The sequence below is a fragment of the Hippopotamus amphibius genome, chromosome 14 (genome assembly GCF_030028045.1).
Source record: "Hippopotamus amphibius kiboko isolate mHipAmp2 chromosome 14, mHipAmp2.hap2, whole genome shotgun sequence".
Classification (NCBI taxonomy): Eukaryota; Metazoa; Chordata; class Mammalia; order Artiodactyla; family Hippopotamidae; genus Hippopotamus; species Hippopotamus amphibius.
The window spans coordinates 10,229,915-10,374,093 of NC_080199.1; the positions used below are offsets into that span (position 1 = coordinate 10,229,915).

The window sequence follows — 144,179 nt, forward strand, 5'->3', positions numbered from 1 at the left end:
TGATTTCGCACCTCTGGCCTTCAAAGGTAGGCGAGAATATGTTTCTACTGTTTTAAGCCCTCAGTTTGTGATACTTTGTTACCATGGCCCTAGGAAACAGATACAAGGAAAGAGTGTAAAGAAAGGAGTTTCCTAAAGGCACATACTTCCATAGTTCCTGATACATTGGGAGCACTCAGTTAATGTGTTTGAAATAACAGACAAGAAGGAGAGTTACTATGATTGTACACAAGGTGCTGAGAAGACAAAAATAAAAGAAGAAATAAAGTGAGAACCAATTTCATGTATCTTTTATTTTTTCCCCATTGGCTCGCTCAGTGCCTTGCAGAAAATAGGTGTTTAACAAATGCGTTGATTAACCGATGAATTCATTTCCACTGTCAACTAATGCTATTTATGGACTCTGGGTGCACAGTTCTGCAATAAGGTAATTTGGTTTTTGGAATTAGAACAGCGACTGAGCTGAAAAAAAAAATGACTGGGCATCTCATCACTGATAATTTTATCTCCTTGTGGTGTACAAAGGGATGAGGGGGAGGAGAACCAGGAGTCAGGAAAAGAGGCAGAAGAAGAGGAGGAAAGAGAGGGGAGAGGATGGAAAATGAGAAGGAAGAGAAGAAGTTGTTTTAGCCTTGAATGCAGAAGTGGTGAGCGTAGCTGACTCTTGGTTCATTGGTAGAGAACGTTTCACTCGCTAGAATCTTCCTTCAAGAGAGAGCTGCCTTGATTTGGAAGAATGCCTGGGTAAGTTCCTGCCCACTGAGTACCTGACTCAGCAGACATAAAGTTTTCAGGGCAGGGAAAGATATTTTAAAAGAGACCAGAGGAGGAATTTGGCCAGTTTGCCTCTTAAAAGGAAGAGAAGTGGTGGTGGTGGCGAGGAGGAAGACTAGAGATGGGGCGAGGATGGGTGAGGACCGTGAGGGATGAGGTGAGGGATAAACCCAGGGATGGGACAGCTGCTTTGGTATGTATCGCTCTCTAACAATCCCCCCACGTCTGGACTCACCTGCCTGTTTCTTTTACCCCACATGATGTGATCTGGGTCTGAAGGCATCTAGGAGTCAACTGACATCCTAGCCAAATTCATAAGTCCATTAGATACTTTTTGTATTTTCACAGCATCACAGGCAGCTGGGACTGCAGACATCTAGGTCCTCAACTAGACCGTAGTGTCCAAGATGGTGCACTCACATGGCTGGTAGTGGATGCTGGCAGTTGACTGGGGGTTCAAATGGGCACATGTCATCTGGAGCTTCTCACATCATAGTGGCTGGGTTTCAAGAGGGGACATCCCAAGGACAAACAATCTAAGAGAGAGAAAGCAGAAGCTGCCAGTCCTCAAAGAAACGGACACTGCTTAATTTCCACTGCAGTCTCTTGGTTAAACCATCACCAGCCCAGCCCAGACTCAAGGGGAGGAGAAATAAACCCCATCTTCTAACAGGGAGAATGGCAGAGAATTTGTTGCCGTTTTTAATTTTAACCACAGGCAGCTGAGAAAGCTTTTAAAACCAGGAATGTCTTCTGTGCCCATTAAGCTTGTTTGTTTTGCTTCAATATAAATTTATCATCAGTCTTCTTCAGGAACGTACATAGTTTATAAAAAACTTTGTGTGAGCGGATTTTTTTTTTAATGTAAACGTATATTGACTTTTACCTCTATATTAATTTGGGATAAAATAGATACAGCCAGAGTTAATGCGGAAAAACAGAGGCAGAAAGGACCATAAGAATATATGTCCCTGATAATTCAATGGAAGTTAATATGTCCTCTAGCACTTATAAATAAATAAACATAGATATAACACTATTATCTTAAGTCACATAAATAGTCATTATGAACAATAAAAATAGAAATACTTGAAACAGGGGATCTTAGGAGTACAAGAACTAGATCTTGGGATGAGACAGAAGACATATAAATTTTAAATTCTTAAATATTTAATTTGTAATATTTTTGAAACAAAATTAAACATTTCCTGCCTATCAGACTGGCAAAGATTAAACATATTGACAAAACCTGTCTGAGCAAGATATGGAGAAATAGACTTTTAAGGACTGTTGCAGGAAACATAAATGGATATAACACTTCTAGAAATGTTTTTGCAAAACGTTTGCATATTTTTACTAGCAATCCCACTTCAAGGAATTTACCATAATATAATAATTTTGAAAATGTAAAAAATGTAGGCACAAAGATATTTAGCATTGTTTATAAGGATGAAAATCAGAAGCAACCGACATGGCCTTCCCTAGGGAACTAAGTAAATTACAGTACAGACAACCTGATAATCTCCAGCCACCATTAGTGATTTCTAGATCTAGATCTACAGAAATGGGAAGATGTCTACGACAAATTATTGAGTAATGACATCAGTTGCATAATGTGTATAGTATACATTTTTGTTAAACTGTATACATATACTTACAAGGGTCTATATGCACCAATGTGGTCACCATTGTGAGGTAGAATTTCTAGTGTTTCCTCTCTTTATTTTTCTGCTTTATATTAAATATTTTAAACATAAAGTAGCATTTTTAAATATAAAGCTAATTTTGAGAAGAGCTAACAAAACAGCAACAATAAGAGCATTTGCAAAACTCTGGATTATACCTAGACCTTTTGTATATCAACTACTCGGGAAAAATGACAGCATCTCTGCCTTTTATAAAACAAACCATAAAGAAAAACACAAAGTGCACTTGGGCAAATGCCAAAAGAAAACTAACTGAATGTGTGTCATCGCTTGTTCTGAATGAGATCATTCTACCCAATCCTCTTGAATGCTTTTCCAGAAATAAGAATAATACAATTGTAGGCAGGAAGCCAGAGTTTTCATAACAAGAAAGGAAAAAAGAAGGATTCACTTACCTAGGGGTAACTTGTAGCAAGAAGAAAATTAGGCAAAAATGTCACTGAATGCCTTGTAACTGGTTGAGCTATTTTATCAACCTGGAGAAAACCAAGGTCATTATCCTTTTTATTTTTCTAGTTTCTTGCTTGAGCCATTACCTGCCCTATTCATCAGAAATGTCATTATCTCCTTCTGGAAATCTGCATCCCTGCCATCTCAGAACCAAGAATTCAAAGTTTAATTGCTTAGCCCCCAAGGACCAGGCAGAGGAAAACCTGAGTTTTGCAGATTAAGCCCAGCACCACCTCTCTGGGGCGACCATGCCTGACAGATGCCCAGTTGGCAGTTATGGGTTCTTGATCTTGGACAGAGTTGTACCCATACCTGGACTTTAGGTGATATCACATTTAGTTCAACCACATGCTCAGCCATTTCTCCAGCCTGACTCTTGGCCAGATTAGTTAGATTTAGGAAGCCCACAAATATTTAAGGCACCAACTCAGATACCTTCCCTCCCAAATAGATCAATGGAGATAGATGATAGATAGATAGATAGATAGATAGATAGATAGATAGATAGATAGATAGATAGATAGATAGATAGGCTGATGAATGGATAGATAAATGAGCTCCCATTTGAGTCCTAGATGGCCTTTGCCGTCAACTGACTTCAGCTGGGTTGGGACAATATCGATTCGTGAGAAAAAGCCGCAAGAGCATGGAATCTCAATAGTTGAAAGTATAGGAAATGAGTCTCAATCCCTTTCCTCTCAAATCTACCGACCTTCTAATTCAGTAATGATCTCTGCCAACCAGAGATGTTGTTTGTTTTTGGAACAAAGTCTAAAAAAGCTCCTGTTAAATCACACTGGAATCTTCCCCCAGGGTGATTGATCCCTGGTCATCGAACATTCTTATCACTAAAAAGGGCCTTTCACATGACTCCCTTCCCCCCCCCCCCAAACACACACAAAATCTGCTCTAAAGAGACTTGCTACAGAGGCTAACCTAGATGAGTGCTAGTCACTTCTCTAATATAAAATCCTTAATTCTGCCTAACTGGACATTCTATTTAAAAGCTTTCATTTAAGCAAACAAAAAAAGGAGGGCAGGGAAGCTGCCTGTATAACTTAAAATTTGCTACACTCCAAAATAACTCATGAAAATGATTTCTCCCAAATAGCAAGGTCACTGAGTGACCTGAGACCTGCGCTGGACTTGAAGCCTTTGCATCATTACATTCAAGCATTTTTACTTCATCTCTACCTTACTCCTGTATTAGACACTTACTTAAGTATCTTTGTTTTGTATTTTATCATTAAATATAGAGATAGTTGCAGCTAGGTGACTAACATTGAAATATATAAGGCTTCAGTGGAGAGACTAGGAAAGTAAGTGACTGCCACAGTTGAGAAGTCTTTAAAACTTGGAAATAAGATCTAAAAGTAGGTGGCGTGTCCTTTTACTGTCCTAATGGGTGTACTGGGTTGAATAGTGCCCCCTCTCTGCCTCCCAAAGTCATACCCTTTCCAAAAACTCAGAATGAACTTGTTTGGAAATAGGGTCTTTGCAGGTGAAATTAAGGACCATAAAACTTGAGCTAAAGAGCAAGAATTTGTCAACCCAAAGAAAGGGGAGCAGATTGGGAAGATTCTAATATTTTGGAGGAAAAAAGCAAAATATGAAGAAACAGTAATCAAATGGGAGGCAGTCTTGTGTAATGATTCAAAACACGGGATCTGGAGTCATGCTGTCTAGTGCAGATCCCAGCTCTGCTCCTTGATTTCCACACGACCTTGAGCAAACTACTTAATGTCTCTAAGAGCTAACTTCCCCATCCGTAAAATCAGTAATAGTAACACACTCCACGCAGATATTAGGTTCATATCAAATGACCCATGAAAGCATGTATCATGGGCCTGACACATAGTAAGCTGTCAGTGAAGATTAACTGTTATTATTAATTATTACGTTATCATAATATTCCTTTTAAATAGAGATTTAAGGTGAGACACCTGGGATTAGGAGAAGAGAAAAAAATGTTGGAGGAGGGCAAAGAAGAAAAGGTTGAGGAGATAAAGATGCAGGTTTTGAGGAGTTTTTATAATTCTTGGTTGATCTACACCCCAGGCCATGTAGGGGCAAGAGAGTGAACTGATAAATCTTGACCCGTTCCTGGCCAGGCTGCCTGGCCTCAAATCCCAGCTCTGCCACATCCAGCTGTTACTTACCTTCTCTGTGCCTCAATGCCCACATCTATAAAAAAGCGGGGGGGGGGGGGAGGAGAGTAATAGTAGGTCTACTTTACACAGTGTTGTATGGGCCAGAGGAATTAGTGTACACAATGTGCTTAGGACAGTACTAGCACAGAGCAAGCTGTGTGTGTTACTTTTTTATTCCCTCTTCTGATACCACACTGCTTCCTCCAATTATGTCAAGACAAAGTTTAGATTCAAACAGAACCACATAGGCTACACAAGCCCGGTTGCTTAATTTATGATTGCACACCTAGTGCTGAAAACGCACATTAAAAATGAAAATTTATGGAAATATCATGTGACGTACGATGCTTTTTAAAAAAATATGATACTGTAAGCAAATGAAACCATTTGGCACTCTTCCCAAAGCATTTTTTATGAATTTAAAATACCAAAACATATCTACACTAGGCAAATATTGATTGACCTACAAAAGTTCTCACCAACTCTTACAGAAATCAGGGAATTCTAAAAATAGAAATGATCGTGGGTCTCTTGAAAAGAGGAACACTTAGGAGAAATAAAGAGAGGAGGAAGTAAATTTAAGGAGAGAGCAGAAAGATGGCTAACTTGTTAACTTGAGTGAATAGGTCAAAATATAAGCTGTTTGCAAAAAATCAGACAATACGTGAATCAAAAGATTATGTTATTTAGCATCATTAAATATTTTTTTAGCTCAAGGGGAAGAAAGTATCTATTTCAACCTGTCTCTGGATTAAATTTTTTCTTAAATTTCCAGAGACCATGATCTATATCATATGTTATTTATTTTTTCTCCTTTATCTTCACCCTCTCCCTCTCTTCTGGTTCTTCTCAGCATACAAATTTAAATCTTTTACTTGTTAAAAATAAAATTCTGGGACTTCATAGGTGGTGCAGTGGTTAAGAATCCGACTGCCAATGCAGGGGACATGGGTTCGATCCCTGCTCCAGGAAGATCTCACGTGCCACTGAGCGATTAAGCCCATGTGCCACAACTACTGAAGCCCAAATGCCTAGAGTCTGTGCTCTGCAACAAGAGAAGCCACCGCAATGAGAAGCCTGTGCACCACAACGAAGAGTAGCCCCCGCTTGCTGCAACTAGAGAAAGCCGGTGTGCAGCAACAAAGACCCAATGCAGCCAGTAAATAAATAAATAAATAAATAAATAAATAAATAAATTTAAAAAGATAAAATAAATAAAATAAAATAAAGTAAAATAAAATACTGGGGACCTCCCTGGTGGTCCAGTGGTTAAGATGCCATGCTTCCACTGCAGGGGGCAAAGTTCCATCTCTGGTCGGGGAACTAGGATCCCATATGCTGCTTGGCGCAGCCAAAAAAAAAATCTCTCTTGATATTGTATACCCTTCCAAGGGCCATCTGGTAAAACACACAGCTTTCCATCCAACATCCATTCTCCCCAATAGAACCCCAAATTGCCAGCCATCCAACTGCCCCCATCCCCCGTGATTTAGGAAAAGAAGACTGCATTACAGCTAAGCGCTGACTGGTCCACATTGGTCCTCTTCCTTTTACCAGTGAATGGCTTAGGGGTGGGGATGTGGTCAGGATCTCTGCTGGGCAGTTTCCAGGAAAAATTTCCTCCCTCCTAAAAATGAGTCATCCTAGGAGAAGGTTCCCTCCTGCTTCGAGATGTTGTCACTCCAAATAAGATGCTGCCACTGAGAGAGCCATTTAATACCATGAAGGGAACTAAACGGTCATTGCAAAAGGATGCAGAGCAAAGACATGGAAAGAAACCGGGTCCCTGATGAATGAGCAGGTCTGGAAAAAACCACCTGTGTCCTTCTTGTTATGGACACAGTAAACTCCTTTATTGTTTACATGAATTTAGTTGGGATTTTCAGTTGCTTGTTGAAGATATCTTATTTGATACACACCTTTTCTTCCCCTTTTAGGTAAACTTCTCAGGAATAATAACGGAGTATACTCACTGTCTCCACTTCCTCTCCAGTCCTGTATTCCTCACTCCATGCCATCTGCTTTTTTCCTGATCCTAAAGGCCCGTTGCACAGTCAGCAATGTCCCCTTGGCCAAATTTGAAGGAAACTCCCTAGCTCCCACCTCATTGATCAGTTGGCACTTTTATTAACCTCCTTCTTGAAATTCTCTGCTCTTGGATTCCATGGCCAGACTTGTTCATAATTTAGGCCCAGGAGTCAGTCAATGAATCCTATTCTCTACTGTGGAGTCTTTCCTCACCTGACCCTCAACTGTTGGCCTCCTGGGTACTAAAGGATTAACCTTGCACATGGGGAGAAAGATTTGGCCCTTACCCTGTTCCTGGGAGGTAACCTCTAAGCCTTTGAAATATCCTTTCTGATAAAATGTCTTTGTTTACCAAGGACCTTGGCATGCCAGGTAGTCTCTGCTAACAATATGATGGGGGGCAGGGGGTGGGAGGACCTTGGGCCACATGGTATCTGCTTGACATCTGGAAGGGTTAGAAATGTTGCAGAAATCGGTCCATCGAGAAACCAAGCACCACACTCGGAGGGTTGGAGAACTCAGGTTTATTAAGCCGGTGGCTGCAGATGAGCTAAAGCTCCAAAGTTCTGGGCCCTGAGCTCAGGGCGAGCTTTACTTTTATAGGGGTCAGTGCACATGTTTACAGTTAACATTGGTAGATTGGTTACTTGGTTTACAGAGCAGGGAAGTTTCCAAATAGAAACTTACAGGAGCAGGTGCAGAACATTCCATATTTAGCAAAACATCTTATAGTTACATTTGATTGCTAGGTCATCCTGTTTTTGTTTTTCTTTTTAGCACAGCAGGCATATTTTACAAAAGCAGAATGAGCATAGAGTTATTTTTAGCTGAGTGCAAGTTTCTAATTTTCCCCTTCAGAAATTTGTATTAGCCATGCAGGGGACAGCCATGTCTACTGACTAACCTCCAATAAAAACCTTGAACACCAAGGCTTGAGTGAACTTTTCCAGTTGACAATCCTTCAGGTGTATTGTCACACATCATTGCTGGGAGAACCAAGTGTCATTCACATAACTCTGCAGGGAGAGGACAACTGGGAGTGTGCACCTGTGTCTCCTGGACCCTGTCACAGGCACCTGGTTCCATTGCTGGCTTCCATCTGTATCCTTTGTCATAATAAGCTGTAACTGTGGGACTTCCCTGGTGGTCCAGTGGTTAAGTCTCTGCACTCCCAATGCAGGGGCCCCGGGCTCAATCCCTGGACAGGGAACTAGATCCTGCATGCTGAAACTAAAAAGATCCCATGCGCTGCAATGAAGATCTCACACACAGCAATGAAGATCCCGCACGCTGCAACTAAACCCAGCACAGCCAAATAAATAAGTAAATTTAAAAATAAAATAAAATAAACCCCCAGAATGGGAGAAAATATTTGCCAAGAAAGCAACTGACAAAGGATTAATCTCTAAAATATACAAGCAGCTCATGCAGCTAATCAAAAAAGCAAATAACCCAATCCAAAAATGGGAGGAAGACCTGAATAGACACTTTCTCCAAAGAAGACACACAGATGGGTAACAAACACATGAAAAGATGCTCAACGTCACTAACCATTAGAGAAATGCTAGTCAAAGCCACAATGAGGCATTACCTCACACTGGTCAGAATGGCCATCATCAAAAAATCTAGAAACAATAAAAGAGGGTGTGGAGAAAAGGGAGCCCTCCTGCACTGTTGGTGGGAATGTAAATTGGTACAGCCACTATGGAAAACAGCATGGAGGTTCTTTAAAAAACTAAAAACAGAACTACCATATGACCCAGGAATCCCACTACTGGGCGTATGCCCGGAGAAAACCAGTGACAAAGAGTTCGTGGATTGTGTTGGGCCCAGGAACCGTGTTCTAAGTGACACTGCTCTACTGTTCCCATGTTCTCTTCCCTTCTCCAACCCTACCCGCTGGGCCCTGGGCACACTCATGACTCCTTAAGCTTACTTCTATCAGACCCTCATTAAACTTGATGGTAACTATTGGTTTATTTAGCTATTTCCTCTATAATTGTTACCTCCTAGGGTCACGAACCATTTGGCTCTGAAACCTCAGGCTCCAAGAGAGTAACTAGCAGAGAGCTGGCATTCAGCACATTTTTGTTGAATGACTAAAGTAGTAAGTAAATAAATAATTAGCCCACCATTTAAGAAAATTTCATTGCGTACAGCCAAGAGTATTATTCTCTTAGAACCTGCAAGATAAAAAAAAATTTACTTAAGGTTAAGAGTTTAAAATGAAGGTGATTCATTAAAGAATACACCTGTCTTAAATATTGAAGAAACACAATTTGACACAATTTGAGTTGAAAGAAATTGCAGAGTTTATTTGTAGGAAAAGATAGGTGTGTTTATTACATTTTAGTGAAGAACATGGAAAAGTTAGTGTAAAAAAATATGGTGTGGTTCCAAGTGATGAGAAGGAAGAGAGTAAGTGGGTTAAACATCCAAATAATGTGGAAGTTCCAAGCTGTGGACATACCAGGATTATAGAGTTGATACATCATTACCTACAGGATATGATACAATGTGGTACAAGGCTTATTATAGGAGTCTGCCTGCCTGCACAGACTTCCACTTCTCAGGTGGCTCCACTTTCCTACTTGCCTTGAAATTCCCCACTGGCCATCCTCTGCTTTCGCTGTGGCAGTCACTGTTAAGTGCATGTACGTTACCCAGGGGTGGTGGTAACAGGCTGAGTTGGATAAGAATGAAATGCCTTTGTCCCTTCTCAGTGGCAAATCTCAAAAGGGGTTGGAGGGAGATGGGCCATTTGAGCCTTTTGGGGGATAACTACTTTCAGCTGGTTTGGTTACGGATTGTGGGGGGTGGGGTTGAAATGTTTTGCCTTCTGGGAAGTCTTGGGGCTCTGAAGTGTATACACATGGGGTGCCTTGTGATTTGTGTCAGAGCCTTTTGGAGTTGTGCGGGGCACAGCTCACAGGTGTACACAGCATCACTTGATTTGGGGGACTCTTGATGACATCCCCTTGACCTGGGAAGAATGTAAGAGTAAGGGGACGCTAAGGTTTCCTTCCTGCTTGCCACCCCAGTTAGAAGTTCCATCAAGGAGCGGCGTGTGCACTGGATAGAAGCTGCGACCCTCATGATACATCAGCCAGAGACTAAAGTGTGACAGCAGGGCAAGGGACCCACAACACCTCTCCTCAGAAAATTATGTGGTTTCCCCCCAGAAGGTTCAAATGACTCATCTCCCTCCAACAGCTTTTGACATCTCCTGCTGAGAAGGGAGAAAGATGTTTACCATCTTCTGCATTCCCATTCTTTCCAGCTCCAAATATCAATCTTATTAAGGATTTCAGGGGTTCTCTAAATCTCTAGCATCTCTCAGTCTTAGCTCCACTAAGAAATGCACTGGCTGTTTGACCCTGGACCTCTGTGCTTCTTTTTACTACAGATGAGGATAATGTTATTCACTTGGTAGAGATTTTGTGAGAATTTTTTTAAATGACACGTGCAAAGCGTCTAGCAGAGTGCCCGGCACGCACTAAGTGCTTTCTGTGAGTGATGGTGACCCTGGCCAAGGGGCTGAGCCCAAGGGGTGGGGGTCAGTATATGGTCCAGAGGCAGGGAAATGTCTGCATCTAATACTTCTTATTAAACAGTAAGATTGTGAAAGGCAGAATCACCACCATATTTATCTTTATATTCTCCACAGAGCCTGCCCCTCTGCTCAGCACATGGTATGATATCATTTTGATCACAGCTAGCTCAGCAGTTTATAGAGCAGAACATCGCTGGATTAAGTCAGGAGATTCCAGTTCTAACTCCAGCATTGCCCGTAACATGCAGAATGACTTTCAGAAATGTGCTTCTCTCTGAGAGACATTGTTGACTGCCTGCTATGCGGTGGGCACAATAGTAAAGACATGGTCCTTGCCTCCATGGAAGTCTAATGATGGAGATATAATGATACCTTGATATAATGATCACATGGTTTGTTAGTTACAATTGTGATAAGAACTATGAGAGTATATTCAGAGGAACCTAAGAGTGTTTGGAGAAATAATTCAGGGAAGGCTTTTCTGAGAAATTGACATTTGAGCATAATCCCCAAGTATGAATTAGAGTTAGCTAAGTGGGGACGTCCCTGGTGGTACAGCAGTTAAGACTCTCTGCTTCCACTGCAGGGGGCATGGGTTCCATCCCTGGGCAGGGAACTAAGATCCCACATGCCTCGTGGTGTGGCCAAAAATTAAAAAAAAAAAAGAGTTAGCTGAGTGTCATGAAGGCGAGCAGGAGGAAGTGCTCCTGGCATATGCGAACAGCCCAAGATGGAAAGGAGCAGAGCACACTGCAGGACTATACAAGGCCGATGTGGCTGAGCTTTAGGAAGTAAAGGTGACAGAGGCATGAGATGATTCAGGGGCAGCAGGTAAGGGGCCAGGTCAGGCAGTAGCATTTGGGCCTTCAATCTAAGAGCAATGGGAGCAGTCACTGTGCCAAGCATGGCCACAGTGAGAGTGAATCGTCCTAGGGGTAGAAAGTCAGGAGTGCATTGTCTACAGAGAATTGAAAGACAATAGTAAAACTAAGTAGAACCTTTCATTGTCACCATGTGCTGGCAATTCTAGGTCAATCAGTAGTGTGTTAGTAAATGCTTAACAGCTGGTTCTCTGGGGAAAATAAAAATGTATGTCTATACACACACACGTGTGTATTATAAATGTTACTAATGTTTGTTATAAATTACATACAGGATTTTAGCACACAGTTTACAAATAATGATAAGATATGCAAATACTCTTTCCTGCAAATTCCACATAGTTGATGGATTTTCATGCAATGCTTTTGTTGATTTTTGTTAAAGGCTTGTATCTGTAACAAACCTGTGCTTGTAATCACAACCATGATTTCACAAATGGAACTGCATCTCAATCTGCCCTTTTCCCGATACATTTATCGTCATTAAATCTGATACGTGAGGGGCTTCCCTAGCAGTGCAGTGGTTAAGACTCCCAGCTCCCACTGCTAGGGGCGCGGGTTGGATCCCTGATCAGAGAACTAAGGTCCCACATGCCGCGCAATGCAGCCAGAAAAAAAAAATCTGATATGTGATCAGCTCAAGTATGTCTCACCCTTGTGAGACAAATTAAACCCATTAAACTAAAATCTTTTCACGTCAGCACTAAGTGTAACACATTTTAAGTTTAATCTGCATTATTTCCTCCATCACTTTCTTAAGTCTAGCAAGAAAGACAATCAGTGAAACACCAAATCAAGCCCTCATTTCCGTGTTTGTTCATTTCCACTGTGTAAATACTCCCACAGTGGCTGACTGTAATCTACCCGTGTGAGATCACTAAACTAGGAAGACACACACAATAGCACAGCATTGAATGCAGCAGTGGAAATGGGAAGAAGTGTTCAGGTTTGATAGGCATATAGCAAGTAGAATCTTGGTGACTTGTTACATGCCAAGGGTGAAGGCAGAATTGGGGAACTACTGGACCCATCACCATGACAGGGAGACCTGGAGAGGAGCACGCAATGCATGAGAGCATGCATCCAATTTTGGTTGTGTTCCATTCGAGGTGGAGAACCCAAATAGGAAACTAGATACACCGGTTTGGAGCTCAGAGAAGTCAGGATCTGCACTGCAAATTTGGAAGATATCCATTGAAATGTTGGCAGTGTGTTAAACTATGTAGGGAGAAGTTGTGGCTTGAGAGGAAAGGGCCCAGATCTTTAAAATATGTCATTTGGAGGTTATCAAGAAGCAGATAAAGCGAGCCAAGAAGACAGGGGAAAAACAGGATGCAGAGTAGCACCCTCACAAAAAGTGTTCTAAGGATGAAGAATGAACTTTGCTAAGAGATCGGGTAAAATGAAGCAGGAGAGTGTCTTCTGTATTTAGTGATTGCAGGTTAAGTTACTGGAGACTATAGCTAAGGCAGTTTCAGTGGAATGTGGAAACCAAGAACTGAGTACGAGTTGGGAGGCTAGGAAGGTGTGGGAGGCTGGGAAAGTGTGGGCAGGCAACCTTTCAGCAACTTCAGCTGTGGAGAGCAGGAGTGAGGCAGGGGCGGGGGCAGCTGGAAGGGTACGTGCTAGGAAGGAAGGCTTGGGGCTGATGAAATGCTGATAATACGTACCCAGTCAAGAGGGAGATACTGAGCTTAGATCGGACTCAGACACCGGGGGGGGGGGGGGGGGGGGGGGAGGCGGGATGGGGGGAGGGTTCGGAGTCCGTGCTTTTAGGAGTAGCTTTGTGGGTTTGGCGGTGGAAAGTGGGAAGAGTTTCTCTTTTTCTTGAAGCAGGAGACAGAGTAATCTACTAAGAATGTGGGTTATGAAATGCGCGGACTGGCAATGCGCTTGGAAGTGGGAGTTTAGGACAAAATGACTTGGATGGCCGATCTGGCCAGGTGAAAGGCCACAGCAGGGTCCGTGGGTCACCAGGAGAATGAAGACCAGGGCCGTGGAATAGGATCTGCTAAAAGACAAAAGCTGGGGTAGCAAGGGCCTTGGATGGAAGAACGCTGTGTCAGTTCTTTCCTGAGAGGCAGAAAGTGGAGACACGCTTGAAACAACTCCTCCCAGACAGGAAGACGTCCAGAGTTCTGGTCGTTCCGATCCAGCTCCCTTTCCTGCAGGGAGGCTGCAGCACCTTCGCCGAGCGCCACCGACAGCGCGAGGAGCGCGAGACGGGCCAGAAACAGCTCCTGCGCCGCTGACACCAGGACGGAGGGAGACGCGCCCTCAGCCCGCCTCCCGGGGCCAGGCTGGGGCCGCCCCTCCCCGCCCCGGCCACGCCCGCGCTCCGCGCCCAAAACTCCGCTTCCTCCACTCCCGCGAGGGCCGTCCGTCCCTGCGGCTCCTTGGCTGCGACGAGCGCCCTCCGGCCTGACGTCACCGGCGCGCCCGCCAATGAGCCGAAGAGGACCCGCAGCGGCGTGAAAGCGACGGCCGACGCAGCCAATGGCCGCGCGGAGGGGGCGGGCCGAGGCGGGAGGTGCGAGCGAGAGCCCGAGCGCGTGGGGAGCTGCGGGCGGTGCGGGCGGCGCGCGGCGCAGGCAGGGGGGCGCGGCGGGGGGCGGGGGCGCGGGCGGCCCCACCCCCTGCCCTGCTGCGGGCGGGAGCCGAGAGTCGCCGGACTTTCCGCGCCCGGGAGGGAGATGCGGCCGCCGCTCGGGCTCCTTGCAGGTAACGCGTGGGGCGGCCCCTGCAGGGCTGAGCGCGCCGCGGGGCGAGCGGAGTTGGGTGCGGAGCGGGCGCGGGGTCTCCGCGGCCGCCGCGCCCCGAGCCCCGAGCCCCGCGGTCCGGCCTGGGCCCGGCGGCGGCGCTGCTGGAAGAGTTGGCTCCGGGACCCGGGCCGCGGCCGGGGCCGGGGTCACGGGGGATGCGGGCCCGGTCGCTGTGCGCCCGGGTGTAAGCATCACGCGGGACAAAGGGCGCGGCGTGGAGGGTGCGCGCTCCGCCTGCCCGCGCCCCCTGCCCGCTCCGGCAGCACGGCGCTCCGTCGATCCCGGGCGGACGGGCGCCTCTGGCGCGTCGCCGGAGCGGCCACCTGGCCGCGGGGCCCCTTGCCACCCCGCGCCTGGTGGCCACCTGACCGCAACGCGGGCGACGGCTGGCCGCAGCCGGGCCGCTTGGCCGCCTGCCCGCCTGCCCTGGGTTAAAGGAGGCTCCCCGCCCCGCGCCGCGAGTGCCAGCCACTGCGCGCTGGCCGCCGGGCAGAGCGGCGTGCCCGGGGTCCGGGCGCCCGGGACCACCGAGCTGCCACTTCTCTGCGCGGGCTTGGAGTTTGGGGAAGCCGAGCAGCTGGCGCAACCGCCGCCCCACCTCCTGCGAACTCCGCGGGGCTTCTGGTCTTGTTGATGTTGTGACTGTAGGCTGTGTGTATTTTCTTCTTTTTTTAACCACACACAAAAGAAGGGAGGAGTTAGAGGAAAGATCTAGCCAGAGCACTGTGAATCATCCCACACTGCTCTTTCTCTCGGAGAGCAGATGGATGGGGGGACTTTCTTGAGAAACAATTAACAGTAAGGACTGACGGGATCCCCTCCCTGTGCCCTCTCCCGCAGTCCCGACCGTGCCTGGCGCGCCCCAGATGGAGGTGGGGTAAAGTGACACTGGCTGACTTAGATGGGAAAATGGCTACAAGCTAGCAAGCTGGAAACTTTCTGGGACAGTGGAACTGTGAATGTCGAAGCTCCGCAGTCATTCTTGCCATTGGCAGGCATAGCCCTCGTGTGTTACTGAATTAAGAAAAGGGAAGGCAGTCACAAGAAGAAGATACTTCGAGCAGCATTGCGTTCAGTGCTGCGTGGTGGAGGGCGGTTGAGATGACTGTCTCCTGTGCCTTTGGGGCCCCAAGAGAGGAGCAGCCAGCTCAGGTCTCCAGATGCTGGGTGGGAAACGATTGTGTTCTTTATTCTCATTTCCAGGCACTGTCTCGTCTCAGCCTGGCAGAGGTCACCTGGTGTGTGGATCGATTGTTACTGATGAGGTAGAGAGGCCAGCCTGAGGCCAGAAGGCCCTTCAGTGCAGGTGGAAGAATATTCTTTAGTAGGTGGTTGCTGCTGATTTTTCCAGGGATCATTTAGGTTTGATCTGCCATCCTCTTTACTGCAGTCCAGGCTGCTATGTCAGCTGCCACCAGGTCCCCAGGGTTCACAGCTCAGTGAATGATGCTTGTTTGCTTTTGAGAGGTGGCGTGGGATCCCTGATCGAGGTCTTTTTGACCTTTTCCTTGATGATTGATTAATTTGTTTCAACCCCCTGAAAAAAGAGGCTTGATATAAGGAGTCTGAGAAGTTGAGAATAAAGAGATTTCTGCTTCGCTCCAAATCTGACTACTCATAGGCGCCAGTTAATTCTCAACACAGTGGGAGATCGGCACAGTGGGGTAGGAATCTGAACACCAGCATCGTCACTGGTAAAACTGGCTGGAGCACTGCCTGGGCTGAGCCTGAGGCCACTGTGTTGCTCCCTTACTCTCAGCCCATAAGGCGAACTTAATATCCAGCCATGGCCCAGGAGCCAGGGCTCCCAGGCAGGACATCCCCTGGAGGAGAGGAATGGGGTAATCAGGAGAGAAACAGAATGTGTGCCTTCCTATTTCATGGCCTGGATACAAAAAAGGTGGACAGGACCCATCTCCTTCCGTGTACCACCTCATTTTGGCAGGGCTTCTTTTACCTGAGCACCATGCCTGGCTGGGAACATTGCAGAAAAAAGGCCATCTACTGTTGCAGGAAGAGGAGTTGGGACAGGATCAGTGTATACAGCCGTGTGGTTTGTGCAGGACATACAGACACCTGGCCAGGGAAGCAGTGCTCTGGGTCTGCCCCAAAGAAGGGTGCCTTTTTCTCAGTAGTATCACGTCACCTGATGGGCTACTGCTGGCCTTGGTTGGTTAGCCCATCTTCAGGAATAGACAGTTGATGGCAACATCAGTGATCCCAAGACAGGAGGTCTTGGCTGGTCACCTGGTACTAATCTCTCCAAAATGATTACAGCCATGGGAACTAATTGCTTCCATATATGCTCCCATTTAATCCTGAGCACAGCCTCCTGAGTCAGTAGTGGTACCCTAGTGTGCTGATGAGGAATGGATCCTTAGACCTGGTAGCTCAAGGTCATGCAGGTAGCCAGTCCACATCTGTCTGCTCCCACACCTGTGCTCTTAACCACTGGGCTAGACCAAGGTTCCTAACACGCTATGCATTTGCTAAAACACAGCATTTTCTGAACTATCCTGCTATACCCATTAACAGTCATGCCTGAAATGGACAGGGCATTTGTGAGTGTCCTGAGGGGCAGCAGAGAAGTGGGGATCTTGGAGACCAGGGGAGGGACGCAGCAATACAAGGGAAGAGACGGCAGGACAGGGAACAGGACAGACTGTAGGCTCCCTGATGTCCCTGCCAGAGGAGAAGGGAAGCTCATTCTGAGACTGGCTTACCCATGCTGTGGGCTCCCCAGGAGCCCAGGCCTGGCCCATCGGGCACCCCAGCTGCTCAGGTCTGTAGTGTGCCTTCTGTCTGTCTTGGCTGTTGCCTGAGTACCAAAGTGATTGGTGTGTGTTACCAACAATCTGAGATGAAAAGGGAGGCTCAGCAAGTAATTTAGGAGCAAAAATTAGTTCCTGATCCAGTGTGCTTCCTGGAGGACCGTTTATGAAACACTATTCAAATATTTGGGCCTGAAGCAGATAATATCAAGTCCAGTTATGGGGCCATTCATCAGCTCACAGCTCTATTTTGCATTTAAAATTGATGTAGCGTGTTTGCTTTCCTTTACATTCACTTTCTAAATCAAGGAACTCTTTTATTCCCTCCATATTAAGTCAGGGTAGCTTCCTAACTATTTAGTCTTTTTCACTTATTTATTTTATTTTTAGTAGCAGGAGTAATTTCTTTAACTAAAATGTACACACGGTGGTTGGGGCCTGCGTGGTGACCTCTGTCGTGTTTGCAAATGTAATTTGGATTTGACCGATGGTTTATCCTTTCACTGAGAAAAAAGAAAAAGCAGCAGATAGTGGCTAGAGTATGCCCCCCGCACTTGCTGAGAGCATGAGTTATATCACGTGGAGAAGCTTGAGGGCCCAGCCCTGAGGGAGTTGCAGAGCCCTTCATTTCTGGGTTGTAAACTTGAACCTCTTCCCAGCACCTGGAAAGGGACAGTGTTGCCATGGAAGAGTGTGTTCCGTTGACTGTTGTTGGATCTGTCTCCATTCATTCAGACAGAAGCTTCAGAAAGATGCCTGTAACTTCAGATGGCCTCTTATTGATTCCATAATCTGGGGCATTCCCCTGAAGACCTGGAAACTAATATAGTTGACCCTTCAACAAAGCGAGTTTGAACTGCGTGGGTGCACTTACATGCGGATTGTTTTCTGTAGTAAAGACTATGTACTATACAATCTGTAGTTAGTTGAGTCCCTGGATGAACAGGAATCCCAGATATGAACTTATAATAAGTTATATGTAGATTTTCAACTGCGAGGAGGGTCAGTGCCCCTAACGCCCAAGTTGTTCAAGGGTCAGCTGTACATCTGAAGTGCCTCTCCAATCAAGGGGCCTGGGGTTTTCTTCCATCTCATTATGAAGGAGTGGGGGCCTGCTTCCTTACTAAGGAACACAAGAGCCTGGGTACAGTAAACCAAATACTCTAAGGGATTCTCAAAAGAATAGTTCTGTGCCTGTGCTTTGAAGAAAATACTTGTAATAACAGCTAACCTTCCCTTGGCGTTCATTAAATCCAGACAGTGTTTCTAAGCACTTTAGATGGGTGTCCTGCTTAACCTTCATGACAGCCGTGTAAGGTGGGCCCAGTTATCCCCATTTTAAAGGTGAGAAAGCTGAGGCCCAGAGAGGTGAAGTAACTTGGCCAAAGTTACACAGGAACCTCTAAGCACTTTGACCCAGACATGATCCTGGTAAAACCAAAGGAAGTACCTGTTGAGGGTGTGGTGGGCATGGAGACAGATACAATGTGATTGGAGGGGGTGGTTTGATATTTGGGCAAATTCCAAGTCAGGAAGCTTCTAGGCAACTCTTACTGCTGGAAAGTTCTTTTGCTTTGCAGAGTGCACAGGAAGTGGACTCCAAGGGTGGGACCACACACAAGGCCACACAACTAAGAAATGGCAAGGCTGAGAGACAAAATGTCTGGCTTTAACATTTTGCCAGTTTGAAAGAAAAGTTAAAATAAGTGTCTGTTTTTAACTTGACTCCTTTGCCAGTATTGGAGGTCATGTCCTCACCTGGACTAGCTCCCCCTGTTCTCCAGCTCATCCTTCTGGAATGAGACCTGTCCCTAGCAGGACGGTCTACAGTGTGCCCTCCTTCCTCTGTCTTTCCCCTGTGTGGGAACCACGGTCGTGTGCCCTGCAACGTCACCTGTATTGAACCCTTCTCTCTCCCAGATTTTCATTTAAACTAGCGGGAGTGTCTGTGTTCTGAGGACTGTAAGCTCTTTCAGAATCAGGACCATGCTTCTCTCTCTCTCTCTCTCTTTCGCACACATGCACGCACGCAGGCAGGCACAATGTGCTGAGACCCAACAATGAATATTTATTGATTTTTCTTGATTGGATGAAGCAAGATGGTAACTTTTTTTTAACTTTGTAAACTGGTTCAAGGACTATAAAAATGATTTGCCTTATGGGGGATAAATATAGGATTGCCTTAAATCAGTGTTTCTCAAGGATAATCCAACATCAGAAACCCAAGGACTTCTGACTTGGTAGGTGGGCCCAGGAGAATCTACGTGTGTCCTGGGTGATTTTTCTGCCCACTCAAGCTTTGAAACAACTTAAAGCTGTTAATGATCATATCCTATAAACTGGCAGCATAAATGAATAAATGACTGTCTGGCTCTCTTTCACTCGAGGTAAACACGTCTACGGTATAAACATCCCTAACAAGGCGCTGATGAATGTTTATGTCGTGTCACTTTTCTCGCAGGTTTCTAGCCAGCATAATGCTGGAGCGAGCGGCCGGGGCCCGCAGTTTTCAGGATGGCCGAGTGGGATGCGGATTTGGATCACATCATTCCGTCTTCTGTTCTCCCTCCTTTCTGGGCTAAGTTACTTGTGGGGTTTGCTTCCCTCGTGTGTTTCGCACGTAGCTACGATGGAGACTTTGTCTTTGACGACTCCGAAGCGATTGTTAACAATAAGGTTCGTATCTCAGTGTCTCTTTGGTAAACGGACATTAACCACTTGCCTGCGTCTCAGTGATGCTCTGCGTCTGCGTTGAATTATTCTCTGCTGAACTTCAGTTGAGCCTTTGCCTGGGCCCCCACCGTGCTCTAAATTTCCCATCTCTTTTAGAGACCATCTCCTTGATTTAGGGCCCCTTTTATCGCTGGCAGCAGGGTCTCCAGGCCGTGCCTAACCTCAGGCTTTAGCCTGGCTGCGTGCCCTACATGAGGTCCCAGTCCACGCACGTATCAGAGAGACTATTATTCTAAGATGACAAGGCCAGGGTATTGCAGGGCATTGCAGACTATTTCAGGTTTTGTGACAAATTTCCAGAACTCCGGGCCAGAACGGTCCCCACCCCCAAACACACACACATCATGCATCCCCCCCCCCCCCCCCCCGCTGAAGGTGCAGCCTCAGCAGCAGGCAGCAAGCTGGCTCCTTCTTTGTCCTTCACGGAGCGCATCAGGACAGCCTGCTGACAGCTGCAGAGGACCAGGAGTTTGCTGCCCTCAGAAGCTGCAGTTCCTGCTCGTTTCATGTTTAAAGACTCAGATTTGCTGAGTTTGCAAAATCCCAGCCAGTTTTGTTCACCAGTGGGTGCCGGGAAAATGATATTCCCTTTCACACACTGACTAGAGGTAGGGGAGAAGAAGTAGGTTTGTGGGAAGGGAAGAAAAAGGTTTCTGCGAGCTCAAAGAAAATCAGAACAAGAATCTTGGAGGCAGGGAGAGCCCAGAGGAGAAAGAACGTGGAAACAGCACAGGTTAGAGCCTTTGTGACAATCTTCCTACTCAGCAGATATTCCATGTGTGCCTTAAAGGGCAAAGAGAACTTGAAGGAATTGACTAATCTTTCTCTAGTAGAGGAAATTGTAACATCTCTTTGTAACACTGTCCTTAAATGCTCCCCCTAAAGTTTGAAGTCATGGGTTCTCCCAAATGCGGAAAAAGTCATTTTCATATTGAAAGTGTTGAGAAGAATTCTTTATGTAACAAACGTGTATTCTGTGGGGTGGGGAGGAGGGGGTGAGAGGTAAGGAGGTGACTGTTTTGCAGATACTTTATTTGTAACGTACTGTAAATGATTTTCTTGGTTTTGATGGCACAGACTCCAGCCTTGGTGATGTTTATTTTGAATTCAAGTTCTTCACTTGTGATTTCCCTCAAGTTCTCCCAGCAGTTTACTGCAGATGTTTCTGTTTCAGTTCTTTCTGAATAACAGTGCTTAAGAGAAAAAAAGTAAGTGTATAGCTCTAAGCAACAATGTCACACGGATGGCTTAATAGCTACAGAATTGCTTTTCTAACAAGGATATGAGGCTATGCCTTTATTTTTATTTATTTATTTTTAGCTCTTTATTGGAATATATTTGCTTTACACTCTTGTACCACCTTTTGAGGTACACCAAAGTGAATCAGCTGTATTTATACATATATCCCCATATCCCCCCTGCTCCCGGGACTCCCTCCCCCCATCCCTGTCCTGGCCCTCTAAGGCATCACCCATCATCAAGTTGATCTCCTTTTGTTATACAGCAACTTCCCACTGGCTATCTATTTTACAGTTGGTAGTGTAAATATGTCTATGCTACTCTCTCACCTGGTCCCAGCTTCCCCTTCGCCCCCCACCCCAGCCCCGTGTCCTCAAGTCCATTCTCTACTTCTGTATCTCCACTCTTGCCTGTCACTGAGTTCATCAGTACCATTTCTTCAGATTCCATATATATGTGTTAGCATACAGTATTTGTTTTTCTCTTTCTGGCTTACTTCGCTCTGTATGACAGACTCTAGGTCTATCCACCTCATGACATATAGTTCAATTTCATTCCTTTTTATGGCTGAGTAATATTCCATTGTATATATGTGCCACATCTTCTTTATCCATTCATCTGTTGATAGGCTTTTAGGTTGTTTCCATGTCTTGGCTATTGTAAATAGTGCTACAATGAACATTATCCTACATGTTGCTTTTTGTATTATGGTGTTCTCTGGGTATATGCCCAGTAGTGGGATTACTGGATCATATGGTAGTTCCATTTTTAGTTTTTTAAGGAACCTCCAAACTGTTTTCCATAGTGGCTGTACCAGCTTACATTCCTACAAACAGTGCAGGAGAGTTCCCTTTTTTCCACACCCTCTCCAGCATTTATTGTTTCTAGATTTTTTGATGATGGCCATTCTGACCAGTGTGAGGTGATACCTCATTGTAGCTTTGACTTGCATTTCTCTAATGATTAGTGATGTTGAGCATCCTAGCCAAAGCAATCTTGAGAAGGAAAGACGAAGTTGGTGGAATTAGGCTTCCTGACTTCAAACTATACTACAAGGCCACAGTGATCAAGACAGTATGGTACTGGCACAAAAATAGAAAGGTAGATCAATGGAACAGAATAGAGAACCCAGAGGTAAACCCAACACATATGGGCACCTTATCTTTGACAAAGGAGGCAAGAAAATACAGTGGAAAAAAGACAGCCTCTTCAGTAAGTGGTGCTGGGAAAATTGGACAGCAACATGTAAAAGAATGAAATTAGAACACTTCCTAACACCATACACAAAAATAAACTCAAAATGGATTAAAGACCTAAATGTAAGGCCAGACACTATAAAACTCCTGGAGGAAAACATAGGCAGAACACTCTATGACATACATCAAAGCAAGATCTTTTTGGACCCACCTCCTAGAATCAGGGAAATAAAATCAAGAATAAACAAATGGGACCTAATGAAACTTAAAAGCTTTTGCACAGCAAAAGAAACCATAAACAAGACAAGAAGACCACCCTCAGAATGGGAGACAATACTTGCCAACAAAGCAACGGACAAAGGATTAATCTCCAAAATATATTTTTTAATTCCATTTGTTGAGACTTTCTTGACTCTTTGAGTCATAAAGTAGAGGATATGTAAAGTGTTAACTCAGGACCCATGTCAAAGGACTTTGATGAGAGAGGCAGGGGAGACAGGAGCTGTGTTTTTCGGGAGATGCCCAGGTACGAGGTTGTAATTCTCTTTCCTTCTGTGAGGAAAGGCAGACGAAGCCGTTTCGTGGCCCTGCTGCACATTGTCCTGGCAGTGTTTCCTAGAGCATCACACTGTGCCGCTTTGTTAACTTGCTAGCCCTCTTTTTTGCCTTTCCTGTTGAATGAAAGGCCCTCCTCTGTTCATTGGCACCCTGCCTACAGTAATGTGAAACAGGCTGTTACTGGATCGTATTGGTGTTAAAGACTGTTTTCCAGATGCTTCCTTGTAGTGTTGAGTTGCCTTTTTTCATTGAGATGATGATTTTCTTTGAGACAGTGGAGTTAGCAAGAATTTCAGACACAACACATCTTTTCCATAAATCATTAGGAGGAAAAATTGACCTTTCTTCCTGCGGCGCGCCCTGCTGTGTGTAGGCTGCACGTAATCAAATATTTAGAGCTTTGTTGGTGTTCATTTTCTGCTCAAATGGAGGGAAAGAGCCTCTGCTCAATCCCTCCACACCCGAGCAGGTGCTTCTGGGACAGTGCAAAAGTACATGGGCTTCCAGTGTGGTAAACGAAGTTAGCGGGTGGATCACACGACCTTCACGAAGGCTCGAATCGACTCTTGGGGGTGCAGGGGGCTACGCTCAAGGCCCCTGAAGCTGATACCCAACAGAAGTGAAATTCACCCTCACGGGTGTCAGGTGACCAGCTCTTCTCTGTCACCCGTCTCCAAGCTTTTCCCTTTGGGTCATTAAGCACCTAAGTAGGAAATACTCACTGAATTCCACTCTGCGTCCTGGGCACTGGCTGCTCTCTTGGCCTGGCCATGATTTGACCCATGTCTTCCGTTTGGGGTGTTCTCCATCTTCAGAGTGTTGTGAGCTGCAGAGACTGTCCGGTGTGGCTGCAGACCCAAGCAGAGGCGCTCGCCTCAGATGCACCTGCCTGCTGGAGTCAGGAGCTAGTCGTACAGAGAGGAGGGGTCTGCGGGCGGCGGAGCAGCCTCAGCAAGGTGTCTGGCGATGGGATCTGTGGGTGCCCTTCTGGCTACACAGCCCCAAACTAGGTTTTCCAGCCCACCCAGGAGTCATCGGACCTTGTGATGACTCTTGTTTGAGGTATCCCTTTTTCACCTAAGTTAATCGGAGTTGTTTTGGTTACTGCCGTGTAAAATCTTGACTGCTGCATCATGCAGTGTTTATCACATCATAATTTCTAGATCCTGAAATATTCCTGTTTAATTATGCTGTAAAGAGAAAATTAATATTCAGTTTTGATACTCCACATGCCTTGTCTGCCTTTCCTCTTGTTAAACACAGTTTAAGTAATCTAGTTTCACATTTAAATGCTAAGATACATCTTTAAAATCTGTAGTACGGTACCAAATTAAATTACCTTATAAGATAGGTATCATTTCAAAATACTTAGTAATTTTTATCTTTAAAAATTACATGGAAGTTGTTTTTTCTTTAATTTTACTATCTGCTTAGCTCATGATCAAACGTGGGAAACTAAAATATATATGCTTACTCTTATGTTTTAACTGGGATATTTTTGGTAAATTACATTGCGTATTGGCTATGAGAGCGAATAAGAGTGGTCTCAGCCATGAGACCCATTCACTTATTCCGCATGGATCAAGTGCCTTCTGTGTACTCCCACCACACGCAGAGAGGCCAGGCCTGGAGGAGCCCCAGCCCAGGGGGCAGACAGATAGCAGTCACGTGATTATAAACCACCCTGGTGGCAAGTGCTGTGAGAACAGGTATGAGATGCCCCAAGACCCTCGGGAGGGGAATTGCATCAGCTGAGGAAACTCGTAGCCCAGTGGCTGAGATGTGAAGAGCGGGAGGAGCTGAGCTGTGGGGAGCGAGGGGTGACCGTGTGGGCAAAGACCTGTGCGTGCACAGCCTTGGGGTGGGTGGCAGCAGGAGCCACGTGGGGAGCGGACGAAGACCAGGAGCAGAGCACGGTTTTCCAGAGGAGCCTGCAGAATTCAGCAGGGGCCAGAGCACCCCAGCTGTGGTGTCCACGTCAGGACATTGGCTTCGTCCTGGAAGGGAAGGGAGGTGTTGGTTGCAGTGGATGGGGTGACCCGGTTTGCATTTTGGAGACATCACTGGAGAACACGCCGTGGGCACAGTGCACCCGCGAGGAGGCCTGGCAGGGTCCCACATGAGGATGACGGTGGCTTGACCCAGGACTGGTGGGAGAGACGGAGAAGTGAGGGCTTCCATCCAGGTGAGGGAGTCCCGACTCCTCTGTCTGGTGTGTTCCCGCAGGACCTACGAGCAGAAGCGTCCCTGGGGGACCTGTGGCATCATGACTTCTGGGGCAGCCGGCTGAGCAGCAACACCAGCCACAAGTCCTACCGACCGCTCACCGTGCTGACTTTCAGGTGAGATGCGTCAGGACGGCTGTACGGGAGGGGCACCCAAGGCTTGTGCATGATATCGTACCAGGTGGTATGTGACGAGGTTCCTGGTCAGTGGTCTGGAAGGAAGGACGTATAAGCCACTCACTACGTGGGCCTCCAAGAAGTACATGCTAATTCCAGCCATTAGGAGTTAGGTTGCAGGAGGATGGAGAGGATGTACCTGGGAAGCATCATTTCAGTGTGATGCGGCTGTGGCGGTGCAGATGCTAACAGTGGAGCCACCCAGAGAAGATTATTAGCCTGGCCCCGGGCAAGGACGACTGGGTGAAGTGGTCCAAACTTCACACAGTTCTTGGAGGTTGGACCCTTGGCGAGTTAATACTGAGGAAACAATATGTCAAGGCAACAGGTAGCATCTAATGAAATTGTGGGGTTTTTTTCACTATAAAAGAAACGAAGGTATAAACCCACCTCCTGTGACCACATCAATATGCAAAAACAAAATGAAGCTTAAAACAGTCTCCCCACCCTCCATTAATCAGGGAGCATTTGCGTTAAATAGATTTGTTTGTCTCACAAAAGTTCTCATGCGTAGCTGTTTCTTGGGTACCTTAGATGCCTGTGTGTAGATCTCTCAAAGAAGCATGGAAGTGATGACCTGGAACCACTGGTGATTGAAATAAGAACCCCTGACAGTGAGGAAGTAGCTCCACTGTTCGGAAGACTGGGGGACACACTGTCATGGAGTATTTTGGGGGGGTGGGGACGGGAGTAGGGGTGGGGGAGTTAGCAAGTCACATGACTATCTTAACTCCAGGCCCCTGTGGGGCAGCCTGAGTCATGTGTGGTCTGTTGCATCTTCCTGGAAGACAGTCTTGCCTTTATCACACCTGAAAAATTGTCCAGCTTTCCTTTCGTGTTTCCTCTCCAGGTGTTTTCTGTCCCACGCCTCTGAGATGCCCTTCTCTTCCGTTTTCCCCTCTGCAGTTAATTATGTTCTTACCTTTTCTTCAACTTTCTTAGCTTGACAGGCATTACTTTCCTTGATGCTATTTTTATCAAAGTGGCACACTTTCTCTTCTCCCTTTACTATTTTCACGCACCAGCCTTTTCTTCCAGGCGGTTCGTGTTTCGCTTCGCGTGCTTCCGTCCCTCTGGTGTGAACACCCTTCCTTCCCCGCAGGATGAACTACTATTTGTCGGGAGGCTTCCACCCCGTGAGCTTCCACGTGGTCAACATCCTCCTGCACGGCGTCATCTCCATCCTCTTGGTGGACGTCTTCTCCGTGCTGTTCGGGGGCCTGCAGTACACGAGCAAGGGCCGGAGGCTCAACCTGGCGCCCAGGTCGTCTCTGCTGGCTGCCCTGCTGTTTGCCGTGCACCCGGTGCACACCGAGTGTGTAAGTATCATCCGCCTGCTGCCTCTGCGCTCGTGTGAGGAGGACAGGCCATCCGTGTATCAGCTCGTTCCCTGAAACAGGCTTCCCTCAGATACCCATATGGCTATAGAAAGCACAGGCTTTCAGACATCTGGAACAATGACTTGTGGGCCCTCTTAGGACAAACACAGGGTCCCCTGGGCAAAGACTTTATGATGACCATGTGGTATGATCTCTGGTGATACTCTCTGTTTCTTTATATGATCACATGGTGAAGGTATGAATGTTGACTCTTGCCCAGCTTTGGGGTCTAAAAACCAGAGGCTGAGATTACTTTTCTTCCAGGAAGGGTCTGATGCAGTTTTCTGACATTAGCTGAGAGCTTTATAATTTCCAGAATACTTTCTCATACTTAACAAGATTGTCACAAAAACTCTGCGGGATCAGCTGGGGCAGCATGACAGTTTCCACTTTACAGAAGAGGAAGCAGCCTTGGGAGGGCAAGTTAAGGACTTACCCAGGTCCGTCACATAGCTGGTGGATGTAGGGATAGAACTTAAGGTCTGGTTGTCTGAGCCCGTGCCGAGGAGAGGCCAGAGTGCTTTGAGTTGACCTGAAAAGCAGATTCCCGCGTCCTGCTGGGATTTGCTCATGAATTCTCCCCACCTGGCTTCTCAGCCCACGTGATCGGGCAGCTCCTGCTTTAGTCCTCTGAGCTGCTGCCAAACAGATTTGGTGCAGACCCTGTTGGGATTTAACCAAACGCTTGTGGGGTTTTCAGGAACCACCCTACCCCACTACCATGCAACCCTTTGAAAATGTAAGTCGGCATGTTTGATTTTAGGTATTCATTCTGTGAGTGTGAAGTACCTAGTATAAAATACCACATGGACTTTATTACTTCTCCACAATAGATTTTTGCGTTTCGTATGCATTTAAATACCTGCATTTTGACCAGTTGCATTGAGCATCTTGAAGTCAGTTTCAAAATATTGAGTGGAATTCCTGCCTTTAGCATCTGATTTTGTTAATTTTATTAAACTGTCTGTCCTTTGGTATTAAGAGGATTGCAGGATTGTTCTCACAACCTTCTTCTAATATCTTATTACTTGAAAACTTTTTTTAAAAAAATCACATAATTTTTTACTTCAGCAAATTCGGAGGACTTTAAGGGATTGGGAACTGTTGTAAAATATGCACCTGTAGAGAGAGAGAGAGGTAGATAGTTACATACATACATACATTTGTGATCAAATTAGAATGTTTCCATGTGAGTTCTCGTTATGGTCTAAATAATAATGTTGTGCACATTGATCAGAAATAAGGGAATTTCTGGCAAAAATACCAATTTACTGTTTTGGTCCTTGTCTAATTTTGTGTAATCTTGAAAGCAAAGTGAAATACTTGAATTGTTAACCAAAGAAATGTTTCTAAAATTCTGATTTTAAATATTGAGAAGTTAGTTTATAGAAAATTTTGAAGTGCCAACAAGTATAACTGGATGTGTGCAAAACACTCTCTCTCACAGACACACACACATACACACACGCCCCAGGTGAATGCAGTGTGGGAAAATGTTAACCCAAGGGAGGTCCAGCTATAGGAGAGAAGGGAATATTTGAAAAATGTCTTCATCTCTCCCGCCCCTCCATTCCATGAAAGCCATTCAAACTCAAATGGCAAGAAAAAGTTGTGGGTCATGAAAAATTAGCATTCTTAAAACAGATCATTTGTGTGTTCACCTTTCCCTATTTTGGCAAATGGTCGGTATTCTGTCTCATTCTCGGCCACTCAGGTAACAAGTGGTTTAGGCTGGCCTTTTTGGCCCCTATCCCTGGTGTTTATCCTAACCACTTTCCTCCCCTTCACTCAGTTCAAGAAACCTTGTTCTCTGACCCTTCACATCGCCCAGCCCCTCCCTGCTTCCCCGACTCCCTTGCTCTAAGGACCTTTTTGGGTACACTTCTCTGGGTTGACTTCGCTTACGTTATCCTCTAAAAGGCTTACTTTATCCCTGTTCGGGCCCTGGAGAGAGCCGCCGCTCCTATCCGTCTCTGGTCCTGATGGGAGGCCCGCAGCACCAGCTGCTCCCTCCATCACCGCTGCAGAGCCCGTACCTGCTTCACCCTGAGCTGCTGTGTCCTCTGCCCTGCACCCCCCACCCCCTGTGTTTGCAGAAGCCGCTTTGGGGTTCATGCAGGAACGCACAGTGACCCAGCACCCGCTGTGGGCCAGACCCTGTGTGTGGGGTCTCCCTGCCTCCCTGGGTCCCTGAGGGAGCAGGTTACAGGCCGGAGGATTCCGGAAGTCTTGTTACATATTCGCTGCCTTTGTGGACTAACTGGACCATTTAACCCTCCGGCATACTGGCGTACTTGGCCCAGTTCTGTTGAACCTCTGTTTTCTCCTTAGCTTCCTTCCCGGGAGGTGGTTTCACGCGCATGGCAGTCACAGGATGGGCTCAGCTGTCAGTCTTCTTAGCGATCGCGTGACACTGTGGGCTGCCACGTGCCCCTCCATCGACAGCGCACCATCGGAAGGGGTGATTGCCTCGGCAGGTCATGTCTAACCAGCGTAGCAGGAAACCGCTCCTGAAAGCCATGCCTTTTAGCTATTGCTTGTACACACACCTGGGAATCAGATGTAAATGTAGTAATTTTCATATTCATTGTTTACTCTCTTATCTCCATTTGTAGGATAGTCTTTTTTCTCTGTCTGACTTATCATATATCTCACTTTAAGAAAAGATGAGGGCTTCCCTGGTGGCGCAGTGGTTGAGAATCCGCCTGCCAATGCAGGGGACACAGGTTTGATCCCTGGTCGGAAGAGCCCACGTGCCGTGGAGCAGCTAAGCCCGTGCACCACAACTGCTGAGCCCACGTACCGCAACTACTGAAGCCTGCACACCTAGAGCCCGTGCTCCGCAGCAAGAGAAGCCTGCCGCACCACAACGAAGAGTAGCTCCCACCCTCCACAACTAGAGAAAGCCCGTGCACAGAAGACCCAATGCAGTCAAAAATAAAATAAATAATCTTAAAAGAAAAGATGAACTTCCCAGCCATTAAAGCAATACATAGAGAATCACAGTGAAAACTTTGATACGTGTCACATCCAGGTGCTAGTTAGTCAAGAATGCCACGTAAACTAGACCAGCCCTCACCAGTGGAATTCTGTGTCCCTTGTTGCCATGAAACATCTGAAGATCAATTATTGGAGTGATCAGCTTGAAAGAAGCACACATTTTATATTGCTTCTTTGTCGCTAAGGTGGAGAAGGGAAGGGCAGTCGGCAGATATAGAAAGTGGCGGGGTGGGGAAGAAATGGTAGAAATTGCATTTTGTTTTCATCTTACCTGTCAACCACTCCTGAAGCAGTCTGCTTTCCAGGTTAACCCCCTGCACTGATTTGGTCTGAAGGGAGGAAAAGATAGCAGACGCAGCTTTCAGTGATTATCCTTGTGTCTTATTCTATCTGCCTGATGACTTGTAACACTGATTTCCCACCTTTCTTTCATGTTTCCAGTCAAATATCATGCCCTTTGAGCTGATAACATTTTCCAATTGAAAATCCACCTTGGGGACCTGGTCAAAGCAGAGGTCTCTGGAGCTGTGGGCGCAATGTGCTGAGTGACGGGCTTTCACTGCACATGGGCGTCGCTGGCTGCGTGTGGCCCACGGAAGAGCCACCAGTAGGTTCAAGCCAATCCAGCCTTCCCTTTGAAGCAGCTGACCCAAGTCCTAGACCAAAAGTGAAAAGAAAATCAGTTGTCAGATCAGACCCCAGGGACGCTGCACCGTTACAGGGATTATTTTAATAGATGGCCAAGTCTGATAAGGTTTTTGTTTTCTATTTCTAAGGAATTTTTTGTATTTCCAAAGTTTTGTTTAAATGTTTTTTAACATAAATCTTTTTTTTTTCCTCCCCCTTCTTTTAAGGTTGCTGGTGTCGTCGGCCGTGCAGACCTCCTGGGTGCCCTGTTTTTTCTGTTATCTTTCCTTGGCTACTGTAAAGCATTTAGAGAAAGTAAGCATGACATTTTCCCTTCTTAATTTTGCTGATTCTTCGTGCTTCTGTCCTGTCAAGCGGTGTTTTAACAGATGGGAAAGTATCGGTTTATATAAGTTTATCACTTTGAAGGAATGTGGGTCAAAGATGTCAGCTCTTTTTAGTGATGTCTGTTACTCTGTTGCTTTTTTAATAATACAAAGGTCATGCTTCAACGTTCACAGTATTCAGAGAGCATCTTGTTGGGTAGTGAAGCCAAGAGCGCAGTCATGATTGATTTCTGTGATTTTTATTTTCAGCAAAACTGAAGGGGGAGAAACTCATTTTATTTTTTTTATTAAAACCTGTTGGAGAAAAAAATAGAAAAATGGTAAAATGTATAGCCGTGAATATGTACCTGGACTATGAGGTTCTTACTTTTTTCGTCGTTGTGTTATTAATCCTTACAAAGAAAGTCATTGTTGTTGGAACCAATAGAGTTGACATGACCAGTTGTGTGTGTGTGTGTGTGTGTGTGGAGGGTGGGGAGATTGCCTGTGCATTTGTAGCAGTGCAGCAGTGCACTTACTGAGATCCGGTCCATCCCTGAATAACTCTGCGTTATATCGGTTCTGATCACCTCCAAGTCACATCATACCTTCCAGATTGTTTTGTAGTAAAAAATTGGATATGATGCCTATATAGATAGTATTTATACACGCTTATATAGATAGCATGTATACACGCTTATATAGATAGCATTTATACACGCCGGCCCCAGCAACGGTGCTATACATTCAACTTCTGTTATAAATTCAGTTCCCGACTGTAGAACTCTCTCTTTATATATCACAATCAATTTATATTTGGGGGGAAGAGGGGAAGAAAAGGGAAAGTGAGAGGGATGATCCCTGTGGAATGCTCGAGCAGGGCCGTTTCAGCAGACCAGACACTGATGTACGTGGGTTTCCTTGAGTCTTATCCACAGTATTTCTTAGAGTTTAGGTTCCGTCCCCTGCCAGGGTCTTAATGTTATTGTTCATGTGTTAATGCTTGTACTAGATTCCTCCCGTAAATTGATGTCTTATTCGTAAGGAAGGGCAGACCGCTCATTCAGGATTTTGTGTCTGCTGGGGCTGGTGAAGCGGGGTCACTCGGGGTTGGTAAACAGGGGCCCGTGTGCCAAATCCAGCCCCCAAGCTGACAGTGATTTTTCTTCCAGTTTTAAATGGTTGAGGGGGGACCCCCACAAGAACAGTATTTGGTGACTTATTAAAAGTTACATGAAATTCAGATTTCGGTGTCTGTATATAAAGTTTTATTGGAACGTAGGCACATCCATTTGTTTTTGCAGAGTTAGGAGTTTCCATAGAGGCCGCCTGGACTGCAGAGCCTAAAATACTGCCTTGTCCTTTACAAAGTTTGCCAACCCCTGGGACAGATGGTTGACACCATCCTAGTGGTTCCAAAAGGCTTTTTTTTTTTTTAGCAAAGATTAATAGGGAGTTTCCAGCAGGAAGTTTTTTTGTGTGTTTGTTTGTTTACTTATGAAGGTAGATGAGTTTATAATATAGTTGTGTAATATAACTTAATATAATAGTTGCCATTTATTGACTATCTACTGGCACGTGTATATACGTATATGTTTTTCTCATTTAATTATGTTATAATCTTTAACATTTAAGTATGTTACAAGATAAGTGGAATTACTTTCCCTGTTTTCCAAATGTAAGACTCAGAGTTTAAGTAACTTACCCAGGATCACACGGCTGTTTATGTCAGAACTGGGTTCACACTTTGAGTCTAACTCACTTCAAAGCCAGTGCCAACTACATTCTTCTGCTTCCCTGTACTCATGGGACCAGTGAGGCAAGCTTGTCAAAACAATCATTAAAAGTAAACAGGAGGTCCATTCAGTTCTGCTAACGAATTGTTAAAATGTTAGGTGTGATCATGACATGGAGGTATGTGTTAAAAACAATCCCTTTCTTTTAGAGACACATGCTGCAATATTTATGGATGAAATGGTATAAAGTCTAGGATTTGTCTCAAGAGTAATCTGAGAGGAGGCAGGAAGCATGTTGGCATTTAGTTAAAGCCAGACTGGCCAGGGGTCAGTGATCGTTGAAGCTCAGTGATAGAGAAATGAGTTCCTATATCGGCATCTCTACTTTCATATCTGTTTTTGGTTTTTTAGACAAGGTGTTTTTTGTTTGTTTATTGTTTTTTAATGCCCAGGTGAGTCACCAGATAAAGAATCAACAAATTTTAGTGACTTGCCTTTTTTCATCTTTAAAACATTGTGTTTAAGACAACCAGCTGACATATTTTGAAATATTTTTTCCCTTCCAACGTGGCGTAAAACAAGTGAATATTTAATGATTTAATAATTTCATTATGAAATTGGGAGGGAATTTAAAAAACCAAAATATAATAATATCGTTAACAATTAATCATGAAAAACCTAAACTATTAAAAGAAGCAACTGGAATAAATTTGCAAAATATTTGATACTAAAGAGCACAGGCAGTACATAAGTAATAAGGCAGACAATAAAATGCACACCTGTGGACTCATCTCCCAGTTTTAAACAATCACGTTTTCTAAAACGTGAACAAAGTGAAGACTCCTGCCTCCTCCCCATCTCCCACCGCCTCATCCCCAGCCCTTGGTCCACAGGGACTGTCCCTAAGGCCTGAGGTTCTGCCTCCCCAAGGTCCCTGTGGGTTTGGGAGAACTATTTAGAAGGTGAACAGCATCTCCTTCCTTTCGTCTCTCTCCCTGCATTTCCCAGGTGCTGTCCGTTCCCACGTTATTTTATGTGCTGGTTGGGCTACTTACCTTACTGTTTGCTCTCAAAGGTTCTGAGTTTTTAAACCAAGTTTACCTCTCAAGATATTCTGTCCTGAGGTGAACATGGACCACAGACAGATTCTTCACTAATGATTTGTTAATGTCTTTTATAAATTAATGGGAATTCCCCAGCAGATACAAAGCAAAGAATTAGTTAGATTATTTAAGTCCCAGTAGACCATTTTTCTTTATTTTTATTGTGGTAAAATAATGCATTGTGTAAAATCAACCACTTTAATGATTTTAAATGTACCAGTTCAGTGGCATGAAGTCCATTCATATGGTTGTGTAACCATCACACCATCCGTCTTCAGATGTTTTTCATCATCCCAAACTGAAACTCTGTGCCCATTAAACGATTACCCCCCATTCTCCCTACCCCCAGCTCCTGGCAACCACCATTCTATTTTCTGTTAACAAATTTGACTGTTCTAGGAACTTCATATAAGTGGAACCATACGGTATTTGTCCTTCTGTGTCTGGCTTATTTCACTGAGCATAACGTCCCCAAGGTTCATCCATGTTGGAGCAGGTGTCAGAATTTCCTTCCTTTTGAAGGCAAATAACATTCCATTATACGGATAGACCACATTTTGTTTATCCAGTCATCTGCTGATGGACATTTGGGTTGTTTCCACTTCGGGGCTCTCATAAACAGTGCTGCTGTGAACACTGGTGCACCCAATAGACCTTTTAGAAAGAGCAGTAGATAACTTTTCACCCTTTATGTTTTTTTCTACCAAAAAGACTTAGGCAGGACTGCAGACTCTTCTAGGACAGGCTATACTCTTTTGATGTTCTAGGTATTTATAGTTATATACCTAGAACATCTGTATAGAAACTATCCATAGTTTCCAAGGGTGGATTGGGAAGGGCCCGTCCTCCATCCTGTCCTGTACATCTGAACACAGGGCTCAGGTTGTATATCTCAAAGTACCTGTTCTCTCAAACCTGCGTCTCCACAAAGACACAGTGCAGGGGTGACTCCAGTGGCCCCACACCACCGTGTTCACTCAGGGCTTGGTCATACCCACACACTCCCCATCCCCATTTATTAATATTATTTTATCATACCACCACTTTTTCCTGTGGCTCATCGTTTTTCTGATGTGGCAGAGAGTTTGGGGACAGCGGAATAGAACAGCTTAAAGAACAGAAAATACTGGGGATAACTTTCCTTCTTGAGACTGAAAGTTAACTTAGCCAAAAGGCATGTCCAGCTCTTCTGGGGTTGGATTGCCCCACCTGTGATGATTGTAAAACTCTCGAGAGACACCCAGGCCCCAGGGATCTGGGGGTGGGGGTGGGGCATTGCACCAGCCCCTGCCATTTTCCTAGGTGATGGGAGTGGGAGAGAGGAAGGGGGGTTCATGTACTTCTCACCGTCCTGTTCATTATAAACAGTGGTATTATTTGCATTGTTGTGGGGGGTTTTTTGCATTTTATTTTATGTATTTGCATTTTATTGTTTGCATTGTTGTGTTCTTAAGTTGGCAATTAAATCTGAATTTGCATTTAGGTAGGATGACAACTTATCCATGGTTGTATTTTTTTTTTGAAGAAAATTAAAAATTGTCTTTTGGCTTTTCTCATAGACATCTCTTAAGTTTGGTGAAGTATCATTTTATTAATTTTAGCATATCCTTTCTTAAAGTAACTATCCCTATTCTGAATGGATTTCAAAGACATCAAAAGTGCTTTTTGAAGAAAGTGCTAAATGGTGATAGATTCAACATTCGGACACATCATTTAGGAGATGTAATAAAACTTCTCACAGCTTGTAAATATTGCTCTTGTGAAATCATGGAAAAATTATCAGGAGACTAAAAATTCTTCTAGCAAGTGAACTGATACATTTATTAGCCTCCTTTATTGGAGCGTTCTCACAGGATGGTGAAAACCTACAGACATTTCATATTCTTTCTCTGGTCCCTTTTACTAACCTTTTCTGTGTTCCAGTTCACAGATGTACATATTCTGATCTATGTATCATTTGTAAATTATAAAATTATTTCCAAGAGCCATCCACACAAAAGATAGATTTTTTGTTTTTAAGATGTATTTATTATTTATTTATTTATTTATTTATTTATTTATTTATTTATTTATGGCTGCGTTGGGTCTTCGTTGCTGTGCACGGGCTTTCTCTAGTTGTAGCAAGCGGGGGCTACTCTTCGTTGCAGTGCATGGGCTTCTCATGGCAGTGGCTTCTCTTGTTGCAGAGCATGGGCTCTAGGTGCGTGGGCTTCAGTAGTTGCGGAGCATGGGCTCTAGGTGCGTTGTGGCGCATAGGCTTAGTTGCTCTGTGGCGTGTGGGATCCTCCCGGACCAGGGCTCAAACCCGTGTCCCCTACATAGGCAGGCGGATTCTTAACCACTGTACCTACAGGGAAGTCCCCAGAAGATAGATTTTTAAAATCAGGCCTTTGGAAACTAATACCAAAGGTAAAAGTGCTTAATATATGATGTTTTGTCAATTAATACTTTGAATCATGAGAAATTGTTGAAGTATATTTTAGTACTAATGGAACTACAGTATATTAACTCTTAGTAGCAATGTAACCTTTCTTTTTTGGCCTAGTAGCATTCTTTTAACATTTATAGTATGTTTACTTTAAAATTGGAAAGAGATTTTGTAAAGAGATTGTAATAGGCCTTTAATGTTGAGTACGTAAATGTTTTCCGGAAAGCTCACCTGGAAATGTTTTGGTTTTGTTTGTTTGTTTCTTTCTTTCTTATTTTATTTATTTATTTATTTTTGAGGTACATCAAGTTCAATCATCTGTATTTATACACACATCCCCATATTCCCTCCCTCGCTGGACTCCGCCCCCCTTCCCCGTCCCAGTCCTCTAAGGGAAATGTTTAATGTTTGCACACCGATGGCAGTCGTAGGTGTGGCATCTGTGGAAAGCCTTTAAGGATATGAATAGATTTGCATTTGGTTGAGTTACTTAGAACAGTAAGAGGACAAAAAGATTGATTAGGAAGCCTTTGAAGAAGCCTTTCCGGTCACCTCTTGTTTACAGGCTGCCCCACCTTCCCGGGATCTGTTTCCCTGTGCACTTGAATCAAAAGGAGAGATTAAAATGGAATCTACAGACCCGTCCTCCAGGCTGGTACCACCCTTTGCAGCCACCCGCAGCTTATTTAGTCTTTGGAAAATGCAAAGCTGCAGAAGGTTACCTCTGCACACAGCCAGGCCTCTGTGTCGGGACCCGGAAAGTTATTATTGGCCGTGGACTTTTGTGTCCCCTCTGTGCTCTGACTGTGTGCACCAGCCCACGCAGGCTTTGAGTTACGGATCATAATCGTTTTTCTTGGGAGTTTAAAATCGTTGGTGGAGCACAGCCCTCCCTCAGCTGCACTCTCCGCATCTGAGTTGCTTTTCACTGCTATTTCTAGTGCTCACTCCCTGTTTCACATCACACACTATCAAGGGAACAGTTGACTTCTGCCTCCCAAGTTCATTGCTGGTCTGGAGGAGCACAGGGACCTGGATTCTTGAGAGAGAGAGACTTACACTTAGTTACTAGCTGGCTTGGGGAAGGCCCTGTGGCCCATGTCTTGAGAACTTCTCCGACCCCTCCCAACAAGGTCCTGTGCCCTGTAACCTCAGGACAACAGGGCAGGACACTGGGACCCGATGCTCAGCCCTGCCCGCCTTGCTCTGCTTGGCACCGAACAGCCCCTCCATCTGCCAGCCTCCTCCCTCCCCTCTTTCTCTCCCCCCCGCTACCCAACTCCCAAATCCCCAATCCCCCTTTGTCTCAATACCCCAGAACCAGCACTGAAGTCCCATGGCACCTTTCCCGGTCTCTGTCAACAGTCACTATGTTTTCAGCAACTCTTCTGTGTCTCAGATTTTCGGTCCTCCTTTTTCAACAGGCTAAGAACAGAGACTGCTTCTTTTATAGAGGACAACTCTCTGGAATAATTCTTAAGCATCATATGTTAATGTTCAACTTCATAAATGTGGTGGCTGAGAATCTTTTTTTAAGGTGATCAAGGGCTTCAAAACTAATAATACCTTCACAGAGAAGAAGCAGCAAGAACCCTACCCATTCATGATAAGACACTGTTTCTGATTCTGTTCTAAAATCGCATACAGGCTTGTCACTTTTGGTCATTCATTCTTTCACCAATGATTTATCAAACATTAAGGGCATCCTTGAACCGGACCCTGTGTCAGCCTTGGGGATACACAAACTAGAAAGACAGCACTTGCCCTTGAAGGCTTAGAGGTCAGTGTATTTTGATTGAAAGGAAGCTTCCATTATTCAGAGTGCTCAAGGAGAGGAAGGCATTGGTTCTCCATTCTCCCTGTTCACTTTTCCTCCCTGTGCCCAGAGAAGGCACTCGATAAGTATCCCCTTCTTTCCTGATGTATTTATGCAGAATTAATGACTGTGGCCTTGGGACTGCTGATTTCTTGTTTGCCCTGGAATGTGCATTTTATTATTTTTTTTAACTGAGATATAATTGACACATAACATTACATTAGTTTTAGGTGTACAATATAATGATTTGGTATATGTACATATTGTGAAATGATCACCACCGTCTAGTTAACATCCATCACCACACAGTTACAAAATTTTTTGTTTTCTAATGAAAACTTTTAAGATCTACTCTCTTAGCATCTTTCCTATGCACAGTAGAGTATTGTTAACTTTAGCCACCATGCTGTACATTACATCTCCAGAACTTATTACTTCTCTTATAACTGGAAGCTTGTACCTTTTGACCACTTGACCCATTTCACTCCTCCCCCTAGTATCTTCTCTGTATCTGTGAGTTCAGTTTTGTGTTTTTTTGTGTTTTTTAAGATTCCACATGTAAGTGAGGTCACACAGTATTTGTCTTTTTTTTATTAAACTTATTTCATGTAGAATAATGCCCTCAAGGTCTATCCATGTTGTCACAAATGGCAAGATGTCCTTCTTCTTATGGCTGAGTAATATTCCATTGTGTGAGTGTGTGTGTGTACATATTTTCTTTATTCATCTGTCGATAGACACATTGTTTTGGTGTCTTGGCTGTTGTAAATAATGCTACAATGAACATGGGAGTGCAGATATCGTTTCAAGGTAGTGATTTCGTTTCCTTCAGGTAAATACCCAGAAGTGGAATTGCTGGATCGTATAGTGGTTCTGTATTAAAATGCTGATTTCTTTTATCTACTCTATTAAATTTCCTCCAGTGCAGCAGAGCAGAGCCCTTGATACTAATGGACATTCAGGGGTATATATTTTCATTTGGGCTTTGAGATACCTTGAGAAATAGTCCCACGTCTTTCTTTTCCCCGTCTCATCAAGGTGGAGGGTAAAAAAAGCCACGGGACGTCGTGGCAGCAGTGAGTCCTTGCCCCCACTACTCACGTGGCCCACATGTTTGTAAGTGTGCGGCTGAGAATCAAAGCTCTTTTGTGGTAGAAGTTCAGTCCCGTACTTATTGGATACAAATAATAGTAAATGCTGTTTATTGTTTAAACTTATGTTTAAAGTGACTTGGTCTTTGTTCTTTTTGGATCTGGACATAAATTCAAGAAAGGTCTAGCAATTGTCTACTCATAAACTTGAAGTTTAAGAAGGGGTTTTTATAGAGAAACAGATTTAATATTTTTTATAAGGGAACAAAAAATTGAGTGCTCTGAAATTAATGATTTAACTAGTTAGAAAGCTCTTTCAGAGGATACATTTCTTTTTGATAACCTCATTAGCTTTCTTTATAGATGCAATGTCTGTATTATAAAGCTCTGGACAATTTTTAACTGCCTGAGTTTATTAACAAGCAATTCTGTGCTAACCTCTGGAATCCTGGCATTTTTAGAGAGTGAAAAAAAAATTTCATGTAACATTTCTGTCTGCCTTGTGTGTGTGTGTGTGTGTGTGTGTGTGTGTGTGTGTGTGTGTGTGTGTGTGCTTGCATAGAATACCTCCAAGCAAGATCTTTTAGAAGTCTTTTTTTAAAAAAAGAAAATATCCTTACAAAGAAAGGATAATTCTTAAAAAAAAAGAAAAAGAAAGACACTGTCAGATGAAGTTGATGATGTGCTTGTTATTTCTGAACACCCAATACAAAAATGAAACATCCTACCAATATTTCTCTCTCTTAAAGCCTAGTATTTTGGAGAGGAAACAGGTCATCTCTCTGTACGCTAAACTTGATAGAATAGCCAAGACAATTTCTCTTAGAAACTAATACCTTACATATTGTTTCATAGAAATTAGGATGAAGAAGAGAAATTTCATTAGTCTCATTTACAGTGAGGAGAAGAGAATCTTTTCAAGAGGGGAAGGAATTTTCTACATACCTGGAATAACCATTTTAAATTCTAAACTATGACGAAAGACGAGATCTCAAATCTCTGTTCTAAGTTCTTAAACTTTATTTGCTGTATCATTCTCCTTACCATAGTTCAGGCAGCTAAAACAGGATAACTCTTGACTCTTGGGATCTTATTTCCTCCTGTTTTCCACTCTGATTCAGGACGTGTTTTTCTTTGACTTAGAATCGCACGGCTTAACAGAAATTCGGGCAATTGTGTAACTCACAGAGTCTAGGACACTTGTTTTTTAGATTTGGGGTCGTTGCCATCTGCATTGTGACGTTGGTATTCACGTGTGTTCTCTTTTCTTTCACCTTCCTGTGGTTCGTACATTGCTCGATTCTCCCCCAAGCAGTCCCGTATTTCAGGACGGCAGTGTCTGGCTTCCCTCATTCTCCGGGTGGAAGCACCGCTTGTTTGGCTCCCACTTTTGGAACGAGGATCTGATGCTCATTGTGTCGCTCTGGCAGAGGGAGTTGGGGCCACCTGTCAGGGTGGAGTGATTCCCACGCACACACCACGATGTGCCAACTTCAAGGCGGCAGAGATGCCAGGCATCGAGTGGTGAAGAGGGTAGCTCCTATAATGTGATGCTTTTTCTGAAAGAAGAGCTTCTCGCTGGAAAGTGGTGCCAGATCCGAGGCGCAGTGCTTCATTAAACTGATCACATCTGTTGGCACTTGTGGGTGTTGGCACTGGCAGGTGTCTTTCTGTTAGTGCATTTGGGTTTTTTATCTTCCCCGCCCCGTGCTTCTTCCCCCACGGTCCGTTAGCCTTTGCCTCCGTTTACCTAAGCGATTAGATTATCTAACATAAGAGAGACATATACTGAAACAAGGAAAACATTTTCTAAGCCAGTCTTTATTAAGTTCTGGATTATAAAGTGTTGATGTTTGTGAATGCTGCACAATTACCCTAGAGCAAGTTGTCTTCTTAAGTGATGAGAGATGTCGCATGGTATGAGAATAGCTTTTTCGAGTTTTTAAAAAATTTTCCTCTCCTGGGTCATTGGTGCTTAAAATTTAGCAGACTGGATGGTGATGAGGTGGAGACCTCTGTCTGAGCCTGAGATGCTTACACGGAGCTGTGCACCACTTAGAATTCCCTATTTGGGGAAGACTTTTTTGAATAAAAATGGTCATAAATGCAACTGCACTGGAGGCGATATCTGCCTCTCTGGATTTATTTTTACTGTTTTTAACATTTAATTCTAACATTAAAACTAAAATAATCAGTTTCTCCAATGCCTTTTTAACATTACTTATATAATTTTTAAAAAACAATTTATTTTAAAAAAGAGTCTCTTCCATGTTGGAGAGTCTTCCATTGTGAGGAGGTTCAAAGACTAAACTAAAAGTGGGAAGACTTCTGGCTTTGTTCACATTAACAAATTACTAGCTTTTGGGTATTAAATTACATCTCATAATTGCCTTCAAAATATAGTAATATAATAAGGCTTCTAATAGATGTGGAAATAAATGAAACTATTGATGCAACAAATATTTATTGAGTGCCAACTGTATGCAAAGTAGGCTATTGTTACCTCTTTCAGGTATTAAAATGCTCAAAGTTGGGGAATTCCCTGGTGGTGCAGTGGTTAGGACTCTGCGCTTCAGCTGCGGAGGGCACTGGTTCGATCCCTGGTTGGGGAACTAAGATCCTACATAAGACTCAGTGTGGCCAAAGAAAAAAGCTCAAAGTTGGGAATAAAAGAATAGCTTGCATTAGTTACTAAGTAAAAACATATGAAAACACAAGTCCAGATTTATCTAGATTATGCTGTATATATGGGTAATTATTAGCATTAGTCAACCTTGGCAAATTAATACTCAAAGAAAATCTTACTTTGGGGAATTACATGAGTAAAACAGTGCTAGAGGTCTTATTGCCATAAGTCTGCTAGGCTGGGCTGTCCCCAGACTCAGGACCACTTTCTCCGTTGGTTACTTTTTATAAGGTCTTGATTGCCCCTGTACTAGAAAAGCACTTTATCAATGCTGCGTAGGTTGGCCTTGATTCATTATACACCTGCATATGACACATTTGTAAAGCGGACCCCTGTGCTTTATATGAAATAGTTTAAAAATACAGTTAACCCTTGAGCAGCACAGGTCTGAACTGTGCAGGTGCACTTAGAGGCGGATTTTTTTCAGTACGCACTTCAGTACTACAGGACTGGAAGCTGGTTAAATCCACGGATGTAGAACCGCGAATAGGGAGGAACATGGGGGGCTGACCATGAAGTTGGGTGTCGGGCCCTAACTCTCCAGTTCAAGAGTCGACTGTGTTAGTTACGCTCAGCTTTCCAGTTAGGATTGTGGGAAAACTGAAGTGTTGTGTGCCTGCTTAGTTTTATGGCTCCTGATAACATATCAAGGGCTAATCTGCTGGGGATTGGGGGAGAAAGAATTAGATTTAAATAGGCAACTCATTCCATATTTTCCAAGTTTTTCAAAGGTAGACTTGGAATACAGACATAGCCGTGCAGATCATTTCATATGTGAGCTAGGTCTCAGCACGTGGTGTAGACAGTGCTGTGCAGTGGGAACTACAACGTGAGCCAGTCAGGTCATCACAAAATTTCTAGGGGCCACATTATAAAAAAGAAACAGGTTAGGTGAATTTTAACAATACATTTTTAGCCCAATATATCAAAAAAATTATAATTTCAACATGTAATCAGTATACAAATGATGAAACGTTTGACATTTTTTCTTTCACGTGATGTCTTCAAAATCAGGTGCGTGTTTGACCCTTCCAGCACATCTCAGTAGCTATGAGGTGAATTTCAGGTGCTTGCTAACCGCCGTGCCTCCTCTCGGACAGTGGCGGTCTAGAATTTGGTTTTCTGAATGTGAAGCCATCACTGGGTTTACAGCTGACCCCTGAAATTGCCACAGTTGAGAAGGGACACTCCCAGTTAATAATCACCAAAACTGAGGAAACTTCTTCAGCAAAGAATCAGTGTCTTCATCTTTCCCATGTTTCCATCCTGGACATGTTTGAACAAAAATCAGAAATATAAGAGAAAATTAAAGAGTGAGACTCTCCCAGAAGAACGGTGATGAAGGTTTGCGGGGTGGAGGGGATCTGAGTCCCTGACAGAAATTTGGGGTTTGAGAAGTGTGGTGAAATTATGGGGTGAGATTAGCGAGAAGGCTATGAACCCGAAGGTTGTGTTTTTTATGTTCTTTTTCTGTATTTGATGGAATCTCTGATTTAGCCATCTAAGAAGAAATCCATTTTAAATTCCAGACAAGTAGAACGTGAACCCATCACTTTCACAGGCCTGTAGTAATTTAACGTTGCATTAATGGAGTGCTTTCAAGAGCAGTCCTTTGGGTGTTTTAATGGAGGAACTGGGATTTTTTTTCCCTATCCAAAACCACTGGTCCATGGGGGAGAGATTAATCCATGTTATAGTCAAGTAAAACACAAGCTAATTCAGTTTTCCTAGGAAAAGTGTAAAATAACCAAGGGACTTGCTTTTAATGTTAAAAACAGGGAACATTACATTGGGAAATCATATTACGTTTCGTTAAGAGATGTGAAGACAAATTGTGGGAGTAGAAACTTAAAAAAATCAATCCAGGTAAAGAGGCGAGGAGGGGAGAGGTCCATTTGTTTTTTGTTTTGTTTTTGGCTGGGCCGTGCGGCTTGCAGAACCTTAATTCCCCGACCAGGGATAGAACCTGTGCCTCCCGCATGGAAGCTCAGAGTTCTCACCACTGGACCACCAGGAGAGTCCCTCTGCTTGGTTTCTCGTGAACTACTGAACCTAATGCTTAGTAGACGTGAAAACAAATGGCCTACAACACCACCTCCCATGCTGGGCCTGGAGGTGTGGGGCTGGTAGGCACACCAGAGCCAGGGTGAGGGGTGTCTTTTATCCAGTGGAAGAGACTCCATGGTAATTAATGGGTTCTTTTATAATTAAAGGTGTCTATTTGCATGTAAACCGCTGACATGGGAAAATCCTGGAAGTGGTTGGACGCAGGCTCGGGACGATGTGTTACAGGAGGAATGGCTAAACACATGTACACCGAGATGGAGGGGACAAGCCTTATGGTGTCATCCTACATCCATCACTGTCGTATGTCACCAGGCATGGGCTTCCCCATGCTCTGCGTGGTGCCTTGTGAGTGTGACCCTTGTGCTGACCTGCTAAAACTGGTGAGGCCTTTCTCGAAATCATATCCTAAAAGGAATGAACTGACACGTTAGCTTTAGGGTTATTTTGGTCGTGTGTTTTTTTGTTTTTAAAGCCTTGGCGTCTATGAACACTTGTCCGCTAATGATTGCTAGCAAATATCCAAAGAAAATAATAAATTCCTTGGACTTCCCTGGCGGTCCAGTGGTTAAGACTCCACGCTTGCAATGCAGGGAGCGTGGATTTGATCCCTGGTCGGGGAACTTAGATCCCATATGCCGAGGGGTGGGGCCAAAAAAGATAAAAAATAAAAATATATAAAAAATAAATTCCAATAAATATATAAACACTGCAATGCAATCATGTCTAATGTAACAGGGCTTTGTTGTGGCTCATAATTGTCTTCTCTTGGTATTACATATATAATGTAATTAATTTCTACATGTGAAATTATCCTTAGTTTGCTTGATGGAACTAAATATTCCAATATACAGTGGTTTTCAGTAAAGAGAACTTGGCTTCCAGGCACTGTGTCACATGGGCTATTGGAGAGACACTGCTCTAGGGCAGTGGGAGGCAGGGGGGAGGCAGATGTGGGTTCACTCTAAGAAAGCGTATTAAACAACCCAAAGTTAAAACCAAAATGGGCTGTCATGGAATGTGACACCCATCACTGAAGTTTCTGAAGGCAAGGGCACGTGGCCCCCTGCTGGAAGCGTCTTAGAAGGGATTCCGGCCTTTCCATCACTGCAAGGGAGGTCGTAGGCGCAACCTCCAAGAGTGCTTTGGCTATACCTACATTGTGGTTCTGTGATTTGTCACTTCCTTGCCCCTTCCAGTAGATAATCAGGTGCTGCGGATTCTGGAGCTTGGAGAAGTGGCTCCAGCGAGCCAGGCCTGGTACCCAGGATGCAGCTATAAGCAAACTTCCCATCTAGGGTGATGCTCCTCGACCTTTAGCATCAGAATCACCTGGAGGGATGTTCAGAGGCTTACGACTGGGCTCCACCCTCAAGTTTCTGAGTCTGAGGTTCTGGGTGGGGCCTGAGAGTCTGCCTTTCTTACAAGATCCAAGGGCTGGTCCATGGACCAGACGCTGCGAGTGCTACTGATTACATGCAATGGTCTCAACTGGACGTGATGCCCTGCCACCCCCCAGGACATCTGGCACAGTATGACGTTTTTGGCCATCACCACTGATGGCCGGGAGTGCTGTTGGCATCTCATGGGTAGAAACAAGGGAGGCTCTGAACATCCTACAATGCAAAGAATTGACCCATCCAAATGTCAGCAGTGCCGAGGGTAAGAAACCCCATCTGGGGAAAATATAGAAAATCAAGCATTTGTAAGAAAGTGTGAGAAGGACGTAGTGAAAGATTGTGCTGAGGGGAGTTTAGGTGCTACTGCAGAGTCTAACTTAATCTAGTTAGGGGCACCGAGGTGTGTGAGACAGACTGCTCTTGGGCAGTCAGGCGTGCACACAGTAGGACCATTTGCTGTTGTTCTAACTGTGAATAAAACAAGTGAATCAGGAAGGAAGGCTGTGCAGGAGTAGGGGGTGGGTTGCACAGCCTAAGTGACCTTTGACAGCTGAATAAGACGGCAGGATTCTGCCGGGGACATTCTAGCCTAAGAGAAGGGAATGCACAAAGCCCAGTGAGAGCAGGTTGGCCTGTGTGCCCGGAATATAGACCCAGGGAACCTGGAGAGGCTGTGTCGCCCTTCAGCAAGGCCTTAAATGCCGTTCTCAGCATTGGGACCCCTTTATGGTATCGGCAGCAGGAAGGCTCGGAAAGGCTTAAACAAGAGTGTCCGTTGTATTTTATGGGAAGTGGAAACAAAATCACTGAGGCTTTAGTGTTTATTGATCAGTTGGCCTGGTGAAAAGCCTTCTTCAGGTGCCTCAACTATACAGCCAAATAAAACTTTTCTATATTCTATCAATTCTGCCTGTTTGTATGTTAAACCTGGAAATTTCATATCCGGAGATTCCCATGAAAAGCTGAAAGTGTCAGGAAATGTTGGCCTGTGTGTCCTTTTGCTTGACTTCCCAATCCGCCCACCCACTGTGGCCTGTTTGTGACTGAGGACATTCTCTCCGCCAGCCAACTGGGCCCTGTGCAGCGTGGGGATCAGTCCTGCTCAGTTTGTTGAGAGTCCACAGGGCTCGGCTGGGTGCAGACCCTCGATATTTTGAGAGGAGTCTCCACCCACACGTAGAAAGTTCGAGGCTAGTGGCACTTCCCACCCCAGACCCCATGGCTGTTCCAGGCAGGGAGCCCAGGACTTTCATCCTGGGGCTTTGCTGATGATTCTTACGTGTTCATTCAGGACCTGCATCTCTCTCTCTCACACACACGCACACACGTATACACACACACCTTAATTGTTGGTTTCTTGCTCAAGCAGCTTAATGAGGACCAAGGTATATCTTTTCACTGCATAACGAGCTTGTCACATTTTGGTGTCAAGGTGACGGATCAGCCAACCCTTTGGCTACTGCATCAGGGCCCCATTGGAGACCCTTCCCCTTGAACCTGGGGTGGTTTTGCTGATTCGTGTGCAACAAACATTGAATGCTTTCTGTGGTCCCAGCACTATACCAAGTGATTTTTTTTTTTAACATTTAGTTTTTAGTATGGCTTTTAATACATGCACATAGTTAAGAAAAGTTAGACGGTATGAAAGGTTATCCAGGGACTTCTCTGGTGGTCCAGGGGTAAAGAATCGGCCTTGCAATGTAGGGGATGCCGCTTCCCTCCCTGGTCAGGGAACTAAGATCCCACATGCCACGGGGCAGTGAAGCCTTCGTGCCGCAACTAGAGAGGAAATCCCGCACACCACGGCTAGAGAGAAGCCCATGTGCCACAGCAAAGAGCCCGCATGCCACAGTGAAGATCCTGCGTGCCGCAACTAAGACCCTACACAGCCAAAAATATAGGCAGATAGAAAGAAAGGTTATCCAGTGAAAAGGAAGGCTTCCTCCCTCTCCAACCCAAATTTTTTTTCTTAAAACTGTTTAGAAACTACTGTGGTTGGTTTCCTGTGTGTTCTCCAGAGATGTGTTTTGCATTTACAAGCATGTTTATCTCACTTTTAACACACATGGCCAGGTATTTCTATAGATGTTTTCTCTCAAGTAGGGGATATATAGGTAATGTTGCCCCCATTTTATTGATGACGTCACTGAGACGGTTAGTAAAAGTAACTTGCTCAAGGTCACATGGTAAATAGCAGAGCTGGAATTTCGACCAGGAGTTCCGGTTTTAAGCAGAGGTGACCCAAGATTGATGGGCAGCCCCTCTAAGCAGGTTCACTTTGCCCCGCCTCAAACTCAGGGGTCTTTTTAATTTTTATTTTATTTTTGATTAATATTTTTAATTGAAGTATAGTTGATTTACAATGTTGTGTTAATTTCTGCTGTACAGCAAAGTGATTCAGTTATACATATATATATACACTTTTTTTTTTAATATTCTTTTCCATTCTGGTTTATCACAGGATATTGAATATAGTTACCTATGCTGTATTAGTAGGAACTTGTTGTTTTTCCGTCCTATATGTAAAAGCTTGCATCTGCTAATCCAACCTCCCACTCCATCCCTCTCCCTTGGCAACCACCAGTCTGTTCTCTATATCCATGATTGTTTCTGTTTCATAGATTGGTTTTGTGTCATATTTTAGATTCCATATATAGGTCATGTCGTATGGTGTTTGTCTTTCTCTGTCTGACTGACTTCACTAGTATGATCATCTCTGGGTCCATCCATGTTGCTGCAGATGGCATTATTTCGTTCTTTTTTTTATGGCTGAGTAATATGCCATTGTATATATATGTACCACATCTTCTTTTTCCATTCATCTGTCGATGGACAATTAGGTTGTTTCCATGTCTTGGCTATTGTGAATAGTACTGCTATGAACATAGGGGTACAAAACTTAGGTCTTTCTTAAATGTTTGTTCACCGTCTACCTTGATGAGGAGGTGAGGGCATCGCAAAGAAACAGAGAGGAGCATCACATGTGCCCTTTCCTCTCCTGAGCAGTTCAGCTCTGGCCCCCGAATTGCATCCACCACCCACCCACCGGTGGATAGCAGACCCTCCCTCCTCAGAAGGCCACTTAGGGACCATCGGTTATTACTGGGACTCAGCCGCACCCAGGCTGCTTCCTACAGCGGCCACATTTCTAGTGATGCTTTGGCCTCCCATTGATGCTTGAGTGTCCGTGCAGGTGGGCTCAGTGGTCCTGCATCCTGCATCCTTCAGAGCTGTTCCACTCTGGGGGCAGAGCGGGCGTTCCTAAGCCACCAGGGGCTCACCTCAGCCCAGACTCCACCCAGAGACACTCTCAGAGCGGCGCTGGACTCCGACGCTGGGCGTTGTTGAGATTCTCAGAGCAGATCAGGCGTTCCCCCCACCCCCTGTTGTGACAGCAGCAGCGACCACTGAGTCCTGTGCCACCAGATGCAGTGCACACACACCAAGTGGGTATTCTCGGCACAACCTGTCAGATGGCCTGCTGGGTGATCGGCAGGGTGGGAAGAAGGACCTAGCCCCCTGGGAACGCTGCCTTGAAGATGTCTCTGTGGCCAGGGCTGCATTACAGTGCCTTCCAAAGGCTCTGGGCACCTGCTGGGGTACCCATGATTAGGGGATCATGTGCCACGTAGAGGGTGCTGTCTAACCAAAAATGCAGGTCTCACACACTCGCCCACAAAGGAATGCTGTCTGAAGACCAAACTCTGTTTTTAAATTGTGGCTATTGAAGGTGCATGCTTGGAATTTTAGTTCCAGGTGTTAACAAGATGGAGCTATGTTGCCTGACTTTTGTGTTTGTCATTTCTCCTAACTGGCAGCTAACAAGGAGGGGACACATTCCACGTTCTGGGTGTTGCTGAGTATCCTTCTGGGAGCGGTGGCCATGCTGTGCAAAGAGCAAGGGATCACTGTGCTGGTAAGACCCCAGGCGCCGTCGATGACCTCCTCTGCTGCACCCCATTGCCGGCCTACGGTTCTAGACCTTTCTGGACCACTTACCTGTGCTGTCATGCTCCTGGGAATCGACTGTTTTGATTGACTCTCATTAGAACCTATGGACGCGGAGAGGGGACCGTTCTTGAAAAGCGATGATTAGCCCCCTTGCAGGGGTCCTGGGGAAAAGAGAGAAAAACAGTGCTGTGGCTTTTCTGGGATGCCCTCATCTTTCGGCAGTGCTAAATACAGCAGTGTTCTGACCCCACCACTGCTGCTGGTCCTGATTAAACATGCATTGATGTGTGTCATGTTATACCCAGTTTTGCCCGGAAATGTCAGAGAGGAGAGGGCTCTGGAGAGAACAGGTGTGCACCTCCTGTGTCTGATCTAAGTTGAAGCCCCAAAAAGAGAGAGGCATTGAAATGCACTTTCCTTTTTCTGCATTCTAGCCAATTTCCTGCCTTACGTTATTAGAGGGAAACAGACCTTAGGGATGTGAATGGATGTAGAGAATTGGGAAACAGAGAGGTGAGGTGTGTGTGTCTGTATAGGAACCCATGGGAAAAGAAATTTCAGTCTGAGCTCTTTGGGGTTTGACACCAGCCGAGGCAAATGTCAGTGGTTTTATTGGGCTTGGTCTAGAAGATTACTCTTAGCTAGCTAGGAAATGGTATAGGAACAATTACGGTGCAAAGATAGTTGAAGTTCACGAGTTATTTTTTAAACGTTTGCTCTAAACCAGTGTTTTTCACCCTTGGCATCATTGGCATTTGGGGCCGAATCATTCTTTCTCGGGGGCGTGTCCTGTGCATCGTAGGATGTTTATCAGCGTCCCTGGTCTCTACCTGCTAGATGCCAGAAGCACACCCCCTCCCTCAGTTGTGACAATCTAAAATGTCTCCAGACATTGCCAAGCCCCCTGATGGGGGGGTGGGGGGGTGAACAGAATCATCCTGTGAGACCCACTCCCCTAAACCCTTGTTGTTTCAAAGTGTGGTTTTGGGGGCCAGTAGCAACCGCACCATCTGGGAGCTTATTAGAAATTCATGATCTCGGACCCCACCCCAGGCCTGCCGAATCGGAATCTCCATTGAACAAGGCCCCCAGGTGACTCCTACGTCCATGAATGTTCAAGAAGCACTAAAAAATTAGGTTTAATTTACATGAATAAAGATATGGTGAAATCGAGCAGTTTTCAGAAAATCTGACTAGAATATGGACATGATGAATTTAAATGGGAAGAAGGAGGGAGAGCCAAACAGTTTGGCTCAGTCCTCTTGATGGCATGACCCCATCAGCCCCGGGTGACTGTCCTGTAGTTCACAGGCAGAAAGACAAATGGTGTAAGAAGACAGTGCAGCTCAACAGGGAGCTTCTGCCTTCTAGAAAATGGTTCACACCCAGGCAGAAATGGTCCTCTGTGACCCACTAAAATCATGCATCGCATGGGTGGATAAGATTAGGATTCTGTGAAATGATTAACCCAGCACTGGCCCGTGTATTGGGTAATTAAATGGCTCCCAGCATTTATGGGAGAGGGTTAAGTAGGGATGTCACCCTTGCTCTGAAAACCACAAATTACCACTGGCTTCTGATGATTTAGGATCTTCTTTGCCACAAAGCCTCATATTAAAAAGACCCACGTCATCGAGGGGCAGCTGGAACCATCTACGCGGTGTATATTCTGACCACTTTACCTGGTTCCGGCAGGGAGTTTGGCTACATGACGTTGCCTGCAGCAGCCACATTTGTAGAAAGTCCACTGCAGGGTAGAGAGTAGAGTCCAAGGCCAGATGAACCTTCAGCCTGTAATCATAGGTGTCAGCCCTTCAAGAGCAGCTGTCACCTGCTAGAAAGGACCTATCGTGTTGCTACTGGAAGCTGTTAGCATGGGTGGAGCTGCAGTATCACACTGCCAGGGGCCAGTGGCATCACATAATTGAAGTTATTTGTCATCCCCCTAAAAGTCGTGGGCAGCAGTGGCTGTCTGCCACACAGACCAGCCTGGGCCAGGCTGGCCAAGGCTCTGCCATCTTCAGGGTGTGGCTTCCAGTGTCATTCTGGACATCTCCATCATCCCAAGCGTGGAGCGTGCCCTGTTCTATAACCAGACCTCCAAAATAGCGCGTCATCACTTCTGCTCACTTCCTGTAGGCTGGAGCTCAGTCATGTGGCCGCAGTTCCCTGCAGGGCTGGCTGTGTGCCCGGCAGGAAGGGAGGGCTAGTGGACAACCAGCCATGTGAACCTGGGAGGTCTCCGAAGCCCCACCAGAGACTATAAGTTCTGCTCCCGCTCTTCCACGGCATTTGCCCAAACCAGGCAGCACCTGAGGTTCCTGAAGTGTGATTACTTACATGGCTGAGTTTTCAAGGTTGGTGGCTGCCTTTGTCTTCTTAGGCACAACTACTGCATAGGTGTTGGCTCTGTTACAACTAAGGGACGCTTTTATAGTAAAGGAAAAAAAACGGAAGAGGGGCCTCTGCAGAACTTCACCTGGGAACCCCAGGGTCTAGCTCTCCTGCATCTGATAGTACTCTCCTATGCAGACTATGAAACTGTCACTAACAGGGATTTACTAGATAATGAATTTAATATAATACATTACCATGAGCTAATTTCATAGGAACAATAGGATTTTTTGGTTTTGGTTTTACAGCTGAAGAGGTCATCTGCGATGATCTAATCCAGGACATTCCTTGTCTAGATTCAGCAATAAAATTGTGAAGCATAATTGCTACCTAATCAGAGTTAGGCTGTCCCATCGCTGATTCCTTGCTTTGCTTTCTTAGGGTTTGAATGCTGTCTTTGACATCTTGGTGATAGGCAGATTAAATGTTCTGGAAGTGGTCCGGAAGGTACTACAGAAGGGCAAATCATTAGAGGTGAGTATCTGCTTTTGTCTCCAGCCCAGACATGGAAAATGTCAAGTACCAGCTGATTTAAAATGTCATTTTCAAAGTATTTCTCGCGACTTTGAATTCTAAAATAGCCAGCCCTTTAAAGCACGGTGTCAGTGCGGTTCAGCCAGAATTGCTGCACATTTGTACCTGGCGCGGCCACACTTTTATTTGAAAACGCTGTGACCTCAGGGGCCTTGTGGTGTCCTTTCAGAACCCTGGCGTGCTCAGGACTGGGGGCCTCCTCTTCAGGATGACTCTCCTGGGCTTGGGGGGAGCAGGGGTGCTCTACGTGCGCTGGAAGATCATGGGCACTGGCCCCCCTGCCTTCACTGAGGTCGACAACCCCGCCTCCTTCGCTGACAGCATGCTGGTCAGGGTGAGTCCCGAGTCTGTCCTCCACTGGGTCCTCTTCTTTGCCCACCAGATTCCCAGATCTTCCCTCCCTCCACCTCCTCCTCACCTCCCTCCCCAGCACACCCACAAAAGCCCCCATAAGTGGAACAGCTCCACGTGTGTTTCCTCTCACCGAGAATGTTCTAGGATGAAAGCAGGTTTTTATTAGGGCATCAAGAGGGTATAAACTCTTCATATTTCCTTTCTAAACAAAATTAAAGAGGAGTGGTTTCTTGCCAGCCTCCTTAAATTGTTGCCTAACTCCATCACTTTTGTTATAAAGGAAATTGACACGACGCGGTTAAAATAAAATATAGCCAGATTGGTGGTATCTTTTTTGGGGGGGGGGGAGGGGGGGCACGCCACACGGTGTGAGGGATCTTAGTTCCCCAACCAGGGACTGAACCCTCGCCCCTCTGCAGTGGAAGCAAGTTGTCCTCACCACCCCCTGATGGTCTCTTTTAAAGTCTAATGGTGTCCAGACTTTCTTGTAAAGGTTTGCTTTTTCTAAAGGCAAGGGTATCTTAGCCGTGCCTTCGGAGACAGAAAGTGAGGACCGTAGGACCCTATACTTATGTTGTCAGGCACATGGGCGACCCCTGGACCTCAGATTTCCTGGGTCACAGACTTTGGGCATCGGTGAGTAATCAGCATGTAGTGTCACCAGAAATATAACAAATGTAAAGCAGCGTCTGGTGGCTTTAATGTATTTTTATCTATTAAAAATCTCAATGCGTTTAATAAACTGCAAACTACAGCCCCGTGCCCAGTGCAGAATATGGCAACATCTTATTTTATACAACTGCTCTCCTTGGATAGAAAGCTATGAATGCCTCCAAAGTGAAGCTGGGATATATTTTTTTCCAAGTTCAGTATCAAATAAATGTTTGTTTTTCTTTTGACTGACAGGCCATAAACTATAATTACTACTATTCATTGAATGCCTGGCTGCTGCTGTGCCCCTGGTGGCTGTGTTTTGATTGGTCAATGGGCTGCATCCCCCTCATTAAGTCAGTCGGGGACTGGAGGGTAATTGCTCTAGCCGCACTCTGGTTCTGCCTAATTGGCCTGATATGCCAAGCCCTGTGCTCTGAAGACAGCCACAAGAGAAGGTAAGAGGGCGAGCTGAATTTTAACTTGCACACTGGGTTGAGCATTTTGCTAAATCCAGCACGGATCGTTTTAGCGATTTTGTGGAAGTAATGTCTAAGGATCTTTATTTCAAATACATATTTATGGCCAGGATGAGTTCTGTCCACTTGGAATCCATGGCGGGCTTCAACTAGTGGGGACTGAACTTGGGGGAGGGGGTACAGATGACTGCTGTATCTCTCCCTCCCTCTTTCCCCGTGAAGGCGCATTTTGAGATCCTTTTCGCCGTAGGTGGTAAAGAGTAATTTATGGTCAGAACTGAGAGTGTAATTGATGTGTGTTGTGCCCATTATTTCACAATTCTCCTTCAGAAAACCCTAGTGGATGCTACAGTGGTCCCTTCTCTTGTTATTTGGGACAAAATAAACTGCCACCCCAAAGAGACTATTCTTTCTCCTCCAAAAAAAAAGGTCATGGAGAAGATAATTGGGAGAAAAACAAATGTGTTTTGAGAAAGAAAACTATTTAAGGTGACTTCTTTTAAGCATGTGTTGATGGAATTAGATGAGTAATTTCTCAAAATAAATTCAGTTTTAAGTTTACCTGTAGCTTAAATTGGTTCATAATTCTGCAGGGCAACAGACCGTGGTCCCAATTCACTATACACGTGCAGCAGGATTTTTCTAATACTAGAGGCACAGGGTCTGGGAAGGAGCCGCCAAATTTGACCTGGCTTCTTTTTTTTTTGTTTTAATTTCATTGACGTATAGTTGAGTTAACAGTGTTGTGTTTAATTTCTGCCGTGCAGCAGAGTGACTCAGTGATACATGTCTATAGTCTTTTTCACATTCTTTTCCGTTCTGGTTTATCACCGGATATTGAATACAGTTCCCTGTGCTGCACAGCAGGACCTTGTTGTTTGACCTGGCTCTTGAATTCATCCTCTTACATCATATGGGCCATTGGGAATGACTGTCTGCTTCCAGACATGTTCCGTTGCTCTCAGCTTTCTTTTTACTTGACTGACGTTTGTGACGGAGCACCCAAATGTATTAGTTTAGTTCAGATTTCATAAAATTTAAACGAGTTAAGTAGGATTACTTCTGTTAAGTGTGGGAGGGAGGGGACTAAATTGGTCTAATTGGGACCAGTATCCACTGAGCTATTCAACGCCTACATGGTTTGAGGTACATTTGGGAGCAGGTGCGTCCATAAGGCCTCACAAAGGAATCATTCTAACGTTATTCCTATGGATTCTGTGGCTTGTAGGTTTTATCCTTATGCTTGTCGCTAAGTGCCGCAGGAAGACGTTTCTATTTTATCCTAATGCTGCCTGGTTACACCCTCTCTGCTGATGCCATCTCTCCGTTGCTGGCGGGAGAAAAGCAGGGGAGTGGTTTTCACCGTGAAGTTAATGTTGAGTGGGACGTTTTTCTTGAGAGGCCTAAAGGTAGCCGCTCTAATTCCTTGTCATCTTCCAGGATTCTCACGCTGGGCCTGGGACTTCTCATCATCCCGTTTCTTCCCGCAAGTAACCTGTTCTTCCGGGTGGGCTTCGTGGTGGCGGAGAGGGTCCTGTACCTCCCCAGCGCCGGCTACTGCATGCTGCTGACTTTCGGATTTGGAGCCCTCAGTAAACATACTAAGAAAAAGGTATCGGCCCAGAGAGGCAGTGCCATTCCTGACCAAGACGATGGGCGGATGTCACTAATGACGTTTCCCACGTCCCTCTCTTCTTAAGAAACTGATTGCCGCTCTTGTCCTGGGAATCTTACTCATAAACACACTGAGATGCGTGATTCGCAGCGGTGAGTGGCGGAGTGAGGAACAGCTTTTCAGAAGCGCCCTGTCTGTGTGTCCGCTCAATGCCAAGGTATGTTGGCTGCCACGTTTTAAGTTCGACAGCTGAGTGAGGAGAATATTTACCTTCACACAGAATCCGGCATATGACCTTGATCACATACTTGGGGTTTTTCTTTTTCTTTTATTTTTTTTTAATGATTTTGACAAAATTTATTAAAATTGCGCTCAGCCAAAACAATTCAAAAAAAAAAAATCATTAAAACCAGACAACGTCAGTGAAACAGCAGATTACCTAAACAAGTTTTTACTCATATTCCAGTTGGTCCAGTCACGGGTTGAGGTGGTGGAGTGAAGGTAACTGCCACATCCAGGCTGGGGTCGAGGGAGGCCCACAGTCGAACCATGTAGAGCACACTTTTCAAAACACGTGCCCCAACCTCCTCCAGCCTATAACTGGAAGATGGTAATACCTATGAGTGGACAGCAGTTTGGTTCAGGAAGTTGAAAGGATGCTGTATGTTTGCAGTAGCACACATTTCTATCACCCGTGGCTTCTCAGCTTGGGATTCTTTTTGCCAGATTAGGTAAAAATAAATACATAGGCTTCAAAATGGGCAGTGTTTTTGTTGACACTGTCTGGTACGAATTTGTTTCACTTGTATCCTTGATGAGGTCAATCTCTTCACTTACCCAGCTGTGCCTCTTTGGACAAAAGTGTTTTAAACATTCAATGCCCTTATCTGTAACAGGGGGACCATGCCTATCTCCTGGGTTTGTTGTGAGGCCTTAATGAAATGTGGCCTCTGAAGTGCCCTGACATGATGCTTAGAACATAGTAGCTGCTGCAGAAATGTTTGCTTTCATAGCCTCCTTTTAGTTTTGGTTGTCCCATTAAATGAAAAGAAGGGAATGATGCTTGCTCAAAATGGGAGGCCAAGGAGTTCGCTTAGAAGGATTCTCTGTTAGTATAGATCATTATTAGTATTAAATCATGGTGCAGTTCTCTTTTGGTGTTGTCAGAATTGGAGCTTCCTAAGATGCTTAATTGTGATGGGGGTGGGGGGAGTAAAAACTCAGTGGAGTTCTGTCTTATTTCCACATTCTCTGTTTGAGAAAGCAGTGATTTCAGGCAAAATTATATGAAGAAATCTAATGAATAGTTGTTGTCTTACTGTGACCCGGGAGTGAAGGATAGTATAAAAGGTGCTGACTCCTTGTTTGTCTTTTCCTTGGATTTAAAAAAAAACCAAACTTGTTCATGTTTTATGGTTAAGAGGCTTAGATAAAAGAGTAAATTACTTCAAACTTTGATTGTTCATTTGATTTGCTGACCTAGCCATTTATTTTATGCTACTAAAAATAAATTGCCTGTGATTTAATTTCATAAATGTTAATAGATGTGCTTTATTTTTACTTTTCTGTTTGAATAGTAGTAATTACCCCTTCTGTTTATGTAGTTTTTCCCCAGAAAGAACTCAGATTTCTTTGTAGAGGCTCTGTCATGAAACTCCATTATCCTCTCCCGAAGGTTTTTAGAGAGAGGTTATTATTTTCTTTAATTTTCCAAATGAGAGAAACTGAGGCATGGAAGGATGGAGCTGAAGTTATCTAGGTTGGTAACAGGTGGTAGGTAGAGACCTGGTATAATGCTATGCCCAGGTTCCCCTAGTAAATGAGGGGGAATGGGACATATGTGATGTTTGATCCTGTACATCTGCCCCAGTGAGTGATTTTCATGTTATAGGCTAGAAAACAAGGGGGGTGCACGGACGGGCATGCACACGATCCCATGTCTGTGTGCATAGTTTCTCTTTTAAATTTAAGATGTCCATACAAGACCTCGTCTTCAGAATGGACCCAGTAGTGATAAGCCTTTCCAAGACAAGATAGTGGCTTTTGTTTTGTTTTGTTTTTTTACTTTCCACTATAAATTGAACTGTAATAAAGTCATCTTTATTTCCTTTTGGGGGGCGGGGCGGTGGCTAGGTTGATTTCAGGGAAGAGATCTCATTTAGGAAGACACTGGTTTCATTCAGCTCCATTACAGGAGTTACATTTTCTGCATGCATTTCCGCTTTACATTCATTGACTATTAAGTAACCAGTTGGCACCTGGCTTTCTATTAAGCCCAGGTTTACAAATTTGACTCAGTGCTGTGCCTGGTCTGCATTTGAATTACCCACAGTGCCTTTTGCGTGTGGTAGGAACTCGATATTAGGGACTGAATTGAGCCATATAGAAGTTAAATTCCTGCTGTGGATGAGATACCAAGTAGCTGATTATATTTGCAGCCATTCTTAGTTTTCAAAGCTTGAAAGTGTGTGGCACTTTGTACCAACCCTGGCATAAAATTCTAAATTCTTTTCACAATAAAAGGGATCATATACCACAATGAGGTATTTCCTTAAGGATGAGCCAGGATGGGTTATAGGATTTTTATGTGTTTAAAACATTTTAAATTTTAACCTCAAGTGTTAACCGGAAATTTGAAACAAACCGGTTTACATGCTGCTGTTGAATGTACCTCCTTCCCTTAGAGATGCCTTCCCTTTGTATTTACACGTTGGGTTGCAACGGTGGGTTTTATCTGCGGCTTCTGTGCTGGTTCAGTTGCCCCAACATCTGAATCACAAAGGCTGGAGGGAAAGTTCAGGGATAAACAGCTTTTTCAATCCTCTACATTCCGGGGAAACAAAAATGACTCATTCTTTAAACTCTATTTTAGGTAAACTGTTTCGGAGGGGTTTGCTTTGTGTTTTCACAATGGGTTATCTAGGCAGCTGTTTTCTATTCAGATAGTTCCTTCCTTGTCACCCCTAGGGTAAGGCTGGCTTCCGGGTAAACCTGTTTACCGGCCTTAATTATGGACAGCCTGCCTTCTAGGAGGCTGTCGGATTTTTAACTAGTTTCGTTGAATTTACTACAGTCAGATTTTGTGGAGCAGCCCTCCTGCCTCCCCTGAGCCCCTGGTCTGTGGCATCGGGTCTAATAGAACAGCGGCTCTCCTGCAGAGGGCAGTTCACCTCTTTGTCTGAGCTTTTTATTGAGAAAACAGAATTTCCCCATAACAAAGGAAAGCAGCAGGAGCTCGGGGGCGGGAGAGGCAGGAGCTGTGTTGAAGTCTGCGTGGAAGCTGTGTTTGTATTCTGGGGACCACGCGCACGTCCGTCCTCGCTTTCAGGTTGCAGTCTCCAGATTGGGTTCCTTTGTATGTGGGACTGGGGGGTGGGGATGAAGTAACACTTCCAGGCTGGGGCTGAGGCAGACACAAAATCAAACCATTTAGAGCACGGTTTTCAGAACCCACCATCCAGCCATAGCATCAGCTAGTCTTCTCCTACATCTTCAGCTGTAACTTAAAGATGCGAATACCGACAGATGGACAATAATTTGGTTCAGGACGTTTAAATGATACAGGATGTGCTGCGCAATATGAGACATTTCCATCCCCTGTGATTTCCCTGTTTGTGATTCCTTTCGTCCGATGAAGTAAAAACAGATATATAGGCTTTAAAATTGGCAGTTAAAAAACAAATCTCTGTTACGTATGTGCTTAAATAATGTTGCAGTGCTCTATACCCTTCCAGAAATATTCGTATTTGTGAGACGTGTTATTACTGTGGGTTAAGATTGGTAAGGTAGGATGTGGTTATGCTCTTAAAGGGGGTTTTGAATGCTCAGATATAATGCTATTTGATTGTGCTCAAACCATTATTGTAATTCACCACGTATCCGTCTGCTAGGGTTGCCGTAACAAAATACTATGGACTGGGTGGCTGAAGCAACAGAAGTTTATTTTGTCTCACAGCACTAGAGGCCAGGGATCCAAGATCAAGGCCTCAGAAGAGCTGGTTTCTCCTAAGGCCTCTTTCCTTGGCCCGCAGACGGCCGCCTTCTTGCTGTGTCCTCACGTGGCCTTTCCTCTGTGTGCAGGCATCCCTGGTGTCCCTCTGTGTGTCCGAATTTCCTCCTCTTATAAGAACACCAGATTGGATTAGGGCCCCAAAAGAGCCTCATTTCAATGTAATAATCTCTTTAAAAACCGCATCTTTAGGGGTTAGGACTTCAACATACAAATTTTGGGGGTCCCAATGCAGCCCTTCACACCCAAAAGAAACATTACTTTACCTTAAGAAAAATAATAGGCGGGGTGAATGAGTGGGCACAGACATTGCCTCAAGCAGCTGGTACCCTGAGAAGTGGGTGTGGTATAGTGAGAAGAAACACAGGCTTTGGCGCCTGCGTTCAAATCCCGCACCACAACCTTGGGTAAGACGCTTAGGGACACCAGTTCCATCCCTCAACACCTGCCAGCCACCTGTGTGACTGTTGTTGTTAGTCACAGTCCACTCACCCCATGGAATGAATTTCTGCAACATCGTCTCCTCTGAGGTTGCTATTGGCCTTTACATGGTAAGCCTCCGAAAGGAGCGTTTGATGATTGGTAAGTACTTTTGATAGTCGTCCTCACGAGTCCGTGCAGTTCTGCTGCCCTGGGCTTTTGCTTCCTCCGTGTTCCTCAGATCCCCCCACGTCTTCGCCTCCACCCAGCTCCGTCCACCACCCTCGCTCCCGGGGCCACAGCCACAGGCTCGCTCTGGACCCCCCACATCAACTCACATGAGTTTCCCTGGGTGACTTATTTTATGTAAACGTAAACCTGATTCTGACCCTCGGCCACCCTCCTGCCGCTGGCCTCTGTTAGGGTTGAATTGTGCCCCTCCCAGAGAGATGTGTTCAAATCCTAAGCCCTGTTTACTTGGGAAGGGGGTCCTTGCGGATGTCACTCAGATGTAAGTTAGGATGAGGTTATACTGGAGTAGGGCGGGCCCTTACTCCACTGTAGCCGGTGTCCTTATAAGAGAGAGCGGAGACCCAGACACACAGAGGGGAGAAGGCCATGTGAAGACAGAGGCAGAGATTGGAGTGATGTAACCACAGACCAAGGTACACCAAGGCCGGCCAGCCACAGTCGCAAGACGAGAGGAGCATGGAAGGTTCCCTCGGAGCCCCCAGTGGGAACCAGCCTTGCTGCCCCTAATCTCTGCCTCCAGATCTCTGGGAGACGTAAGCCCCCAGCTTGTGGTCCTTTGTTACTGCAGTCCTAAGAAACTCGGGCATTTACACATCGCACTCTGGCCTCCCACTGCTTTTGGGGCAAAGACTAAACCAGACCCACTGCCTCTCGGGGTTCCCTGTGGGGCCTGGTCTACCCTGCCCTCTGCACTCAGCGATGCTGGGCTGCTTGTAGCTGCACAACCAAACATACCAGGCTTCCTGCAGGGCAGGGACCCTGCCCCGTGCTGCACCGCCTGGGACCCTCACTCCACTGCAGCCCCTTTACCTAGTTACCCCCATTCAGGTCTCAGCTGGAAGGCCCTTTATAGTAAGGACAGCCTTCCTGACACTGCACTGTCCTCATACTCATCTTCCTCCAGAGCCCTGGGCCCTTCGAGTGACACATTTACTTATGCGGTCATTTGACTCCCATCCGGGGCTTGGGAGGCAGGGGTCTGAATTGTTTGCCCACCATTGTACCTGTAGCTGCCGACATGGTGGCTGGAGTGCAGTCATTGCCTGAAGGAATGAGGGAGGGAGAATTGGATGAGTATAAAGTGGAATGTTAGTGTTGCTACAGAAAAAAGTGCTGTATTTGTTTAAAGCACAGAGTCATCATTGTTTCCTTACATGCACGTGTGGTTGGACTTTGTATCTCAGCCCTGGAGGGTGCGAGTGTGTGGGAAGGAGGGGGGAAGAGTCCAGGGTTTCACAGCTTCCTAACTTTCCAGTTCCCTCTGTTGTGTTCTTTAGTCAATATCCTGCTGTCACACTTTAGTGATACCATTTGCTTGTCACTTCCCATTTCTTTTCTTACAGGGCAGGGCGTTAAAGCACCAGCAAGCTGGCCCAGCCTCTGTAGGGATTTAGCTTAAGTTCTGGTGGGGACTTGTTTTTTAATACCATTATCTTTTGCTTTCAGTTAGAAGGTACGATAGGCATCCCAACTCGGAACGAAGAAGTCTGGAAGCTGATGGCCAAGTTTCTCTCTCTTTTTGCAGGTTCACTACAATGTTGGCAAAAACCTGGCTGATAACGGCAATCAGACTGCTGCTATCAGATATTACCGAGAAGCTGTGAGGTACTGCAACATCCTGTCCCATGGAAGAAATGCCGTCTTTACAGTATACATGTCTTATTTTAACTTTCCGGTGTTAAAAAACCTGTGCCCATGAAGACCCCAACTTTAAGATAAATTTGCCAATTCCTGAATTTAGTGAAGACTACAGCCTTGATTTCTCTCTCCACTTCCAGATTAAATCCGAAGTACGTTCATGCCATGAATAATCTGGGAAATATCTTAAAAGAAAGGAATGAACTCCAGGAAGCAGAGGAGCTGCTGTCTTTGGCTGTACAGATACAGTAAGCGTTGTTTGATAATTATGCTCCTGGCGTGGAAATGCGCTCCTGCGTTCTGGGGCTAAGCCTTCCTTTGCCTCATCTTCCAGGCCAGACTTTGCTGCCGCGTGGATGAATTTAGGCATCGTGCAGAACAGCCTGAAACGGTTCCAGGCTGCCGAGCAAAGTTACCGGACGGCCATCAAGCACCGGAGAAAATACCCAGATTGTTACTACAACCTTGGGCGTTTGGTAAGCGAACGGTGCCCTGTGGCTGCAGAAGAAAAGCTTGATGTTGTTTCCTTCTTTTTCATAAAATGAGAATAGCACTACCCATTCTAACCCTCTACATCTCATGAAGTCCTTCCGCGTATGTTTTTTCAGTTGAAGGTAGCTATTTGATTTCCTTATGTGTAGTTTTTTTAAGCTCTAATTAGAGAGCAGGCCAATGTGAATTAGCCAAGTTTAAGAGATCGTAAAGGTGACAGATTAAACTAAGGAATAAATGACAATTTTTAAAGTCCCTTTGTGCCCTGTAAAAGGGTATTCCAAGGGGTTACTTCCTGATAAACATTGGTCTCTCTGTTTTTAAAACACGAATTGAATAAAAACTGGAATTTAACAAAACAAACCCATAATGTGATTTCTGAGCTCTCCTCTTTTTCTGCCTCGAGGGACTGTTCCCTGTATTTTTACAGGTAACTATCCCTCTATAAAAGAAAGCTCAGGAGCCCGCAAAAGGGCTTTGAGATTATTCGATGGAAATAGAACATGGTGACTTTCTTTTTTAGTTACTGACAGGATATTTATAAAGCTCTTACTGCTCTTGACTTTTTTTTTAATATAGTTTCTTTATTCAAATAAATATTACAGCAGTAGCTCATACAATAAGTTCAATAATCTTAAAATCTGAAAGCATATATTGATGATGATGAAATAGATTGTCATCATTTCTGAAAGGCCTCCATAAGGACCCACAGCTTAATTATTAAAGCTCTTGCTTTCCTTAATAAAGAAAATAAGCACACACCCAAAAAATGATAGTTCTCTGAGGTGATGGAGGTGGTAACTAACCTAATTGTAGTCATCCTTTTGTAATATACACGTGTATCAAGGCATCGTGTTGTGCACCTTAAACTTACATATGTTAAATGCCAGTTATATCGCTGTTGAAGAACACGTGACTAACTGATGAAGTTCTGCCTCTCCCACTCTGCATAAGTCACTTTAATTGGCAGATACTACTTGTGTTGTAAATTTTAAAGTGAGGTGGCTTGTGTGTTTTTATTATTCAAAAAATAGAAGACACGTTTCAGTTACTGTGTGTAATAGGAAGATGCCATCTCTATGTACTTACTCCAGAGGAGAAAAGGGGAATTATTTCTCCCTGGACGGAGGGTAGGTGGCAGTAACCTGACTGAATCCACACAAAAGCCAAGTTGTTTGAACAAGGAGATATTTCCATTGTCCGGAGCCCCGTGACCTTGCAGGTTCATTTTTGTTTTGAAATTCTGTGCTTTGTGATCTAGTTACATCCTTTGATGTTGAACCAGCTTTCTCTTTGAAACCTGAAGATTCGAGGAGAGCTAAAATTGTTCTAGGTGATAAGCTGCTGTAGCGGGGGGAGCCTTTCCCCTCTACCTTCCTAGGTTCTCTGACGGGGGCCCTGCAAACTAGACTGACCACAGCCAGATTAACAAGGGAAAAACAGTTTATTAACATGTGCAGCGGGCAGACACATGGGGTAACTCAAAAGAGTGGTTGGAACTTGGGCTTATATAGCATCTTAGCAAATAACTGTAAATTTGTAGAGAAATGACAAGACAAAGCCAAGCCTCTTGGTTTTGGTTTGGTTTCAGGCTTCCAAGGTGACTAACTGTGGGAAGGAAAATATTAGGGGGAAACTAATGAAGTGAGGTGTGTTTGCATAGGTTCATCTTCTGCATGGCCACAAAACTTCCCCTGGAAGGGAGGCCGTCCTTTCTAAGAAGTTTCTGCTTTTAGTCATATCAGGGAAGCTTCAGGAAAGCTTCTTTCTGCATCTGTTGAATCTCAGATGCCTTCAGTGCAATCATCTTTATGCCAAAATGGTGTATTTGGGGTGGCATATTCTGGTCCTCTGTGTTGTTTTGGGGAGCAGGGTGGGGGGTGGAGGTGGGGTGGAGGCAGTAACTTCATGGTAATAGTATCAGCAGAGACTAGAAAATCCATTCACACACGGAGCAAGGTGGATCCTTGCAAAGTTAATGAGGTGAGAATGGGATCTGGGATCCAGTGGGATATTATGTAGATACTTGCATTGGTGGTTATTGCAGGGGTTACAGTTTCTATTTACTGTGTCTGCACTAGGGCTTGCGTTTCACGTATTATACTTGGGATCCACATGAATTCTTCTTTAATTCTTTTTTTTTTTTTTTTTCTTCTTCTGTTTTTTCTTTTTTAGAGGCAGCCCTTTTTTTCAGGTTATTGTTTGGGAAGTGAGTGTATCTGCCTGGAGCCCTCAGTTACACTTGAAAGCTCTAATGCATTGCAGTCTTCTTCCTTCCCCTAGTAGCTGCCTGTCACTGCAGTTCCTTGGGGTTTGGAAAATTGAGAATTTATGCTAAATGAGCCAAGTTACATCCAAAGAAAGGAAGATAGAATATAAAATAGAGGATTTTAGCATGTGCTCCAGGCCCTGGAACCCATCCCCACTCTCGTGCAGAAAAGATCATCTGTGGTATTAACTATATGGAGGCCTCGTACTGCTCTCTCTATATTGTTCATTAATTATGCTACTGTGAAGTAATCTTCCTGTGTTCCCTGTTGCCAACTGTTCTTGCTTATTTAAAGATTTTGCTCTCCATGGTTGTTTAATTATCCAGCTTTTGCCTGCTCGACAGCTTAAAAGCATTAAAAGCTTACTCTTTAACAGCTCAACCAGTATATTTATGTATTGGCAAATAATAGGAACTTAATAACTTGAGTTTCTTTTTTAAAAAAATCCTCCTTAGTCACTCTTTAGTGACAGGAGACAGAAATGTGTTTCTGGATACAGGTAAGAAGGGAATATAATGCAGTTCTCTTGTGACATAGGAAATTGGGAAGAGCTGGGTTATTTGGGACACGTTACTGATATGAGAGAATTACGGTAATAGTGACTAGAGACAGCTCATTGTGCAAGGACTAATTGTAGCAGTCAGGATCCTCTCAGGAAAACCGAAACCATGCTAAGTATATATATATATATATATATATATATATTTTTTTTTTTTTTTTTTTAATAGTCTCTCTCTCTCTTTTTTTTAAATATTTATGTATTTCGGTTGCACTAGGTTTAGTTGCAGCATGCAGGATCTTTAGTTGCAGAGTGCGCATTCTTAGTTGCAGCAGGCATCCAGGATCTAGTTCCCTGACCAGGGATCGAACCCAGAACCCAGGCCCCCTGCATTGGGAGCACAGAGTCTTACCCACTGGATCACCAGGGAAATCCCCAAGCTAAGTATTTTAAATAGAGAAGATTCAGTACAGGGAACGGGTTAGACAGTTTTTAGAAGAGCACACGGGGAAAGGTGACATTAACTCAGAGAATAAAAGGAAACCCTGTAGGGTTAGGGGAACACACGGGACGGAGTGGTGCCACCAGAATTTAAGAGCTCAGAGAAGGCGCCGCATCTCAGGAGCTACCATCACCTCAAGACTGAGGTCGTGCCAGAAGGACCACAGTCCAGGCCGGGGACTGTGGAGGAGGGGACATAGCCACTGTAGAAATGCTGCTAAGGACAAGGAAGCAGAGAGTGAGAATGAGGGGAAAGGGCTACTCTTTCCATGCATCTGATCAGCACCTGTGACTCCTATTGGCAGAAACTTAACGAGGAGCCAAGTAGCAAAGCACCCTGGGAAAGGTAGTTTGCAGAGCACAGAAGGAAGAGCATAGGACTAATAGGTAAATAACATGCTTATTACCCTCCGCTTTCTGGATGGGTAGTTCTTGCTAAATCTCCATTTTTCTATTTCCCTTAAAGTGCTTGTTCACTTTGTATAGATGCTGTAAAAGGCGAAGTTCAAGGCAAAATAAGAGTAAATGTTACCTGGTTCAGTCTGGTGTTATTCTTCACTAAATAGTAATAAAGATAGTAATAGTAATAAATAATAAAATATATAAAGAGTATTTTTGTTGTGTAAACGAAGTTATGTCGGTTTTCCTGGGTGCCTTTGAAAGGATGTCACCACAGATCTTGTCCATGTGACTCAAATGCATGTCACTTGCTGGTGAGAATTAGCTGAGAAGTCAATGGAACATCAACTATAAAGAGACAATTAAATTTTGGTATAATTAGGCAACGTAGATTATTTTAAGTTTTTGAACTTTACATATTTCCTCATTTAAGGGCTAAAATACTGTAACTTGAGTTTCTGGGTCTCATGGGAAATTGTAACATCTTTATCAAATGGACATTCACAAATATTTCTGTAATTCATTAAACCTTTCTTCCATAATATTTGCTGTGTGGGGTCATGGGGCAGGTCACAATGTTTCTGTGGTCTGATGAAAAGACAAACTTGACAGTAAATAGGGAAATAGCCTTAAACTCTGATAAACTGTAACCGTGTGCACTTTTTTGCAGAGTTAAAGGAACCGTGTTCATTCAGATGAGCTGTGCATTTGAATTGAGTTAAAGAAGGCAAGAGGGTCACAATCCATCACTTCCTCCCTCTGTATGCTTTTATTAACTATGCAAATTGAGAGCCGGCCATTTCCTATTCTGTTATCGATATTAACATTCCATCTCAAAAGAACATTCTCCTTCGGCGGGGCGGGGCGGGAAACAGCTTCCAAATTGCCAAAGAGGTTTACATTTACTGCCCTCAAGACTTTTCCAGCCAGTTCATAAAGTATGTCTGATATACTCACAGTTTTATAGGAAGCTTAGATATAGGCAGGAAGACCATTCTTCACAAGGTGAATTTGGCACCTACAGCTTTTAATCACCGTAAATATTTTGTTCACCATTTTAAATAATACCTTATCAAAGATAGACTATGTGAAGTCTCTCTTGAAAAATACCAGTGGTTAGGTTTTTCCTTCACTCTCTTCAGTAGTCTGAAGCCGGATTTGACACCTGGAATCCTAAATTATGGGCTGTAGTTAAAAGGTTGTAGACGCAGGAGCTAGACCACCTACCTGGTCCCGTTCCCTGCTCTCCCATTTCTAGGTGTGGCACTTTGGGCCAGTTATTTCCTTTCTCTGTGCCTCAGTTACTTCATCTGTAAAATGGGAATAGGTCTCTCCTTCACTGAGACTGTTTGGAGGATTAAATGAGTTATAATGAAAAATTAGAAGCTCAATGAGTACAAGTTCAGTTTGGTTTGGGGTCTGGTTTGGTTATATCGTGGAGAAAAAAAGCCAAAAAACAAACTGAAATATTGATTGACTCGGGGGGTGGGGGTGTCCGTGCTTTCTGTTCAGTACGCAGACCTGAACCGTCACGTGGATGCGCTGAACGCGTGGAGGAATGCTACGGTGCTGAAGCCAGAGCACAGCCTGGCCTGGAACAACATGATCATCCTCCTGGATAACACAGGTGCGGAGACGCGGCTCGGGCAGTCCACAGTGCAGTGCCGTTGGATGATTAGGAAATAGAGATGCTTGTGCTTTTTTTCCCACTGTGTGTTAGATTTTTTTTTTTAATTAATATGGGGTTCAGTATTTTGCATGACAAATATGTCTATACTTCTAGAATGTGGCGTTTCCTTTGACACATTGCAATATGAATGTTTGGGAAAGTGACATGTGGCTTAGAATTGGTTCTGAGTAATGGGGGCAGGTGTGTGCTGACATCTCCTTTCTTCTGAAGCCTGTCATCTGACAATGGCCATCATCTAGGATGCTGGAGGTACCCAGAGGCAAGAATGGCTTCTGGGCTTATGAAGTGGACGGTGCTAGGTCCATGCTCTAAAGTTCATGGTCGGTACTCAAAGGAGATGCCCTCACACCTACACTCAGAGATTCTTATTTTTAATATAATGCTAATAAATTTGGTGATCTGGTTTCTTAGTCTATGGGAGACTCAATCAATTAGAAGTTTCTCTGTTTCCCTAGCTTTAAAAAATCCAGCCATCCCATAGGAAATGATGTTTTCATTCGGCAGAATTTAAAGCTAGTAAGCCATCTACGCAGGGTGGAGGGAGATGTGCACTTATTCCTAATGAAAGTGTAGAAAGTGAGCTTCAAAACTGTAAATATTCGGTTATTAAACTGTTGCTGTGATATTCTTATTCTGCAGACTTGTCTTCTCTGATTTGGGTATAACTGGTATCTGGGGGAAAATTGAAATTAGATTTTACATGCTTTGACAGAATTTAACCAAAAGCTGTTGGTATATTATATCAGAATTGTGCTGGACTGCAGTGGCTTTGCAACTGATAGGTCCTGTGTGTGTGTGTGATGTGTGTGTGTGCATGTGTGTGTATTACATGTTCCACCTGATTTTCTTAAGTAGTTTATTCATAATTGTTGTATGTAATGCACATAAGCTGTGTTAATTAAAGAGAGAGACTAAAATACTAGTACAATGCGAATGTATTTTTTAAGTTTTCTATTTTTGACTCCCAGGTAATTTAGCCCAAGCCGAAGCTGTTGGACGAGAGGCACTGGAATTAATACCTAATGATCACTCTCTGATGTTCTCCTTGGCAAACGTGCTGGGAAAGTCCCAGAAATACAAGGTGTGTGAACTGCAAGCCGTGGTTTCTTGCAATGAATGCCAGCATCTGACTGGAGCCATCAGCGTAACTTCTGCACAGTTAAATTTGGAATTAGGCCCAAGCAGTGGTAGCCGTGGACCAGTGTGGCCCGGTCAGTTTGCTCTCTGGAGAAGTTGCCCAGGAGATGAATTTGTGGAGTCAAGCTCCACGTGCTTTCTGGTCAGAATTCACCACCATTGCTCAAATGTGGGAAGGGAGGAGAAGCCCACAGAATCCTAGCAGGTGTTCCAGCCCCCTCCCTGGCAGGAGCTGTGATTCTGTCCCTGGTGATGGGGCTGGTCCTCTCCTGCACGAAAAGAATACCGCCCCATGAGACTTCCCTGGTGGTCCAATGGTTAAGACTCCGCGCTTCCAATTCGGGGGACACGGGTTTGATCCCTGGTTGGGGAGCTAAGATCCCGCATGCCTCACAGCGTGTCCCCAGAAAAACAAAGCAAACAAAAAGAATACCGGCCCATGGCGAATATAGGATTGGTTCTTGCTGCTTCCAAGTTTTTCTGCATCTACAGGAAGTTGCAGGTCATCTGCAAAGCCCTGGAAGTTTCTGACCAATGAAAACCACAAGATATTAGATCTGGGCTGTCTCTAATGGGGGTCCCAGGGTGGGCCAGGAGTAGACCGTGAATCAGAAGGCACGTAACTCCCTGGTATTGAAGGGGACTCTGTTCCTTACCGCACTGATCTCAGATTGTGATTTTGTGTATCAGAACCACCGAGGGAGTCTGTGAGAATACAAACCCTCATATTTCTTCCCATGGCTCAGTTGGGTAAGATCGGGCAATATGCATTCTTAACCAGCGTCCTGGCTTCCTACCACAGATGTTACAGAAAACACACTTTTAGAAGCAGTTTCTTAGTCTTTTCATGGGAGAAATATTTCCTTTCCAAATCAGGGGCCGTATCTGATTTTGATCACACTAGGCCTAAAAGTAGTGGTCGATTCGTACTTCTCCTGTTCCGCTCATTAGATAGCATTATCAATGTAATTTTCTGTAACAGTACAGTAGTAAGATATTTCATGCATTTCTACCCTTTTTGAATTGAATAATCAGGGAGTTAAATAGCATCAGAATACATTTTTGAATTTCTAGATTTTGCCCTCAGATAACCTTTTGAAGGGTTTCGTTTTATCTTTTACACACCTACTTGTGTCGAGGGGAGGGAGGTGAGGTGCATGCGCTCCTATCTAATGACTTCCCAGCCGTGTGTCAGCCTGGGACAGGCTGAGGGGTGTCCAGTGACGTCTTCAAGATGCAGCTTATGTGATCACGTATTGATTTTTCTATCATCCCACAGCTTATAAGCTGGAATTCCTACTAAGGTGACAGAACCTGGGGTTGATTTGGCTTCCAGTTCATAGTGGGTTTTTTGTTTTTTTGTCTTTTCCAGATAAAGTAGAAAATATTTCATAAAGCAGAATGGAGAAACGGGTTTCCCGTTTCTCTACACATTTTGTATCCTAACTGTGTAGGCCAGGGCGCTGAGCCTAAGATAAGGAAACAGAGGATGAAATCTGAAATAAGGAACTTAACTTTGGGCTCCGGGCGGGGACACTCGGATGAGGAGGTGACACAGTGGTGACTTGCAGGGGTGGAGCGAGCAGACCCTCCATCTGGGCCACCGTCCCCATCAGGACAAGTGTCTGCAGTCTGTGCACCTCCCTTTCCACCTAGACATTTGCTGTTTTAGATTATCACTAACTTTTAGTCAATCTCCTTAGTGAGCCTGGAGGCTCCTTGATGTCAGAGTCCTAAGTCCCATTTTTGTGTCTCCATTGCTACCCCTGCCCCACTGCTGAGCATCAAGTAAGTGCCCAGTGAGCAGTTGTGAAAGGATGGGACCCACCCCACAGCCACCTCCCAAACATCCAGGCTTCCAGAATCTATTTTGAGACTTTGATGTGAGCGCTCTCATTACATCCAGGTGGGTACAGGGCACCTCTTTATCCGAGCAGCCCTTTTACCCCACAGCCCTCACTTAACCACTCCTCAGTTTATTCATCTGTAAAATGGAGATGGTGCTAAGAAAGAAGTGCACTAGAAGGTAATTTATAACTATTAAACATTGTATAAATACATACATACAGCAATAATTTTAGTCTAGTGATTATTTAGTGAAACTCTAAGGATTATTAAAATCCATTAGAATTTATAATGCCTCTTGCCACTTAATTTCCAATGTGTGGCTAATGGGTTAGAGCAAAAATTCGTAAGTGATGCTTTTCAGTGGTGAACGTTGCCTCTCGTGCTGATTCTCTCTCTACATCGTCTGTTCCACGGGCCCTGTAGTTTAAGAGCAGATTACATTTAGAGAGGAGTTTCCCCAACTCCAGACATTTATGTCACACCCTTACGAATGTTTTTGGCCACATCTAGATACTACCTATTATTTACTTGATATATTTCTTTAAATAGATTTTAAACACAAATTGTATTTGAAGTGGCAACATGCTATCATTACTAGAAATATAAGGTAACTGAAAATAGAATAATTTTACTAAGTCTCAGGTAGGTTACTTGAGATTACTGGCCAAGGCTCTAAGCCTGAGGATGGCCCTCAGTTAGCTTCAAAGGGAGATTGGCAGGTGTTTGGGGGCTGACCCTAGACTACCACCAGACGGAGACGTTGTCTCAACTGATCCGGAAGAAAGGAAGGCGAGTTGAAGAGGGAACTATTCTTGCTATGTGACTCGTGGTTTCAACTTCACTTTGGACCACCCGTGTTCCCTTCACCAGGGTGGTCTGCAGGGCGTCCCTTGTGAAAAGAAAGGCTGTCTAGGAGAATAGGCGTGAGTTTCAGGATACTGCTGTGGTGATGCTACAACCCCGCCGGGCAGCGTGGCTGAAATGACCTCCGACTGCCCAGTCCTTGCCGCCTAGACAGGAAGACCCTCACTTGCTCCTTTTCGAGGCTTTGCTCTGTCCCATATGTTACCCTTAACCTTGGTCAAATACATCTTGTCTAATACACTTTAGAAAACGTTATTTTACTTATCTGTTGATGAATAGCAAACCCCGATTTTAAAGGTGAGTTTATTTATTTGTTCCTTGGCATAAGTCAGCTCGTTACCTGGGTCTTGAAGCACCCTCAAGCCTCCACAGAAGATCAGTTTATAAATAGTTCATTGCTTCCCAGAACAGGGCCATTAAAAACCCTGATTTAATAGATGAGCATTTCGTGGGCTTTGAATACCTGCGGACAATTGTGTTCTAATGAGGCCTCCAGCCCATCCTGGCCTCCTGGGCCCAGGCACAGGCCCAGGGGCCCCTGAAGCATCCTCTCAGGGCAGTCCCCACGTCACCCGAGGTGGAGTACATCTGAGCCACACTCACGGTCCCCACAAACCCACTCTTCCTCCTGACACCCCTTCTTTTGTCAACATGCCATCATTTTTCTGTCTTCCAGGCTTGGAAACTTTGAGTCATTTTTTTTCTTCCCCCATTACCTCGCCCATCCTCATACCCACTCCTTCCTACTGGCCTTGCCTTGCCAAGACCCGCAGCCCCCAAACAGGCTGTAAGCCCTGCACCCCCACGCACCCCTCACTCGCATCTCCCACTGCATCCTCTGACTGCACGTCATCCTGAATGATGTCCACACTTGTGGGCATCTGAGAAATCAGTTACACGAATCAAGAAATGAATCTAGCATCCCCTAGAGAGCTCCTAACTGCCCTTTTATCTCTACATCTACGGCTTCATTTGCATGCAGAAGAGCATTTTAAAGTAGATCGAGGTTCCCCCAGCCTTCCCATCTCTTAGATTTGAGGTTTTAAATGGAAACATTTGAAAATCATCAGAAAGAGCACCACTGCAAATCTACGTGACCCATTTTCTTTGGGGCTTGTTTGCATTGTTCTTATTTTTGTTTCCAGCAGACCTAACATAGCAGGAAAACTTAGACTTCCTTGAAGGAGTTTTCGCTCCTGAAACTCGGAAGGTAGACCCTGACTTTGAACTGAGTTCTGAGAGTGACGTGTGCAGACGTGCTGCATGGCATCCTGACATCTTCATGCAGTCTGTCACAGGCCACATTTCTAACAGACTTTTCTCTGCCAGCTCTGTCTGAAAGGTGGTGGTGTCAGAAATGTTTGCCCAGCCAGCACCGGGCAAAGGAAACTGGCCTCCCTGCACTTTATAAAACACATGATCCTGGATGTGGGAGGCCCCCTAGGAGAAGCTCATGTAGGGCACAGACAGAAGGGAAAACCTGCCCCCAGACCCCAGCCTTGTTGTTGACGCTTAGCCTCTGATCCTGATTAAAGCATGAGTGGTGCCTTAGGAACACGAATGTAGATGGTGTAATAGTCGCCCCCGGCAGCTGTCGCCGAGAACAGTGAGGACTGTTTTTCAACATCATGGTGAAAAGGGACCATGCAGTCGGCCATGGTCCCACACGAGCAGATAAGAAAACACTTGGCTGTGTTTCTTGGTGGCTGGGTTGGAAGTGAATACTGTGGGGGAGATGCAAGTCTCTGCGAGACATGGTTCCCGCACATCAGGGGCATTGGGTCACGGTCACATACAATCCTGCAGTGGCCAAGGTGACAGGTGGCTGTTTCCCCCTCATTCTCTCTGCTCATTTCCTCCAGCTGAATGGACTGCTTCTGGGTTGCCGAGGGAGGTGTGAGTTCTTAGGGGAGGTTAAACAGACCCCACCTCCTACCTTGGGAATCCCAGAAATGAGTTCATCGATGCTGATTGGAAATGACACTTGCGTGGTGTCCTCCGCAGCCCAGCACTTTCCTGCTTTGACCTTCACTCATCCTCCCCTGCACCCTGAGCTGAACTACTTGCTTAAAGTTGCAGAATTGCCACCACTTCAGGGAGGTAGGTGGCAGAGTCCTTTGCGTATCCATCCTCTCTGTGGCCACCATCCCCTGCTACTTCCCTGTCACCTTTGCCCGGGCACACAGTGGATCACCCTTCTGAGCCTCTTCTTGACAGGGTGTGGCCCTACTGGGCCTCCTGAATGTTTCTGGAAGAAGAATTTGGTGGAACAGAACAAGCACGCTCAGAGTTTGAAAACCATAGGCAATAAAACTGCGTAAAACTTTTGCATCGTGTGGAGTCCCTTATTTTTTATGTATTTCATTTTTTAGGAATCCGAAGCTTTATTCCTCAAAGCAATTAAAGCTCATCCAAATACTGCAAGTTACCATGGCAATTTGGGTAAGGAAATTTTTCAATTTGAATCATATCAAAATTCTATGTAATTTTAATGAAATGGGTACATTTCTGAAAAATCACTGTAGAGAAAGTTGTTTTTCAAATCTAGCCTGTATTGGCTTTTATAATCTGGTTCTAAAACATGGCCTTTTAAAAGAAGTTATGACATTAATAAGGTAGCTAAATAATAGTCATATTTTGAAAATCTTAATTGCATAATCAGAACAACAACTAAAAGCCCCCACTCAGTTAATCACCTTCTGGTGATAAAACTCAGATTTTCTTTCTTTGTGCGAAGGGTCCTAGAAAGTTACACTGAGAAGTACTTTGGAAGTTTGTAGTCGGACGTGTGTCCTTTTGCCTCTTCAGTGGTGGACCTTGCTTCTAGCCTGGCCTTCCCTACATTCTTATGTTCTGTGTCTTGGCTAAGAATGCATTTACAGCGATTTATTCCCTAGGATTCCTTTCATCCATTTTTACATCTCAGTAATTCAGATTTCTAGAACATAGCATGTTGGTGTCCGGAAGGCTCAGTCACGTGACTGTTTTTTTTTTCACCAGATCTCTTCCCTATAGACTCCGTAGCTTCTCCTTGCAAAAGTGATGAAGCGTCAGTGGTTGCTGTGCTACCCACAGAGACAGTTAGTTTTACTTAGGAAATCATTGTAACAGAGGCTTACCGTTCTAATAAGTAGATTTATTTTACTATCCTTGGATGGTCAGAGCTTGGTGTTGGAGCCCTTAATTCCACCTGGCAACAAACAAGCTATTATTTTGCCAAGAGGTGTAGGAGAATATTAAAGTAAATGGCTGGTCTTCCACATGGTCAGAGGGCTAAGTGGTGCTGGAGCCCAGCCCTGCCCAGCCTGGCTTCCAGGAAATTTGGTGGCAGCATCAGGAAACTTAGCGAACTCTTCCTTTTACTTCTTTATGTAACAGAGTTGCTGTAGGGAGATGGATCACGCCTAGTGATATGAAGAACCCTGAGAATAACTGGGGGTGGTTAAACAGCCAGTCACCAGGGAGTGTGATTACAATAAATACAGTTTGCAGTATAAACAACATTGTTTTAAACAATGATTTTTGAAAACTGCTTGCAGAGGTTCTGTAGTATCTCTTTGTACAAGTGGTTGGGAATACAGCAAGCTCTTCGGCAAAGCTATTCGGAAGCATTTCCAATGAAATTGATCTCCTGCTATTTCAGCTGTGCTTTATCATCGTTGGGGACATCTAGACTTGGCCAAAAAACACTATGAGATCTCTCTGCGGCTTGACCCGACAGCGTCAGGAACTAAGGAGAATTACAGTCTTCTAAGAAGAAAGCTGGAACAAATGCAAAAGAAAAACGTCTGATCCTTTTCCCTTCATTTTTTGAGTTTGTGTGTGTGTGTGCATGAGGCAGATTGTTTAATATCATGTGCTTACGTTTAACCGTTCAAAAGTCTCACGTTTTTTTATTCCTATGAAAACAAAGACATGCAAAAAGATTACAGCACCAGCAATATATTCTTGAATGCTTGATGTGGTTTTTGCATTGAAATTGTATTTTTTCAGACAACTCAGTCGTAACTTCTAAAATTCCAAAGAGGAAGTCTTTTTTTAATTAAAAAGAAAAAAGAGAAAAATATTATCTTGGAAAAGCAGAATTAAAGCTGCATTTGGGATGTGAGTCGTGTTGTTGTAGAGACTCAACTGTTAAACATCGACTGTGAACAAGAAATGACAAACTGACTCCTGCAATTTATATAAATATCTAATGTGTCTGTATATTAGCATTTTTATTTAATGACAAGAAAGAGTAAATTAAGATTTTTGGTTTTTTAATCTTTTTTTTCCAAACAATATGCTGTGAACTTCATTTGTAAGGAAATATTTATTTGTATTTTTATGTTTTAAACGGGGCGAATAATTGAATGAAGAATGGAAATTTTAACATCTAGTGTATTTACGCTTTTTCCATAGGAAGAAATTCAGTCCTGCAATATTTTTTGGCTTCCTCAACTCGTACTGTTTCATAACATAGGAAATTATGTAGTATTCTACATAACTGTCACTATTAATAGAAGATTCAAGCCCAGCTTTAGACAAGAGCAGGCAGCCTGATGTCTTTATTTTTGTTACAGCCAGTATTAAGAGGGCTACACATCTATGTAAGATGTTTTTTTATGTTTTTAACTGGAAAGCAGTTTTCCATTTAGCTTCATGGAACCATAGTCATTACTATTATATCCAGAAAATACAAGAGGCAAATTTTCTCTCAAAAGGACCCATATTTGGGGAGTTGGTGATATTTTTAAGAATTGGATTACTTATCCTCTTTTTTTGGATCAGGATAATCATGTTCACTTTGCTTTATTCTTCTATATATGCTGTTGACCTAGTGATTTATGCAATCTCTGTAATTTCTTATACAGTAAAATTATTACAGAAACCAGTATAAAAGTGTCATAGTGTTTCCTATGAATCCTCTCTTAAGATGATTTTCAAGTTGTTTGACTCTTTGTCTGCTTTCCCTTAAAACAAAATCAAAGTGACTGATTCATCCTTTTTAGAATGTGGCTTCTATTTGGTTTGAGGGACCATTTAATAGAATCGCACTGTGGAGTCCTCCAGCTTCTGTAAATGGGCTGGATAGGTCCCACATTGAGATGAATTTGATTCTCTACACCCACTTTGTGGAGGGGCGGGGGGCAGACTTGCGGAGAGTTGTAAATCAGTAATTGTAACCTACGATGGTTGAGATACTTCAGAAAAGAAAGTGCTGTTTCAAACATTTCAGAAATGGTCCCAAAACAACAGTAACAAGTTATAGAGCTGTTAGGGGCAGGAGCTGCTTTATTCTTCTGTTCCTATAGCGCTTAGCTTGGCAGATAAGAGATGTACTATATGTGTGTTGAGTTGGTTTGTTTTTTGTTTTTTGAAACAAATTTCTTTCTTTAAAACAGTGCTTGTCTTTTGACAGTAAAGAGAAAAGTATTTCTCATAAAAGCCCCTTCAGGATTTTTTTTTTTTTAGTATTGATAACTGAAACTTGAGTGTCAAATCAAGACGTGTAAATCTGGGACCCCTGCTTCCAGAGCGAATCCCCTTAGCTTCCACTGCTCCATCTCAGAATCTCCATCACCGCTGCCTTCTGTCCAGAGAAAACAGACACTCGTTTGATATTTCAGGGAGTCTTTCTTGACAAGTTTTGGACGTGCGCCATGCTGGTCCTCTTTACTTCCTTCTTTTTTCCATCTTAAGGCAGCCACCCTCTTTATTTCTTGGGTTTCCTTTCTAATAAGACTGAAGTGGAAATCTGTCTCCCACTTCCCCTCTTATTTGGTATTTTTTTTAACTGTAATGTTTTTATTGCTAATCACAGTAGGTAGTTGAGTTGGAGGTTGGGGGGAGAGATGGTATCAGCACAAACATAAGGATTGTTGCCAGTTTGGGAAATCATCTTCCTTCACCTCCCTGATAGTGAACATCACGAAACCCCAGAAGGTGGATGGGGTTATTTTTTGTTTGTTTATCTGCTACGTTTTCCCCCTGTTTAAACGCAGTGTTGCATTTATTTCTTAAAAATTCCACCCTATAGATGTAGCCTACTATGCCTTCACAGGGCTCTTTGGGGTTCTGATTCTATCATATTTCTTAAGCATGGTCTTTACATTTTGTTTCAAATTATTGAGTTTAAATATCATGCAGAATAAAAGACCAAGCCCCACAGCAAAGCATTGGACGTCTGTGTTCATATTCACGCCCATCAGCTTGGACTTTGGGGTGAGAAAACCTAGATTTGGATCTTGGCTCTTGTGCTTTGATGTCATAGGCAGGTCATGTAGCATTGCTTACGCTCTAGTTTCCCATCTGTAAAATGAGCGCAGTAAGACCTCCCTCTCAATCGTGAGGTGCTTGGCTCAGTGCTTGCCTCCATAAATGATAGACTGGACTTTGGGAGGAAGGTGTAGATTTCTCAGCAGACAGGTTTTGACCTTAAGTGCATTCGTTCCCTCACTCAACAAATATTTAGTGTCACTTATGTGGCAGATACCCTCCCAGGCACTGGGAAAACAGTGGTGAGGGGAGTGGATGTGGCCCCTTGCCCTCATGCGGCAGGCAGTGCACTGAGAGACAGTAGTTGTCAAACAGTCATGTAATTACTAACTGAAGAGGGAGACTGGGTCTAGCCTAAAGAGTTGGGAAAGGGTTCCCTGAGAAGGTCACTTCTGAACTGAGATTTGATAAGCAGAGAGGAAGAAGATCACTCTAGGACAGTAGTTCTCAACGGGAGATTTTGTGTCCCCCCTTCCACCACCACCCCCACCCTCCAGGGGACGGTTGATAATGCCTGGAGATGTTTCTGACTGTCACAACTGATGGGGGTGGGAAGATGCTACTGTACACCCCACAGAGCACAGGACAACCCCCTACAAAAAAGAATGATCTGGCCCCAAATGCTAGTAGTGCTGAGGTTGAGAAAACCTGGACTGCACATGAAGAAGAAACAGCACATGCAAAGGCCCTGTGGTGAGAAAGCTAAAGCACTTGATGAACAAAGGCCAAGGGGGAGGGTCAGGGTCACTTAATGGAGCTGGAAAAAGGTGACAGGGTCCAGATTATGCCAGGGTTTACAGGCCACGCAATCTTTATCTTAAACCATGGGACAATTCAAAGCAAAGGAGTGACATGAATGGATCTATGTTTTGAAAAGATCACTTTGGCTGTTGGCGGGGAAGGAATTGGAGAGAGGCAAAGAAAACATGAGCAGATCAGCAAAGAGACCATTGCACGTATCCAGGGTGGAAATGAAGGTGGCTTGGTGCAGCCAAGAGGCAGTCAAGTTGTTGAAATGTGGACTGACCTGAGAAACATAGAGGAATCAATTGGTGATGGATAGGAGGTGGGTCATCAGTGAGGGAATGAGACCCGTCAAGTTTCATCATCCAGATAGATCAACACCATTCAGAGTGAGAGGCTGGCTATAAACTGGAGAGGGAAGAAGGTCCTTGAGGAGAAAGGGAGGGATGGGACCCAAAATTAAGTGGAATTTGACCCTGGCAAAGAGGAAATAAAGTCCCTGTATGTTACAAGATCTAGATGGGGACAGATGTGGACAGATCGGTCTTTATCTCCCATCTTTGTCCCTAAGGCTTTCCTAAGTGGACTAGTCAGATGCCCCTCTGAAGACTGGGTAAAGCATGCCTATCACGATTACATGGTTACCAAATAGCCATAGCTGATGAGGGAAAATAGTCTTCTCTATATACTAATTAAAGCCAATAAAAAAAAAAAAGAGTAGCAATTAGAAAATCATCCTTTTTTTTGTTCCCAATGAATTAATTGATTCAGGCAAAGATCAGCAGTGAATAAAATCATTAGATGAAAGATCAATGGAGGGACTTCCCTGGTGGCTCAGTGGTTAAGAATCCGCCTGCCAATGCAGGGGACACGGGTTTGAGCCCTGGTCTGGGAAGATCCCACGTGCTGCAGAGTAACTAAGCCCGTGCACCACAACTAGGGAGCCTGTGCTCTAGAGCCCCTGAGCTACAACTACTGAGCCCACATGCCGCAACTGCTGAAGCCTGCATGCCTAGAGCCTGTGCTCCACAACAAGAGTAGCCATCGCAATGAGAAGCCAGCATACCGCAACAGAGTAGCCCCCACTCGCCACAACTAGAGAAAGCCCATGCACAGCAACAAAGACCCAACACTGCCAATAAGTGCATAAATTTATTTAAAAAATATCAATGGAGAACTTTTTAGTGGAAGGGACAGCTCTGTGTGATTTTGTCACATGTAGATTTGTGAAGTCACTGCAGTCAGGATACAGAACAGTCCCATCCCAAGCATCCCTTGTACTACTTTTATGCTATTAACCTTTTTCACGATACCTCCTTGAGCACCGAGTGTGCACTGACAGTGTGCTAGCTGCTGGGGATACAAAGAAAAATGAAAACGGATGATTCCTGCCCTGTGGAGCTTCTGATCCAGGTCACCTCACCCTTGTTGTGTGCCCAGGTTGGGCATGCTGGTGTCGACATCTGGGACTGGGCATTGTTTTGGGGGGGGGGGGTTAAAAAATATTTATTTATTTATTTTGGCTGTGCCAGGTCTTAGTTGTGACACTGAGGATCTTCATTGGGGCACGTGGGATCTAGTTCCCTGACCAGGAATCAAACCCGGCCCCTCTGCGTTGGAAGCGCAGAGCCTTACCCACTGGACCACCAGGGAAGTCCCTGGGACTGAGCACTGTTACCAGGCCCCCTTTCCATGGGACTCCTCAGGGAGTCAGCAGGCCCCCTGTCACTTGTTCACATCTTTATATCTGCAGCTGTCCCAGGGTCACAGGGACATTTCTTTCCTTCTCCTATGTTCAAAGTTCTCCATTAGTTGGTGAATCTATTTTTTCCTGGAGGCAGTGAAACATGAAGTCAAGTTGAATTTTCTATCTATTTCATAGGAACAGATATTGGTTCAGTTGCCTCTACCTTCTCCCTTGGGCCTCATATTTATGGTAAAAGCTTCACCAGGCATCTGGAGGAAATGATAAGTTATAATGAGACATAAATTCCATTGAAGGGTCAGCCATATTGTACAAAGACAAGGGGCACCTGGGATGCTCTTATCGTATTGACCCAAATAGAAGGATCCCAAGTGTTGAGTAACCCTGATTTTCAGCAAAGTGAGACATTTCATATTACTTGAAATATTCATTAACAAATACCAAATATAATTATTGAATACTACAGCCTCACTTTAAAATCCCACAGAGTCTTGTCTTAAATGATCTCTCATGCCTTTAAAATTCTACCAAGAAGATATTAATTTAGGCTATGGCCTCTTTTCAGGTAATACTCCCCACAAAATGAAAATCGGAAGCTAGTTTCTAGTTCAAAGCAAAAGAAACAAAGGCCACGTGTGGGACAGTTTGGTTGAGATGGAGACAGGAGCCGAGAGAATGCTGTCAAATATCAAAGTTTTTCCCTTGTTCTTCTTCCTATTCCAGTCTCTTTTCTTTAAATTTATAGGAATTACAGTTTACATTGATGTTAACATGGACTGTTTCTGAGCAAGAAGTGAGGAGGAGAGAGACTTTCCACATTCTACTTTGTAAATCTCTGCATTATTTGAAATAAAATTTTTTTTTCTAAAGCAAGGAACATGTGTGACATCACAGAGATATCTTTCTTCAAGAGAGCGCTGGATGGGTTCATAATAAAGCTGTGATATGCTGCGTTGGTGGAAAGGAGACACCATATAGGAAACTCGGGTAACCAAAGGGAGTTGCTAAATGGCTTTGCCCAACAGGTGGGAGAGATGCTGGGGGGCCTGTGTCTCCAGAGCGACGCTGAGTGAAAAGGACTCGGGAGGCAGCATCGCTCAGATTGTTGGCTGAACTATGGGTGTGCCGGGCAGACTCTTTTCTGAAACATGTCTTTAAATCTTCACGAAACTCGGTATGCTGTGTGACTCTCTTGGTGGTCATCTGTAAATAGCTGGCATTTGGGGACATAAGGCTTGAATGTGAAAGGAAAATCTGTGTTGGAACCTCGTTCTTCCATTTACCAGATCTTAGGCAAATGTAGAGAGTTGAATAGTGTACCCCCAAAATTCATGTCCCCCCAGAATTTCAGAATGTGACTGTATTTGGAAATCAGATCCTACAGATCTAGTTAGTTAAGGATCTTTTTATATATATATTATTTATTTATTATTTATCTATTTATTTATTTATGGCTGCGTTGGTTTTGCTGCATGCAGGTTTTCTCTAGCTGTGGTGAGCAGGAGGTACTCTTCATTGCGATGCACAGGCTTCTCACTGCAGTGGCTTCTCTTGTGGAATACCGGCTTTAGGCGTGTGGGCTTCAGTAGTTGCAGCATGAAGGCTCAGTAGTTGTGGTACATGGGCTTACTTGCTCCATAGCATGTGGGATCTTCCCAGCGCGGGGATCAAACCCGTGTCCCCTGCATTGGCAGGTGGATTCTTAACCACTGCGCCACCAGGGAAGTCTCTAGTTAACGATCTTGAAAGGAAATCATCCTGGATTTAGGGTGGGCCCTAAATTCAATGATTGGTGTCTTCCGAAAAGAAGGGAGGACAGGTAGAGGCACATAGAGAAAAGAAGGTTATGGCTAGGATGGAGGCAGAGATTGGAGGGATGCTGCCACAAGTCAAGGAACACCAGGAGTCACCAGAAGCTGGAAGAAGTAAGGAAGGATCTTCCCCTAGAGCCTTTGAAGAAGTGTGGCCCTGGCCACACCTTGACTTCAGATTCCTGGCCTCCAGAACCACATGTCTGTTATTTAAAGCCATCCAGTTTATGGCCATTCCTTGCCACCCTAGGAATCCAATATAGCAACTAACTCAGAACCTCATCTATAAAATGGGGGATAACACTACCTGTTTCACAGACTTACTGGGAGGTTTAAATGAGGAAATTGTATATAGCCCTAGACCAGTGCTTGGCACATAATAACATTCAACAAATAATTGAAGGAGGGATAATCCTCACTTTTCTTGAGGTTTTTATCCTGTAATTAAATGACACAGAAACAATCTCAGATTTATATTTTTATCACTTGTGTTCTAAGTCTGATTAGTTCTACAAGTACTCTAAACCTGTTATGCTGTTTCAACTGCCTTGAGTGTCCTGCATTTCTAATCATTTTATTTTTAAATATGTGGTATTTTTCCAGGACCAATAAAGCTTTCTGCTTCCTACTTGTTGTAAGTGTTTGAAAAAATGTTTTCCTTGTAGATTTAAATTGCAGTTTTACCCATCATTTAAAAACAGTTTTTTTCGGCAGTTACATTTCAATAGCATTAATTTTGATGAACAGACTTGAGACGGGTCTTGAAAATTTTCAAAACTGCTTGTTTCTAAAACGTCCTGCTTTTACAGTACCTGGTCTAGGAATCTGCAGACATCAGCAAACAAGGTGATAAGGTGGAAAGAATAGTGACTAGGACTCCCCTCGTGGCACAATGGTTAAGAATCCGCCTGCCAAGGCAAGAAGAAAGACGCAGATGTAGAGAACGGACTTCAGGACATGACGGGGGGCGGGGGGGGGGGCATGGAGGGGAAGCTGGGACAAAGTGAGAGAATAACATTGACATATATACACTACCAAATGTAAAATAGATAGCTAGTGGGAAGCTGCTGCATCACACAGGGAGATCAACTCGATGATTGGTGATGACTTAGAGGAGTGGGATAGGGAGGCTGGGAAGGAGTCGTGGGAGAGAGGGGATATGGAGATATATGTATAAATACAGCTGATTCACTTTGTTGTACAGCAGAAACTGGCAAAACAGTGTAAGGCAATTATACCCCAATAAAGAGCTTTAAAAAAAAGAATCTGCCTGCCAATGCAGGGGACATGGGTTCGAGCCCTGGTCTGGGAAGATCCTGCATGCCGAGGAGCAACTCAGCCCGTGCACCACAACTACTGAGCCTGAGCTCTGGAGACTGCGAGCCACAACTAGTGAATCTATGTGCCACAACTACTGAAGCCTGAGTGCCTGGAGCCCATGCTCCACAACAAGAGAAGCCACCACACTGAAGCCCGTGCACCGCAACAAAGAGTAGCCCCCACTCACCGCAACTAGAGAAAGCCCACACACAGCAACAAAGACCCAACACAGCCAATAAATTAATTAATTAACTAATTAATTAATTTTAAAGAAAGAACAGAGACCAGGAGTGTGAGATCTATCCTAGGGCCAGCTTCACTGCCATAAGTCATTTTTTTAAGCTTCAACAATACAATTAGATACAAACACTCCCAATCCTGCCATTAGTCAGTAGGGCTCTGGAATGAGTCAATTACTGCCTGCCTCACTTGCTTCTAATAAAAATAATGGTGGTGGCGATGGTGGGGTTGCTTTTGTTGTTAATTTCTCCTCCATGAAAGGAGAGGTCTGGACTAAACCAGTGTTCTTTAAATATCCTTAGATGCTTAACCTTAAAAAACAAACAAAACCTAAATCTTGTACAGAAGTTCACTATAAAAAGTTACAAAAGTGACCTGCTTTGGGTGCTTATATAAATCCTCATAAAAAATCTGTTGTGTAATGTAAGAATGTTTGAAATTCCAACCCTCCTGTGGAAATAAAATATTTTGAAGCTTTCTAGTCTTGATATATACTGGTAAGGTAAAAAGTCCCTGAGACTGAGAAAGTCCAGTTCTGTTCTGCTGGTCATCAGGCTGACATAGCACAAATTAAGGCAGCTAGGAAGTGAACAGGAAACCACATTTCTCTCACAGATATGCTGAAGTTGTAATGTGTCAAAGAACCCCCTTCTAAGGGTGACTGCTGCTTTATTACTCCTGGAGAAACCTTCTGGAAAAGCACTGACTATCAGAAATGTTGCTGTCTGAAATCATCAGGAAGAATTAAACATCCCGCTCCACCTGGAGGGTCCAAGTCATTTTGACACAAACAGTGCCCTCAGTTTCCAACCCACGTGCAGAGCTTCATTTAAAGCGTTTCAGGATACATCCATTCACATCTATCATAAATTTTAGTCTCTAAGTACATAAGACCCTGGGTCTGTTCTGCTGTCCAGACCTGTTGTTGACCCTTGGCATACAGCCCTGTTTTGCCTTCAGCCTGTGAAAACATCATTACCTTTAAATTCCTCCACCCCCTCCCCCAAACCTCCTAACTTTATCTTTGGTGAGGCAACTCAGGGCTCCATGGGTGTGTGTTCTCCCTCGGCAATAAGCCAATAAATCTGACTTTGTCCAATGATGGTTTTGTACTGGAGGTCTTTGATTGGGCTAAGACAGGTCACAGCTAATCATATGACCTAGGTCAGGCCATCCAACCTCTTTACCTCATCTGTAAAGTGGAGGAAATTCTCTACCTGGCCTTTACTGTGCAATGCAGGGGTAAGGATCAAACATGATCACGTATGTGAAAGCTTTTCATGGGTAGAACCATGTGTACAGGGTTATCCATGAGAACTAGCACTTAACAAAGAGGTTCAAAAATAGAATTATTAGTGCAGATGACACACATTTCAGCATATATGACCCAGCTACCCTGTTTTAGCCCTTATGTTGAAGAGCATGGGTTTCAGGTTCAGCTGGATATGGGCACTCTTGTTTCCTGCCTTTGAGTGGGTTATTGAGCCTCATGGAGCCATCTCATAGACTAAGAATGATAATATCTGCTTCATACTATTGTTCAAAGGATAACATGAGGAAAGAGTCGTACTGTACCAGGCACATAGGAGCACTCAATATGTGTTCATTTCTTACACCAACGGCTCAAAGGGATCAAGCCATGTTTCACCTTGTAATGTCTATATCACCAGGCACCAGGCAAGCATTATTTCCTTTTAAAAATTACTGTTTGGAGAGCAAGACCAAATAACTTGATTCTGGCTTTAAGTAGAACAACGGCCGCCATGTTAGAGGGTTAGAGATTGGTTTGTGGTCTCTTTGCATTGTAATGAGCTTCCTTCATGGTGGAGGGCACATCTGGTTGGTCAGATTACTTTTTTCTGGAAGTTCTTTCAATTATCATCCTGTTCGTGGTAAGGGATTTATTCACCAAAACTAATGGAATAATCTCATATAATGATTTACTCCAGTCTTCGCTTGTTATTCCAACAATTACAGATGTAGGCAAGAAGAGCATAAACCATCTCACCTGCAATTGCTTGGACAATACTGTAACCTTTTTAGAAAAGATATTGCCTATCTTTGGTGCAGAAAAGGTCAATGCCTTATTTTTAAATATATGACAACAGCACACATCATCTTTAAAACATTCATTCCAGAAATACCAAGCTTGCATTTAATGTGAATGAACTTAGCTTCATGAGGTTGAATTTCTCTGCTCACTAATTTCTTTGCTGTGGAAACTGTTTAGCAGTGAGACCTGTTGTGCTAAATAAAATAACTCAACAGAATGACAAGGAAAAAATAACTCTGCTGCTTTCAAATTTAACAACAAAATTTTAGAACCTGGTTTAGAAAATGGAAGCAAGGAATCCCATTATTGGCAGAATACATTTTTTTTTTCTATTTTTTGCATATAAGTTTTCTAAATTATCCTAACAGGTCCTATGTTGAACTATAAAGTCTTTTGTCAAATTCATATTGATTTACATAGGGTAAATGATCAAAAAGTTCAATTAAATAACTATTATTGGATGCCTACTCTGGGTACCATGGTGGGAAGTTCTGGAAACTTACCGAAAGGATGCAGGTCTGACCTCATGAAACTAAGTCTGGGAGGGAGACAGTCATAGATGAATTACCACATAACAGAGGGGTAGGGATTGTAACGGTGGCTCGAACAAAAGACTATGGGACAGGGAGAACAAGCTATTTCTGTAAGAGGGCGGATAGAAAATATTTTAGGCTTTGCAGGCCACCTTGTCTCCGTGGCAGCTACTCAGCTCTGCTGCTATTACAAAAAGCAGCCAAAGACAAGCCGTAAATGAATAAGCATGACTGTATTTTCAGTAAAACTTTATCTATGGACACTGAAATTTGAATCTCATATACTTTTTGTGTGTCATGGAGTTTTATTTCTTCTTTGGATTTTTTTCAAGCATTTAAAAATGTAAAACTCATTCTTAGCTTAGAAAAACAAATGGCGAGCTGGATTTAGTTTGCAGGTCATTTAGGGCCGAAGATGATTATTTGTAATAATTTACTAGAATGATCTGGTAATATTTCAGTAGATTTTATAATGTCTTTCGGTTAGACTTCAAGCTCTGTATATAGCACCCTAGTTCTGTTGCTTATATCACTTTATAAGCATCTTTTCAAGAGATGCAGAAGATATTTTCCCATCTATTGTGTGGTACTTGCAATTCTGGAGACGTGTGGCAGGGGTAACAAGGAGATGAGGTTGGCCTCTTTTGCATAACACTAAGTGGCAGTGCATTCAGTCAAACATAAATTAGGCATTGAACACCGAAGTCTAGGAAACAGAGAATGGCAGTTACCTGTTGGTATTTAGAAAACAAAAAATGTCCAAACTGGATAATTCCAATGAAAGACAATCTGTTTGTCTAAATCCTTTGAGTTGATAAAGGAAATGTTTGTTGAGCTTTGAACCCAGGCATAGCAATTTGCCAGCTGCTTGACCCTGAGCCTGGAGAGTATGGGAGATTGTGGACAGCAGAATAATAGACCAGAAAAACGGCTGATTGTGGGCCGAAACCTTTTTGGTGAGGGACTCACCTATACAATTTGCATGCTAACTGACCCCTCCCTGAATCAACTCAGCTCCTAAAACCCACCAAAGTAGTTGGCTTGCTACGGGCTCCTGTGTAACTCACCAACCCTAAATTGAACAAGCCAGGATTTATCTACACTGACCAATCAGTTTCCTTGAGAGACTGTGACTTTTTAATCTAACAAAGTGTTGCAGGTCAATTACAGTTCAAAAACAAACAAACATACAAACAAACTCACAGAGAAATAGATCAGATTTGTGGTTATGGGGGGTTGGGGGTGGGGTGAGGGGGCTGGGGGGAATTGGATGAAAGCAGTTAAAAGGTATTACAAACTTCAGGTTGTCAGATAATTAAATACTAGGGATGCACTGTACAACATGATAAATATAATTAACACTGCTTTATGCTATATATGAAAGTTGTTTAGAGAGTAAATCCTGAGTTCTCATCACACAAAATTTTCTATTTCTTTAATTTTGTGTCTATATAAGATGATGGATGTTCCCTAACCTTATTGTGATAATCATCTCATGATATATAAGTCAAATCATTATGCTGTACACCTTAAACTTTAATTCTTTTTAAAAGTAATTAATTAATTGGCTGTGTTGGGTCTTCGTTGCTGCTTGCGGGCTTTCTCTACTTGCAGCAAACGGGGCTCCTCTTCCTCGTCATGCACGGGCTTCTCATTTTATTGCGGAGCATGGGCTCTAGGCTCGCGGGCTTCAGTAGTTGTGGTTCGCGGGCTGTACAGCACAGGCTCAGCAGTTGTGGCCCACAGGTTTAGTTGCTCCGCGGCATGTGGAATCTTCCCTGACCTCGAACCCCTGTCCCCTGCATTGGCAGGCAGATTCTTAACCACTGCACCACCTGGGAAATCCATGTACACCTTAAACTTATACGGTGCTGTAAGTACATTATATCTCAATCAAACTGGGAAAAAATAAATTATCATTATAAAAAAAATAAAAAGAAGCACTTGTTAAAGTGCATTTCATTTCACTGGGCCCCACCCCCAGAGCTGCTTATTCAGAAGGTCTGGGGTGTGACCTGAGTTGGCATTTCTAAATTTCCAGGTGCTGCTAACGCTGCCCATCTGGGACCATATTTTGAAAATTACTACTTTAAACTAGTTGTCTATGGGTTATTTTTTGACAGTTAAACTGAAGATCTCATCCCACAGAGCCTAGTCTATGTTGGATCAGACCCTCCCAGCCTTACTGGGCAATAAATGCACTTTAACACTCACCTTGTTATTATCTTCAATTTTCCTTTATCGGAGGAATTATTTATTCATGTATTTTCCTCATACTTTCTTTTGCTGACATGATCTTCCTCCCTAAATAAATAAATAAAACGGAATCATTCTTCCTTTTGAAAAAAATTAAGATGCTTAGTGCTACTCTTTAAAAATAGTATGTTAAAAATATACACCAGACAAGATTTTTAATAAATTTAAATTTAATCATGAACTTCTCCAAACAAGAAAGAACTCTGTGAAACCTATGGCTTATGAATCTGATCTTTTAGATTTCTTTAGGAAAATCTGTTCAAAACACAACCACATAAGCATTATTGGAAATGCTTGAATAGAAATCAGATTGTAAAAACCGCATGAGTCCAGCCCACAGACGTGAGAAAGTGGAAAGGCAGAACATGAGTAAGGGGTATTATTGCTAGTCCAACAACTAGTACTTATATATGTGTGCCTGGGTGGGGGGGGGAGGCAGAAGTGGCCCCCTCTCTATCTCTGTGCCATTCTTGTCATCTGGGTCCCCAAAGTAGCATTGCTTAAGCCCAGAGTGAACAAAGTCTGTAGGAAGAAAATTCTCCTTCAGCTTTTGGTCTTTACTCCTCTAGTTTCTGGGCCTCAAATTTAGTCCTAGGATCCAGGGAACAGACGGTAAGTCATTTCTTCCACTATCTCCTACAACCACAGTTTTAACTGAAAATGGAGAATTGGTAAATAAGTGGCATTATCAATTCTATGTGATTATCTGTATCCAGTATGCTATCAGCGCTGAGTGAGGATGCTGCTGGAGTGTGAGGCCTTGATCATCACTTTGTGCATCTGCACTACAGGACACATCCCCAGGTGCGGGCTCATTTCTAAGTGTGTGAGTGTGTATGTATTCTGACGTGGTATGCCCCCAGGTGTGTCTGCATCCAACACGGACTCAAGGCTGACCACCGACGCCCAGGAGGGATGCGTTAGAGCGTGTGCGCCTGCAGAGAGGCCAGGCCCCAGGTGTGCGCCCGCTCGGCTCCCGGCGCATACCCAGGTGTGCGCGCGGCCCGCGCGGGCCGGTACCGCGTGCCGCCTCCAGGGGGCGCCGCAGGGGGCGGCCTCCCAGGGCGGCAGCACCAGCCTCCGCAGCGATTTCCGCTCCGCCGCCCGGGGCCCGCTCTCCCCGACGGCGCCGCGCTGCGAGGCAGGTGAGGTGCTGGGCTCGGGCAGAGCCGGGGCCCCTGTCCCCACCCGCTGCCGCGGGGACGCCCTGGGAACCCTCGGGCCCCCCGAGACTCGGGGCGTCGCGCCTGGGCTGAGTCCGGGGCCCGCGGGAGCCGGGGGGAACGGGGGTACAGAGCCTGGGCTGTGAAGGGACGCGGGCGCCTGCGGGACCGGCTGGGCGGGAGGGGCCCCCGGGCCGTTGACGCGCCCACCCGTTGCTGCGCGCAGTGCGACGCGGACGCCGCCGCCCGGCCGGGCGGGGGCGGGGAGCGTTAGGAACGGCCTTCAGGTGTGGGCGCTGCCTCTTCCCAGTTAGGAAGGAGGAGGAAGGGATGGCCGTTCAGAAGGTCGTTTTAAAAGAATATCTCGGTCAAATGAGGCTGACGCTTTTCAGAAGTTCTGCTTTTAACTTTAGAGGTTCCTGTTTGCCAGGAGACCAGAAGCTGCAAAAGAAAACCAAGAACGTCTGGCATTTGTCAGGTTTCTTTGGAGCCTTTAGTGACACAGCTGAGTTTTTGGAGAAATTTCCCTTACTGCCTCGATTACGAAACATTATTGAGCTTTCACTCTGATGCCAAAGATAACACCGCAGTCGGGCTGGAAACCCTAAATAGGTATATGGTTTTTTTGAACACACCTTCCTGACTCCAGGCTGTTGGTATTGAACTGATAAGAAAATGAGACTTGTAGCCACTTCTTTCTAAAGCAGCTTATTAATTTTGCTAAATGTCGCAGGGAGAAGTCATGTATTAAAAACTAAAGGGTCTCTCTAAATCAGTTGGATGCACCAGTATAAAGTGTAGGTCTTCCACACACGTTTTTATGTACTTTTTCCTGTGATTGCAGACCGTTCTCCCTGGCCTCACTCAATTGATTGAAATGCTCATATGGAGAGCCCCTGCAGGCTGCCCACATTTTCCCAAAATGGCTTGTTTTCCTGAAACGACTCCCAGGAGAAGCCAGGAGTTCCTCACTAAGCAGACTGCCCGGGTAGAGAGCATTTCTATTTCAAATGCTGAGTTTGCAAAGGTAAATTAATTTCTAATTGGTGGACCTTTGTACAAAAGTGTTTTGGACTAGTTGACCTCGCAAACGAGGGTCCTATCTATTAGCACTGGTCCTAGAGAAGGTGGTTATTAACCCTGGCCTTAGGTAGCTGGCAGTGGGAAGTAGAATAGAGCAGGGATAGAAACCGGCACGGTTTAAGATTTTAAATTATCTGTTCATTTCCCTCTTATGTAGTAAGATCTCTTGAAAGTTCTAGCCTGGGTCAGCTCTTCCAAGTGGAAGCATTGAAGGGTTTTGTACTCAAGTCAGCGGGGCCTTTTCGAGGCGGTAGGGCACCCCTGCAGGGGGGCGTGGAGGTAAGTGCTGCAGTGTTTGCGGACGATGGGTCCCAAGGAAGGTGATGATAGGACAAAATTCAAGTGATCTTAGCAGTCTTTTGTAGAGCCTTCTCAGTCCAGAGGTAAACCTTAGGTTAGAGATTTTATTAAGAGAGTGTTGGTTAAGCAGGGTCAGCATCTTGTTTGACAGGAATTTGCTCTTTAACTGAAGGTCTCTCTGGTCAGTGAAACTGCTCAGGGCAAGACAGCCTAGCCAAGGTTGGACCTGAGAGCTGTGTAGGCAGAGTTTATACCATGGAAGGTGTTATTATTACCCCTTCCCCCATGGGTCTACAGAGAAGACCCAGTTACTAGAAGTCTCAGGGTTTGTATGGCATCATGAGGTAATAGACATGGTAAATAGCTAAAATGTTAAGGAGGATGAAGTACAATAAATGCCCAAGGGCATTTGAAACACAGGGAGATGAATTCCCACCGGAGGACTTGGGAAGGTCACATTTGGGCTTTACCTTGGACCCAGAGTAGAATTTACATAGGCAGAGGAGTGGAATGGGGGCGGGCATTCCTGGTGGTGGATGCCATGAGCAAGATTAGAAGCTTAATCATTGTGAGAGATATGGGCGAAACTCTGTAAGGAGGGTGGGATAGGAGGCCTGCCTAGAGACAAAGGCTGTCTGGTGATAAATACTTTTTGATCAAAGCTCTGATTTGCCCCCCCCCCCCCCGCAGCTTTTTTTTTTTGGGGGGGGGGGTACACCAAGTTCAATCAACTGTTTTTATACACATATCCCCGTATCCTGCAGCTTTTTAAATATTAAAGCAAATTTAGAAGTAAAGAGTGTAATGAACTTCCTTATATATCAAATAGATTTAACAATTGGTTAAAACAGTTTCTTTTTTTGGCCGTATCTGCCTTATCTTTTTGTTGAAGCAGTTTAAATTGCAGATAACGTAATATTCACCCCTAACCAGTGTGGTACGCACCTCCAAAAAAGGGCATTTTCTTGTAGAAGCATAATACCGTTGTCACCTCCTAATCAAATTGACATGATTCCTTAATGTTTTCTAAAACCTAGTCCACAGATTTCCTTGATTGCCTCAGAAATGCACTTCTGCTGTTGGCTTGTGTGAATCCGAATGGGCCACACGTGGTGTTCTGTTGTCTTAATCCAGGACAGGAGGTTGGCAAGCTTAACGAAAAGGGGCAGTTGCTAACTCTTCAGGCTTTGCAGGCCACGTGGCCTCCACGGCAGTTTTCCCGCAGAAGCAGCCATGGACGATGCGCTCGTGAATGAGCCTGGCTGTGTTCCAGAGAAATTTTGTTTTCAAAGTTTTTTGTTTTAAACGCCACCAGCAGGCTGGCCTTGCCCGAGGACCGTAGCTTGCTGACCTTGGTCTAGAGCAGTCCCGTGGGTTTCTTTCTTTCTTTCTTTTTTTTTTAAATTTTATTTATTTATTTATTATTTTTGGGGGGGGTACACCAAGTTCAATCAACTGTTTTTATACACATATCCCCGTATTCCCTCCCTTTCTTGACTCCCCCCTCCTCGAGTCCCCCCCACCCTCCCCGCCCCAGTCCTCTAAGGCATCTAGTGATTCACTTGGCTGGCTGTGGATGGTTCTCATTCTGGATTTATTCACCTTTCTGTATGGTGTGATTTAGCTAGTTCCTCTATCCCCTGTGTCTCCTGTAAACTGGAAGGTAGATCTAAAGGCTTAATTAGAGTCAGAGTAACCATTTAGGGCAAATATACTTTAGATGTGCTTTGAATTTTTTTTTTAATAAATACATGATTTTAAAACACTCGGAAAGCCCCCATCCAAGAAGCTCAGTATTCCTAAAATAAGCCTTGCCTGATGGCAGAAGATACACCTTTTTTTGTTTCTCATTTTCCTTACTGGAAGGAGAGGATGTTGCTATTTCTCAAGAAAGTCGAGACCTTTGAAACCCTCTGCAGGCCAGTGCGAGCTTACTTGTATTCTAGGCATCCTGCAGCCCCTCGGGCTGGTGGTTCATGTTTTTCCACTGAGTGGCAGTTCCTTCCATGGCCCACACCCAGGGTCTGAGGTGCCGTCCAAGGGGCTGGGTGACGTGCTTTTGTCTCTAAGCCCCTTGTCTCTTAAACACTCAACTTTTTGTCACTCACCTTCCTCTTCATCTCACCCCCGGCAGGACTCAGACTGGATACTTGTCCATAGGCTTCTGGTCACGCTGTGATGTGGGACTACTTATCCTGGTGTCCTGTTCAGAAGGATTCTGAGGTCAAACGCTTTTCAGACAGACTCACTATGATGCGGGATTCCAGGGCAATGCGGTTTTGAAGAAACAAACATACAGGTGAGAATTGTTTTTACTCTCTTCTGGGGTGTTTGCTGTTCCTAAACTGTAGAGCACCAGAGGAAGTATGTTGACAAAGAGTGTCAGTTGGAAGTCCTATCTTTTTGTCTTTTTTTTTTTTTTTTGGCTGTGTTGGGTCTTCGTTGTTGCGCACGGGCTTTCTCTAGTTGCAGCGAGTGGGGACTACTCTTCTCATTGCGGTTCGCAAGATTCTCATTGCTGTGGCTTCTCTTGTTGCGGAGCATGGGCTCTAGGTACACAGGCTTCAGTAGTTGCAGCACGTGGGCTCAATAGTTGTGGCTCATGGGCTCTAGAGCGCAGGCTCAGTAGTTGTGGTGCACGGGCTTAGTTGCTCCACGGTGTGTGGGATCAAACCCATGTCCCCTGGATTGGCAGGTGAATTCTCAACCACTGCACCACCAGGGAAGTCCCTGTCTTTTTCTCTTTTAAGAATAGCAGGGAAACTATCTGTTCATCCCTGAACCCATTTTTCCAGATAATGTGCCATTGGTCTTTTTCTTACTGATTTGCAGGAAATTTTTTATACATTGAGGATGCTAATCTTTTGTCATATATGTTATAGCTATCTCCCTTTTTTTTTTTTTTTTTTTTTTACTTTATTTGCAGTACTTACGCTCTGCAGAAAAATTTAATTTTACGTAGGGAAAAAATGGCAATCTCCCCTCTACTGTTTCCTTGTTTTGTGTTTTGCTTAGAAAGACATGCCCATTTCAAGATCTTTTTTTAAGTCTGTGTTAACACGGATGAATGATTGTATGATGGAAACTAGGAACCTGTGATTCTGAAAAAGAAGAATACTGAAGTGGGCTCTTTCTACCAGACAGAATAATATTATTTTGATTAAATGTTGGCCTTTAAGATGGGCCCTATGTTGATAAGTCTTGAAGTTGGGAGATGAGTATATGGGGGATCATTATTTCTATGTATTTGACTTCCCAAAGTAAAAAAGTTTTCTTAAAAAAGAAAAAAGAATAGTAGGTGGAGAAAACATTTTGTCCCATTTGTTCGTATTCAGCAACTATTAGTTATCTACTCTGTGCTGAATACTGGGAGTATATTGTTAATAAGGCACTAGATCTTGGAACTTACATTTCTCACCTGCAAGGCAAATGTTAATGTCATGGTTAAGGGCACCAACTCCAGTGTCAGACTGCCTGGCTTCAACTCCTGGCTCTGCCACATACTGGCTGAGTGATTTTGAACTTTTTAATTTAAAAGATGGGGGATAATAATTGTGTCTACCTGATAGGGTTTTGGGGAGGCTTGAATGAGAAAACCCAGGAAAATTCCTTTGCATGATATTTAGCATTTAGTAAATGCTCAGTAAGTGTAAACTCTGAGGAAGAGAATAGAGTAACTTCAGTCAAGCCAGGACCAAGGTGAGAGGAGTAGGTGCTAAGAGAACATATGGAGTGGGGTCATGACCTCCCCTGGGCTGGTTAACTAGGGTCGGGAGAACTTTTTGGAGGAAAAGACTTTTGAGTGGAGATGTGAGACATGGAAAGCACGTCTTTGAATCAAAAGTGCCCTCCTTAGTGGCGAAATGAGGAGGGCAAGGTGACAGCAGAGAAGGGGCTCAGGCTTGGCGACTGGAAGAAGCGAGTCTGACTTTGTCTTAGTTTCCTGGTGCAGGTGCCACCAACTCCTTGGTTTGAAACAACCCAGATTGATTGTCCTGTTCTTCAGGGCAGGAGTCCAGCTGGGTGTCAATGGGCAGAAATCAGGGCCTCCATGGGGCTGTGTCCCCTCCTGGAGGCTCTAGAGGAGAATGTGTTTTCTCTACTTTGCAGCCTCCACTTGAGGGCCCCAGCTCCCTGCCCCCAGCCAGGAAAGCGGCTCTACTTTAAGGACTCTCAGTTAGATTGGGCCCATTTGGATTATCCAGGGTATTTCTGCATCTTCAAGTCCTTAACTTACTTGAGCTACAATCTGTAAAGCCCCTTGTGCCATGCAGGATAACGTGAGCACAGGTTCTGGGGCTGAGGACAGGGGAGTCTTTGGGAGCCTTTCATCTGTCACGCTGCCTGGTTCCGTGGTGGCTGCTGCAGCATCAGGGCGATGGTCGGATGCGCTACCACCAGGTTCTGACAAGTCTGGGAGAGGTGAGTCTCTTGTAGACTTTAGGCTCCTGGGGCCTCTCCGTCAGCGTTGGTTAGGGGAGGCTTCTGCTCCGCTGAGAGGCAGTCAGAAACCTGCTTTGATTCACTCCTTTGCCCCCACCCTCTCCAGGTCACTCCTGCTTCTGCACCCTGATGGGTTTTTTGCTGCTGCAGCTATTTTACCTTTTAGTTTTTCTGTTGTTTTTGCCTGTGGAATTGTTTTTGCACACTAACCTTAAACACTGCTGGACAATTATAAACAAAATTTGTACTAAAATATTCAGTGTTTTCTCCTCCGTTAACACTGACTGGATGAGAGCCTTGCCTCCCCTGTAACAGGCACCCAGTAAGGAAGAACTTGTTTCCACTTGGTTGGGAGTGTTTTTATAGACCTCTGACCATTTGAGTTTTGCCAGAGGGAAGTAGAGCGAGAAAGAGTGAATTAGAGAGAACGTCTTGTATTATGCTGCTCTCTTGTCCATTTGTTCATTCCTACATCTGCCTTTAAACTTTCTGAGCGTTAATTACCCCTTCCTGCCATTGCCATCTGCACTTAGGAGGATACAGCAGATAAATTAATGAAAATTATTAATATTTCTACATCTCATGATGGTCTTAATAATTTATGAGCATTAAATTAGATTTGAAAAGTATTCTTTAAGCCCTTATTTTTTAGAAGAATGACAACTGCTTTGAATTACTCTTTCTCCCTTGATTTGGTTTTCTGTAAAGTTAGATGCAGATTATAAAAGCCTAATAAAAACTGAGGGGAAATTAGTATATCTTCTAAATGAATAAAGAACAGTTAGATGCCATTATTGGGGGCGTTTATGAAGAATGTCACTGGTTTTTTTCTCTTGTCATTTTATTATAAATATTTCCAGCCTTTCTCAAAAGCAGAGCACAGTAAGCCCTGGCAGACCCACACAGTGTCAGGACCCATGCACCATCCTGGCTTTGCTGTACCTGTTCCATTTGCCCTCCTTTATTTTTTGAGTTTTTGATTGTTTGCTTGCTTGCTCCTGGAGAATTTTGGAGCAAATGCCAGAAACCATGTCATTTTACCCCTAAATATTTTGGTAATGAACCTTATTTAAAACTTTAGTTTTTAAATAACTACAGTCCTACCTAATAATGAACAAGTAACCCTTAATATCATGTAATGCTGTATTCAAATGTCCCCAGTTATCTAAAATAGCCTGTGTAGCTGATTTATTCAAAACAAGGTCAAAACAAAACTTTTTCATTGTCTTTGGTTTGTACCTCTCTTAAGTCTCTTAATAATAATAATGGATGTGTGGCATCTTCGCTTAATTCAGAATGCTCTTATTCTTATATCTACCTTCTATTTTTTTAAATTTCTAATTTAATTTAATTTATTTATTTAGGCTGCATTGGGTCTTCATTGCTGCAAGGGGGCTTTCTCTAGTTGCAGCGACTGGGGGGGCGCGCTACTCTTTCTTGTGGTGTGAGGGCTTCTCAATGAAGTGACTTCTCTTGTTGCAGAGCATGGGCTCTAGGCATGTGGGCTTCAGTAGTTGCAGCACGCAGGCTCGGTAGTTGTGGTACATGGGCTTAGTTGCTCTGTGGCATGTGGGAGCTTCCCAGACCAGAGCTCGAAAACCTTGTCCCCTGCATTGGCAGGTGGATTCTTTTTTTTTTAAATTAATTAATTTATTTATTGGCTGCATTGAGTCTTCATTGCTGCGTGGGCTTTCTCTAGTTGTCGCAAGCGGGGGCTACTCTGTTGCCGTGCACAAGTTCCTCATCGTGGTGGCTTCTCTTGTTGTGGAGCACAGGCTCTAGGCACATGGGCTTTAGTAGTTGTGGCACACAGGCTCAATAGTTGTGGCTCACAGGCTCTAGAGGGCAGTTGTGGCACACAGGCTTAGTTGCTCCACGGCATGTGGGATCATCCCAGAGTGGGGACTGAACCCCTGTCCCCTGCATTGGCAGGTGGATTCTTAACCACTGCACCACCTAGGAAGTCCCAGCAGGTAGATTCTTAACCACTGTGCCACCAGGGAAGTCCCTACCTTCTATTTTTAACTCAGTGTTTTACAATAGTTGCATGCTCTCATGCTTTCATTCTTCATTATTATTGTTGTTGTTATTTGAATTTTTATAAAGTAAAATGACCTTTTTTGTTGTATAATTCTCTGAGTTTTAAAATTGATTGATTCCTGTAACCATATAGAGCAGTTCCATCACCAGAAATACCCAGAAAACAAAACAAAACAAGCCCTCCCTCATTCTGCCCCCTTGCAGTCAAACCCTCACCCTACCCCTAATTTCTGACAACCCTTGATCTGGTCTCCATCTCTATAATTTTTGCCTTTTCCAGAATGTCACGTGAGTGAAGTTATACAGTACGTAAGCTTTAAGACTGGCTTCTCTCATTCAGATGACATGTTTGAGATCATCCACATGTGGATCCTTTCTTGTTGCTGTGGAGTAGTCCATTGTATGGATACACCACACATTTGTCCATTCACTGATGAAGAACATTTGGTTTCTTTACGGTTTTGGGTGATTATGAATAGAACTGCTGCAAACATTTTTTTTTAATTTTTTATTTTATATTGGAGTACAGTTGGTTAACAATGTTGTGTTATACAAACATTTATATGTAGGATTTTATGTGATCAGAAGTTTTCATCTGTTTATGGTAAATCCCCAGGATAGGATGGCTGGGTCAGGTGGTAAGCATATGTTGAACTTTATAAGAAACTGCCAGGCTGTTTCCCAGAGTGGCTGTACCCCACCATTTTGTGTCACTATCAGGAATGTATGAGAGTTTCAGTTGCTCTGTATCCTTGTCAGCACTTGATATTGTCAGGTTTTTAAAATTTGAGCCACCTTAATAGGTATGTTGTTTGTGTTTTTAATTATCTGATTTCAGTTTTTTGAGTATTATAAAAATATTTTAAATAATTCTTGAATAAATTACTGAATTAAATTTATTTTATATACCTGTTATAAGTATTTCTGGTTTTCTGGTGATGTTCTACATTTAAATATGTTAAGTATTCTATATTGGAAAATAACTAAATTTAAACCAGATTATTTTATATAGATAGGAGTCTTTCTTGAATCTCACCAATTGAAACATCATATTTGGCAGAGGATTACAGAGTAGTCTTTGGATACGTGGTGCATTTTGCAGGGATCCATTGTATCACTGCATATGTATGTATCTTGTGCATGTCTCGTTCCTCCTCTTCCTCCTTTACCATTAGTGCTGTGATTGCTTTTCCCGTCAGTTTTATGCTAGATTAGATTGATGGGTGAATAGTTAATTACATGAGAGCAAATGGACGTAAGCAGAGAGTAATTTCTTTGAATGCCTTTTATCTGTGGTGAACACTGCTGTAGTTTAGAAATGGACTGCTTCCGTGTGCCTGAGGCAGTAGTAAAAGCTTGCATTTGAATTCCTTTTTCATTATTAAAGCATGTTGAACTCAAGGAAGAAAACCATTTGAAATTTGTGAAATAAATCTCGTACATCTCCCTTTGGATGGTTTGGGGGCCATGGTCACTGCTCACTGTTGCTTGAAAGTGTGGAGTTAACTCCTCGATTAATTACCAGAATGTCCCTGGTAAACTATTGTTGTCACGTCACCACTTGCATTAGGTGAAATTGTGAAGTCTCAGGGTGGACAAGGCCATTGCTGAGGGAGGGCCGGTCTTAAAATTCAAGTCTCACCCATTAGCTGCTGTGGTTTGAGCTCCTGGTGGGTAGTATTATTGTTTAAAAAGAGTGAACATTACTGTCATCTAATTGGAAGAATGGTGTCCATATAGGTTTTACTTTGTAACTGGAATCTCTCTGCTTTTGCTTCGGAAAGTGGCTGGAGGGTTAGACCTATTGACAGACCTTCCTTTCTGACATAGGGCAGGGATCCCCAAACCCCCGGGCTGCAGACCAATACCGGTCTGAGGCCTGTTAGGAACCGGGCTGCACAGCTGGAGGTGAGTAGCGGGTGAGTGGGCGAAGCTTCATCTGCCGCTCCCCATCGGTCGCATTACCACCCGAACCATGCTCCCTCCCCACCCGTGGAAAAATTGTCTTCCATGAAACGGGTCCCTGGAGCCAAAAAGGTTGGGGACCGCTGACATTGGGCATTAGAAAGAAAAACCAAGCCTGAGAAAGGAAGGAAGATTGAGGACAGGTGGCCAGATGGGCTTGAGATTGCTGTGGTCTGAAGCCTTGAGGCCAAGTATTAGGAAAATTTGGTTAAAAATGTAAAGAAAAGGAATGGGTTTCTGTGGTTAAGTCATTTTTGGTTTAAAACTAACATATGAATTGACTTTTATATCAATTAGGATTGGAATAAATAAAAAATACTGAAAGATTATTAAGGATGTTGCTTCCATTGGACCCAACTCTTTGTTTTAAGAGTTATGATGGATGTTCTTTAAACTTTATGCTTGTTGATGTTAATAAAGTTTTAGATATGTTTTCTTGGAAGAGGGTTAGAGGAAGCATAATGGAAATGTATTGGGGCTTTAAGTCCAGTGTTTGAAACACTAGAGTAATACACCTGCTGCCCCCTGGTGGCAGCGTATTACACAGTGAGGTTCAGAGGTGAGGAATTCTGCAGAGTTGAGGGTCCACTGTGGAAGGGGATTGTAGAGGGAGCCAGGAGATGGCTTCTCTTTCCAGCTCTTCTCATAATTTCTACTTGTAATTAGGATCTGAGGCAAATAATTTAGTTCGATCGAAGTCTAGATTTCACTTTCTTCTACTTTAAAATATAATTTCTAAAGTTTCTTCCTGTTTTAACATCTTAAAATTCACTAATGGTAATAGCAAATATTATTTAGTGAAAGATATCAAGTTCCACTTTTTCCTTTACCAGCTGAATCTTTAAAAATCTGAGATATTTATTCAGGAAAGCGGACTGCAGAGGAACTCCTGAAGCTTAATACAGATTTGGCTCCGGACCACAAACTGCATAGGTCTATCTGCAGAGCCCATAATGAATCAGCATGATGACCCTGCATTATTATGAAAGCCTACAAGGTGCATCATTTAAAAATTAGTTTTCTTGTTTTTAATAGTGATTAAAAAACCATGAAATTTACCATCATAACCATTTTTAAGTGTACAGTTCAATAGTGTTAAGTATATTCAGGTTGTTGTATAGCAGATCTCCAGAACTGCTGCATCCTGCAAAACTGAAACTCTGTACCCACTAAACCACAACTCCCCATGCCTTTCTCTCTGCAGCCCTTGGCAACCGTCATTCTACTTTCTGTCTGTATGGACTTGATGACTCTGGCTACCTCACATAAGTGGAATCACACAGTGTTTGTCTTTTTGTGACTGGCTTATTTCACTTTGCATGATGTCCTCAGGGCTCGTCCAGGTCGTAGAGTGTGCCAAGGGTTCTTTCCTTTTTAAGGCTGAATATCATATGAAGAGACCACATTTTGTTTATTTGTTCATCTGTTGGTGGACACTTAGGTTGCTTCCACCTCTTAGCTATTATAATATTATTATAATTATTTTTATAATTATATATTACTAATGCAGAGAGGGTTTATTTATACAGTTTTTTTCTGTGTGTAAAAGGTTAAACTTCATTATAAAGAAGTTATATCAACCACACTAGATAACTAGGATGTGCCTTTTTGTATGGATCAGTGAAAAAGGAACTGACATCTCTTGTACACAAGCCCTGTGCCAGGCACTTACATATCTGTAATAATTCTGTTGTTTAGTCCTCATAGTATTTCTGTGAGTTACGCTCTCTCGGAGGGGGACTAATACTTATTAAAATCACCATGTGCCAGAATTTTGATGTACATTATCTCATGTAATCCTCATAGGTCAGTCTTTGAGGTGGGTGTGATTATCCCCATTTTTTAAGTGATGTAACTGAGGTTCAGAGGGATGAAACACCTGGAACAAAGTCACACCACTGGAGGCAGTAGGGTTACATCTGACTAGGACATGAAACACATCCAGTTCAAAAGCATATGTCCTTCAGTCCACACCCTGCTCCCCCGCTGCCAGGAGGCACACCTACACCTGTGATCCAAAGGATGCTAGGAACTCCCTGTGGGTCCAATGGTTAGGACTCAGCGCTTTCACTGCCCGGGGCCCAGGTTCAGTTCCTGGTTGGGGAACTAAGATCTCACAAGCCGCACAGTGTGGCCAAAAAAAAAAAAAAAAAATTACACTGCTGTCCTAGTTTATAAATAGAGAAACTTCTATAGTGTCTTCCCATTAAATAAACAGCCCTTTGGGTTTTCCTTGCAGAGAAGTAGCATCGATTCAGATGAATTCATCTGAAACAGTCAAGCCTGGCCTCTTGGGTGAGTTTGCAGTCTCCCTAGGACTTCCAAAAGACTAGTTCTCATGTCCAGTCCCCCTGCTTCTGAGGTTATTTTCCCCTTTCCCACTTTGGCTTGGTGGTGAGCCAGGACCGTTTTCACTGCTCTGAGCTGCCACCTGTCTTGAATGCCGTGGTGTTTGGGGCTGGAGCTTTGATCTGCTCCCTGCATAGGGTTTTCACACAGGGAGCGGGTCATCGACTGTTCGTGTAGATGGTGGTTTTCTTGGGGACTCAGCAAGCTCTTGGAGAGGCCCAGTGCAGCATTTCCTCACATACAGGATTTTACATAAACAAAGAAGACTTGTTCTGTCATCTTTTCTAAGGGTTCCTGTGCACGTGGCATGATTCTCCTTGGGATTTTAAAAACATAAAGGAGGGTGAGGGTCAAGAATGCTTCCCCAGATTCATTTGAGTCTTCAGTAAGCCCCCAAAGCAGAGTGTTGGCCAGTAGATGTAAGTGGCACAGTGGTTAAGAATTGACCTGCCAGTGCAGGGGACACAGGTTCGAGCCCTGGTCCAAGATCCCACATGCTGCAGAGCAGCTAAGCCCGTGCGCCACAACTACTGATGCCCGCATACCTAGAGCCCATGCTCCACAACAAGAGAAGCCACCACACTGAGAAACCCGTGCACAGCAACGAAGAGTAGCCCCCGCTCGCCGCAACTAGAGAAAACCTGTGTGCAGCAACAAAGACCCAATGCAGCCAATAAATAAATAAATAAATAAATTTATTTTAAAAAAAAGTGGAAGTGACAGAAATTGTAGTTGCCACCAGATATCCATTCTTTCCCTCCTTTGTTACTGATCCCGGTTTCATTCAGATCGGCCATGTGCCTGAGGTCACAGTCGAGGAGAGGAAGCAGAAATGCTGGGGCTTCCAGGAAGTTTTGCCACAGAGGGAACCAGAATTGGCTGGAAGGAGGGCTCCTGTTCTCCCCGCCTTTGCCTTCCTTTGGGTGTGGACATACTACCAGTGCTCTGCTGTTGATCTCCTCTCCCGAGGGGACCTTGGGGTAGAAGCCACATACTGTAGTGACACAGGTACCTGGTGTGCGGTTCACACACATGGCCATACGTCATCCCAGCCCCGTGTGTGTGCTCCTTCCACATGGAGATGCATCACCATCTCTACCCCTTGTCTGGGTGTGGAAAGTCCCAGCCTGAGGGGGGTGGTAGAGGTTATGCTGATGGCGGTGTCAGAGCCTGGGCAGGGAGGGGGCTCACATGCAGGGGAGATGGTGCTGGCTGGATTGGAAATGATTACATGTGGAAGGCTTGGTCACGTAGGTAGTTGTACTAAAGGTAGCATGAGCTGGGTCTCCTATGGTTGGAAAAGGGAGTTACAAACACAGAAATGTGAAAAACTAGCATGCAGCCTGTGCTGTGGATTGGGTTAGGTGTGTTGGTGTGAACTTGTGGTTTTCAGCAAATACAGGTGTGAATGAGTGTGTGTATTTATGTGTATGTGTATGTGTATATGGATATAAATATGTATATTCCACTGAGGGAGCCTGCGGACAGATAACACCCCAAGAGCAATGAGGACCCCTTATACCAGATTAGCTTCTAAACACCATTTTCCACTAACGGGTGGAAACCAGGGTTTCTTGGAGAAATGGCTGGTTCAAGGCCTGGGATGGAGAAAGTCCAGGGTGAGCCTGGAACATCTTGTGCCAGAAAGCAAGGAAGTGCTCAGGGAATGATGTAGGCAGGTCAGGGGGACAGAGAAGCTCAGGGGAATTAGTCCATCTGTCCAAATCGAGGACAGTTGAGCTTCACAATAAATGATGACATTATTGGGTTATAACTCACTGAATACAGTAGGAAACCATAAGTCTGTACAGCTACAGATGGATAAGTGGATGCCTGGCAAGTTTGATGGTGAAGGAGAGTTTTACGTAGTTTCAAAGTACCTCCTTGTGAAATATTTATCAGCTTGTATAAAGTGGGGGTGGGGAGAGAATAACTTGATGGTTAAGCGAGGAGCAGCCTGGCAGTCACCACCTTCATCGGGTGACAGGAGTGAACTTCATCAGTGACGGGACAGATTGGAATCATGTGCCATCTGATAGTGAGAAGAACAAACATCGTTTCCAGAAGGTCCTGATGAAGATGGGTGACCTGAATCTAACAACGAGGCAAAGCCAGGAAAAAACAAGTTGAGTGACATTCAACAAAACAGATGGCCTGAAATCATTAAAAGATCATGCAAGTCAGAGGAAGACTGTTCCAGGTTGGAGGAGACTGAAGGACAAGACCAGGAATGCAGTTGGGATTCTGCACGGGGTCCTTTGCTATAAAGAACATCATTGGACAAGTGACAAAACCTGAAAGGGGTGTGAGAGAAAGTGGTCAAGTGCCTGTGCTGATGTCCTGCTCTTGAGGGCTGTGATGTGAGTGTATGAGGCGGTCCTGGTAGGAAATGGACATGGACATGTTGGGGAGGGGCGGCAGGTTGGCAGCTCTCTGAGCAAACATCTCCTGGACACCTGCCACGTCCCTCTTCCTAGCGCTGGAGGCTGAGTGTCTGGGCTTCTCAGCAGACCTGGGCAGCCCTGAGGTGAGGGCAAAGGAGCTGTCGTGTTCTGGGATCGGTTCTGCCCCCGAGGGAGGGCGTTTGAGGTGACCTGACAATCTTGCAGGCTGAGTGGGATTTTGACAGGCGGCACGTTGAGGCCTGAGGAGGAGGCAGGGGCTCCCAGGCACTGGCAGCCTCGTGTGCAGAGGCGGGCACAGATCACACCCTCAGGGCAGTGTGGGGAGATTGACGGATGGGTGAGGTGGAGAGAGAGACGGGGCTGGATGGAGACTGGCTGCTGTGAGCAGCACAAAGACTTGACCCTTTGAATGTGTCACCTGTAGCTGCAGAACAACTTGCCCCAATGTTAGTGGCTGCAACAACAGACATCCTCCCACGGTTGGGGGGTGAGACTCTGAGAGCCACTCCACTGGGTGGCTCTGGCCTGGTCTCTTGGGGCTGTGGTCTCTCCAGGCTGACTTGGGGGATCCGAGCTCACTCATGTGACAGTCAGCAGACCTTGGGTCCTCCCTGTCTATCTTGGAAGACCTCAGCTCCTCTCCACGTGGGCATCGTCTTACTTAGAGAGTCCCACAGCATTGTCTCTGGCTTCCTGGAGAGCAAGGGGTCCCCCAGGTGCATCCACAGTCTTGTTATAACTGGGCCTCGGAGGTGACATCCCATCAGTTCCTCTGCATTCTGTTTGAAGCAAACCCAACCTTTGCACAGGGGGCAGGAATCACACAAGGTTACGCAGGCCAGGGGGCAGGATCGTGGGGGCCACCCGAGAGGCTGCCCGCCGGAGCCCACGCTGGGAACAGAGCGGTGCGGGGAGGGCAGCCTGGAGGCAGTGAGACTGCTTGGGGTGCTCATCCAAGATGTGATTAGAGGGAAGGGAGGAGGCGGCCTTGTTATCAAGTGGTCAGAGTTGGGGGGGGGGGGGGGCAAACGGCAGCAGGTGGTTCGAGTGCTGCCCAGGTGACACGCGTGCACCCGCCACAGCAGCAGCATCTTCAGAATCTTCTGATGAGATGCTGACCACGTGAAAAACTGTCCCTGCTTTCTTATTGCCAATTGGTAAGCACATCTGTTCCTGGACTTAAGTGATTAGAAACCAGCTTCTGCAGAGAGGGTTTTGCGAGATCCCTTTGCTGCCAGGAAACAAATGAGAGCTACTAGGTAGTTACCTCATTCTAAAACACGTTTTCAGGTGGTGGCGTATCGGGGCTGTAACGTTTCCAGTCTCATTTTACACGTGCCTCTCTGCCTAGACGCTCTGTCCTGAGATGTGCAGACTAACGTTGTTCGGTGGTCAGGCAGCTGGACCAGGCTTCACTGTTCTCACGCGTCCTCCCATGGGTCAGCACTGCGGCCTTTACTTGTGATGGCCGAAGGATTGTTCCTCTCCTTACTGAAATCTCCCCTTTCTTTGAAGTCCAATCTGAATATAAATTACGTTAAAGAATGATGTATTCACAGATCTTGGATTTTTAACTTCAGGCCATGTCATCAGCAAGCCAGTCTAAACATTAACTGTGAATTTGGGGAGGAGACAGGGCCACAGGGCCACAACATTGTGGAGGCGGGGCGGGGGCAGGGGACAGGCCATCACTCATGAACTGTTATATCCAGAGAAAAAAGTATTTCAGGTCAATTTCACGCCAGTCTTTTCCTTGCATCGTTATGTTCAAAATTAAAAACAAATTGAAGAAACCATCCTATAAACCTGTGTGATTCCCAAGAATGCAGCTGCCTGGGAGCTTCTGGAAGATGTGAGCAGGGCCTCTGGGCTTCCCTCACCCATGGAGGCCTGGCTGCCACTGCCTTGACCATACCCCTCACAGAGCACCTATAGCCCTGTACTGTGTTATGCTGGTAACACCAGGTGTTGAAAGTAAAAAATGTAATTTATTCTACATTTTTAAAGTGTTTAGTTTTGTTGCTTAATATTTATACCTAGGCCAGCTTTGAATCATAAGAGAGTAAACATATAATGCTCTTAGAAAGTTTATATTCAGTGCTATTGTTTAGGGAACAGTCTCAGAGTTACGTAAAATGGTTGGGAAATTCAAAGGAGTGATAAGTACTAAACTTGGAAAGGGCCACCTTTTAGTTATCCTAAGACTTTTTTTGGTATTATCGTTGTTTTTATGTGTTTTGTTTTCCTTTTTGTATAACTTGGACATGAAGCATTTTTCTAAAAAAGATGTAGGTTTGTACACATGTTCATATTTGGAAAATTTGCTTTTCTGGTTAAACTTTTCATGTAGGTGAAGGTTAAGCGAACATCTTTTCTAGAAAGTCTTGTGAAAATGAATGTGTGCCTTCCCTGTTTTTGACAGTGTAACTGAAAGGCCTTATTCACAAAAGGCAAGATGTGGAATCAACCGAAGTGTCAGCAGGTGAATAGGTGAAGAAAATGTGTGTATCTGTTATATATACATGCATACAGTATTTCATTAGATCCATGGGATTGTATACACCCATACATATGTAAATATTTCTCAGCCATAAGAAAGAAGGCAGCCCTGCCATTTGCAACAACATGGATGAACCCAGAGGATGTTATGCTAATATTTCAGCCAAATATTTACTTGGAAGCTGCTTTGTTGTCATTTATTTCTTTGTGATCAAAATAGAGAAAATTGGCTGATGGAGAATTCCCAGGACCAGACAAATGAGCTCGTTCACTTCCTCCACACAGGTTACGTTAGGGGAACAAGTTATAGTGTGTCCCTGCCCTTCAGGGAGTTAGTGGCAGAGAAAATAACTGGAAGGTAGGACAGATCGTGACCAGTGTGCTCAGATGCAAAGTCAGAGGAGGCTTTGGGTTGGAACAGGACCTGAGCTGGGGTTTTCAGGGTGGGCTGGGTTTGTGCGGGAAGTAGTAAAAGATTAGGATGGGGGATGCTGGGGAGGGCTGGGGGGCAGGGGGCCAAGTTGTTGGGGCTCAAGCTACAGTAATGGGGGCAGTGCAGCCAGCCTACCAGAGTCCAAATAGCTGGACAGGACACAGGGGAGTCCTGAGTGTCACCAGGAGTCCCTAAAGGGTTCCAGGCTCGGCCTCAGGAAGCTCAGTGTGGCTCAGGAGTGAGGGTGGTGAGTGGGGGGACCCTGGAAGGGAGAGGTCCGATGGGATTGTAACTGTTTGAGGTGGGTACGGGCAGAGGCCACAGAAGGAGGGGGGGACGTGGGCAGCCTCAGGATCTGAGGCTGACGAGAGAGAGTTGGGAGAGGAACCAGCTCGGAGAAGAACGTGGGGCGTCCAGCTTGAGCAAGGCCGGGGGTGAGGGGCCAGTGCACACCCGCGGGAGCTGTCTGGCAGCTTCCCAACCAGGGCACTCGCTGGAGGCCAAGGGGAGAGTGAGATGACCGCACGGAGAATGGAGAGGATGCCTGGGGCTGCTCGAGCTGCTGTGACAAAGTGCCTGGACGGACGGGGCTCAGGCCACAGGCGCTCACCCCTCAGCGCTCCAGGGGCCAGTGTGGCTCCTCCCCTCGGCCTGCAGACAGGTTGGCTGCCCCGCAGCTTTGCTCTTGCTTGCTCCTGGGCTGGCTGTGAAGTGAGGAGGTGGTTATTTAAAGAGAATTTTCTGCTTGACAAAAATATTCAGATAATATACTAATGTGAAATAAACCTGTTTGCACCTTGATTTGTTTGCTGAAAATGTGACGTAGTAAAAAAGTAGTAACTGGAAGAAAAAAAACAGTTTCTCCCTGTGTGCTCACTTGGTCTTTCCTCTGTGCAGGTGCATGTTGGTGTCCAAACTCCTCTTCTCATAAGGACACAGTCGTATTGAATTACCCCAATGACCCACTTTAACTTATTCACCTCTTGAAAGACCCTGTCTCCCAGTACAGTCACATTCTGAGGTAATAGGGTTTAGAATTCAGCATATGAAGGGGGTGGGGGGGCACAATTCAGCCTGTAATGGATGTAAGCGTGATTTATCCAAGTAAGATTGTCTACACTTTACTAGTAGTGCAAGATGAGTAACCCTTTGACTTTGTTTTTCAGTGTGTCATGGGCCAGGGCAGGGAATGGGAGTACTTGGAACTCCAGATGCAGATCACCTGGTCTGCTACTTACTAGCTGTTTGACTTTGGGCAAGTCCAACACTGTTGACCTACACTCTCTGTCTCAGTTTCTTCATAAGTAAGATGGAAATGAAGGTGCCTACTCCCTAGGCTGCTGTGAGGATTACATCAGTTAAGATCAGTAAAGTGCTTAGAAGTAAACCTGGTTCCTAGTAAGTGCTGGTTGTGATTATTGGTTACACCGGGTTTGGAGGGGATGGTGTTTATGCACAATTAAAGTGTATGTGTGAAAATCCACGTCGCCCTCACTGGCCTTAGTTGTATAGAATATCTGGAGTATTTGCTGTCATGTGTGATCCCAGAGGACATGGGAGGTGGCCAGGGCTTGTCGTTTTATGGAAAAATAAAACTTCACAATGCTTCCGTGTCCTTCTGGTAATTTGACCTTATGGCGGCACCTGTGAGGTAGGCCAGGTGGGAATTTGTTCCCTGTGAGGCTGAGTGATGTCACCTGGGGGCTGCCCCAGACCCAGTCCTTTTGAATCCCACAGCCACTCACGGCCTGGGAGATGCCCCAGGCAGCAAGGCCCTGTTTCCACTTTCTTCTCTGAGCAGGGAGACTCTGGAGGGTGATTTTTTGAGCAGAATTAATAATTTTTTATTTGTTGTTTGGGTCATTCAGAATAACTCTGCTATCCATGGCCTGAATGTTTGTGTCCCCCCGAGATCTGTATGTTGAAACCCTAACCTCCATTGATGGTATTTGGATTTTGGGCCTTTGGGAGGTGATTATGTCATGAGATTGGAGCCCTTATGTATGGGATTAGTGCCCTTATAAAGGGACCCCAGAGAGCTTCCTGGCCCTTCTGCCGGGGGAGGACACAGAAGATGCCCTCTTAGAACCAGAAGGTGAGTCGTCATTAAACACTGAATCTGCTGGTGCTTTGATCTCAGACTTCTGAGCCTCCAGAGCTGTGAGAAATACGTGTTTGTGGTTTATAAGTCATTCCGTTCATGGTAATCTTGTTATAGCAGCCCAAGCAGGTTAAGACAGACTCCTATTTGTTGGGCACCTGCACATGGAAGGCTGCGTGCTGGGTGCTCTGCCTGTGCTGTGTCGGGGGTGCCCAGCCTCCTGTGTGAAGTGCAGCTGAGCAGCTGGGTAGGGAAGGAAATGACAGAGGCCCAGATGTTCCGTCATTTGCCAGCGTCGCTGCCCAGGCCTGTCTGAACCCGAAGCCAGTCCCCCACCGACAGCGCTTCTGCCACCTGGGGTGCCAGGTGGAGGTGTGAAGAGCAGGCCTGGGCAGCACCGTGGTTGAGTTCTTCTAAGTAAGGGGATGTTGGTGCACAGACTTGCTTTTCTTTTAATGATAGCAAAAGAGGACCACTTGGAGAATGTTTGGCCTGCACTGTGCACGTTTCAAAATCACATCGTTTGGGTGTTCATATCACCAGGGAGGAGAGGCCTCGTATCTCAGAAGAGCCCTCAGAGGCAAGACAGGCTCTAAACTGGGTCAGAAATGGGAGCAGTGAGGCAAGAGGTGGGTCTTACCTCTTAGTAACAATCAGGAATAAGCAGCTCACTGGGGCAGTTGATAACTAATAGGGAAATTTTGCTTAGATGAGAAAATGAAAACCAATAAAACAGAGTTCAAGGAAGTTTAGATAATTAATGGTGAGTTCAAGGAGGTTTAGATAAGTAATAGCAAGTTAATAACAGAAATATAACTCGAAATACCAAAACTGAGAGGTTAAAGTGTTCCAGGAATATTAATGTTTAATGAGACACAGGTGAGTGTAGTCCAGAGCTCACCCATGAGGGCAGAGTTGAAAGTCAGGGAGGAAAGAGGGAACTGGGTAGATGAGACAGAGGTATTCTGGATGTAAAAGATTTCTCCACATACACATCAGTCTCGCTAGATCACGTGTCCTGGTTCTTTAGAAAATAACTTGGTTGTACTTTAGGACAGACACTCTGTCCCAGGAACACACTTAAACATACACAGAAAACTTGGTCAAGAGTCTAGCAAAACAAAGATCAATTATGTGAAGAAATGGAAATGTCTATAAGAAAACAAAACCAAAAACCCACGCAAGCCAAAGGGATCTAACAGGGTGAGGTGATGCTGGCAGGTGAGGTGGATGCGAGTCCTTAACTGGGAGGGTCATTTGGGGAGAACAGTAGAGACAGGCATTGGTCAACAGGCCTCACCAGTGCTTGATGTCCTGGGGACACCTTCCCAAGGGCCTGGCTGAGGAAGGGGTTTTCACCCAGCCGGGGAATGTGATGTCACACAGTGAATCCTGGCGGGGCTGGAACTTGACTCCAAGGTGACTCAAGTTGTCTCTGGAAATGGACTGGAGTGAAGCTTCCTTGGGTAGAAGCTAAAAGAGGAAAGGCTTCTCAGCCATCTTCATTGAAATTGGAGCAGAGAGGAATGGGTGAGTCACTTTGGCAAAGAAGATAAGGCCTAAAATTTATGGAGTATGAATAATAATTTACAAGAACCAAACAAAATCCTGGTGGATAAAAGGACTTTGTTCAAATGCTGATGTTTGATAAGCTTTTTATTTATTTTTTTAATAAATTTATTTTATTGGCTGTGTTGGGTCTTTTTTTTGCTGTGCGCAGGCTTTCTTTTTAGTTGCGGCGAGCAGGGGCTACTCTTCGTTGTGGTGCGTGGGCTGCTCATTGCTGTGGCTTCTCTTGTTGCAGAGCACAGGCTCTAGGTGCGTGGGCTTCAGTAGTTGCAGCACATGGGCTCAATAGTTGTGGCTCACGGGCTCTAAAGCGCAGGCTCAGTAGTTGTGGCGCATGGGCTTAGTTGCTCCGCAGCATGTGGGATCTTCCTGGAGCAGGGATCGAACCCGGGTGCCCTGCATTGGCAGGCAGATTCTCAACCACTGTGCCACCTAGGAAGCCCTGATAAGCTTTTTAAAAAAGTAAATCGGCTTTATTGATTTGCATGTGATAAAATACACCCATTTCATATTTGAAGTTCAATGAATTTTTTAAAAAATATTTAATGAATTTTGACAAATGTATATACTCACGGACTCACCACCCTAATAATCAGATACGGAATGTTTCTATCAACCCGGAAAGTTTCCTCTCCCCTGAGCCCAGCCCCCAACAGCCACTATTCTGTTTTCTGTCGCTTTGATTTGCTTTTTCAAGAATGTCATTGAAATCATATGGTGTTCAGTCTTTGCGTCTTGCCTCTTTCACCCAGTGTATGCATTTGAGATTTATCCATGTTATTATATCTATATCCCTCAATTTGTTTATGGATTCTCAAGTTTATGGACATTTGGGTTGTTTCTAACTATTGTCTATTATGAATAGAACTGCTATCAACATTCACGTACAGGTCTTTATGCGGATATATGAAATCATTTATGGTGGGTGTATTCCTCAGAGTAAGATTACTAGGTTATATGGTAAATAGATGTTTAACTTTTAAGATTGTTTTCCAAAGTTGCTGCACCATTTTGCATTCCTGGAAGCAATGTATAAGAGTTTGTTACCCTACATCCTTGCCGCCAGTACTTGACATTAGCAGTATTTTCAATTTTGCCCATTCTAGTGGATGTATGATGGTATCTCATTGTGGTTTTTATTTTCATTTCCCTAATGACTAATGATGTTGAGCATCTTTGAGGGTGCTTACTTGAGATTCATATATATCATTGGTAAAGTGTTTGTTTAAACCTTTTGCCCATTTTTAATTGGGTTGTTTTGCTTCTTCCTGAGTTTTAAGAGTTCTTTGTGTATTCTGGATACAAGTCATTTATCAGATATGTAGTATTTGTTTTGCCGATAATTCCTCCCAGTCTGTGTTTGTCTTTTCATGTAATCATGGATGCCTTTTGAGAGCAAACGTTTTTGATTTTGATCAAGTCCAATTTATCCATGTTTTCTTTTTATTGTTTGTACTTTTTGTTTAGTAATAAAAGATTTTCTTCTAGAATTTTAGCTCTTGAGTTGGATACATTTTGAGTTTATGTGTATTTATATTGCATGAGATAAGAGTTATAGTTAATTTTTCTTTTTTTGCATATGGATATCCCGTTGTTCAGCACCATTTATTTCAAAGACTGTCCATTCTCTTTGAATTACCTTGGCTCTTTTATCAGAAATGATTGGCCATACAAGTGTGGGTCTACTGCTGGACTCTATTTTGTTCCATTTATTTTTTTATCGGTTATTTTTATTGAGATATAAATCACATACCATAAAATTCACCATGTCAAAGTGTACAGTTCATTAGTTTTTAGTATGTTCACAAGATTATGCAACCACCACCACTATCTAATTTTACCACATTTTCATCACCCCCAAGAAAATAGTCCATTGATTTTTTTTCCCCAGCTTTATTGAGATATAATTGACATATAACATATGAGTTTAAGGTACAATGTGTTGATCTGATATTCTGTATATTGCAATATGACTACTATCTTAGTGTCAGCTAACACCTTTATCACATCACTTAATTACATTTTTTGTGGTGACAGCATTTAAAATCTACTTTCTCAACAACGTATATAAATACAGTATTGTTAACTAATAATACTCACAGTGCTGTGTGTTACATCCCCAGAACTTATTCATCTTCTAACTGGATGTTTATATCCTTTGACCAACATCTCCCCATTTCCTCCACTCCCGCCCCCCAGCCCCTGGTAACCACCATATTACTCTCTATTTCTACAAGTTTGACTTTTTAAAATTCCCCATATAAGTGAGATCATACAAGTATATGTCTTTCTCTGTCTGACTTATTTTACTTAGCATAATGCACTTAAGGTCCATTCATACTGTTGCAGTCCTGCCGTTTGCAACAGTGTGAAGGCAGGATTTCCTTCTTTCTCATGGCTGAGTAATGTTACACACACACACACACACACACACACACACACCCCTCCCCTTCTTAATCCATTCATCTGTTGACAGACACTTAGGTTGCTTCCATATCTTGGCTGTTGTGACTAATACTGCAGTAAACGTGGGAATTTAGGTATTTCTTTGCTATCCTGTCTTCATGTGCTTTGCGTATTTACTCAGAAGTGAAATTGCTGGGTCATATGGTGGTACTATTTTTGACTTTTTGAGGAACCTCCATATTGTTTTCCATAGTGGCTGAACCAACGTACATTCCTACTAACAGTGTATAAGGGTTCCTTCTCACCACATCCTCACTGATACTGCTCTCTTCTTGATAATAGCCATTCTAACAGGTGTGAGGCCATAGTTCATTATGGTTTTGATTTGCATTTCCCTGATGATTAGTGATGTTGAGCACCTTTGCATGTACCTGTTGGCCAACTGTATGCCTTTGGAAAAATGTCTGTTCAGCTCCTCTGCCCATTTTGAAATTAGATTGCTTGTTTTTTTGTTGTTGAATTTTAGAAGTTCTTTATATATTTTGGATATTAACCCCAATCAGATATATATTGGGTTGCCCAAAAGGTTCATTTGGTTTTTTCCTTAAGACGGTTCTAGTAGTGCTTAGTTGTCTTTAACTTCATTTGAAACAATTTTGTTAGATTGTATGTGACAGCTGACATATCAGCATGCATTTAAAAAAAAACTTATCAAATTGGTGAATTTTTGTGTAGCTATTTTAACATTGAAAATGGAAGAAAAAAACATTTTTGGCATATTATGCTTTATTATTTCAGGAAAGGTAAAAATGCAACTGAAATTCAAAAAAAGATTTGTGCAGTATATGGAGAAGGTGCTGTGACTGATCAAACATGTCAAGAGTGGTTTGCAAAGTTTTGTGCTGGAGATGTCTCTCTGATGATGTTCCACAGTTGGGTAGACCAGTTTAAATTAATAGCAATCAAATCGAGACATTAATTGAGAACAGTCAACATTATCCCATGTGGGAGATAGCCAACATACTAAAAATATCCAAATCAAGCATTGAAAATCCTTTGCACCAGCTTGGTTATGTATTCACTTTGACGTTTGGGTTCCACATGAGTTAAAAAACCTTGACCGTATTTCCATGTGGGATTCTCTACTTTAACATAACGAAAACATTCCATTTTTTAAAACAAATTGTGATGGGCTATGAAAAGTGGATACTATCCAATAATGTGGGATGGATGAGATCGTGGGGCAAGCAAAATGAACCATCACTAACCACACCAAAGGCTGGTCTTCATCCAAAGAAGGTGATGTTTTGTATATGGTGGGATTGGAAGGGAGTCCTCTATTATGAGCTCCTTCCAGAAAACCACATGATTAATTCCAACAAGTACTACTCCCATTTAGACCAACTAAAAGCAGCGCTCAATGAAAAGCTCTTGAATTAGTCAACAGAAAACGCATAATCTTCCATCAGGATAATGCAAAGACTGTATGTTTCTTTGATGCCCAGGCAAAAACTATTACAGCTTGTCTGGGAAGTTCTGATTCATCCACCGTATTCATCAGACAGCACACGTTCAGATTTCCATTTATTTCTGTCTTTACAAAAGGCTCTTAATGGAAAAAATTTCAATTCCCTGGAAGACTGTAAAAGACACCTGGAACAGTTCTTTGCTCAAAAAGATAATACGTTTTGGGAAGATGGAATTATGCCTGAAAAATGACAGAAGGCAGTGGAACAAAAGGGTGAATGTTGTAGAGTAAAGTTCTTGATGAAAATGAAAAATGTGTTTTTTTAAAATTTTTACTTAAAAACTAAAGGCACTTTTTTGCCAGCCCAATAGTTATATTTTCTCCCATTCTGCAGGTTGCCTTTTCACTCTGTTGACTGTTTCTTTTGCTGTACAGAAGCTTTTTAGTTTGATATAGTCCCCCTTAACTGATATTTGCTTTTATTGCTTATGCTTTTGATGTCACATATAAAAAATTTTTGCCAAGACCAGTGTCAAGGATGTTTTCCCCTGTGTTTTCTTTTAGGAGTTTTATAGTTTCAGGTCTTATGTTTAAGTCTTTAATCCATTTTGAGTTGATTTTTGTGAGTATTGTAAGATAAGGGTCCAATATTATTTTTCTGCATGTGATTATCCAGTTTTCCTAACACTATTTATTGAAGAGACTATCCTTTTCCAATTGTGTATTCTTGGCTCTGTGTCAAATATTACTTGGCCATATGTGCTGGGGTTTATTTCTGGGCTCTCAATTCTGGTTTATGTGTTAATTTTTATGCCACTACCATACTGTTTTAATTACTGAAGCTTTGTAGTATAGTTTGAAATCAGGCTGTGTGATGCCTCCAGCTTTGTTCTTCTTTCTCAAGACTGCTTATACTATGTGGGGTCTTCTGTGATTCTATACAAGTTTTAGGATTTTTTTTCCTATTTCTGTGAAAAATGCCATTGGGGTTTTGATAGGGATTTCACTGAGTCTACACATAGCTTTGGGAAGTGTGGATTCTTATGTCTCTTGTGATCCTGTGTATTTCTGTGGTATCAGTTATAATGTTTCCTCTTTCATTTTGTTTACTAGCGTCTTTCTTTTTTTTCTTAGTCTAGCTAAAGATTTGTCAATTTTATCTTTTAAAAAAAAACAGGTCTTACTTTTGTTCTTCTATTATTTTTTGGGTTTCCATTTTATTTATTTTTGCTCTGATCTTTGTTATTCCTTTTTTCTTCTAATTCTAGGCTTAACTTGTTTTTATTTTCCACGTTCCTTGAGGTGTAGAGTTAGTTGTTTATTTGAGATCTTTCTTTTTTCTTACTATAGGCATGTATCACCATAAACTAAAACTGCTCTTGCAGTATCCCATAGCTTTTGGTATGTTGTTTCCCTTTTCATTTGCTTGAAGATTTAAATATTTTTTCCTTTGATTTCTTCTTTGACTAACTGGTTGCTCAAGAGTGTATTATTTGATTTCCACATATTTATAAATTTTCCAGGTTTCCTCTTGTTGTTGTTTTCTAGTTTCATACCACTGTGGTCAGAAAAGATACTTGCTATGATTTCAGTCTTCTGAAATTTGCTAAGACTTGTTTTGTGACCTAACGTATGATCTATCCTAAAGAAAGTTCTGTGTGTGCTTGAGAAGAATGTGTATTCTGCCACCGTTGGATGGAATGTTCTATATGTGTTTGTTAGGTCCCCTTGGTCTAATTTGTGGTTCAAGTCCAATGTTTCCTTGTTGATTTTCTGACTGCATGATCTATCCATTGATGAAAGTGGGGTATTGAAGTCCCCTCCTATTATTGTGCTGTTGTCTATTTCACTGTTCAGATCTGTTACTATTTGCTTAACATATTTAAGTGCTCCCATGCTGGATGCACATATATTTATGATTGTTATATCTTCTTGATCAATTGACCTGTTAACCATTATATAATGACCTTCTTTGTCTCTTATTATCATTTGTGGCTTCTGTTTTATCTGATGTAAGTATAGCTACCCCTGCTCTCTCTTGATTTCCCCTTGCATGGAATATCTTTTTCCATCTCTTCACTTTGAGCTTATTTGTGTCCTTAAAGCGGAAGTGAATCTCTTATAGGCAGCATATAGTTGGCTCTTGTTTTTTTAATCCCATCCAGGCACTCCATGTCTTTTGATTGGAAAATTCAATCTACATTTAAGGTAATTATTGGTAGGTAAGCACTTACTAATGCCATCTTATTGTTTTCTGGCTATTTTGTAGTTCCTTTGTGGGTTTTTTTTGGGTTTTTTTTGTTGTTGTTGTTGTGGTTTTTCTCTTTAAGAACTTTTACTGAGATACAATTGACATACAATAAACTGCATATATTTTAAGTGTACAATTTGACTTTTTTTTCTTATTAGTAATGTATATATGGCAATCCCAATCTCCCAATTCATCCCCCCCTCCCCCAGCTTTCCCCACTTGGAATTCCCTTGTTTCCTTCTTCCTCTCTTTCTGCCTTTCTGTGTTGGTAGGCTCCAATTCCTTTCTCTTTATATTTTGAGAATCTACTGTAGGTTTTTGCTTGTGGTTATCATGAGACTCACATAAAACATCTTATAGATGTAACAGTTTATTAGTACTGTGTCCTTTAACCTTTGTACCACAGTTAAGTGGTTAACACACCATATTGCAGTATTAGTGTGTTCTGAGTTTGCCTGTGTATTTACTTTAACCAGTGTGTTGTATATTTTCATATGTTTTGATGCCACTGATTAGAGTCTGTTCATTTCAGCTTAAAGAATTTAAGCATTTCTAATAAGGCAGGCCTAGTGGTGATGAATTCTCTCAGCTTTTGTTTGTCTGGATAATTCCTTGTTTTTCTTTCATTTCTGAAGGATAACTTTGCCAGATAGAGGATTCTTCATTGGCATTTTTTTTCTTTCAGCACTTTGAATGTATTATCCCATGGTCTCCTGAGTGTAAGGTTTCTGATGAGAAGTCTCCTGATAGCTTAATGGGTGTTCCTTTATAGATTACAATCTTCCTTTCTCTTGCTGCTTTGAGGATTTTCTCTTTGTCTTTGGTTTTTGACAGTTTCATCATAGTGTGTCTTGTGTCTTAGAGAAGATCTTTTGTTGCTATGCGTGGGCTTCCTCTAGTTGTGGTGAGCAGGGACTACTCTTTGTTGTGGTGCACAGGCTTCTCATTGCAGTGGCTTCTCTTGTTGAAGTGCATGGGCTCTAGGCACACGGGCTTTAGTAGTTGCAGCACGTGGGCTCAGTCATTGTGGCATGGGCTCAGTATTTGTGGCTCGTGGGCTCTAGAGTGCAGGCTCAGTAGTTTTGGTGCACAAGCTTAGTTGCTCTGTGGCATGTGGGGTCTTCCCAGATCAGGGATCAAACCTGTGTCCCCTTCATCGGCAGGCAGATTCTTAACCACTGCACCACCAGGGAAGTCCAAGAGAAGATCATTTTGGATTGAAATAATGGGGTGATCTATATCTTCATGAACAGGGATGTCCAGATTTTTTCCCAGGTTTGGGAAGTTCTCAGCCATTATTTCCTTAAATAAGTTTTCAACCCCCTTCTCCCTCTCTTCTCTTTCTGGAACTCCAGTAATTCATATATCAGTTTTTTTGATGGTGTCCCATAATTCACCTATGCTGTCTTCACTCTTTTTCATTCTTTTCTCTTTATTCTTCTCTGATGGGTTATTTCAAAGTTCATATCTAAGTCTTTCTTCTGTGTGCTCTGTCTTGCTGTCAGTGCTCTCTTGCAATTTTCATTTCTTTCTTTGAGTTCTTCAGCTCCAGAATTTCTCCTTGGTTTTTTTTTTTATAATTTCTGTCTCTGTTATTTTTCTCATTTTGTTCATATATTGTTTTCTGATTTCATTGAATTGCCTTGCTGGGTTTTCTTGTAGCTCAAGTTTCCTCAGAATAGTTATTTTTAATTATTGAGTAAATTGTAGATCTGCATGTATTTGGATTTGGTTACTGGGAAATCATTGTGATCCTTTGGTGATGTCACATGTCCTTGATTTTTCATGTTCCTTAGAGTTTTGTGTTGCTGTTTTCCCATTTGAGATAACAGTCACCTCCTCCAGTCTTTTCTAACTGCCTTCAGGAGAGATTCTGAAGCTTCCTCACACCTTGTATGAACACACCTGCTCCACACCTCCTGCATCCTTTTGTGGCAGAATTCTTAGGCTTGTGTGTCTTCTCCTGATCTCACAATGCACCAGGCTGGCTGTTGATAGCCTCTCATTTCATGAAACAGGTGCTGTGGCTCCAGCTTGTGCTTTCTCCCGGCCTGCTTTCTGTGCGTGTTCCCTAGCTTTCCACCACATCTCGCTCCCAGGTGCATGGAAGGAGGTATGGTGAGGCACACAGGGTGCTCCAGTGCCTGCAGGCCAGTTGGGAGAATCCTTGGTGAGTCTTCCCCAGCGGCTTGTGGACGGGCTTCCTGATGGAGTCCACAATGCAGTCGGCAATTAATGACCTCCGAGAATCTAATCTGCTTTCTTCCCATCTGCTCCCTGCCTTCAGTCATGGAGCACCTGATTTAATACTGTGGATGCTGCTAGAGAGAAATGAGCCTCTTTGACAGTGTCCCCACAGCTGGGGAAGCTGGGTCCTCACTCACCCTCTCCCTTTTCCCCAGGGGAGAAATCGTGGTCTAACAAGGTCTCGTTTAGCCCTAAGTGTTCCGCCTTTGGAGAGGGGTGATGTTGGCATGGTCAAGCTGTTCCTTTTACCTGACCAGTGTGTCCAAACACATGTTTTTCTGCTCTGGTGGAGTGCTGGAACCTCTCCTCTGGAAACCTAGATTCCACCAGGCTCTCTTGTCTGTGGGTGACTGCCCAGGTCAGTGTTCTCCAGGTGCTCCCGAATCAGGGCTGAGAGGGGCTGGAGCTGTTCACAGGCTCCTGCCAGTTCCACAGCCCCTGTTACCTGATGCACAGGTGGGCAAGACTCTCCTGAGTCCCTTGGTGAGTGGTGCTGCACCCCAAAGCTCCCACAGAGGCACTGATTTCTATGGGGGGGGGGGACAAAATCAAGGGGCATCTTATGACTCAGTACTCCATGATCTTGATGTCTATAATTTCTCTAATTCCACAGTCTTCTATGTATAGCTCTGTAGTAATATAGAAATACAAGCTTTGTTCAGCTTTTTCAGTATCGTTTTCACAATTCTATTCGCTATTTTGAGCTTTTATGTACATTTTAGAATCAACTCCTCCATTTCTACCCAGAAAAACCCAGAACCTGTTGTGATTTTCATTAATATTATATTGAATCTGTAATTCAGTTTGGGGAAAATTATCATTTTTACAGTATTGAGTTCTGATCCATGAAAACATGATCTATCTTTCCACTTGTTATATATTTAATTTCTCTCAACAATGTTTTAAATTTTTAGCTACAGGTCTTGCACATATTTTGTTAATGTCCATAAGTATTTCAGACTTTTTGGTACTACTGTAAGTGATACTGGATTTTTAAATTTCATGTTCCCTTTTTTACTGTATTTTATATTTTAAAGTATACTAGTACTTTGCTAGTATACAGAAAAACAATTGGTTTTTGTGCATTGACCTTGTATCCTAAGACTGCTAAATTCACTTATTAGTTTCAGTAGCTTTTTTGTCAGTTCTTTAGGATTTTCTATACAATCATGTCAGCTGCAAACAAAGATACTTTTCTTTCTCAAGTGTATGCGTTTAATCTTTTCTTCCTTCATTACTCTGGCTAGACTCCAGTATCCCATGTTGAATAGAAGTGGGAAGAGTGGAATCACTGCCTTGTTTGCAATCTAAAGGGGGAAGTATTTGATTATTCACCATTAAAAAGGGTGTTAGCTATAGGTTTCTCATAAATGCTTTTTATCAGATTAATGAAGTTCTCTTCTATTCCTAGTTTGCTGATGATTTTTGTCATGAATTGTTGAATTTTATCAAATAATTTGTCCTGCATCTGTTGAGATCATTGTAAGGTTTTTCTGTGTGAATCTGTTAATATGGTGATTCATTGATTGGTTTTCAAATATTAAACTTAACTTACATTCCTGGAATGAAATAGTCCTTGGTAATGATGTATCATCCTTTTTATATATTGCTGGATTTGATTTGCTAATGTTTATTTGTTCAGGACTTTTTTTGCATTTATGTTGATGAGCGATATTGGCCTGTAGTTTTCTTTTCTACGACTGTCTTTATTTGGTTTTGTTATCAGGGTAATATTGACTTCATAAGTATTCCTTTCCCTTCTATTTTCTGGAAAAGTTTATTTAATATTGGCATTATTCATTCCTTAAATGTTTGGTAGAATTCACCAGTGAAGCCATCTACCTCTCCGAGTAAAAGTTCATAGATATAGAGCTATTCAGCTTATTTTGTCTTTAGTGAGCTTTGGTAGTTTGTGCCTTTAAAGGAATTTTTTCACTTTAAGTTGTAAAATTTACTGGTATAAAGTTGTTCACTATATTCCCTTATTACCCTTTAATGTTTATAATATACATATATATTGCTGTCCCCTCTTTGATTTCTTTTTTTTTTAAATAAATTTAGTTAGTTATTGGCTGTGTTGGGTCTTTGTTGCTGCACACGGGCTTTCTCTAGTTACGGTGAGCGGGGGCTACTCTTCATTGTGGTGTGCCGGCTTCTTATTGTGATGACTTCTCTTGCTGCAGAGCGTGGGCTCTAGAGCACAGGCTCAGTAGTTGTGGCACATGGGCTTAATTGCTCCATGGCATGTGGGATCTTCCCGGCCCAGGGATCGAACCCATGTCCCCTGCGTTGGCAGGCAGATTCTTAACCACTGCGTCACCAGGGATGCCCCCCCCCTTTGATTTCTTATATTGGCAATTCATATTTTCTCTCTTTTTTGGTGGGAGGCAGGGGTGGGTGTAAAAGTAGAGAGACTAGTACAATGATTCTCATATCTCTATCACATATCAATAATGATCAACATTTTGCCACATATGCTTCATTAATCCTGTTTTTTTCTTTTTTTACTTGAAGTATTTTAGAGCCCTACACGTTAAGATTTCACAACCCCTAGGTACTTCCATATGCATCTCTTAAAAATAAGGTGTGTGTGTGTGTTTTTTAAATAGAACCATATGCCATTATCCATTCCTGAAAATATTAACTGTGATTCCTTGGTGTCATCTTTCACCTAGATGTATGCCTATAGGATTTTCCTGATTGTCTCAGAAATGTCATTTTATAGTTGATATTTTCAAATCAGACTCCAGACAAGGTCTGCACCGTACCCAGGGCTGTTACATATCTTAGGTCTCTTAATCCAAGGCAAATCACCCTTTAAAAAAAAAGAAATTCTCCCGTAGAATGTTTCACATGCTGGATTTGTCTGTTTGCTTCCACTTGGTATCAGTTGACTCTTTCTTCCATGATAGGACTTTCTTCAATCTGAGAGTAACTGTGTTATGACTTGGAGCCTCTGTCCCCTTAGGGACCCTTCCTTAGCTCTTATGCCCTGGAGCGTGTAGAGTGGGGGCCACCTCCCATTTCACGGCCGGGGGAACATCTGCTTCTCCGTCCAGCTCAGGCCAGGCCGCTTCTGTGAAGCCTGGCTCTCCCTCACCTCTGACCTCCACTGACTTATGTGTAGCACTTAATTATGGATCTGTCTTGTTCACTGTGGTTTCCTGTGTCTTCTCCTCGCAAATCTGTACTCTGTTACTGTATGTGTTCTTTAAATGTAATGTACATTATATGAAAGCATAACACACATCAGAGAAGTGTAGAAATCACATAGCCTGATGGATTTTCGTAATAGGAACACACCCATGCGCCCAGCCCCTAAACAGGTGTCCTCATGTCCTTCCAGGCATTGCTTTCCTCCCAGCGGCAACCTCTGTCCTGACATTTAGCAGCAGAGATTACTCGGGCTGTGATTTACCTCCATGTAAATATAATCACGGGAATCTCCTGGCATCCAGTGGTTAGGACTCAGTGCTTTCACTGCCGTGGGCCAGGTTCAGTCCCTGGTTGGGGAATTAAGATCCTGCAAGCCATGCAGCATGGCGAAATAAATTATTTTTTTTCAAAAGTAAATATAATCACGTGGTATGTGCTGTTTTTGTCTGACTCTCACTCAGCATTGCTTTGAGGTTCATGCATGTTGTTACACAGAACAACCTTGTCCATTCTCATTGCTGTAGCGTTTTCCTCAGTTTACCACTGTTCATTAGACCATTTTATCGCTGAAGGACATGTAAGTAGTATCTAGTTTTGGATTACCTAAATGGTGCTGACCAGAATATTCTTATACATGTCTTTTTGGTGAACCTGTGTCCACATTTCTGTGGCACGTCTGCCTGGAGTGGAGTTGCTGGATTGTTGGGTCTGCAGAGCCTTAGCTTTTATAGTTGCTGCCAAATGGTCTTCCACTGTGGTTGCACTAGATAATTTTTTAAATATTTCTTTATTTATTTGGTTGTGCCGGGTCTTAGTTGTGACTCACCAGCTCCTTAGTTGTGGCATGTGAACTGTTAGTTGCAGCATGCATGTGGGATCTAGTTTCCTGACGAGGGATCGAACCCAGGCCCCTTGCATTGGGTACGTGGAGTCTTAACCATTGGGCCACGAGGGAAGTCCCAACACTAGATAATTTTTTAAAACACAAATCTTACCCTGTCACCTCCCAGGCTTACCTGATACCCTTCATTAACCCCATCACATGAAGGTGAAATCCAGAGTCCCAGCCTCCCTCCTTTGTCTCTTCGCCAGTGCTCCTGGCCCCCAGGGGTGCCCAGCCACCCCTGCAGCTCTGACCACCCTCTCCCCTGACCACCCCTGACCAGTGCCTGCCTGTTGCCTATTTCTCCTTGAAGACTCTGCTCTTTGGGCAGTGCGCTTCTTTAGGACACATGATGCCCTGCTTCCCCGTGCATGTCTTATCCACCACCCCCACCCCCACCAAATACACACAGCATGTCTTAAAATTATCTGTCTCCTCAGACCATGGCTCCTTAACAGTAAGGACTGTTTCGTTTATCATCATGTTCCTGGCACTTAGCATGATGCCTGGACCAAGTAGTTCCAGAAACTACTGAATGAATGGATGAGTGAATAAACTTTCAGCTAACCTGGAAGTGCTGAACGCCGGGCAGATGATGGCAGCAGAGACTTGGTGGCTGGTGGATCACTTTTTACCTTACAAAAACTTTAAAACTGGCTTTGGTCTTTAAGCTGAAAAGAGCAGGGCTTCCATTAAAGCAAAGCCCCTCCCCCAAGAGTGACAGGTGGGGAGTCGCAACAGCGTTTATCATCTTTCGTATTTCACAACCATCACTTGCTGTGAATACCAAGAGCCTCCGTATTTCTGCCACTAAGAACCTCCTTTGTGTTTCTCCTAGTTGACCCCAGCGGTGCATTGAGAAAGGTGTATAGATTTTGGGTTAAACCTTGACTTTAAATCGAGGCCATTCCATTTAATAGCTGTGCTGTTCTGGTTAAGTAATCTTCTGAGCTTCAGTTTCCATGTGTGAAATGGGACACTAATACCCACCTTGTGGGGCTGCTGGAGGACTGGTGAGAAAGTATCAGTTCCCCCATATCCATCCACAGTCCTGATACAAGGAAGTTTCTTCCTTTCTCCCAGGGCAATAGGTAAAAATAACAAGTTGTGCTCAAGCGAGTTTCCACTGGGCTGTCTTCCCGGGAGATCCAGGTGGGCTGGATTGCATTGGCACCTCACCTTTTTCGTGGAGGAGAGGAGGGGTCAACCTGCAGCTTCGAGGGAGAGTGGATAGAAGGACAGGGCCCCTCAGGTACAGGGAGGGGAGGGGCCAGGCGGCTGCAGAGGTCGGTCCCGGGCCCCCAGGGGGACACCGGGCCAGGAAACCCCGCCTTTCCTCGGGTGCTAGCACCTGGGGAGAAGATGTAGCCCCCTGAGCTGTGTGGAACTTGCCCCCTCCGAGAGTTAGGGACCAGTGCTCTGGAGCACTGTCTTTATTCCAAGAGCAGGAGGGGAGAGAGAAATTCCTTAAGTCAAAAATAAGTGAGATTGCTGTTGTGTCAGAACAGTTTGCGTGGGTTTGAAGGATCAGCACCCGGCAGCCTCAGCACCAGGTCCACCCTGGACAGCAGAGCCCGGGGCCTACTTCTGGGGCCGCTCAGAGGATGGGCAGAGAGTGCACGGTTTTTAGGGGCTTCAGCTAGAACTTTGGTAACCCTTAGAGGGTTTGTGAAGCGTGGCCTTTTTGGGGTGGTGGAGGGGGTTGCTTTTTTCCTCTTTTGGGAGGAACTCCTGAGATACCAGGGAAATCTAGTAATACCAGCCCAGGAGGGGAAGAAGATACAGCTCATCCCATGGGCTGGTCCCACAACAGATGGGGGTGGAGGGAAGAGAGACCTGATTTTACTGTCCTTGGCTGACATTGCTTTGTTTTTATATAGGAAAGTCGTTTTGGGAAAGGGAAGTGACAAAGTTCCTATAAACCAAAAAAAGAAAAAGTAAAAAGGTTGTTAACCACGTAACTAAAATGCTTGGGCTATTCAATTAGGAAAATGGCTGAATAAGCCCAGTGGAGCTTTCCCGAGTCCTTCTCTTTATTATCATGGAAAGAACACTGTGAAGTTAATTTTTTAAAAAAGCCTGGTGATGAAAAACAATTGTTGTTTTTGAAACAAGTTTGAAAAAAGTGATGAAACTGAATGAAGCAGCATTTTTTCTCTGATGACCACAAAGTGATAACAGAGATTTTACTTTTTAACTGGATTTTGCTTTCCCAGGGGTAGACTGTGCGTTGTCTTTTAAGTGCTTTTAAAAAGCCAAGTGTAGACCAAATTGTGCTTTTTAGTAATATTTAGGGTCCTGGGATCTGCCCCAAACAGCAGAGGCCAAGGTGTGTGAAGCTGGGGAAGGCTGGTGTCTGCCTCCAGCGGTCCCAGCCGTCATGTAGCTTTCAAGGTGGGTTTTTGCTTGGCTTATTTGGGTGGGCATATAGTGTCTAAGAGGGTTGGACTCATTTGGTTCAGTGCATCCAATTCCTTCAGAACTCCAGTCACTGCAACAAAATATATCTTTCTGGGAATTCTGGATTCAAAGTCTTCTGACTGCCGTCAGAGAGCAGTGACCAGCTGCGTATTGAGGACTCACCGGAATGTGGGTAAGTGAATCCACTTTAAGTAAAGTATTTAAAAGCATGTTCAGTAACATGCCCTTCATTTCCTCCCCTACTCCCTTCTTACTTGTAATTCAGAGTTTTCTCTGTCAGCTGTTTTAATTGAATGTTACTTGGGCGGGAAAAGCACTAAAAGGATTTGAATGCTTTGGGGAATACTTAATCAAAAAACCCATCAGGCTTAATTTTGGGTTCTGTTTTCTCATTTTTTAAAAGGCTTCTTTTTAAAAAAAATTTAGAGTTACGTGCTTGCATGTGTGTGTGAGGAGTGATTCCTCCTTGGGGTGCTCTAAGGGAGGCATTAACGTTTCTAGGTTTGCATTCCTCTTGCCTACCTGACTGCCTCCAGATAGCCAACATCTTTTTAGAGAACTTAGAGTGGTTTATTTATTTCTTTATTTTTATTTTTATTTTTTTTATTTTTTACAATAAACTGCATATATTTAGAGTGTACAATTTGGTATCCCAATCTCCCAGTTCATTCCCCCCAACCCTCCTCGCTTTCCCCACTTGGTGACCATATGTTTGTTGTCTACATCTGTATCTCTATTTCTGCCTTGCAAACTGGTTGATTTGTACCATTTTTCTATAGTCCACATATATGTGTTAATATACAATATTTGTTTTTCTGACTCACTTCACTCTGTATGACAGTCTCTAGGTCCATCCATGTCTCTACAAATGTCCCAGTTTCATTGCTTTTTACAGCTGAGTAATATTCCATTGTATGTATGTACCACATCTTCTTCATCCATTCATCTGTTGATGGACATTTAGGTGGCTTCCATGTCCTGACTATTGTAAATAGTGCTGCAGTGAATATTGGAGTGCATGTGTCTTTTTGAATTATGGTGTTCTCTGGGTATATGCCCAGCAGTGGGATTGCTGGGTCATATGGTAGTTCTATTTTTAATTTTTCCAGGAACCTCCATACTGTTCTCCATAGTGGCTGTATCAATTTACATTCCCACCAACAGTGCAAGACCGTTCCCTTTTCTCCACACCCTCTCCAGCATTTACTGTTTGTAGATTTTCTGATGATGCCCATTCTAACCGGCGTGAAGTGATACCTCATTGTGGTTTTGATTTGCATTTCTCTAATAATTAGTGATGTTGAGCAGCTTTTCATGTGCCTCTTGGCCATCCATATGTCATCTTTGGAGAAATGCCTATTTAGGTCTTCTACCCATTTCTTGATTGGGTTGTTTGTTTTTTTTGATATTGAGCTGGACAAACTGTTTATATATTTTGGAGATTAGTCCTTAGTCTGTTGATTCATTTGCAAATATTTTCTCCCATTCTGAGGGTTGTCTTTTCATCTTGCTTATAGTTTCCTTTGCTGTGCAGAAGATTTGAAGTTTCATTAGGTCCCACTTATTTATTTTTGTTTTTATTTCTGTTATTCTAGGGGGTGGATCAGAAAAGATCTTGCTGTTATTTACATCGAAGCGTGTTCTTCCTATGTTTTCCTCTAGGAGTTTTATAGTGTCTGGCCTTACATTTAGGTCTTTAATCCATTTGGAGTTTATTTTTGTGTATGGTGTTAGGAAGTGTTCTAATTTCATTCTTTTACATGTAGCTGTCCAGTTTTCCCAGCACCACTTATTGAAGAGGCTGCCTTTTCTCCATTGTATATCCTTGCCTCCTTTGTCATAGATTAGTTGACCATAGTTTATCTCTGGGCTTTCTGTCCTGTTCCATTGATCTATATTTCTGTTTTTGTGCCAGTACCATACTGTCTTGATCACTGTAGCCTTGTAGTATAGCCTGAAGTCGGGAAGCCTGATTCCACCAACTCCGACTTTCCTTCTCAAGATTGCTTTGGCTATTCAGGGTCTTTTGTGTTTCCATACAAATCGTAAAATTTCTTGTTCTAGTTCTGTGAAAAATGCCATTGGTAATTTGATGGGGATTGCATTGAATCTGTACATTGCTTTGGGTAGCATAGTCATTTTCACAATGTTGATTCTTCCAATCCAAGAACATGGTATGTCCCTCCATCTGTTTGTGTCTTCTTTGATTTCTTTCATGAGTGTCTTATAGTTTTCTGAGTACAGGTCTTTTACCTGCTTGGTTAGGTTTATTCCTAGGTATTTTATGCTTTTTGTTGTAATGGTGAATGGGATTATTCCTTTAATTTCTCTTTCTGATCTTTCATTGTTAGTGTATAGAAATGCAAGAGATTTCTGTGTGTTAATTTTGTATCCTGCAACTTCACCAAATTCATTGATTAGCTCAAGTAGTTTTCTGGTGGCATCTTTAGGATTTTCTATATATAGTATCATGTCATCTGCAAACAGTGACAGTTTTACTTCTTCTTTTCCAATTTGGATTCCTTTTATTTCTTTTTCTTCTCTGATTGCTGTGGCAAGGACTTCCAACATTATGTTGAATAGTAGTGGCGAGACTGGACATCCTTGTCTTGTTCCTGATCTTAGAGGGAATGCTTCCAGTTTTCACCACTGAGAATGATGTTTGCTGTGGATTTGTCATATATGGCCTTTATTATGTTGAGGTAGTTTCCCTCTCTGCCCACCTTCTGGAGACTTTTTATCATAAATGGGTGTTGAATTTTGTCAAAAGCTTTTTCTGCATCTATTGAGATGATCATGTGGTTTTTATCCTTCAGTTTGTTAATATGGTGTATCACATTGATTGATTTGCATATTAAAGAATCCTTGCATTCCAGGGATAAACCCCACTTGATCATGGTGTATGATCCTTTTCATGTGTTGTTGGATTCTGTTGGCTAGTATTTTGTTGAGGATTTTTGCATCTAAATTCATTAGTGATATTGGTCTGTAGTTTTCTTTTTTTGTAGTATCTTTGTCTGGTTTTGATATCAGGGTGATGGTGGCCTCATAAAATGAGTTTGGGAGTGTTCCATCCTCTGCAATATTTTGGAAGAGTTTGAGAAGGATGGGTGTTAGCTCTTCTCTAAATGTTTGATAAAATTCACCTGTGAATCCATCTGGTCCTGGACTTTTGTTTGTTGGGAGATTTTTAATCACAGTTTCATTACTTGTGATTGGTCTGTTCATATTTTCTCTGTCTTCCTGATTCAGTCTTGGAAGGTTATACCTTTCTAAGAATCTGTCCATTTCCTTCAGGTTGTCCATTTTATTGGCATATAGTTGCTTGTAGTAATCTCTTATGGTGCTTTTTATTTCTATGGTGTCCGTTGTAACTTCTCCTGTTTCATTTCTAATTTTATTGATTTGAGTCCTCTCCCTCTTTTTCTTGATGAGTCTTGCTAGAGGTTTATCGACTTTATCTTCTCAAAGAACCAGCTTTTAGTTTTAGTGATTTTTGCTGTTGTTTTCTTTGTCTCTATTTCATTTATTTCTGCTCTGATCTTTATGATTTCTCTCCATCTACTAACCTTGGGTTTTGTTTGCTCTTCTTTCTCTAGTTTCTTTAGGTGTAAGGTTAGATTGTTTATTTGGGATGTTTCTTGTTTCTTGAGGTAGGATTGTATTGCTATAAGCTTATCTCTTGGAACTGCCTTTGCTGCATCCCATAGGTTTTGGATCATTGTATTTTCATTGTCATTTGTCTCTAGGTATTTTTTGATTTCCTCTTTGATTTCTTCAGTGATCTGTTGGTTATTTAGTAGCATATTGTTTAGCCTCCATGTGTTTGTGTTTTTTACAGTTGTTTTCCAGTAATTGATTTCTAATCTCATAGCGTTGTGGTCAGAAAAGATGCTTGATATGATTTCAGTTTTCTTCAATTTACCAAGGCTTGATTTTTGATGCAAAATGTGATCTATCCTGGAGAATGTTCCATGTGCACTTGAGAAGAATGTGTAATCTGCTGTTTTTGGATGTAATGTCCTATAGATATCTACTAAATCAAGCTGGTTTATTGTGTCATTTAAAGCTTCTGTTTCCTTATTAATTTTCTGTGTGGATGATCTGTCCATTGGTGTAAGTGGGGTGTTAAAGTCCCCCACTATGATTGTGTTACTGTCTATTTCCTCTTTCATAGTTGTTAGCATTTGCCTTAGGTATTGAGGTGCTCCTATACTGGGGGCATATATATTTATAATTATCTCTTCTTCTTGGATTGATCCTTTGATCTTTATGTAATGTCCTTTTTTGTCTCTTGTAACAGTTTTTATTTTAAATTCTATTTTATCGGATATGAGTATCACTACTCCAGCTTTCTTTTGATTTCCATTTGCATTGAATATCTTTTTCCATCCTCTCAATTTCAGTCTGTATGTGTCCCTAGGTCTGAAGTGGGTCTCTTGGAGACAGCATATATATGGGTCTTGTTTTTGTATCCCTTCAGCCAGTCTGTGTCTTTTGGTTGGTGCATTTAGTCCATTTACATTCAAGGTAATTATCGATATGTATGTTCCTATTACCATTTTCTTAATTGTTTTGTTTTTGTTTCTGTAGGTCCTTTTCTTCTCTTATGTTTCCCACTTAGAGAAGTTCCTTTAGCATGTGTTGTAGGGCTGGTTTGGTGGTGCTGAATTCTCTTAGCTGTTGCTTGTCTGTAAAGCTTTTGATGTCTCTGTCAAATCTGAATGAGATCCTTGCTGGGTAGAATATTCTTGGTTGTAGGTTCTTCCCTTTCATCACTTGAAATATATGGTGCCACTCCCTTCTGGCTTGCAGAGTTTCTGCTGAGAGATCAGCTGTTACCCTTATGGGAGTTCCCTTGTATGTTATTGGTCGTTTTTCCCTTGTTGCTTTTAATAACTTTTCTCTTTCATGTTTGTCAGTTTGACTACTATATGTCTTGGCGTGTTTCTCCTTGGGTTTATCCTGCCTGGGACTCTCTGCCCTTCCTGCACTTGGGTAGCTATTTCCTTTCCCATGTTAGGGAAGTTTTCAATTATAATCTCTTGCAATATTTTCTCAGGTCCTTTCTCTCTCTCTTCTTCTGGGACCCCTATAATGTGAATGTTGGTGCATTTAACATTGCCCCAGAGGTCTCTTAGGCTGTCTTCAGTTCTTTTCATTCTTTTTTCTTTATTCTTTTCTGCCTCGGTGATTATCACCATTCTGTCTTCCAGGTCACTTATTCGCCCTTCTGCCTCAGTTAATCTGCTGTTGGTTCCTTCTAGTGTATTTCTCATTTCCGTTATTGTGTTGCATATCTCTGTTTGTTTGCTCTTTAATTCTTCTAGGTCTTTGGTAAACTTTTGCAACTTTTCAATCTTTGCATCCAGTCTTTTTTCAAAGTCCTGGATCATCTTCACCATCATTATTCTGAATTCTTTTTCTGGAAAGGTGCCTATCTCCTCTTCATTTAGTTGTTTTTCTGGGTTTTTATCTTGTCCCGTCGTCTGGTACAAACTCTTTTGCCTTTTCATTTTCTCTGTCTTTCTGTGGCTGTGATTTTTAGTTTCACAAGATGAAATACTGCTGATACTGCTTGATTTTGCTGTCTGCCCTCTTGTGGAGGAAGCTGTCTAGGAGGCTCATGGGTGCTTCCTGATGGGAGGGACTGATGGTGGGTTGGGCTGGGTGGGTGGAGCTCAGTGACACTTTAATCTGCTTGTCTGCCAATGGGTGGGGCTGTGTTCCCACCCTGGTGTGCTTTGGCCTGAGGCGACCCAGCACTGGAGCTTACAGGCTCTTTGGGGCTCATGCCATTGAGCACTTCTCAGAACCCCTGCTGCCAGTGCCCCTGTCTCCTTGGTGAGCCACAGCTGCCCCCCACCTCTGCAGGCAACCCTCCAACTAGCAGGTAGTCTGGTTCAGTCTCCTATGGGGTCACTGCTCCTTCCCCCTGGGTCCTGGTAAGCACACCATTTTGTGAGCCCTCTGAGTGGAGTCTCCATTTCCCCCAGTCCTGTGAAGGTCCTGCCATCAAATCCTGCTGGCTTTCAAAGTCTGATTCTCTGGGGATTCCTCCTCCTGTTGCTGGGCCCCCAGGTTAGGAAGCCTGACGTGGTTCTCAGAACCCTCAGGACTTCTGTGGTATAACTGTTCTCCAGCTTGTGAGTCACCCACCCAGCACTTATGGGATTTGATTTTAACACGGTTGCGCACCTCCTGCCGTCTCATTGCAGATTCTCCTTTGTCTCTGGATGTGGGGTGGTTTTTTTTGGTGAGTTCCAGTGTCTTTCTGTTGATGGTTGTTCAGCAGTTAGTTTTAAATCCGGTGCTCTTGCAAGAGGGAGTGAGTGCATGTCCTCCTACTCTGCCATCTTGATTCTTCCCTAAAGTGGTTTTTAATAATATTCTTAGCAAAAGGTAATTCTGAAGGTGAATCTGTTATTGCTACCAAAAGCAGTGAGTCCTGGATTCCAGAGCCCCCTAGAAATGGAATTCGGGTGATTGCTGCTTGGCCGTGGCCAGCAGTGGGGCCCCTGTGCTGGTGGTTTCTGAGCGGTGCTCAGGGTTGCTTCTGTAGCGGAGGTGGTGCTCTGGGGCTTTGGGTTTGACGTCTTGTGGCTGTACCTGGCGGTCATCTTCCATAGCCTTCTTGATGGATTCACTCTGTCCCACAGTGTTGGCCCCTGGCTGGTCTCCTGTGGATCCTGGGCCTTTGGGAGCTGAGCTCATGTCACCCATATCTTGCACCACCTGCCTTGCCCCCTTGGCCTGGGTGCGGCAGGCCCCTCCAAGGTTGGCAGTGGCTTGGCTTTGACCTTTGATCCCTCTTGTTCCTCCAAAGCTATGAAATATTACATTAAACATAGAGGCCTAGGCCTAGCCCGAGCCTCACCTGTGTTTGTAACTATTTTATTTATTCACTTTTGGGTAGGCCTGACTTCTAAAATGGTTATCTAGGAGTTGTTTAAATGGATATATTTCTCTTCTTTCTAGGACATTTTGTTAGCAAACCACCTAGAAGGGAATGGCTTTGTGTGATATTTTCTAATTGTTCCTCTGTGCGGCTTCTAACTTAAATTTAAGTTGTATTCCCAAACTCCCATTTCTCACCTAAGAAAGCATAACAGTCAAATAAAAACCATTTTAAGTTAAGCATTTAAGCCTTAAAATATTTCTGAAAGACAAAGCCTTTTAAATGGTCCACTAGTGGGTAGTCATTCCCATTCCCTCAGTTGCTTTCTGCCTGAGTTGTCTCTAAGAGGAAAAAAAAGGTAGGGTGGGAGTTACCTGCCTTCACCCAGACCTGCTGGCCCTTCCCGTGCCCTGCGGGGGTGGAGGGGGAGGGCAGACACAGATTCCTGACTCTATCCCCCTTGACAGGGGCTTGCTCCAGAAAGAATAAATGTGTTTTGAGCAACTGGCAGCAAGCAAGTTAAAAGCTGCTTCTCTAGCAGGCCTGCAAAAAATATTCCAAAGGCAAATCATTTGCTGCATTTCCTAGGAGCCAACTGTGGGAAGTCTCTGCTTGGTCAGCAGTCAGTGCAGACGGGTCCTGGGTGGCTAATGAAGGCTGGCGAGGCCCAAACCTTAATCCCTGTCCCTCAGAGGCCCCTGAATCCTTGGCCACACCTAGGACTTCTCTACCTTTCCACTGCCCTCCTTCCAGGAGCCCAGGTGACAGTCATAGAGAAGTCTGTCTTGTTTCATTATATGTTGGGTTCCAGAAAATAATTAAGTTTAAGGGAGGTCATTACAAAGCTATTTTAGAAATACTTTGGAAATACTCGGATGCTGGTGGAAATAGAAATGAAAGATAAGTTTTTGCTGTTGATTAGGGATTGTGAAGTGTGGTGAACTCAGATAAAAATACAAACTGGTAATAATTACAGACTGAGTGGCCTACAAATCACCTTCTTTCCATGATCCCATTTAATCGTTTTTTTTAGATCAGCTTTCTTTGATGTATGATTTACACACAAGAAAACTCACGTTAAGTACAGGTGGATGATTTTGACAAATGTATACACCCATGGAACTGCTGCCCTAATAGAGAGAAGAACATTTCCATCTTACTAGAAAGCCCCCACCCCCGCTGGTCTGAGTGCTATCCCTAGAGGTTGGTTTTGCAGGTACTAGGTGATGGCCTTTTGTCATGCATGGATGTTTACAGCTGCCCCTGAACCTGAACCCGAACCCGTGGTTTTTGTGACAAGGAGAGAAATGAGTGATTACAGACAGGCTAGAGGCCTACAGGACCTCTTTGGGAATCTGGACTGAGAGGGAAATCCCTTGGTTTACTGCACTAAGTATTTATTAAGTGCCTACTGCATGCGCTGAACTGTGCTGGATGACTTGGAAGATGTGAAATGAAGGTTAGGCCCCTACCGTTGAGCTTTGTGGTTTTAAGAAACAGTTTAGCAAGAATGATTCCAAGGCAGGACAGAGTGCAAAATGAAAATGCAGGGTCCCTTGTTCAGAAGGCAGGAAAAGTGCTGTTAAAGGTCCTAAAACAGGAAGCCTTTTCCTTTCTTTAATTTCTCTTGACTTGTCATGGTGTTTTTTTAGTTGCTATTTTATTATTTATTATTATTATTACTTACTACTTTTACTTATATTTTATTTAATTATATATTATTTTACTATTTATTATTATATTAAATTCTCAGCCTTGAGTCTTTCATTTATCTTTATACTGTGCAACTTCAGTTTTAAGTTTAAATGTAAACATAGGAACACTTAACTCATATGTGGCATCAGAGAAACCACAGTATTTCATCACTCGTGAATGCCTATGTATTTTATTCTTACCAGAACTGGAAACTGCTCAAAACTATCTCAACTGTATTGATTTTCCTTCTTGACATGTGCACACTCTACCAACACTGGCGCCTGATGCTAGAAGGGAGGCTGAGGAGGGGGACCCGGGGCTCTGAGGGTCGCCTTTGCCCTCCTTTGGGTCTTATATGTATGGTTGGCCTGTCTGGGAAGCACCCAAGGAAGGAAGGATAGGGTAGAGTTTCTTGCTTGCTGGTGTTTCTGTGAACGCCATTGCCTCCTTCCTGCATTCAGTGCAGGTTCTACTTGGAGTGGAAAGGTGGCCTCTCCTGTCTGACCCAGGTGTAGGTGTAACACGCCACCTTGTCCTCACTTGGAGTCTCACTGCATCCCACCCGTCGTGGGTCCACCGGGATTTTGTGCTCCTGGGGCATCGAGAACAGTGAGCCGCTGGGGCTGCATAGACCTCCTCTGCTGGTGAGTAGGCACTAGTGCCCCAGCAGACTTCACTTACACAGCATACCTCCAGATAAGATGATGAATTCTGGGATGGGGGCCACTTCTGAGTGCCGATTCCCTGGGCAGGTTCCCCTGGTGTGTGTTCTGTGCCCAGGAAACAGCTGTGGGTGCCTTATGGATGAGCATGGAAATGGAATCTGGTGGGGGGGTGGCATTCCAGGGCCACGGCTGCTGGGGGACCTCCGGGGGCTGGGGGTTCATGTTCTGAGACTGGGCAGGAGGCAGGAGAGGACATCTCCTCCCAGAGCTGGCAGAGCGTTTGCAGGGCAAGGTGGGGAGGTGTGAGGGCAGGTCTGTAGCCCAGCCGTCTGTGTACATCACTTCATCCATCTCAGCTTCCTGTCTGTAAAACGGAGAGAGGTGGGGAGTGAGGAGATCTCTTTTGAGTGTTGAGAGTGTAAGTGAAGCATCTAGCACGGGGCCTGCACAGGGTAAAAAAGTCCTCAGTCTGGGTGGTGGCATTATTCATGTTGTCCCCTCTGACCCACAGATGGGCCAGCTTCCTGAAGCCACGCCCACAGGGCAGGTGGGCTCTTGGAGATCTGCGTGGGGGTCCCGGGCCTCCGGCGGGAGCCAGCAGTGGCAGCGCCTGGGCGCCCACTGCCCGCTTCCCCATCCCGTGCGTCCCCGGGAGCCCTTTGCCGACAGCGTGGGCCATGCCTGGGGGCAGGGGACCATCGGGTCTCCCTCGTGGTCATCGTATGTTTTAAAGATAGCAACACAGCGGCCTTGAAAGTGGTGTGGCATTAAAGGTTTCCTTGAAGACTTTCTGGTGTAGGCCAAGCGGCCGGGCAGCGCTCAGAGGCCCTGCGGGGCATCGGCACCCGCACAGGCTCGGGGTCTGAGGGGCGACGGCGCTGCGGGCTCCCAGCAGGAAGGGGTCTCGCCGTGAGCGGCTTCGGGTCCGCGGCAAAGCGGCCGAGCCCCGGAGCAGCGGTCAGGGCGGTGTGTTGTTTCCCGTGTTTCCTACAGCCCTGGGACCTTCTGAAGAATGAACGTGCCATGCAGCAGCCCCTCTGGCGTCTCTCGGGAAAGCAAGGCTGCTGTGAGGCGGGACGGGGGCTGCTGGAGAGGCAGCACGTGTCCCTGGGCCTCGCTCGTAGCTCCGCCGAGGCGGGGGGCCACACAAGGACAGGTGGCGCATGGCTCCGCTGAAGCGGCTCCATGCTGGGCCGGGGCCGTCATGGATTTGGTGGGCGCCGACTCTGACACGGTGCTGAACGAGGGAAGCTAATCACAGCAGACGGGGAGGCAGCGGTGAGAGGCCGCCGGGCCCCGCGGCAGCTCCCGTCCAGCCAGGTGGCAGGGCCACCCCTCGGAGGCCATACTTTATGCCATCAGAGCCCGTCTCTTCACCTTTCCTCTCCAGCACAGCCTCACCTTGACGGCAGGCAGGCAGCGTGGTGCACGGCTTAGGGATTTATCACTTAGAGAAGACAGTAAGATCTGTATGTCATCATTTCCAACTGTCTAGCATTTCCTCGTATCATTAAATATTAATACACGATGAATATTTTGTGGAGACACTTTATTTCTTTAAGAACTTCTATTGAGATACAATTGACATACAATAAACTGCATCTATTTAAAGTGTACAATTGAGACACTTTTTTTTTAAAGGTTGTTTTCATGTTAGAAGCTGGTGTCCATTTAAATCCTTTTGCAGATTAGTTTAAGAAGAGTTAAATATTAGCCCTTTTCTATTTGGTTCACCTGGTGCGTGTATGTGTTTCTAAATATGGTCCTGACATGTGTAATAATTCTAATTTGTAAACTAGCAGGTTAAACTCTTAAATTAAATCCTGCTTTTTACACTCTTGCCACCAGGTGGCTAAGAAGAAATATTAAGCAGGAAAAACCCAACAATTATGCAAAGGACTCATAATTACTTTCAATTTCTGCTTCAGTGATGAAATATGAAACTCTACATGGACTGTGTTTCAGTAAGAAAACTGCTGAATAAGTGACAGAGGCATTTCAAGCAGTGCCAGGCCAGATGGACATTTCCATGTGTGTTTTTGTTTTCTTAAATATTGACAATGTTAAACTAACCAAATTCTGCTGAAGTAAAACTTTTTGAGACTCTCTCTAAGCCTGTTCCACCTCTGGGCTGACCCCTGGATTTCCACATTATTCCTGACCAGTTGGGTTTGAGACAAGGGTTCAGCTTTTGGACTTTAAGATTCTCAAGGGGAGGGTGACTAAGTCCTGATCACAGCAGGGCCTCCCAATCAGTTCTTTATACATCAGTAAAGTTGTTTGCAAAGACATTGCTTGAGTTCATTTACGATCAGTTCTAAAACCCAAAAGTAAAATGTGCCCAGTTGAATGCTAAAATATCTTGTGTGTCTCTTTCATTGATTCTTTACAAGATACTATAGGGAAATCTATGCACGGGAGGTGGTGACATAATAGGGTGGAAACACCTTTAGGCTTCTCTTCATGGAATACATCTGTTAGACTAAAGACAGCACCATGTGGGAGAAACAGTACTCACCCCCCCCACCCCCCACCCCCGCCAGGTTGCTACAGCTTCTTGAGACAGTGGATCTCATCCAGCGAATACAAAACCCCACCATTCTCCTCGCTGGTGCTCACGTGGCCGCTCAACTTCTGTGCGTTCTACTTTGCCCTTCAGTTTTCTAATTTACTAACTTTGACAAGTAACCTCTTGGTTGTACATGATTTTATTCACAATTCATTTTTCTGATTCAAAGTGAACATGAGTGCCTTAATCCTCTAATGGGAATTAATTGCTTGTTTCAGTGCTTAACTCTGATCCTTTCTCAATCCCCACAGGAATGAGGCTCTTCTTGAATGATCTGTGTTTGTTGTTCAAAACACAATCAGAAAGGTAGTGATGTTTTTCTTGTGAAAAGAGCTAGAAATGCAGAATATTAATCTTTTATTACATAAGTAGTATTCGCAAGCTAATATTATAAAAGATAAAATTCAGTAGATAAAATGTAGAAAATTATAATTTGGTCATTCTCTCAGGCTACATTATTTCCTAGAAAAGAAGTTTAAATTTTTATTGCCAGGTTTTCTTTTATGGAAATAAGCTGTCATCTTCTGTGGAAGAAAGTTACTGAACTGATTTTCTACAGAGTTGGAATCAACACCCTGTGGCCTAACCATGATCATTTCTATGTAATACCACCTTCCCAGGTGTTCACCTTGGCTCTGCAAAGTTAAGGCCACAACTAATGCTTGATAGGGCTTGATTCCCTCTCCAATTTATTACGCAGAGTATTCTTTTTTCTTTTATTTATAATATAAGGGGCTTCCTTGAGAAGAATATAAGCTAGCAGATATATAAAATTTTGATAAAGGAAGGAACTAGGGAGGAGAACTTAGGCAGGAACAGGGTCAAGGGGAAGAGGGAATTAACATTCATCGGGTCCTGAGGCCTGGCCCACAGTTGGCAGTCAGTAGAGATTAGCTCTTAGGGAGACAGGATGAATACAGTTTTAAAAAACAGGCATAGAAGCTCAGAGAGTTTAACGTTCCCAGAGACCCACAGTTGCTAGGTGGTGTAGGTGGGAATTTGATTCAGGCCTGGCATTGTACCATAGTGCCCTTCTTCACGCTTACCATGCATTGTGCCCTTAAATGGCCATCCGGCCCAGTGATGTTCCCTGCAGGGGCTGGCCTGACATCAGTGTCCTAGAACAGGCCTAACTGGGAGCATCTGCTTCCCATTAAACCAGAGATGGAACCATTCCTGATGGGCACTCTTCAGTTGCTCTGGAAAAGCCAAACTGGCTCACCTACAGCTGTTTCTATCCATTATTTATTGAATCAAGTACTTGCATTTTATCCAAGACTCCAATTATAACCCAGTGCCGTGGAAGGAACTGCTACATGGCAGGAGAAGAGTGGGGTGGAAGACATAGTAATGGGTGAGTCTCAGAAGGTACCATCCCCTTCTGCAGTGGCAGTGCTACTCTCTCCTAGCCTGGCGCAGGGGTGTGGTACATCAGGAGGGGTCCAATGTGTTCCTGGCCTGAGTGAATCATAGGCATATTTTGAGTTAGTCCTGGCTGCAGTCTGAGAGGATCTAGCTAGTGCAATAGCCTTTTCAATGTTCTGTTTGGTTGTGACCCTCACAGCAGCCCTTGGAAATCAGCTGAACATGACAGACAGACAAGGAACAGAGTTATACGGCAATAAGGAATTCAAAAAAGAAAAACAAACTAAACCCAAGGCTAGCAGAGGAAGGAAATAATAAAGATTAGAACAGAGGTGAATAGAGAAAAAAACAATGAAACCAAGAGTTGGCTTTCTGAAAAGAGCAACAAACTTTTAGCTAGATTAAGAAAAAAAGAGAGAAGATACAAATAACTAAAATCAGAAATGGCAGCAAAAACATTACAACCCATTTTACAGAAACATAAAGGACTGTAAGAGAATACTATGAACAATTGTATGGCAACAAATTGGTAACCTAAGTGAAATGGATAAATTCCTAGAAACACACACCTTACTAAGACTGCATCATGATGAAACAGAAAATCTCAACAGACCTATAACTAGTAAGGAAGTTGACTCAGTAATCAACGATCTCTCCACAATGAAAATTCCAGAACCAGATGGCTTCACTGGTGCATTCTACCAAACATGTAAAGAGAATCAGCACCAGTTCTCCTAAAACTCTTCTCAAAAATTTCAGAGGGAACACTTCCAAACTCATTCAATGAGGCCAGCACTACCCTGATAACCTAAGCCAGAAAAAGACACTATAAGTATAGACTAATATCTCTGATGAAGATTGATGCAGAAATTCTAAACAAAATACTAGCAAAGAGAATTCAATAACAAATTAAAAGGATTATATACCATAACCAAGTGGGATTTATTCTTGGAATGCAAGAATGGTTTAACACATGAAAATCAATCAATATAGTATGCTACGTTAACAGAATGAAGAAAAAACACTATCATCTCAATTGATACAGAAAGTTATTTGACAAGATCAACACCACTTCATGGTTAAAATAAAAAACAACTAGGGATAGAAGGAAATAACCTCAGCCTAATAAAGGCTGTATATGACAAGCCCATAGTTAACATCACACTTAATAGTGAAAAATCTTTTCCTTTAAGATCAGGAACAAGACAGGGATGTTTGCTTTTACTGCTTTTATTCAATATAGTGATAAAAGTTATACCTGGACAATCAGGCAAGAAAAAGTAATAAAAGACTTCCAAATTGGAAAGGAAGGAGTAGAATTCTCTCTGTTCACATGATTTTATGTAGAAAATCCTAACATTTCCTCAAGAAAACTATTAAAACTAGTAAATGAATTCAGCAAAGTTGCAGGGTGCAAAATCAGTGTACAAAAATCAGTTGCATTTCTATACATTAACAATGAACAATCCAAAAAAATTTTTTTAAACAATTCCACTTACAGTAACATCAAAAAGAATAAAATACTTAGGAATAAACTTAACCTAGGAGGTGAAAGGCTTGTACTCTGAAAACTGCAAAACATTGTAGAAAGACATCTCATCTTCATGGATTGGAAGACTTAATATTGTTAAGGTGTCAGTACTACCTAAACAGATATAATGCTATTCTTGTCAAAATTCCCAATGGTGTTTTTCTTTCAGAAATAAAAAAAATCCATCCTGCAATTCATATGGAATTGGAAGGGACCCCAAATGAGCAAAGTAATCTTGAGGAGCAAAAAACAAAACCCCAGTAAAGTTGGAGGTCTCATATGTCCTGATTTCAAAACATATTGCAAAGTTACAGCAATCAAAACAGTGTGATTTTGACATTAAGACAGATAGGTAGGGCTTCCCTGGTGGCGCAGTGGTTAAGAATCTGCCTGCCAATGCAGGGGACATGGGTTTGAGCCCTGGTCCAGGAAGATCCCACATGCCGTGGAGCAACTAAGCCCATACACCACAACTACTGAGCCCGTGAGCCACAACTGCTGAGCCCACGTGCCTAGAGCCCATGCTCTTTAACAAGAGAAGCCACCACAACAAGAAGCCCTTGCACCACAACAAAGTAGCCCCTGCTTGCCTCAACTAGAGAAAGCCTGTGCACAGCAACAAAGACCCAATGCAGCCAAAAATAAATTAATTAAAAAAAAGACAGACATGTAGATCAATTGAACACAATAGAGAACCCAGAAATAAATCCTTAGATGTACGGTCAAATGATTTTTGACAAAGGTGGAAAGACCAATGCAGAAAAGACAGTCTTTTCAACAATTGGAAAACTGGATGCCCATATGCAAAAGAATAAAGTTGGGCCCCTGCTTTACACCATATACAAAGATTAACTCAAAATGGATGATAAAAGTCCACAACATAAGAGCTAAAACTATAAAACTCTTAGGAGAAGATACAGGGCAAAAGCTTCATGACACTGGGCGTGGCAAGGGTTTCTTGGATATGACACCAGAATCATAGGCAATAAAAGCAAAAACTGGGTGACATCAAAATTTAAAACTTCTGTGGAGCAAAAAACACAAGCAACAGAGTAAAAAGGCAACTTATGAAATGGGAGAAAATATTTGCAAATCATATCCCTAATAATAGGTTAATAATATTCAGAAGATACAGAGAACTCTTAACAATGAAAAAACAATCTGATTAAAAAACAGGCAAAGGACTTGAATAGACATTTCTCCAAGGAAGATATACAGTGGCTAACATGAAAAGATGTTCAACATCACTAATCATTACAGAAATACAAATTAAAACCCACAGTGAAGCAAAAAGAGAAGACAACCTACAGCATGGGAGAAAATATTTGCAAACAAAGTGACCAACAAGGGATTAATCTCCAAAATATACAAAGAGCTCACGCAACTCAATATCAAAATAACAAACAACCCAATCAAAAAATGAGCAGAAGTCCTAAATAGACGCTTCTCCAGAGACGACATACAGGTGGCCGAAAAGCACATGAAAAGATGCTCAACATTGCTAATTATCAGAGAAATGCAAATCAAACTATAATGAGGTATCATCTCACACAGGTCAGAATGTCCATCATCAAAAAGTCTATAAATAATAAATGCTGGAGAGGGTGTGGAGAAAAGGGGACCCTCCTACACTGTTGGTGGGAATGTAAATTGGTATGACCACTGTGGAGAAGAGTATAGAGGTTCCTTCAATAGAACTACCATATGACCCAGCAGTCCCACTCCTGGACACATATCCAGAGAAAACCATAACTGGAAAAGATACATGCACCCCATTGTTCAATGCAACACTATTTACAATAGCCAAGACATGAAAGCAAGCTAAATGTCCATTGACAGAGGAATGGGTAAAGAAGATGTGGTACATAGATATAAAATGGAATATTACTCAGCCATTAAAAAAAATGAAATAATGCCATTTGCAGCAATATGAACAGACCTAGAGATTATCATACTGAGTGAAGTAAGTCAAAGACAAATATATGATATCACTCATGTGGACTGTAATTTAAATAAATGGTACAAAGGAACTTACTTAAAAAAACAGAAACAGACTCACAGATTTTGAAAACAAACATTTAACAAAGGTTAAATTTGGGAGGGGAGGGGGGATAAATTAGGAGCATGGGATTAACATACACACACTACTATATATAAAATAGATAACCAACAAGGACCCACTGTATAGCACACGGAACTCTACTCAATATTCTGTAATAACCTATATGGGTAAAGAATCTGAAAAAGAATGAATACATGAATATGTATAACTGAATCACTCTGCTGTACACCTGAAACTAACACAATATTGTAAATCAACTATACTCCAATAAAAATTAAAAAAAAAAACAACCCACAATGAGATACCACCTCATACCCTTTAGGATAGCCACTATAAAAAAAAGAGAGAAGGGAGGGAGGAAATAACAAGTACTAGTGAGGTTGTGGAGACACTGGAACCCTTGTGTGCTGTAGGTGGGAGTGTAAAATGGTGCAGCTGCTATGGAAAACAATATAGAGGTTCTGCAAAAAAAAAAGTTAAATGTAGAATTACCATATGATGTAGCAGCCCATTTCCAGGGATATATCCAAAAGAATTGAAAGCAGGATTTTGCAGAGCGATCTGTACAGCCATGTTTATGGCTGTATTATTTGCAACAGCCGAGAGGTGGAAGGAACCCAAACATCCACTGACAGATGCATGAACAAAACATGGCACGTACACATGATGGAGGATTACTCAGCCATAAATAATTTAGGAAGGAAATTCTGACACGCTGCAACATGGATGAACCTTGAGGATATTATGCTAAGTGAAATAAGGCAGCCACAAAAAGGACAAACACTGTATGATTTCATTTACATGAGGTAGCTCTATTAGTCAAGATTCACACAAACCTAAAGTAGCATGCAGCTGCCAGGAGGGAGAATGGCCAGTTACTGTTTAACGGGTACAGAGTTTCAGTTTTGCAAGATGAAAAGTTCTAGGATGGGTACTAGTGATGGTTGCACAACAATGTGAAGGCACTTAACACTACTGAACTGTACACTTAAAAATGGTTAAGATGGGACTTCCCTGGTGGTGCAGTGGTTAAGAATCTGCCAATGCAGGGGACATGGGTTTGAGCCCTAGTCCGGGAATATCCCACGTAGTGTGGAGCAACTAAGCCCGTGCACCACAACTACTGAGCCTGTACTCTGGGGCCCGCAAGCCACAACTATTGAGCCCACATGCCACAACTAGTGAAGCCTGCGCACCTAGAGCCTGTGCTCTACAACAAGAAGAGCCACCACAATGAGAAGCCCACGCACCACAATGAAGAGTGGCCCTCGCTCGCCGCAACTAGAGAAAGCCTGCGCACAGCAACGAAGACCCAACGCAGCCAATAAATAAATTAAAAAAAATTTTTTTAAACAGAAGTATTGGAAGATAAAGTAGACTGTAAAGAGAAAATTGGGCGATTAATTCAGGATGTGCAACATCTGAGCTCTGGAGACCCAGAAAGTGAACAGGAAGGAAGGAGAGGGAAGAAAATTCCCAGGATCCAAGATAATGAGTCTTCAGAAGGAAATTTCTGGCACAGTGAATGAAAAAAACCCACATGGAGATTGCTCATTATAGAACCTCACAATCCAAGGGAAAAAAGAAGACCCTGGAAGCCTCCAGAAAGAAGAGCCTGAGTCCTGTACAAAGGGTTGTGGCTCCCAGAGGCCCTGGACATCTGAGAATGAGTTTGGGGCATCAGAAGACAAAGAAATGCCTTTAAAGTTCGGAAGGAAATTACTTCTAGAATTCTCTACCTACTTACACTATTAATTGAGGCTGGGAAAGACTAAGCTTCAGAAAAATGAGGGAGTCAGCCAAGAAGGGGCTGTGTGGGACCCAGGGATGGGGCTCCAGGAGAAGCTGGGGAGGCCCCGGGGGCACCACACACCAGGCTGGAGCAGGAGGGGTGCAGGGAGCCACAGCTCCGGGACAGAACGAAAGCCGTGGGTGGTCAGGGCTGAAAGGATTCCTGTGGTGCTTTCAGAAAACATGAGGCCGAAGGACTGTCAGAGAAACCTGAGCAAAGCACAAAAAAGAAAAAAGGAGAAGAAAAAGCTTAAGCGATTTTTAATTCCAAGAAAAACAGAAAGTAGTCCAAGAAAGGAAATTAATCATAGTACACTATGTGCCTTATCTGAGAACAGTGTTTACATAGTTCTGATGCTGAACTGAATATGAATTTGACCAAAAATTGTGATGTGAGCCTATCGGAGGAACGTGGGGCTGAGAGACGGGCGCCAGGGCTTCTATGGCAGGAACATTTCAGACAGCCTTACCTTGTGCGCAGGACCAGCCCGGGCGTTCAGTCCTGCACCCTCACAGCAGTCCTCTGAGGCAGGTGGCCGTCTGCTTCCTCTGACAGTCCAGCAGGCCGAGGCACAGAGAGGTTCAGCAGTTTGCCTAAAGTCACAGTCAGTAAGTGTCAGAGCCAGGATTTCAACCCAGGCCGAT

At 43.7% G+C, this 144,179-nt stretch overlaps 2 protein-coding genes across 7 annotated transcripts in view; both read left to right on the top strand.

The window, feature by feature from the left end:
- Nucleotides 1-14,110: 14,110 nt before the first annotated feature.
- On the top strand, nt 14,111-75,732 carry TMTC4 (transmembrane O-mannosyltransferase targeting cadherins 4). 3 transcript variants are annotated; one of them, XM_057707332.1, is made up of 18 exons: nt 14,111-14,263; nt 19,537-19,751; nt 25,028-25,143; nt 26,306-26,522; nt 30,437-30,524; nt 48,678-48,775; nt 51,586-51,678; nt 51,908-52,072; nt 52,999-53,201; nt 54,663-54,834; nt 54,923-55,054; nt 61,044-61,123; nt 61,297-61,404; nt 61,491-61,632; nt 66,830-66,944; nt 67,976-68,088; nt 73,229-73,298; nt 74,500-75,732. In XM_057707332.1, exons 2-18 carry the CDS (start codon nt 19,590-19,592, stop codon nt 74,646-74,648), a joined length of 2,223 nt encoding a protein of 740 aa, XP_057563315.1. In that variant the 5' UTR covers nt 14,111-14,263; nt 19,537-19,589; the 3' UTR covers nt 74,649-75,732. The 3 variants fall into 3 exon arrangements, with proteins under 3 accessions (XP_057563315.1, XP_057563316.1, XP_057563318.1); XM_057707333.1 differs by lacking the exon at nt 19,537-19,751; XM_057707335.1 differs by lacking the exons at nt 14,111-14,263; nt 19,537-19,751; nt 25,028-25,143; nt 26,306-26,522 and adding an exon at nt 29,130-30,336.
- A 13,077-nt stretch (nt 75,733-88,809) lies between these two features.
- The window catches only part of GGACT (gamma-glutamylamine cyclotransferase), a 59,239-nt gene continuing 3,869 nt past the window's right edge, over nt 88,810-144,179 (top strand). Inside the window, exons 1-4 of one of the 4 annotated variants that reach the window (XM_057707849.1) lie at nt 88,871-88,921; nt 89,353-89,551; nt 89,784-89,966; nt 92,457-92,621. The gene's annotated coding sequence lies outside the window, so the exon portion shown is untranslated. Of the gene's footprint in view, nt 88,922-89,352; nt 89,552-89,783; nt 89,967-92,456; nt 92,622-144,179 lie in introns of all 4 variants that reach the window. The other 3 variants (XM_057707847.1, XM_057707850.1, XM_057707848.1) reach the window with 3 other exon arrangements.

Coding starts and splice junctions, on each gene's coding strand:
- TMTC4 (XM_057707332.1), top strand. CDS start 19,590: ATGGCCGAGTGGGATGCGGATTTGGATCACATCATTCCGTCTTCTGTT. Junction 25,144..26,305: donor CTCACCGTGCTGACTTTCAG/GTGAGATGCGTC, acceptor CCTTCCCCGCAG/GATGAACTACTATTTGTCGG. Junction 61,405..61,490: donor TCTTTGGCTGTACAGATACA/GTAAGCGTTGTT, acceptor CTCATCTTCCAG/GCCAGACTTTGCTGCCGCGT.